This window comes from Copidosoma floridanum, unplaced genomic scaffold (genome assembly GCF_036245765.1).
Source record: "Copidosoma floridanum isolate Cflo_tuat_1 unplaced genomic scaffold, Cflo_Japanese_pri ptg000040l, whole genome shotgun sequence".
In the NCBI taxonomy this organism is placed as follows: Eukaryota; Metazoa; Arthropoda; class Insecta; order Hymenoptera; family Encyrtidae; genus Copidosoma; species Copidosoma floridanum.
This window is the reverse complement of record NW_028321917.1, coordinates 5,861,635-6,005,813: the sequence shown is the minus strand read 5'-3', so window position 1 is coordinate 6,005,813 and position 144,179 is coordinate 5,861,635. Positions and strand designations below refer to the sequence as shown.

Here is a 144,179-nt window from a genome sequence, read left to right as displayed (position 1 = left end):
TTTGATCAGATGAGCCCTATCTCTTTTAATTAAGCAATTTGGTAATTTTTTTTTTACGCCTGTCAAGTACTCATAACACTGGTCCAAGTAAGAAATATAATACATATTATTAAATACCAAACACGTAGCATTAAGAAGGGCATCAGAACAATCAATTACTATTTCTTTAGGAGTTAGTGCCCCACGATCCAACCAAGAGCGTAACCAAAAAAATATTGATTGAGTATCGTGACAACTTGATAGGCACTGGCTTAACGTAAAAACTTGATTATTGAAACTGCACACAATATTATAAAAAAATACATATGAACTTATGTTATCTTTATATATTACAGGAGCCCGCACTAAGCTTCCGGTAGCATCAATCGAGAGAACAACATTAAATGCAAAAAGCTCTTTCCATAAATTAATTTGATTGTCGGTAAAATAATAAATATAATATGGAAAAGATGAAAATTCCCTAATACTTGGTATGTCGTTCATCATTGACAATATCGACATGATAGCTCCCCCAGGATACTTGGAGGTATCATAAAGACTATCTTTTCCTTCCTGCCTAACTACAAAATAAACTGGAGCTGAAGCAATAAGGGGGCAATTTCCTCCAGAATCATTTAATAACTTATTTGCTAACTTTTGCCTATATTCAAGGGGTTTAACACACAAGAGTTCATTTTTTGCTTCAGTTCTTGTTTGTCCTTTCAAGGCTAATTTTTTTGAGTGTTTTATATTAGTTATATCTACACATTGAAATGATATAACAACTCCATTTTCTTGTAGGCTATCACATATGCCAACGATTTCTTGTTTACAGATTTTGTCAGTGCAACTACCAAATAGCCGAAAATACGGAAAATCTGGGCTTTTATAAAATTTTTGCCGTTTGAAAACAAAAGCACACGGTAAATGATTAACCTGCCAAATTTTTGTGTTTATCATTCGTGGCCAATCGTTATTGAGTCTTTGATCAATTCTATCTTTATCATACTTTATGGTAGGCTTTATACAATTCCACTCGTCACCATCAATGCTAATTTCAAAAGTTATTTTTTGTAACTCGACTGTCATTTTCAAACTATTTTGAGACTTTAAAAAATTTACTTTCATTAGCAAATCAAAAGAACAGTATTATGTCAAAACATCAATCATATCTATTCCTTTCTAACATATAAATACCACACAAACATAAATTTTTACGCAATGCACTTCATAGTGTGCCGCTAAAGCTAATTTCCAAGATTTGCAGATGTAAATGTTTTCTTCACTTGATGATTTCATTCGAAGTTTTAAAAGGACTTTTTCCAGGGTTTAGATTTCCTTGCTCAGCAAACTACAGTGGTGCAGAATTTTTCACAATTTAACCCAATGTATGGCGGCTCCCACTAATAATAATTAGATTATCTGAAATATACAAGTACCACGTTAAATACAAATAAGAGTAATACGATAGAAAAATGTTCACAATACGTTTGTTACTTACGAAAGCCTATTTTTTTAGAAACGCGTTATTTGTTTTTACTGATAATTTGCGAATAAACGTAGGAATAAATGTATAAAAATACATCAATACATGTAACAACACGCTTTGGCAAGTTTTTAAAAGTGTGCCTTTTCCAGGTGACTTAAAACCCGCGAAATTCAAATTTCAATATCAGTAAAGGTAAATTAAAACTATTCATAACCATATTGGCAAAGTTGTGCACAAATTTATCAACAAAAAACTGTATTACCAACTGTAAGAAGTTAAAAACTATTATAATTTTACTTATATAAAGAAAAAAATTTAACTAAGAAATATACACGAAACTTTCGATAGATCGTTGAAAAAGAACCATAAAAAAAATTTAAATTATTTTTTGGCATATGATGTAATAATAAATTCATTTTGTAAAATACTTAGTAATAAAACTTGTAAAATACCTTTTAATGGAATTACAAAATTTTATACAAACTCTCTGCACAAAAGTTAATTAATTTTCATACATCTTATACAAAAAAACGCACTACTTACCAAATCAAAGTTAATATTATGTAAAACATTAGGATTCAGAAAGAAAAACTGCTCTTTGTCCCCGATCAGTCTCTTTGCAGCGAAAAAAATAAATTCTTTCTTGATGAATTTTGCATCGCTGGAGAAATAATGGCCAACAGGAGCTTATGGTAGTAAAACCCCTATAATTACAGTGATATGGAAATAAGTTAGAATACTTAACGAAATTTATATATAACAGTACTTACATCAAGAATAGCTGCTTTAGTTGATGTTAATTTACCTGCTTATAATAAGAGTGGTTGAAACTATAAACTGACCAAGTTCATCGATGCATGTAAGTTCAACTAGTTCCATCCTCCCCCCGTATACTTAATTCTTCATCAGATGACTTGTAGCAGAGAAGAGAATGAGTGACAAATCCATGTGGACTTTCTTCTTTTCCTCCTCGTTTTCCATCTCAATTTCATCTCCTTCATCATTTATTGCACACAATGATGAAAATTACTCTGGATCGAGGAAGCCTGTTGCAGAAGTATCTTAAAGAAGTATTAAAGACCAATAAACACTATACTCAAATAATAAGTGTATCTCATGTATACAAAAAACCACTACTTACTAAATCAAAATTTAAAGTATGTAGAATATTAGGATTCAGAAAGAAAAACTGCGTTTTGTCCCCGATCAGTATCATTGCAGCGAAAAAAATAAATTCTTTCTTGACGAATTTTGCATCGCTGAAGAAATAATGGCCAACAGGAGCTTATGGTAGTGAAACCCCTATAATTACAGTGATATGGAAGTAAGTTAGAATACTTATAAATAACTTTGTTGTACAAAATGAAATTTATATATAACAGTACTTACATCAAAAATAGCTGCTTTGGTTGATGTTAATTTACCTGCTTATAATAAGAGTGGTTGAAACTATAAACTGACCAAGTTCATCGATGCATGTAAGTTCAACTAGTTCCATCCTCCCCCCGTATACTTAATTCTTTATCAGATGACTTGTAGCAGAGGAGAGAATGAGTGACAAATCCATGTGGACTTTCTTCTTTTCCTCCTCGTTTTCCATCTCAACTTTATTTCCTTCATCATTTATTGCACACAATGATGAAAATTACTCTGGATCGAGTAAGCCTGTTGCATAAGTGTCTTAAAGAACAATTAAGACCACTCTGCAAATCCAAGAGAAAAAGATGATAAAACTATTAAAGATACATGATTTAGTACGTGATTCATGCGATTGATAGTTACTTAAAGAAGGGATGTTACTGTTTATGATCACATTTCTGATACAATTGATAAATACAATGCACTGACATGAATTAAACGTGCAAGTGTAGGTTACATTCCTATGCAAATCCCTTTTTATATATCACACACAAAAATACACTGGAATACCAGGTAATAGTGTACAGTAATCTTATATTGACTGACGTCTAGTATCATGGGCACGAGTTCTTTCTTTCTGTTTTAGTTTCTACACTCGATTAAATAATGATTAAATTGAATAAAGTGGTTTAAAAACGTGTACGTGGAATGTTAAATTTACCTATATTTACACGAAAAATGGAGCAAGTAAAAATATATATGTACGGTGAGGCAATGTTAGGGGGCCCGGAAGAATTACCTGAAATAGCGCAAGACTTGTTGGAGATTGTCTGCGCATGCGCGAGGGCAAAAAATTTACAATAAAATGTTTTATTACAATTTTTGCCATAATTTATCTATTAATTATAAAAAACTATTTCGGGGGCAACAGGCGCAATGTACGCGCTATCTTCTAAGCCTTTACTTATTTTTGTAGGACTTACTACTCAAGCAAATCATACAATTGAAATTTGGGGGAAGCCCCCAAGTAATTGTTATTTATAATTATAAAATAATGCAACGCGCAAAAAAGTTGAGTTCGCTAATTTGTTGTATTTTTTACGCGCAATCTAATGGTGTAATTTATTTTGGTATTTATAAACTCTGGGGGCCAAATTTATACAGCTCACACTAGAGAGGACCAGATCTACGCCCCGTGACGATGCCATTTTATAGGACCACATGTGGTTAATTTGGCAGCCTTGTGTGGATCCCATCAGCACACCACTTCGGTTTCTGATCGGGTCGTTGTCTATCTTACACCTCGTCTCATCTACCCGCACACGACCTCATCCTCTCTCTCACACAGTCTAGGCTACTCTCTCTTTTTTTCGTTTTCTCTCTCTAGCCTTATCTCTTGGCCAAACGCCCGTGAGTTCAACATATCGTGAAGGAAGCTATTCAAGTCAATAAGAAAAAAACTCTTCTAGAAACTCAAAGTAAAAATCTCCAATTTCTTATGATAACAGTTTTCAGTAACCAATTCAATCCTACAAATCTAAGCTTTAAGAAATGTTTATCAATATTTAATTATTAATATGACCAATGCTCGTAGTTATATTACTTAAAATATTACGTAAGTTTGATTGATCACATACAGTGATTGGTTAAACAAGACTTTTTTTTACTTCACCGTTTATCTATATCTCGTTTAAGCCTATAACGCTGCAAATTTTGTTAATTTTCTTTGCACATCAAACCGTTAATGACGTCTTAAATAAGAGTTTTCAAGGGCAAGAATGTATTTTAAACAGAAAACAGTTTTGCTAAGCTAACAATTTTTTTTTTTTCTTTTTTACATTGAATAATTGTGTTTTCGGTTTAAGGTCGTTAATGCACGACTCCCAAGTCAAATATGAAACTGAAAAGATAATTTCTATTGAAGCTGTCAATGTTCATAAATATGTTATTAAATATTCTTCATTAAATGAAAAAAGCATCCATGTCACATTATAGATCACAATATCCAATATTAAGGTGGTTCTTCACCTAACCCATTTACTTAAACTTACAGGGAAATTTGGAGGGATTGTTTGTAAAGTTATAAAGCATCTTCTTTTAAAATTTCAAGTCCCTTTATCAGGCAAATTTTTAAAAACAAGTCAGTCAAAAAATGCACTTTTAACATGTATTCTCATGAAGGTTACTTTTCCATACTACGATATCATGTATCATCTCGTAAAGTAGAATTAAGATCGTAATAGCAAAAAGTTCGTAGTGAAAGAAGAACTTTTCAGCTTTCTAATAATATAACAAAAGTTTGGGCTAATCAGGGAAATAGTATACGATATTTAATTGTAAACGAAATGTCTGACGTGTAAACTGCGGCAACGTCTGCTTGAGTAGGAGCGTACATGCCATTTTCAAAACCTTGCGTCAAAAAAAAATTTTTTTATAACTCTTACTCTGACTTTATTAGCTTGTTTATTTGTATGTTAATGCAATGATATTATAGTCAAGTGCCAGTACAACATATTTTATGTTGCAAATAATACGCTAATCGAAAATTAGAAAACCACAGGGTCCCGTGTCGCTTTGATACGGCACCATCGTGAATAACCACCTTAAGGTTTCTAAAAACTATTTGATGTAATTTTGATTAACCTCAAAAAATTAGCAGTCGACTCTTACCTATGCTTTTAACATAGTAAATGGCAATTCATGATTGAGTTTCAATCAATATCTTTCAATTTTGTTCAATTAGGTAAAATTTTCAACGAACCATTACAAATGAGATGACTTCTAGCTATAACTCTAGTTTTTGATCATCCTGGCCCAGTTCTACAAAAAGTAATCGCATGACATACGGTGACAAAATTGTATACGTCCACAAGAGCTCGTGTTCACCCAGTGCTCAACAACGATTTTAAAACGTTTTGTTCTCGTGATTTTATGCTATAAGCCTATCTTAAATTTTGCAATGAGGTAAATAAAAGGTTCGTAAAGAACCTCTCCAAATTTAACTTTGATAGCCGAGATTTTAATTTTCGCATGAACCACCTTAAAAGTTCTTTGTTATTTGAAACAAAGGAACTGTCTAATCTTATAATTGGAAAAAAAATGTAATGACGCTCCTCACAACGGCTCGTCTAATGACCGCTTAAGTCCATATCAAACGGCATTTTTAGAACTGCTCGTCATCGTCATTATATCGTTTACGATTACCTTATCTGAAACTCGGCTTAGTTATGGACAATTTAATAAGCAACGTTTCTAAATTTCTCCTGGTAGAGCATATTTCATGCAAGAACTTTCGAAAAAAGTTTCGAGAGCTAATAATGTAGAAGTTCCGTAAATGGTTAACATAAATTCATTTTTCAAGTGATTTTTTTAGAATATTAATCATAGTTAAATAATTACAGATGATTTAAATATGCAATCTCCAAATTTTTGTAGTATAAAAGATTACTTTTAGATAAACCTATTAAATTTTCAAATAGATCCACAAGTTGGTTTTTAAATAAATTTAGAAAGAAGGGATCAAGTATGGACAATGGCATGTATGTTAGTATATTATCCACATGAGAAAAATAATTGCCAACATTACTGCATATGTTTGCGCTCCTCTCACTTTTCCGAACTGTTCCCCCCATAACTATGTAAAGAACGTCCTTAAGTCCAAAAATCAACTCAATCACAAATGAAAAAATTGTGAAAGAATAAAACAATAAAAATCTATTATTGTAAAGTACAGTACAAAAATTTTTTTTTTAATTTTAAAAAATATCAAAAAATTATATGAACAATTATTTATTAATTGTTAAACTAACAAATTAATTATAAGTAAATAAATATTCATTTGAATATGGGAAAGCTGCTCCACTAAGATATAGTAATTTCTAAGTTTTTAAACAAACCAATTAACCGAAAAAATTAGTTTATTAAATGAATTATTTATTAATGTAATTTATAATCAATCTAAATCAATAAACAATAAATGAAAATTTACATTAAAACCAAGTTTTGAAGTACAAGAAAACATGCAGTAATCGAATATGAAATATCGGAGCTGCAGAGTAGTAAGTGGCCTCAGCTAATATGCAGTAGGTCAGAGGTTCAGTAATATTTGGGAACTATCTTTTTTTTCAGAATCCGTTAAAAAAAAAAGAAATAAAATTTAAAACGTGTGGTATGGTGGCGGGTAGCGTTATGTGTTGTAAAGGGGACCGGAAGTAACTTCAATAAATTATATTTTTCTACTTTGGGCGTTTACTGAGCTCTCACTATAAGAAACACAGGGTTCGCACATGTTGCTTCCAACCAGGGCAAGGCCTTGATGACGCATGCCATCAAGTACAACAAAATCTACTATTTTACTTACACTACTCACTTAGACTGCATTAAAATGGAGCAGCATGACGCATGCATTACACGTTTGATCATATAACAGTTTGTTATTTGCAGTGCACCTTTCTGAGCCCTCGGTGATATGCTATGTACTAAGTATTTTAGAATACGTTAGTAATTTTAAATTTTGGTATGTAATAATCAGCAATTTAAATACTATAGATCTAAAAAACGGCGTATCGATACAGTCCGATGCTAAATATGAAAGGCTTAAATTACTTACACAGTTATCGTCATACGGTAATTGTCAGTTTTACATAGATAAGCGCAATTTCACAGGATCGTCTTAACAGTGACATCATTGCTTATGAAGCTCTTACTAAGAAATAAAAGATAATAGGCTTATAATCTCTTTTACAGTAGCAACTAAAACTGGGGTATTTGTAGTCGTGTGTTTGAGCGTTACATTTCAGTTCAGTGTTAGCATTCGATTTTAACTCGTATTTTTGAAGAGCCAAAAAAAATCTATTTTTGTATTCGTAAATGTCTTACCTACAGTGGTTCTTTAAATCGTTAAAAACTGTGTTGAAACCACGTGCCTCTGTCAAATTGGAATAATATACTAAAATTAGAGTATACATTAATCGTCCAGAAAAAAATGGAGGTTCAATATCCGGAACAACTGAATGACGTTGTTGAGAAACAAAACTCTAAAGATCAGAAAACGATAGGTAAACATCAAGCTCACATAATTATTTTGCATTAAACAAAATATTTGTACGTGTACAACATGTGTGTTTCTATATTTTCAGGCCAATATGTAAAGAGAAGAAGCAGGGCGGTATTTACAACGCCACAGATTATAATGCTGGAACGGTTATTTCAAAGAACTAAGTATTTGAGCCGGTCCCATCGAGTTCAAGTAGCGGAGCAGTTAAAACTCACGGAAATTCAGGTGAAAATATGGTTTCAAAATCGGAGAATGAAGTTCAAAAAGGACTACGAAAACTGCCCTGATATCTCCAACCTTCTTCAAAAGAGTAAAATGCTGCTATCCACAGCGATGCCTTTCGATGTCAACAAATCGCTCCAAGACGAGCTGTCATCATACGGTCAGCAAGAGCCGTTGCCTCCACATCAACATCAGCAAACGTTTATTCCCCATCAGCAGGTGCAACAATCACAGATGCCCCAACAGACAATAAATTGCTCCCAAATGCAGCGAAAACCATCGCTAGATATATACCCCCCGGCAACTCAACAGTTTGACATTTTGAAATGGATGCCACATCTGACAAGCTCTAGATCCCCGGTAACTGTAATTAGAGCCAGCGATTTGTACTACAATTTATTTGCTGATGATTACACTAGATAACACAAGATTTCATAATTGTTTTATCTTTACAATTCCTACAAAGTAAATAGCATTAAAGTCAAACATCAATTTTATACAATTGTTTTCTCTCCAAACATAAGGATGTTCTTTGAATTTATTACTGTTCGAAATATGTTGATGTATTGTGGAATAAAAAAACCCTTACAAATTATGTTAAAGAAAAAAGTTTTATCAAGAAAATTATGTCGATGAATAAAACATTAAAATAAAAGTAAATGTGGGTTTGAAGAATTTCTTCTATCTTTAATTCATTACTGTGTGATATAATGTGTTTAAATTTTACCAAAAATATCCTATACGAAATAAACTTTTAATACTGTCGTAAATATTACTTAGCTAAGATTTTATCTAATGTTAAACGAACGCTAACCGTAAACATTGAACGCAAGTTTGAACTATAAAAAATTTCAGAAAAAAGTTATTCACCGAAGAAAATCTTTTATACCCTGCCATTAGATGATTACACGATAAGAGTGGTCATTAAATATTTGATTTTATTTCAAAATACGTAGACTGAATTCTTACCATTTAGATAATAAATTTTTGCGATTGGTAAAAATATAACAGTTAGTCATAAATTATTTTTTAATTATATTTTCAAACAACAGCATTAGAAATAATCCTGGTAAATTATTTTAGTAATTGTGCATTCAAATTAAACGTACAATCCATGTATCTGCAACAGCTGAAGTAAAAACTATATTCATCAACACAGCTGAGTCAACAGCCTCAGCAGTATCAGCAGTCATATAAATAAACCCAATAGATCTACCAGTAGGTACAGCAGCTACAACAATCACAACAGTAAAACCACCATCCACTGTAACGGTAGTTTTCGTACCTGGTGGTGCATTTCGCCTGGGCAAGCACCAGGCCCAAGGGACCTATGAAGCAAAGCCCAAGAGATTCTTTGTACTTGCTCTGGTTGGATGCGCACCAGGTGTGAATCCTATTTTTCCTACTGAGGGCGCACTAGACATCAAAATGTTTAAAAAAACACCCAAAGTATGTTTCTTACCTAAGGCAGAAAATACAACTTGGGCACCTGAAGGTCGTGATCGTTGTACGTTTCTACCCGAGGTGAGAACGAAATTTTTTGTATCAAGGGCAGTAAGTGCAACTTTGCGTCCATGGGCACACTTTTCGTTCGCCAATTACTTTCCGTCTTAGGGTGGAAACAAACTTTAGGCCCAGTAGGGCCAGAATATTTTTTTTCTCCCGTGGAAGAAAAGAAATTAGTGAGCGGAAAGTGTGCCGTAGGGCAAAGCACTGCACTCGAGGAACGAAAAAAATTTTATTTAAAAAATTGGATAGTTTTTTTGAAGCGAAGCTTCTTATGTATGCGGTTGCAAGCGAGCGCATGCTCTCTTTCTTTTTCTCAGCATCACCATGTGGCGTAAAAATTGATAAGTGAAATTAGACAAGAAGCTCGAAAATAAAACAGGTGATGTACAAATTTTCAAGATAACATACGAGCCGGAAAAATATCGAAAAACCCCGATTGGAAATTTTCTACATAAGCCCGCTAGCTAGTATACATTGGTCTTCGTGTGGCAAATGCATTGCATTAGATGGTGGCGTGATATTATAGGAGACGAGCTCGGCTCTACCTAAAAATTTTGGTTTGTCTACGTGTATATATATCGACGCCCCGGGCTAAGACTATTCCCTAATTGGCCCTGGACGAAAACTATGCCCTTTTTTCTAGTCCAGATGAAAACTGTGCCCTTTTTTCTGAGTCTGCGCTCAGAATATATCTTTTTCTCGCGTCCAGATGAAAACTAAATTAAAAAACACTCCAATATTATTTACTAACCCCTCGACTAGCTACTAGTACGCTGGAAGAAGCTCACGAATGCGAAGCTTCTAAAAACGATTTTACATTTTCAGATTTCTCGATATTGTGTATATATTTATATCGATATAAGTTATATCTTCACATCGAGATTTACATGTACGTGAATCTACAGACGCCTTTTTAAAAAAATAACATGTAATCATTATTCTTAGCAGGTCTAACGGCCTTAGTATTTGGAGTTTTGGTAAGTGTTTGAAAAAAAGGGGTTTTTGAGTTTTTTTTTTAAAAGATTCCGTGAATTGTACATAACAATAACTGTAATTAATTCAAACTTGCTAATTTTTTCTTGTGTTGAAAAATACTTTGTAATCTAAATATGCATGTCTTGCAAACATTAATTAATAAAAAAAAGTTTACTTTTTTCTCAATTTTCTTCCGAACATTATATTTTATTATATCACGATTTGTACAAATTTTGTTAATTTTTTAACTTCAAGTTACAATAATTACATTAGTTACTTATTATAATCAACAAAAATGTAGAAAAAAATTAAATTTGAAAATAAAACAGAAAAGAGTCTTTCATATTCATTAATTGCAAATTATCATGCTTATAAAATAATTCCTGAGTTTGTATTATTATTTACAATTATTTATGTAAATGTAAACAGCAACCACTATATAAGTATATTTGACTATATATCTAATTACAAACACAAATGTACGGTGAGCTTAAATGAATTGTACTTTATCCGGCTCCAAAAAAAGTCAATATCTTCGTCCAGACTCGGAAAAAATGTAATAGTCTTCACACGGACTAGAAAAAACGGGTATAGTTTTCATCCGGAACGAAAAAAGGGCATAGTTTTCGTCCGAGCGCGAGAAAAGGGCATAGTCTTCGTCCGAACTCCGGAAAAGGGCATAGTCTTCGTCTGGGATTCTAAAAGGGCATAGTTTTCGTCTGGAACAGACAAAAGGGCATAGTTTTCGTCCGGACTCCAGAAAAGGGCATAGTCTTCGTCCAGGATTCGAAGCAGGGCATAGTCTTCGCCCGGGGCGTCGATATATACTAGTGGGGCTAACGTCCCCTGCGCGCTCCACGCGCCAACCCCCCACTAACAGATTGAGTAGACAATATAACGACATTACTCGTGTATTTATCAATGCAGGCTGAAAATTAGTTCACAACAGCAGAATACGTGACTCACAAAGGAGTTGATAAAACATATGATTAACTAAACATAATTAAATTAACGCAAATATTAACTTTCCAATAGTATTTTAAAATAATATTAGAGAGGGTCTTCCATTACATGAATTAAAATTAAAAATAAATGCTATAGTAGTGTTAATAAGAACTTTAAGTATATCAGACGGTCTCTGTAGAGGCACAAGATTAAAAATAACAAAATTATTTAAGTATAAAATAAAAGCAGAAATAATTATGGGAGAAAAAAACGCAAAGTTTATATTCCTAAAATAACATTGAATACTGGCACCTTATTATCATTACCTTTTGTCTGATATAGAAAACAGTTTCCCTTTGTATTAGCATGTTCTATATTTATTAAAAAATGAGAAAAACAGAGTTTTGATTCTTTAGGATTGTGTATTAAAAAACCTTTATTCTCTTACGGACAATTATACGTTGCTTTATTCAGATGTAAGAATCCAAAAAGAATTTTTATTTAAATTGCATCCGAGAATAAATCAGAAGTTAAAAATATTGTTTAGCTAGCAATCTTTCAGTAATTCAAAAATATGTAACTTTGAAGATCGTCACATTAAAACAGACGTATGTTAATTCATAAAACTCATGAAAAACAAATATGTAAAAAATGTGGAAAGGGTTTAAAAGAACAGATGGGTTAAAACGACACATGAAATGTCACAACATGAGGGTAACAGAATGAATTATTGTTTTAAAAGCTTAATTGTGTTTGTCTATTTAATTATACCTTCTCCTAAATTCTTTTTTTTTGTAAATAAAGTCCTCAAGTAATCAAGAATTTTATATTTAGGTAAAGTAGACATGGACCAGAAAGAGATTTGAAATGTAAAAGTTCAATCAAGTTAAACGAATAATAGTACTTCAGAGACACACAGTGAGTAAGGGGAAGCGAATAGACAGAGGGAGACCTATGATCAGTGACTTAAAAAACCCTAAAAACGAGGTATGACTTAGGTACTAAATTGCGTATATTTTTTAACATTTATGATGGTAAAACATTAGATAAATAAGTATTTTATTGGGGGGAGGTTGAGGGGGAGCAAGGGGGAGCTAAGGGGGAGCGGGGGGGAGCTCACTCAAATATTATTTTATTAAAAATGACGTTAAAACAAGCAAATAACTACGTAAATCGAGGGGGAGCTGAGGGGGAGCGGGGGGGCTGAGACTCACTTTCGTCAATACAACTATATAATATAGGGAGATATGTATGTAGTAATTATATGTACCTATATAGGTACAGTTTACGGAATAACTTACCATAGAATTTTCAGAACTTTTCGAAATGTTAAGAAAACTGCTATCGGTTAAAGAAATGAAATGATTTATCATGTAGGGTGTATATAGATTTTTAATCGTCTTAAAAAATATCTACTTTAAACACACTTAAATTATATTCATTGACTTTAGTCATTTTTAAATCACGATATACTTATGCATTTTTTGTTAGTTAAGGACGTTGCCTACTTACTCATATAAAATAATAACAGAATCTTATGAAAATTGAAAATAGTAATATTTAGACGATTCTAAATCCACTCATATTTTTTTAGCATGTGTTATATTATCAAATATTGAGAAGTAACACAATGAAAAATCGTGTTTAACATAGGCTCTTATGGGACGACTGTCGAATCAGCATTAAAAACTATGATAGTAATAATAGATGTCAACAAAACTGACAGGACTAATACAAAACTATTCAAAGAGTAATCGTGTAAAGTTTAAACCCATGTTATAATATATTGTACAGACTGAACTTGAACAATTTTAAATGATTAAAATCCCTTTAAAAATCACTTATAAGATTAGTATTCTGCTATGCTTATCCATTTTATTTAACGTATTTGTAATGTATTTACCTACAAAAAATCAAATTAACTAGGCAACGTCCTTAAGGTCGTTGCTCTGTTTATGCAAATTGTAATAAAACTACTTAAAGCTTTAAAGAATGGTAGATTAGACTAATCTGCAGTCATTTCTAAATGAAAATTTTTTTTCAATTTGTGATTCAACGTATTTTCCATATGGCATCACCAATTCAAAACTCCTTTTTTTAGGCCATATGTAAAACCACATGAAATGCCGTATAGATTTTCCAAAGTAAATACACATGAAATTCTGTCATACATTTTTCAGGTAGGTAGCCTAGTTGAAATTTCCGATCGGGAAAATGTGTAAACGTGACGTTCCTTAACAGCGCAAAAATCTGAAAGTATCTTAAACAAGACGGCAAAAGTATACGCGTGATAAATTTTTATAAATATAAAATAATGAATGAGCATTAATAAACGTCGTATTTTTTAAATAAAATAATGAGAAATTGACAAAAATTATATAATTAAAAAAAATAGTTTCTTTATAAACCTTTTTAAAGCTTCGCTTCTTTCATGGTTCCCGGAACCATTGTTTTTTTTTTCAACTTAGGATATGGATCAATAAGTACTTGATTGTGATTTGACCAATATTCTTGTGAAATGCGTGTGCGATAAGAGAGAAATGTGAATATGAACTATAATACATTCAAGAATAGGCACCACTCTGTCACATGTTATCAAATTACACGTGACCTAAATCCTTCTAGCAGTAGACAACTAAGCTGCTCTAGTGCTTCCAAACGCAACTTTTTCAATTTGTAAACGAGACGATTTCGCTCATTTTTCCGTTGTCTCTTTTGTTTAAAACTTAAGTACATCAATATCTATTATTAGAGCTGCACGGTCGGATCTATTGTATGTTAAAGAAAAATAAAAACAGTGACAACAGTTCTATGTCAAATAATTTTTGTTTTCCATAGTATTAATGTCACTAATTTTATTTTCCTTTTTTCATCGATGTATAACTATCTCCCTCTCTTGCTCTGTGTTTCCACTGCTACTCTGTGCCTCCCCCCCCCCCCACATCTAAAAGTGCACGCTTTTTTTTTACACTTTCTGGCTGATGGGTCTCTGTTACAAACCGTCCTTATGTTCTTATACCAGGAAATACACGGGAAGTATATATCTTTTTTTTTTTTTTTTTTTTTTTTTTCTTTTTTTTAACTTTTAATTTGCTAAATAAAAATACATAGTTTTAGTCATGGTTGGCGCAAACAAAAATACTGACAAAAGCCAAGCACTCGCTATTTTAAAAGAACTATACAGAGACATGACCTAATGATGGGGGGAGGAAGATATTTACAGGGGAACAGTGGTGAGAGCTTCGACAGAGATGAGTTAGATTGAGGGGTGCTTATCTGCTACCAAGATGATGAGGTCGTCTGCGAAGCAAGCCGAGTAGGAATTGTTGTTCACGTTGAGATGATAAGGCATCGGTAGCGCTTTTGTGAATATATTGGAAATCTCTCGTGAATTTACCGTTCCTTGCATCATCCCCTCTTTGATTTTAAAAGTAAAGGACGGCAATATATTGCCATTTCATGTTAAGAACTCTCTGTCACGTGTCATGCTCCAGATGAGCTGGACAAAATCGATTGGGAACTTGAGTTGAAACAAAGAGTAGAGTAAGCCATTAATCTACACGGAGTCGAAAGCTCTCTCGAGATCCACGAGGCGAGCACCTATACAGTCTCACCTTTGTCTAGATGCGAGTTAATTTAAGCTGTGACGTTATGTATGGCATGAGTTGTAGATAGACGATGCCAAACCCGAATTGATTGTTGGGTATGATATTGAGGGATGAAGCGTAAGACTTGAGAGTAGAGTTTAATATCGCTTCAAAAACTTTGCTAATGGCAGGAGTCAAGCTAATGGGGTAATAGCTTGTCACACTGCTAGGTGGTTTCTTTTTTTTCAAGTAGAGGTAAGACTTTGGCTTTTTTTTCAAGGTTTAGGGTAATATTTTTAATCTTATCTTACTAATATATAAAGCAAAGTCGCTAAAACCGTTGTCATCGCTAACCGCAAAAACTACTGAACCGATTTTGCTGAAATTTTGCACACCGATTCTTGACACTTCCTAGATGGTTTCAGTATGGTTTTTATCTTAAAAAATTTAATAGCAATAGCAATAAATGAGCTCAAAGTTTTGCAAAAATACGCCAGCTTTTCACTTTAGTTCAGTAGGATCTACTAGGTGGCGTTGACATGAAATCGAAGCTACCTGCAACAGAATTGCATCGAGAATGTAGATGATAGTCGTGCAGCTGGGTACCCCAGTTACCGATGACGCTCTTCTCCAATGAGCAAGTGATCTAGGTTTATTATCATCCTAAACCTCTAGGATTGACGAGTGCCACCAATAAAAAATTCATTCTAACCGATGACGTCTTCGGCGGAATACCAGAAGACGTGTCCAGCCAGAGCATATCCTGCTCCAACCCTTCGGAGTTATGTGGCTGTACCACAATCTGGCCTGATGCCGTCAAAGACTTTTACACCACAAATGTAAGCCAGGGAAAACAGCCCTGACTTCCTGACAGGCTTCCTTCTCAGTAGTCGTGTCCCTAACGGCATCTCCACGTTTTCCCGACTAACGATGAGCGATTGGTGATCCAGGGAACAACCCGAAGACGAGATATTATTGATCAGCGGCGTACCTTCCTCATGTACGGTCTCCGTCCACAGAGACTCCGAGGGTAAGAGTCAAGCTACCCGCAGCTGGCTCTCCATCATCAAGAATAATAATAAGGAATGACTGGAAATTTTACCCTTTTCAGGGCCAATGTAAGCATTGACGTTCCCTACTTAACCATTAATCTCATCGGTCCTTTCAAGGGCCACCAAAGTTTAAATTACCTTACCAACAAATACATTTTTACGATTTCTGGAGATAATTCGTCAACTAAAAGACTATGTAAAGCTGGCCACTATTAAACCAAGTCAGTCATTAACTGTCAGACGTCATGAGCAGAGTTGTTCGTCGCAAGGCTGGGAACCCCGCACCCCAGTGACCGACGACCCTATTATTACCCTTTCGACTCTAAGCATTCAACCAGGAATCACCGATCCTCTCCAAGGTCTGCGCTGGGCGAACCTAACAGCTACGAAGGAAAAAAAAACTTCAGCCAATGGGAGTCTCCAACGGGCAAGCATCACGAACTAAACTCTATTAATCTCTCCACCTTAGATCATCAAAACAACTGAGTCTGCGAAAAAAAGGTGCTTTAGACACCAACGTCTTCGACGTTATATCAGGAAACGTTGGGAAAGAGCACTACAACTAGCCCCAAAGCTTCGGACTTTGTAATTTTTCTCCCGATCAGTCTGGGGCTTTAACAGCAGGATAGAGAAAATCACCCTGAGGTATCCAGGCAGTCACAATTGCTGTTAACTTAAGTCAAGAAAGAGTTTACTTAAGAAGCTCACCGGTCTTTTTTAGGGCAATCGGACGTCGTACTACCTTGTCAACAAATATATATTAGAACTTAACAAAGTTGACAGAAAACAGCCCTTAGGAGTCACAAAAGTCGTAAGCATGCCAATAGTCGAAAAGGGTATATTGGAAAGAAAACTCCAAATGTATCTAATGAATACAATTTTAGGCGTCCCAAAACTGACGCAGAAAATTTTTCGAGATTGGAACAGCAGCCTCAAAATCGACAAATAAGGAATCCATTGCGTGAGAGATCAGCTTTTCATTTTACCCTCACAGTAATCTCTTCGATCTTTAAAAATCTAAATTCAGGTTTTTAAATAAGTGAAAATATATTTGTATTTTTGTAGCAAAAAAAAATGTAGAGATTAAGCTCCAGGACTTTTTTGCTGTGATAATAAAGTTGTAAGATAATTGTGAGATAAGAGAAAAAAAAATTTTTTTAATATTCATTTTTCAGGAGTTAAAAATCTTAACAGCTTTTAAAAATAGCCCTTTTCGTAAAGTATACGGGAGAAACTGCATATCAACCGCTCCTTATGGCCAACGATTATTTTATGGCATAAGGAACGCACGGTACTTTTCAGCATAATTATAATTTTTTAATTTTTACAGCTTATTATTTGACCAAATAAACTGTATGGATTGCGAACAAATATGTTTTGAATAAGAAGATATTTTTTCTGAGAAGTGTCAGGAATAAATGTAAAATTTCTAACTAAAAACGTTTCACATTACATGTCAACATACTACGGTGTTCCATTTAGTAAGTCTCGGGCGAAGCCGAGACGGGGGGCCGCTAGTAATTATAAAAAAATAAGACGTTCAATGACAGTTGATTAATAATTTAAAATAACGTCCAGTGGTGGTACTGTCAAATTTTATATTTATTAAAAAACAAAACGATGTTTCAGCTGCTTGGACAATGTCCCAGCCCCCATCAGGTACAAAAAAAAAAAAGGTAATATTTATTGTTAAAACAATTATTGAATATAGTCGGGTAATCACTAAAGAGATTCATGGGTAGGTGCTTTAGGATAATGGGAGGAATCTGATTCAGTCCTGATGAAGTTTTATTGAATTTTGAATTGAATGGAATTTATTATTAAGGAGCTAAGAGCAGAACGCTCTTCGTAGCTCAGCTCGTTACATATAATCTTTAATACAATTGTAAAATTAATTGCTAATTAACACTGGTGTTATAGGCACTCACAACAAAGAGACTGTATATAAAACAAATATTAAAACAACAATAAAATGAACAATAATAATTAACCATATAAATAAATTAAATAAAATAAACAAAATAGGCAGACGACTGGTCTTTGATAACAATGATTATGTACACACTAGTAACACACACACAAAATTCACAGACACGTCCCTTAAAAACAACGGAAGTTGTCCTGCCGCAAAAATTCAGGTAGTTTCCTCTTGAAACAGGGTCAGTCAAACTGCACAGGGTCTGTTAACTATTGGGAAGAGAGTAGAAAATCGCTCCCACTTGAGCCACACTTTGGAAGGCTATTGTGGTTTTAATTATATTTGGATTGTGAGCCAGATTATCTTAAGTGAAACTAGTTATGGTGACGTTACTATTAATTTTATATGTAAACTCATTTGTGAGGGTATTTATCTTATTGTTAACAACTGGATGAAGTCTCGTGTCTTTATTTAGATGTCATGGCTCATTGACAGTTTCTAAGAAAGCTTCAATGACATTCATAGAGTTAAGAGGAGAATGAATTACAATATTGTCTTCAAGAGAGGGTAGCTCATTGGCGTTGAGTTTACATCAATTCAGCAGTTGTGAGTTGTTAGGTTCCAGCAGGATTGATTTAAAATGAGGGGGGCCCTTTGGTCTAAAAAAGCGATTTATCTTGGGGAAGAAGGACCCGGCCTTTAAGTGATCAACTGTTTTTAGTTGAGATTCCCAGTATTTTTTACAAGCAATCTGGTATTCGTTTTTGAGATTGTTATTTATTTTTTTAATTAGGGATTTAATGAATATGATTTTTTCAAGATTATGCCTTGCCTGAGTCCAGAATTCACGGTTTAGGGATGTCACAAGGTAAGATTTAGAAGAATAGAACTGTTGTAATTATTTTTTAATTTGTTAGTGAAAACTATCCATTTAGTTTTCTTGTACATAAACCTGTAATGATCGGTTGGGTTGGTGATTGGTACTTCTTCGAGCAAATTCAGTTCCATAGAGAGAGCTTTATGATTATTATTACAACTCAAGGCTTTGATTTTGTTAGCTAACAGATTCGAGAGTTGAAGCCTGCTGTCGATTATACAGTAATCTAGGTAGGAATTGGCACTGGGGAAGGAGGGGGTGGCGGTAGGGATAATTGAAGCTCTTAAAAGTGAGCATTTTTACGTGATAGTACGGGAATTATATATATCCAATCGTAACCCGTGATAAAGAACTTCGTTCTAATAATACTAAGCTAATATGTTATATTTAGAATTAAAGGAGTAAAGCCAGTTGTCTGTACTTGACGTAATACAGTTACTGAGAATAAATAACATGTTTAGAATGAAAAAATGTTAGGCACAAAAATCATATTTATTCAGACATTTTATACATAAATGCTTTCTTTTACAAGTACTTACTAAAATTCAAGTGATACGTTTCAACACTCAAAGTTGGGAAACCAACATTGTAAGAAAGATACTGCTGTAATATTATGTTGTTAGAAATGTTTTGTTTTATAATTTTTTACTGCAATATGAAGTACTTGGAATACTACTACTTACTAGTTCCGAAATTAATTCACTAGTGATGACTGAGTTATCATTTTCAATTAATAAAGTTTAGTGGATGGACCCATCATATGGATATATTTGTTGTTTCAAAATGAAATACGTTGTAATCATACTTATCATCTGAAAACATAAAGCAACACGTTTCTAAACTTAATTTTTACAAAATAATTTTTTTCGCAGTTCTGAAAATTTTTCATTTTTTAATAAGATTGTTACTTTAGGTAGAATGTTTTTTATACAAGAGAAGAATTTATAAGCAAAGCTTCATCGGAATTATTCAGTTATTAATTAAATCAGTAATCGTACGAAATTTAAAATAGTTTACTCGTCTGATAACACAACAATAATATTTTATTTTCGAGAAAAATCGGTTGAGTAATTATTTTATAAAACAACCCAAATAAGATTAGTCTAAAATTATACATAAATGCCTCATATTACATACATTTTGATATTTCATAAAGCTTGTGTTTAAAAACGTAACCACTTTTTGACACTTTTGAATTGCACATCATTATTGATATCGATCAGGTTGGTAGTGTAAAAAATGTTCGCGCATTTTGTTCACAGAGATAAATTTTGATGAAGAAATAAATGACAAAATGTAATGACTAACACTTTATTCTTGTACCACCACTCAGAACAAAATTTTTTTTTAATTATTGCTGTTTATGAATATATTAAAAAAAACGTACCTCTAGCTTGCTAATAAAAAGTATTTTCTTATTATACTATAGCTTAAAATGTAACACTACGACGTTTTTTAAAAATTAAGGTAGCTCTAGAACAATTTGTTACTGCCGTGTACGTTTTTTTGTAGATTATTATGCCAGATCATTGACAGTCTTTCTTGTCGTTAGCATACCTACATACTTTTTAGTATTTGATATTTAAAAATTTTATTCGATAAGAGAAGACTTTTTACATCACGATGAATTGCGTGAAAAAATCTATAAGTTCATAGTTTTATAAACTACCATCAGTTTTTTATGTACGTGTGTTACTTAGTTATATAAGGAAATTTAAATGAAAAAACGTGGAATCTTGGAGCATGGCTATTTATTTCATATATGAGTTGGACAATGTGATCCAATATTTCGGAGTCATCCTGACTCCCTCTTCAGGGAACTATGCAGATGCGAACATGAAAATTCCAAACGCAGCATGACTGATAAAGACTAGTCAGTCATAACTACGGCAATGGAGTACTTATAATTAAATAATCTTAATATTATAAACTTTATCAGTCAAAATGTATATACAGTTAAGTTATCTACAATATAAGTCACATCCTGACTCAGCACATGTAACTGAAAGATATTAAATGTAGTAATATGAACTACATTTTAGTATTACTACATTTAATATCTTTCAGTTACATGTGCTGAGTCAGGATGTGACTTATATTGTAGATAACTTATCTGTATATACATTTTGACTGATAAAGTTTATAATATTAAGATTATTTAATTATTAGAACTCCATTGTCGTAGTTATGACTGACTAGTCTATATCAGTCATGCTGCGTTTGGCATTTTCATGTTCGCATCTGCATAGTTCCCTGAAGAGGGAGTCAGGATGACTCCGAAATATTGGATCAGATTGTCCAACTAATATATGAAATAAATAGCCATGCTCCAAGATTTCACGTTTTTTCATTTAAATTTTCTTAATTATGGCAAAGGAGCAAAAAGACAGTAGTTTTATTATCAAAATTACTTAGTTATATAGCCTGCTGGAGTCGTAAGACATTAATTTTTGTAACAAGGATTAACCAAACATCAAAACAATAACCTTATTTTTTTATAACAAAAAAGTGATAGTTCAAAGAGTATTACTAAACATAGTTTAGCTCAATTAAGTTTTTTTTTAAATTTTTTACTTAAGCTACTGTAGCTACTTTATATTACTGATTACTGTACATTGTTATAATAAAAGCTGGTAGTTCAGTAATGCTACATCAAGGTGGTTCTTTTACACAATGATTATGGACCGAATAACATGAAACCTTGAGAAATTATTAAGTTACAATACACTACTTCTTAAAATTTTAGAGTAGACTGACAAATACAACGCAAAAAAATGATAAATAACAAGTAAATTCCAAACATGTACTCTTATGGCAACTAAGCATTTTTTTACTGAAAGTTATAGCCTAGTTATTTATTTACTGAACATAATTAAGTAAAAAACTGACTTAACAAAGCTTACGCAATACTAAACATACTACTATCTCGAAAAATACGTGTTTACAAGCTTAATCAAAAGATATTAAAATAAACATGGGCTTACATTTTCATTTTCTATGTTGAAAGCATAAGTAAGCATCAACTGCTGGTATTTTGAGGTTAATCGCAAATTTTACATAATCATTTCTACGAACTTTTGTATCGGATATAATGATCTAAAATTTTCAATCAGTACATGGCTTGACTCAATGAACAAAATTTACAAATAATCGTTTGAAATTTAAGCAGTACTAGTAACAAATATCAACTTGATAGCGACTATTTTACTCGTGGGTAAGGGTGCGACACCTTTTACCCATGAGTTATAAAAGAAGAACCACGTTAAGGTGGCTCCTTACTATAAATCCCACAAGAAGAGTAAGCATACTGCAACACAGCTTTTTATTGGCTGTGGAGGTTCTTGACTAAAAATGGATAGGTACCTATAGTCCCTTTAAAAAAAGTTTAGTCACATCTACACCGTTGAGCTGTATCATACAATCGAGATCATTGAAAATCCCCTACTGCAATATTTGATCGTAAGAAATACTACACCAACGTTATATTTGTTGCTTACTAACACAAGAATTTTTCGTGTAACCTTTAATGGTCTTAAATTTCGTGCCAAGTATATAGGTTTTAAGATATCAGTACAAGTATTTAGTGACGGTGGTACGGTTTTTTCCCTTACCAACTGTGGCTATGAAAAATAGATGTATCCAGTAGGTGTTTACGTTTTACATAACATACTGGAGCGTAGGTTTTAGACAGACGTGGTACGGGAAAAAACCGTACCAAGCTATGAAAAACTCATAACTAAGTATAGTAGAGGATTTTCAATGAACTCGGTCTTTCCGTGAAGCTTCGATTTTATGTCAACGCCACCTAGTGGATCCTACTGAACTAAAGTGAAAAGCTGGCGTATTTTTGCAAAACTTTGAGCTCATTTATTGCTATTGCTATTATATTTTTTAAGATAAAAACCATACTGAAACCATCTAGGAAGTGTCAAGAATCGGTGTGCAAAATTTCAGCAAAATCGGTTCAGTAGTTTTTGCGGTTAGCGATTACAACGGTTTTAGCGACTTTGCTTTATATATTAGTAAGATAAGATTAAAAATATTACCCTAAACCTTGAAAAAAAAGCCAAAGTCTTACCTCTACTTGAAAAAAAAGAAACCACCTAGCAGTGTGACAAGCTATTACCCCATTAGCTTGACTCCTGCCATTAGCAAAGTTTTTGAAGCGATATTAAACTCTACTCTCAAGTCTTACGCTTCATCCCTCAATATCATACCCAACAATCAATTCGGGTTCGGCATCGTCTATCTACAACTCATGCCATACATAACGTCACAGCTTAAAATAACTCGCATCTAGACAAAGGTGAGACTGTATAGGTGCTTGCCTCGTGGATCTCGAGAGAGCTTTCGACTCCGTGTAGATTAATGGCTTACTCTACTCTTTGTTTCAACTCAAGTTCCCAATCAATTTTGTCCAGCTCATCTGGAGCATGACACGTGACAGAGAGTTCTTAACATGAAATGGCAATATATTGCCGTCCTTTACTCTTAAAATCAAAGAGGGGATGATGCAAGGAACGGTAAATTCACCAGAGATTTCCAATATATTTACAAAAGCGCTACCGATGCCTTATCATCTCAACGCGAACAACAATTCCTACTCGGCTTGCTTCGCAGACGACCTCATCATCTTGGTAGCAGATAAGCACCCCTCAATCTAACTCATCTCTGTCGAAGCTCTCACCGCTGTTCCCCTGTAAATATCTCCCTCCCCCCATCATTAGGTCATGTCTCTGTATAGTTCTTTTAAAATAGCGAGTGCTTGGCTTTTGTCAGTATTTTTGTTTGCGCCAACCATGACTAAAACTATGTATTTTTATTTAGCAAATTGAAAGTTAAGAAAAAAAAAAAAAAAAAAAAGATATATACTTCCCTTGTATTTCCTGGTATAAGAACATAAGGAAGGTTGGTAACAGAGACCCATCAGCCAGAAAGTGTAAGAAAAAAGCGTGCACTTTTAGATGTGGGGGGGGGGGAGGCACAGAGTAGCAGTGGAAACACAGAGCAAGAGAGGGAGATAGTTATACATCGATGAAAAAAGGAAAATTATATTAGTGACATTAATACTATGGAAAACGAAAATTATTTGACATAGTACTGTTGTCACTGTTTTTATTTTTCTTTAACATACAATAGATCCGACCGTGCAGCTCTAATAATAGATATTGATGTACTTGTTTTAAACAAAAGAGACAACGGAAAAGTGAGCGAAATCGTCTCGTTTACAAATTGAAAAAGTTGCGTTTGAAAGCACTAGAGCAGCTTAGTTGTCTACTGCTAGAAGGATTTAGGTCACGTGTAATTTGATTACATGTGACAGAGTGGTGCCTATTCTTGAATGTATTATAGTTCATATTCACATTTCTCTCTTATCGCACACGCATTTCACAAGAATATTTGTCAAATCACAATCAAGTACTTATTGATCCATATCCTAAGTTGAAAAAAAAAACAATGGATCCGGGAACCATGAAAGAAGCGAAGCTTTAAAAAGGTTTATAAAGAAACTATTTTATTTAATTATATAATTTTTGTCAATTTCTCATTATTTTATTTAAAAAATACGACGTTTATTAATGCTCATTCATTATTTTATATTTATAAAAATTTATCACGCGTATACTTTTGCCGTCTTGTTTAAGATACTTTCAGATTTTTGCGCTGTTTAGGAACGTCACGTTTACACATATTCCCGATCGGAAATTTTAACTAGGCTACCTACCTGAAAAATGTATGACAAAATTTTATGTGTATTTACTTGCTACAACAAAGGGAAACTGTTTTCTATATCAGACAAAAGGTAATGATAATAAGGTGCCAGTATTCAATGTTATTTTAGGAATATAAACTTTGCGTTTTTTTCTCCCATAATTATTTCTGCTTTTATTTTATACTTAAATAATTTTGTTATTTTTAATCTTGTGCCTCTACAGAGACCGTCTGATATACTTAAAGTTCTTATTAACACTACTATAGCATTTATTTTTAATTTTAATTCATGTAATGGAAGACCCTCTCTAATATTATTTTAAAATACTATTGGAAAGTTAATATTTGCGTTAATTTAATTATGTTTAGTTAATCATATGTTTTATCAACTCCTTTGTGAGTCACGTATTCTGCTGTTGTGAACTAATTTTCAGCCTGCATTGATAAATACACGAGTAATGTCGTTATATTGTCTACTCAATCTGTTCGTGGGGGGTTGGCGCGCGGAGCGCGCAGGGGACGTTAGCCCCACTAGTATATATCGACGCCCCGGGCGAAGACTATGCCCTGCTTCGAAGCCTGGACGAAGACTATGCCCTTTTCTGGAGTCCGGACGAAAACTATGCCCTTTTGTCTGTTCCAGACGAAAACTATGCCCTTTTAGGATCCCAGACGAAGACTATGCCCTTTTCCGGAGTTCGGACGAAGACTATGCCCTTTTCTCGCGCTCGGACGAAAACTATGCCCTTTTTTCGTTCCGGATGCAAACTATACCCGTTTTTTCTAGTCCGTGTGAAGACTATTACATTTTTTCCGAGTCTGGACGAAGATATTGACTTTTTTTGGAGCCGGATAAAGTACAATTCATTTAAGCTCACCGTACATTTGTGTTTGTAATTAGATATATAGTCAAATATACTTATATAGTGGTTGCTGTTTACATTTACATAAATAATTGTAAATAATAATACAAACTCAGGAATTATTTTATAAGCATGATAATTTGCAATTAATGAATATGAAAGACTCTTTTCTGTTTTATTTTCAAATTTAATTTTTTTCTACATTTTTGTTGATTATAATAAGTAACTAATGTAATTATTGTAACTTGAAGTTAAAAAATTAACAAAATTTGTACAAATCGTGATATAATAAAATATAATGTTCGGAAGAAAATTGAGAAAAAAGTAAACTTTTTTTTATTAATTAATGTTTGCAAGACATGCATATTTAGATTACAAAGTATTATTTAACACAAGAATAAATTAGCAAGTTTGAATTAATTACAGTTATTGTTATGTACAAATCACGGAATCTTTGAAAAAAAAAACTCAAAAACCCCTTTTTTTAAACACTTACCAAAACTCCAAATACTAAGGCCGTTAGACCTGCTAAGAATAATAATTACATGTTATTTTTTTAAAAAGGCGTCTGTAGATTCACGTACATGTAAATCTCGATGTGAAGATATAACTTATATCGATATAAATATATACACAATATCGAGAAATCTGAAAATGTTAAATCGTTTTTAGAAGCTTCGCATTCGTGAGCTTCTTCCAGCGTACTAGTAGCTAGTAGAGAGGTTAGTAAATAATATTGGGGTGTTTTTTAATTGAGTTTTCATCTGGACGCGAGAAAAAGATATATTCTGAGCGCAGACTCAGAAAAAAGGGCACAGTTTTCATCTGGACTAGAAAAAAGGGCATAGTTTTCGTCCAGGGCCAATTAGGGAATAGTCTTAGCCCGGGGCGTCGATATATATACACGTAGACAAACCAAAATTTTTAGGTAGAGCCGAGCTCGTCTCCTATAATATCACGCCACCATCTAATGCAATGCATTTGCCACACGAAGACCAATGTATACTAGCTAGCGGGCTTATGTAGAAAATTTCCAATCGGGGTTTTTCGATATTTTTCCGGTTCGTATGTTATCTTGAAAATTTGTACATCACCTGTTTTATTTTTGAGCTTCTTGTCTAATTTCACTTATCAATTCTTACGCCACATGATGATGCTGAGAAAAAGAAAGAGAGCATGCGCTCGCTTGCAACCGCATACATAAAAAGCTTCGCTTCAGAAAAACTATCCAATTTTTTAAATAAAATTTTTTTCGATCCTCAAATGCAGTGCTTTGCCCTACGGCACACTTTTCGCTCACTAATTACTTTTCTCCCACGGGAGAAAAAAAATATTCTGGCCCTACTGGGCCTAAAGTTTGTTTTCACCCTAAGACGGAAAGTAATTGGCGAACGAAAAGTGTGCCCATGGACGCAAAGTTGCACTTACTGCCCTTGATACAAAAAATTTCGTTCTCACCTCGGGTAGAAACGTACAACGATCACGACCTTCAGGTGCCCAAGTTGTATTTTCTGCCTTAGGTAAGAAACATACTTTGGGTGTTTTTTTAAACATTTTGATGTCTAGTGCGCCCTCAGTAGGAAAAATAGGATTCACACCTGGTGCGCATCCAACCAGAGCAAGTACAAAGAATCTCTTGGGCTTTGCTTCATAGGTCCCTTGGGCCTGGTGCTTGCCCAGGCGAAATGCACCACCAGGTACGAAAACTACCGTTACAGTGAATGGTGGTTTTACTGTTGTGATTGTTGTAGCTGCTGTACCTACTGGTAGATCTATTGGGTTTATTTATATGACTGCTGATACTGCTGAGGCTGTTGACTCAGCTGTAATGATGAATATAGTTTTTACTTCAGCTGTTGCAGATACATGGATTGTACGTTTAATTTGAATGCACAATTACTAAAATAATTTACCAGGATTATTTCTAATGCTGTTGTTTGAAAATATAATTAAAAAATAATTCATGACTAACTGTTATATTTTTACTAATCGCAAAAATTTATTATCTAAATGGTGAGAATTCAGTCTACGTATTTTAAAATAAAATCAAATATTTAATGACCACTCTTATCGTGTTATCATCTAATGGCAGGGTATAAAAGATTTTCTTCGGTGAATAACTTTTTTCTGAAATTTTTTATAGTTCAAACTTGCGTTCAATGTTTACGGTTAGCGTTCGTTTAACATTAGATAAAATCTTAGCTAAGTAATATTTACGACAGTATTAAAAGTTCATTTCGTATAGGATATTTTTGGTAAAATTTAAACACATTATATCACACAGTAATGAATTAAAGATAGAAGAAATTCTTCAAACCCACATTTACTTTTATTTTAATGTTTTATTCATCGACATAATTTTCTTGATAAAACTTTTTTCTTTAACATAATTTGTAAGGGTTTTTTTATTCCACAATACATCAACATATTTCGAACAGTAATAAATTCAAAGAACATCCTTATGTTTGGAGAGAGAACAATTGTATAAAATTGATGTTTGACTTTAATGCTATTTACTTTGTAGGAATTGTAAAGATAAAACAATTATGAAATCTTGTATTATCTAGTGTAATCATCAGCAAATAAATTGTAGTACAAATCGCTGGCTCTAATTACAGTTACCGGGGATCCAGAGCTTGTCAGATGTGGCATCCATTTCAAAATGTCAAACTGTTGAGTTGCCGGGGGGTATATATCTAGCGATGGTTTTCGCTGCATTTGGGAGCAATTTATTGTCTGTTGGGGCATCTGTGATTGTTGCACCTGCTGATGGGAAATAAACGTTTGCTGATGTTGATGCAGAGGCAACGGCTCTTGCTGACCGTATGATGACAGCTCGTCTTGGAGCAATTTGTTGACATCGAAAGGCATCGCTGTGGATAGCAGCATTTTACTCTTTTGAAGAAGGTTGGAGATATCAGGGCAGTTTTCGTAGTCCTTTTTGAACTTCATTCTACGATTTTGAAACCATATTTTCACCTGAATTTCCGTGAGTTTTAACTGCTCCGCCACTTGAACTCGATGGGACCGGCTCAAATACTTAGTTCTCTGAAATAACCGTTCCAGCATTATAATCTGTGGCGTTGTAAATACCGCCCTGCTTCTTCTCTTTACATATTGGCCTGAAAATATAGAAACACACATGTTGTACACGTACAAATATTTTGTTTAATGCAAAATAATTATGTGAGCTTGATGTTTACCTATCGTTTTCTGATCTTCAGAGTTTTGTTTCTCAGCAACGTCATTCAGTTGTTCCGGATATTGAACCTCCATTTTTTTCTGGACGATTAATGTATACTCTAATTTTAGTATATTATTCCAATTTGACAGAGGCACGTGGTTTCAACACAGTTTTTAACGATTTAAAGAACCACTGTAGGTAAGACATTTACGAATACAAAAATAGATTTTTTCTGGCTCTTCAAAAATACGAGTTAAAATCGAATGCTAACACTGAACTGAAATGTAACGCTCAAACACACGACTACAAATACCCCAGTTTTAGTTGCTACTGTAAAAGAGATTATAAGCCTATTATCTTTTATTTCTTAGTAAGAGCTTCATAAGCAATGATGTCACTGTTAAGCCGATCCTGTGAAATTGCGCTTACCTATGTAAAACTGACAATTACCGTATGACGATAACTGTGTAAGTAATTTAAGCCTTTTATATTTAGCATCGGACTGTATCGATACGCCGTTTTTTAGATCTATAGTATTTAAATTGCTGATTATTACATACCAAAATTTAAAATTACTTACGTATTCTAAAATACTTAGTACATAGCATATCACCGAGGACTCAGAAAGGTGCACTGCAAATAACAAACTGTTATATGATCAAACGTGTTATGCATGCGTCATGCTGCTCCATTTTAATGCAGTCTAAGTGAGTAGTGTAAGTAAAATAGTAGATTTTGTTGTACTTGATGGCATGCGTCATCAAGGCCTTGCCCTGGTTGGAAGCAACATGTGCGAACCCTGTGTTTCTTATAGTGAGAGCTCAGTAAACGCCCAAAGTATAAAAATATATAATTTATTGAAGTTACTTCCGGTCCCCTTTACAACACATAACGCTACCCGCCACCATACCACACGTTTTGAATTTTATTTCTTTTTTTTTTAACGGATTCTGAAAAAAAAGATAGTTCCCAAATATTACTGAACCTCTGACCTACTGCATATTAGCTGAGGCCACTTACCACTCTGCAGCTCCGATATTTCATATTCGATTACTGCATGTTTTCTTGTACTTCAAAACTTGGTTTTAATGTAAATTTTTATTCATTGTTTATTGATTTAGATTGATTATAAATTACATTAATAAATAATTCATTTAATAAACTAATTTTTTTGGTTAATTGGTTTGTTCAAAAACTTAGAAATTACTATATCTTAGTGGAGCAGCTTTCCCATATTCAAATAAATATTTATTTACTTATAATTAATTTGTTAGTTTAACAATTAATAAATAATTGTTCATATAATTTTTTGATATTTTTTAAAATTAAAAAAAAAGTTTTTGTACTGTACTTTACAATAATAGATTTTTATTGTTTTATTCTTTCACAATTTTTTCATTTGTGATTGAGTTGATTTTTGGACTTAAGGACGTTCTTTACATAGTTATGGGGGGAACAGTTCGGAAAAGTGAGAGGAGCGCAAACATATGCAGTAATGTTGGCAATTATTTTTCTCATGTGGATAATATACTAACATACATGCCATTGTCCATACTTGATCCCTTCTTTCTAAATTTATTTAAAAACCAACTTGTGGATCTATTTGAAAATTTAATAGGTTTATCTAAAAGTAATCTTTTATACTACAAAAATTTGGAGATTGCATATTTAAATCATCTGTAATTATTTAACTATGATTAATATTCTAAAAAAATCACTTGAAAAATGAATTTATGTTAACCATTTACGGAACTTCTACATTATTAGCTCTCGAAACTTTTTTCGAAAGTTCTTGTATGAAATATGCTCTACCAGGAGAAATTTAGAAACGTTGCTTATTAAATTGTCCATAACTCAGCCGAGTTTCAGATAAGGTAATCGTAAACGATATAATGACGATGACAAGCAGTTCAAAAAATGCCGATTGATATGGACTTAAGCAGTCATAAGACGAGCCGTTGTGAGGAGCGTCATTACATTTTTTTTCCAATTATAAGATTAGACAGTTCCTTTGTTTTAAATAACAAAGAACTTTTAAGGTGGTTCATGCGAAAATTAAAATCTCGGCTATCAAAGTTTAATTTGGAGAGGTTCTTTACGAACCTTTTATTTACCTCATTGCAAAATTTAAGATAGGCTTATAGCATAAAATCACGAGAACAAAACGTTTTAAAATCGTTGTTGAGCACTGGGTAAACACGAGCTCTTGTGGACGTATACAATTTTGTCACCGTATGTCATGCGATTACTTTTTGTAGAACTGGGCCAGGATGATCAAAAACTAGAGTTATAGCTAAAAGTCATCTCATTTGTAATGGTTCGTTGAAAATTTTACCTAATTGAACAAAATTGAAAGATATTGATTGAAACGCAATCATGAATTGCCATTTACTATGTTAAAAGCATAGGTAAGAGTCGACTGCTAATTTTTTGAGGTTAATCAAAATTACATCAAATAGTTTTTAGAAACCTTAAGGTGGTTATTCACGATGGTGCCGTATCAAAGCGACACGGGACCCTGTGGTTTTCTAATTTTCGATTAGCGTATTATTTGCAACATAAAATATGTTGTACTGGCACTTGACTATAATATCATTGCATTAACATACAAATAAACAAGCTAATAAAGTCAGAGTAAGAGTTATAAAAAAATTTTTTTTTGACGCAAGGTTTTGAAAATGGCATGTACGCTCCTACTCAAGCAGACGTTGCCGCAGTTTACACGTCAGACATTTCGTTTACAATTAAATATCGTATACTATTTCCCTGATTAGCCCAAACTTTTGTTATATTATTAGAAAGCTGAAAAGTTCTTCTTTCACTACGAACTTTTTGCTATTACGATCTAAATTCTACTTTACGAGATATTACATGATATCGTAGTATGGAAAAGTAACCTTCATGAGAATACATGTTAAAAGTGCATTTTTTAAATGACTTGTTTTTAAGAATTTGCCTGATAAAGGGACTTGAAATTTCAAAAGAAGATGCCTTATAACTTTACAAACAATCCCTCCAAATTTCCCTGTAAGTTTAAGTAAATGGGTTAGGTGAAGAACCACCTTAATATTGGATATTGTGATCTATAATGTGACATGGATGCTTTTTTCATTTAATGAAGAATATTTAATAACATATTTATGAACATTGACAGCTTCAATAGAAATTATCTTTTCAGTTTCATATTTGACTTGGGAGTCGTGCATTAACGACCTTAAACCCAAAACACAATTATTCAATGTAAAAAAGAAAAAAAAAAAATTGTTAGCTTAGCAAAACTGTTTTCTGTTTAAAATACATTCTTGCCCTTGAAAACTCTTATTTAAGACGTCATTAACGGTTTGATGTGCAAAGAAAATTAACAAAATTCGCAGCGTTATAGGCTTAAACGAGATATAGATAAACGGTGAAGTAAAAAAAAGTCTTGTTTAACCAATTACTGTATGTGATCAATCAAACTTACGTAATATTTTAAGTTATATGACTACGAGCATTGGTCATATTAATAATTAAATATTGATAAACATTTCTTAAAGCTTAGATTTGTAGGATTGAATTGTTTACTGAAAACTGTTATCATAAGAAATTGGAGATTTTTACTTTGAGTTTCTAGAAGAGATTTTTTCTTATTGACTTGAATAGCTTCCTTCACGATATGTTGAACTCACGGGCGTTTGGCCAAGAGATAAGGCTAGAGAGAGAAAACGAAAAAAAGAGAGAGTAGCCTAGACTGTGTGAGAGAGAGGATTAGGTCGTGTGCGGGTAGATGAGACGAGGTGTAAGATAGACAACGACCCAATCAGAAACCGAAGTGGGGTGCTGATGGGATCCACACAAGGCTGCCAAATTAACCACATGTGGTCCTATAAAATGGCATCGTCACGGGGCGTAGATGTGGTCCTCTCTAGTGTGAGCTGTATAAATTTGGCCCCCAGAGTTTATAAATACCAAAATAAATTACACCATTAGATTGCGCGTAAAAAATACAACAAATTAGCGAACTCAACTTTTTTGCGCGTTGCATTATTTTATAATTATAAATAACAATTACTTGGGGGCTGCCCCCAAATTTCAATTGTATAATTTGCTTGAGTAGTAAGTCCTACAAAAATAAGTAAAGGCTTAGAAGATAGCGCGTACATTGCGCCTGTTGCCCCCGAAATAGTTTTTTATAATTAATAGATAAATTATGGCAAAAATTGTAATAAAACATTTTATTGTAAATTTTTTGCCCTCGCGCATGCGCAGACGATCTCCAACAAGTCTTGCGCTATTTTAGGTAATTCTTCCGGGCCCCCTAACATTGCCTCACCGTACATATATATTTTTACTTGCTCCATTTTTCGTGTAAATATAGGTAAATTTAACATTCCACGTACACGTTTTTAAACCACTTTATTTAATTTAATCATTATTTAATCGAGTGTAGAAACTAAAACAGAAAGAAAGAACTCGTGCCCATGATACTAGACGTCAGTCAATATAAGATTACTGTACACTATTACCTGGTATTCCAGTGTATTTTTGTGTGTGATATATAAAAAGGGATTTGCATAGGAATGTAACCTACACTTGCACGTTTAATTCATGTCAGTGCATTGTATTTATCAATTGTATCAAAAGTGTGATCATAAACAGTAACATCCCTTCTTTAAGTAACTATCAATCGCATGAATCACGTACTAAATCATGTATCTTTAATAGTTTTATCATCTTTTTCTCTTGGATTTGCAGAGCGGTCTTAATTGTTCTTTAAGACACTTATGCAACAGGCTTACTAGATCCAGAGTAATTTTCATCATTGTGTGCAATAAATGATGTAGGAGATGAAATTAAGATGGTAAACGAGGAGGAAAAGAAGAAAGTCCACATGGATTTGTCACTCATTATCTCCTCTGCTACAAGTCATCTGATGAAGAATTAAGTATACGGGGGGAGGATGGAACTAGTTGAACTTACATGCATCGATGAACTTGGTCAGTTTATAGTTTTAACCACTCTTATTATAAGCAGGTAAATTAACATCAACCAAAGCAGCTATTCTTGATGTAAGTTCTGTTATATATAAATTTCGTTAAGTATTCTAACTTATTTCCATATCACTGTAATTATAGGGGTTTCACTACCATAAACTCCTGTTGGCCATTATTTCTCCAGCGATGCGAAATTCATCAAGAAAGAATTTATTTTTTTCGCTGCAAAGAGACTGATCGGGGACAAAGAGCAGTTTTTTTCTCTAAATCCTAATGTTCTACATACTATTAACTTTGATTTGGTAAGTAGTGTGTTTTTGTATACATGAGAAACACTATTCATCTTAGTATGGTGTTTATTGGTCTTTAATACTTCTTCAAGGTACTTCTGCAACAGGCTTACTCGATCCAGAGTAATTTTCATCATTCTGTGCAATAAATGATGAAGGAGATAAAGTTCAGATGGAAAACGAGGAGGAAAAGAAGAAAGTCCACATGGATTTGTCACTCATTCTCTCCTCTGCTACAAGTCATCTGATGAAGAATTAAGTACACGGGGGAAGGATGGAACTAGTTGAACTTACATGCATCGATGAACTTGGTCAGTTTATAGTTTCAACCACTTTTATTATAAGCAGGTAAATTAACATCAACCAAAGCAGCTATTCTTGATGTAAGTACTGTTATATATAAATTTTATTTTGTACAACAAAGTTATTTATAAGTATTCTAACTTACTTCCATATCACTGTAATTATAGGGGTTTCACTACCATAAGCTCCTGTTGGCCATTATTTCTCCAGCGATGCAAAATTCGTCAAGAAAGAATTTATTTTTTTCGCTGCAAAGATACTGATCAGGGACGAAGAGCAGTTTTTCTTTCTGAATTCTAATATTCTACATACTTTTAATTTGGATTTGGTAAGTAGTGGTTTTTTGTATACATGAGATACACTTATTATCTTAGTATAGTGTTTATTGGTCTTTAATACTTTTTTAAGATACTTCTGCAACAGGCTTCCTCGATCCAGAGTAATTTTCATTATTGTGTGCAATAAATGATGAAGGAGATGAAATTGAGATGGAAAACGAGGAGGAAAAGAAGAAAGTCCACATGGATTTGTCACTCATTCTCTCCTCTGCTACAAGTCATCTGATGAAGAATTAAGTATATGGGGGGAGGATGGAACTAGTTGAACTTACATGCATCGATGAACTTGGTCAGTTTATAGTTTTAACCACTCTTATTATAAGCAGGTAAATTAACATCAACTATAGCAGCTATTCTTGATGTAAGTACTGTTATATATAAATTTCGTTAAGTATTCTAACTTATTTCCATATCACTGTAATTATAGGGGTTTTACTACCATAAGCTCCTGTTGGCCATTATTACTCCAGCGATGCAAAATTCATCAAGAAAGAATTTATTTTATTCGCTGCAAAGAGACTGATCGGGGACAAAGAGCAGTTTTTCTTTCTGAATCCTAATGTTCTACATACTATTAACTTTGATTTGGTAAGTAGTGCGTTTTTTTGTATAAGATGTATGAAAATTAATTAACTTTTGTGCAGAGAGTTTGTATAAAATTTTGTAATTCCATTAAAAGGTATTTTACAAGTTTTATTACTAAGTATTTTACAAAATGAATTTATTATTACATCATATGCCAAAAAATAATTTAAATTTTTTTTATGGTTCTTTTTCAACGATCTATCGAAAGTTTCGTGTATATTTCTTAGTTAAATTTTTTTCTTTATATAAGTAAAATTATAATAGTTTTTAACTTCTTACAGTTGGTAATACAGTTTTTTGTTGATAAATTTGTGCACAACTTTGCCAATATGGTTATGAATAGTTTTAATTTACCTTTACTGATATTGAAATTTGAATTTCGCGGGTTTTAAGTCACCTGGAAAAGGCACACTTTTAAAAACTTGCCAAAGCGTGTTGTTACATGTATTGATGTATTTTTATACATTTATTCCTACGTTTATTCGCGAATTATCAGTAAAAACAAATAACGCGTTTCTAAAAAAATAGGCTTTCGTAAGTAACAAACGTATTGTAAACATTTTTCTATCGTATTACTCTTATTTGTATTTAACGTGGTACTTGTATATTTCAGATAATCTAATTATTATTAGTGGGAGCCGCCATACATTGGGTTAAATTGTGAAAAATTCTGCACCACTGTAGTTTGCTGAGCAAGGAAATCTAAACCCTGGAAAAAGTCCTTTTAAACTTCGAATGAAATCATCAAGTGAAGAAAACATTTACATCTGCAAATCTTGGAAATTAGCTTTAGCGGCACACTATGAAGTGCATTGCGTAAAAATTTATGTTTGTGTGGTATTTATATGTTAGAAAGGAATAGATATGATTGATGTTTTGACATAATACTGTTCTTTTGATTTGCTAATGAAAGTAAATTTTTTAAAGTCTCAAAATAGTTTGAAAATGACAGTCGAGTTACAAAAAATAACTTTTGAAATTAGCATTGATGGTGACGAGTGGAATTGTATAAAGCCTACCATAAAGTATGATAAAGATAGAATTGATCAAAGACTCAATAACGATTGGCCACGAATGATAAACACAAAAATTTGGCAGGTTAATCATTTACCGTGTGCTTTTGTTTTCAAACGGCAAAAATTTTATAAAAGCCCAGATTTTCCGTATTTTCGGCTATTTGGTAGTTGCACTGACAAAATCTGTAAACAAGAAATCGTTGGCATATGTGATAGCCTACAAGAAAATGGAGTTGTTATATCATTTCAATGTGTAGATATAACTAATATAAAACACTCAAAAAAATTAGCCTTGAAAGGACAAACAAGAACTGAAGCAAAAAATGAACTCTTGTGTGTTAAACCCCTTGAATATAGGCAAAAGTTAGCAAATAAGTTATTAAATGATTCTGGAGGAAATTGCCCCCTTATTGCTTCAGCTCCAGTTTATTTTGTAGTTAGGCAGGAAGGAAAAGATAGTCTTTATGATACCTCCAAGTATCCTGGGGGAGCTATCATGTCGATATTGTCAATGATGAGCGACATACCAAGTATTAGGGAATTCTCATCTTTTCCATATTATATTTATTATTTTACCGACAATCAAATTAATTTATGGAAAGAGCTTTTTGCATTTAATGTTGTTCTCTCGATTGATGCTACCGGAAGCTTAGTGCGGGCTCCTGTAATATATAAAGATAACATAAGTTCATATGTATTTTTTTATAATATTGTGTGCAGTTTCAATAATCAAGTTTTTACGTTAAGCCAGTGCCTATCAAGTTGTCACGATACTCAATCAATATTTTTTTGGTTACGCTCTTGGTTGGATCGTGGGGCACTAACTCCTAAAGAAATAGTAATTGATTGTTCTGATGCCCTTCTTAATGCTACGTGTTTGGTATTTAATAATATGTATTATATTTCTTACTTGGACCAGTGTTATGAGTACTTGACAGGCGTAAAAAAAAAATTACCAAATTGCTTAATTAAAAGAGATAGGGCTCATCTGATCAAAAATATCTGTCAACTTGATTGTTTTAAAAATGAAAATTGGACGAAAAAAGATTTTTTTGTACGGATTGTTGGATATTGCTTACAAATTGATAATTTGCAATTATTAAATGATCTAATTTCAGCCATTTTCTATTGTTTGTAAAAGCCAATATATTGACACTGAAAGTGAATGTTATAAAAGGAAAGATTGGCTAATGACAAAAATTTCTACATTTGATTATTAAAGAAAAAGAAACCGATGTAGAAGAAACTGATACAGATTATAGTTATATGCAATTAGGTGAAAGTATCACCACCGAGACGAAAAAATCGAGTAAAATTAAAAAATATATTTTGGACATCTACAATAATTGTTTGAAAATTGTATGTGGACAAACTGGAGATTTTGAAGTTCCTAATAATTACTACTTACCAAATTTATCACCGTACATGATTAAATTATTTTCTCAATCTCCATCGTGGACAAATGTCATGAACAAACCGATGGGCTCAAAAAATACTGTTTCAACATCAGCTTCATCTGAGTGTTATTATAAAATAATGAAATCAGATTATCAAATGAATAGTCCAGTCTCTGTCAAAAGATTCTTGTTGCACCACTTAGATCTAATTAATGGAAGTACAAAAATTGGTAGGACTTTGATTAAAGAAGCTCTTACTGAAATACCTCAAAAAACTGTTACAACTTTAAATAATAATTGCCATCAAAATAAATCACAAAAAAAATATAAACAAATTCAAAAATTAATTATTGAGAGTTTAAATGTCAAAAGCGATCAAAAGTATACTGTTGCCTATTATGATTGTAATTCTATTCTGAAAAATCTTTTTAGTATGCGAATGCAAAAAAGCAAACATGTTTTATGGTCCGAAGATTTTCAAACTTTAAAAAGTAATATGGAAGTTACAGGAAGTGTTATCGATTCTTATTTTATTTCTAAAATTTTATGTGATTGGAAAAACATTTCGGTCGTTCCCACTGATCAAACAAACTACATACTTGGCTACTCTTATAATTCGATAAAAAATGATGAATGGTTAATGTACAATTTAAATCATGAATTTACCAACACGGTAGTCTTCCCTTACTATAAAAATAGTCATTGGTGTGCAATAATAATCAATGTAGAACAACAAACAAAAATGCATATTGATCCTATGGACGTAAGTGATAAAACTGGGGACATGGCTATAATAAGATTTTTCAAGTATTTAGACCAATGTAAAATTCGAAAAAAACATAATCTCTGCGACATCACTTGGCGTAGAATATATGCTTCAACTGATAGACCCGTTCAACAAGGTGGGTTGGACTGTGCAATTTTTATATGTTTTTTAACTGATAAAATTGTCAAAAATCAGTCTTTGTTTTGTCCTGACTTTGACTCAAAAAAATATCGCTTGGAAATTATAAACATAGTCATTAAGAATTCACTTAATATTGAAAATATTTGTTTGTATTGTGAAAACACAAAAACAGAAAAAACAAATATAAAGGTTTGTTTAATGTGTCATAGATTTTCCCATATTCAATGTGTTTTACGTAGTAACGATTTCTCTTTTCTTCAAAATAATATTTGTTTATTGTGTTGTGAATGCCAGTAGACCTATGTAATGTATGTATATTTTATTTATAATCTGTAAATTCGAGAAATGACTAACAATAGAAACGATAATTCTTACTTATACTATTTAATTTAACATATTAGTGTATACGTTGTGTAATAAACCCAATATACATGGAAAGTTAAAAAATACTTTATATTTTAGTAATTTTTTTTCAGACTAATTAAGATATGCATATCAATCTTATGAATTATTAAAAATAATTGTTCATTTTTTATCGTAATAGTAAGATTTTTTATACTATTTAATGCACTATATAAAATTTAATACTAAAGTTTTTCAAAATAATGTAAAAAAAATCTTAATTCAAAGTTTTTTTTATTGAATAGTGCTGAAATTTCAAAGGCTAATTGGAATGACATTTCAAATGTGATTTTATTTTATTTTGCAGTAAGATTTTATTGACATTAATAATTGTTGTCGAATGATGCAAAGTTTAATTATTCAAATATCGATTTTTTATATTTAAAGGTATTCGTCTAGTTAGAGGCTTATATACTAACAACACATTGATAAAAAGTTTTGATGAGAACAAAGTAAGTGCTTGGGTTTAGGAACAGCTTTTACCGAAAATTCATACAGCTTTTAAATTTTTCAGTTTTCAATTTTAATATAAAATATGGTACATACATAAACATTTGGAATAATTTTAACATTTTTGGGCTTTCGTTTTATACTTTGTTTTTCAGTCCATACATCCCTAACACTTCTACAATAAGCTGTGTACGATCGTTTACTAAGTTCAATATTCCCATCGTGAGCTGTGAGACCAGTGAGCAAATACTTACTTTTGTATACAAATAATTTTTTTGGAATCAAGCTTAGTAAAATTATCTGGTCTACATGTTCCAAATCTAAAGCTAGGTAGATACCTGTTTGGTATGTATTTATAATAGAATTTTTACATATATCGCGTGCACTGCTTTTGGGAAACTTCCTTAAATTTTTTTCAATTTCCAGAAAATTTACTTTTTTATCTTTAAATATTTCGATAACTTGGTATACTTCGTTGTTAATACCATTACAAATTGTACAGTCACTAATTTTTTTAATCAAGTAATGTTCGTTCATTAACTTAGTCAACAGTTCTCCACACTTGATTTGACAAAAAATTCTGTCCATTATTACTTTTAAATAATAAAAAGAATAAATTGCTCTTTGTTAATACAGATAATTAATGTTTCGAGAAGTGCATTCAGAGATAAATTTAAAGAAACAAAAACTACAAGTACATGATTTTAACGTATTTTCACTATCTACAAAATTTTGGAAATCTTTGAATTGATTATACGAAAAAATAACAACTTCCGCCAAACTATCAAATGCCGAGGTATCATCAAGATAATAGTCTTTAGAATTGATTTTTTTTGGTCCTTGTGCTTTTCCGTTTCTGATAAAAAAATTGTTAGGTAAACGTTTTCAGTTTGTTTTTTTCTTGATTGCTTGCTGATGTTGATGAATGATAAAAGGACAAGAAGTGACATACATCCCTTGAGGTTTGGTCTCAGAATCATTTTCAATATTTAAACAGTAACTATGGTCACTAAGATGTTCGCTCTCGTTCACTTTAGAGTCAGGACACAAATTACTACTATCACTATTGAGAAAGTTATAACTGCTACCTATTTCTTCGCAATTTGAAATATTTCTCTGGGCTGAAACTACATTTATAGAAATTCCGTTTATTTGAAAACAAAACTCATCAAATAAAAATAATAATAAATGTGTTACCATAATTCCTTTTTTCAACGGATACTTCTTTCTTAGTGAGATACTTACACACAGCATGATCTAAATTTTCTACATTAGTGTTTGATTCTTGCTCGATAAATAAATTATTGGAAAATAATGATTCCTCATCAGAAACATAGGGCACAGACACAATGTTCGAAGATTTCTGGATCATTACAGTATCTAAAAAAACGAATGTATTTACACAAACCGCGTTTTTTTAACATATGTAAAATCATCGAATCATGCTTCTTTTACTTTTGTTATAAATATTTACCTTCTTCAAATGTATCATTCTTATTATCTTCCATATTTTTTGCTACATCCTTATCTTTATTTCTCCCCTCCCAGTTTTCTTCGTAATTAAAGACTGTACTATGCATTAAGTTCTTTTTTACATTAATTCGTTTTGTAGAGTGCTTTGTTTCATAAATTAACTTTCTTCCCTCTTCTGCTACAACTTTGTTTTCTCTTATGTGTTCTTTAATAAATTCTGATATCAGCATAGGTTCTTTGATCTCTCTCGAAAAAAAAGAAGTGTTATTAATAAAAGGAATGCAAAACTTGTCGGTTACGTGTAGTATATATGTCCATGATAAAAAATAACTAAGTATGTACTTGAGCATATCTTGATATAATTTTGGCTTGTAAAAAGCATTTGGTTCCATATTACAACGATTAATAGAAATTTTTCAATCTTCTGCTCTCTTTTCTAACGTTTGTATAAAGTTTAATGAAGTGCTGCTTTCAAAGTGCGAACTAAACTGCTTGCAATTACTTGACACTAATTTTTCTGTAAAATTTTGAGAGTAACCCTCATTTGATTTATACTTCGATTCAATTTCTTCCTTATTAATTTTCTGTAATAAACACGATTTAGAGATCCTCATCATATCACTATCATAAGGGTTCAGGATAACAGTCAAAAAGTTAATGACACACGTTTCGAATTCTTGTATGTTTGTGAGAGTAGATAAAAGAATAACATTTTCGATTATAAACTTTTTTACACCATTTAAAGAATTAGAAAATGCTTCATGTTTGCTCATTGCCATTAACATAGAAATAACTTCAATCTTTATAATAATGTTTGGAAAGTCTCTTTCATGATCTCTTATACTTTTAAAACATTTTTCATTATATTCATTATATGTGCAGAAATTAAACACAAATGATATGCCATCAAGGAGTGGCAGAAAAAAGTCGCAAATTAAGTAAGATGGCAATAATGATATACCATGTTTAAGATACAATTGGCCTAATTTTATAAAATATCTGATATCTACTGCTTCAGTAATGCACTGCATAAAATTCATCAATAGATTATCAATTATCACTGATATGAGTATTAAAAATAACTCTGAACTTAGATATACATCTTTTATCTTGAAGTTTCTTAATATATTCCTATGCACTGAAACCAAAAGTGGTTTTTCAAATAATTCCAACGTATCTTGACACAGCTTTAATTGTTCTTGCGAAAAGTACATACAACTAAATTTATTTAAACACAAATTTTGAATAACGCCATAATATTCCACGCCATATACCATATCATGTAGATTATCAATCTCATTGAATTGATCGTTTTCAGAATTAATATCAATGGCACTTTTGGCACTCTTTCCACTTTTGTTACTTTCTGCCTTCCCAAATTTAAAAAACAATATGCGTTCTTTTACACATTTTCGGTTTTGATGCATAAATATGTATAAACTGTGCTTTTGCATCCTTCCAACCAATTTTCTACAAGCTTCATCCCATACAAAATTTTTCTCTTTACATAAAATTCCATCTTCATTAAATATAGGTATGTCTTTTAGTGCATTAAAGATTTCTTCTGCTGATACTTTGGGCTGAAAAGGCATAGCTAGAAAAAGAATAACCGTGTGGAAATATTTTGTATGGTCAAGGCCAGAGGGTAAAATCAATCTTCGATGATTCATATTTAATTTCCAAGATTCGCAGATGAAAATGTTTTCTTCACTTAATGATTTCATTCGAAGTTTTAAAAGGACTTTTCCAGGGTTTCGATTTCCTTGCTCAGCAAACTGCAGTGGTGCAGAATTTTTCACAATTAAACCCAATTTATGGCGGCTCCCACTAATAATAATTAGATTATCTGAAATATACAAGTACCACGTTAAATACGAATAAGAGTAATACCATAGAAAAATGTTCACAATACGTTTGTTACTTACGAAAGCCTATTTTTTTAGAAACGCGTTATTTGTTTTTACTAATAATTCGCGAATAAACGTAGGAAAAAATGTATAAAAATACATCAATACATGTAACAACACGCTTTGGCAAGTTTTTAAAAGTGTGCCTTTTCCAGGTGACTTGAAACCCGCGAAATCCAAATTTCAATATTAGTAAAGGTAAATTAAAACTAGTCATAACCATATTGGCAAAGTTGTGCACAAATTTATCAACAAAAAACTGTATTACCAACTGTAAGAAGTTGATAACTATTATAATTTTACTTATATAAAGAAAAAAATTTAACTAAGAAATATACACGAAACTTTCAATAGATCGTTGAAAAAGAACGATAAAAAAAATTTAATTTATTTTTTGGCATATAATGTAATAATAAATTCATTTTGTAAAATAATTAGTAATAAAACTTGTAAAATATCTTTCAATGGAATTAAAAAATTTTAAATACAAACTCTCCGCACAAAAGTTAATTAATTTTCATACATCTTATACAAAAAAACGCACTACTTACCAAATCAAAGTTAATAGTATGTAGAACATTAGGATTCAGAAAGAAAATCTGCTCTTTGTCCCCGATCAGTCTCTTTGCAGCGAAAAAAATAAATTCTTTCTTGATGAATTTTGCATCGCTGGAGAAATAATGGCCAACAGGAGCTTAGGGTAGTAAAACCCCTATAATTACAGTGTTATGGAAATAAGTTAGAATACTTATAAATAACTTTGTTGTACAAAATAAAATTTATATATAACAGTACTTACATCAAGAATAGCTGCTTTGGTTGATGTTAATTTACCTGCTTATAATAAGAGTGGTTGAAACTATAAACTGACCAAGTTCATCGATGCATGTAAGTTCAACTAGTGCCATCCTCATCCCCTATACATAATTCTTCATCAAATGACTTGTAACAGAGGAGAGAATGAGTGACAAATCCATGTGGACATTCTGCTTTTCCTCCTCGTTTTCCATCTCAATTACATCTCCTTCATCATTTATTGCACACAATAATAAAAATTACTCTGGATCGAGTAAGCCTGTTGCAGAAGTATCTTAAAGAAGTATTAAAGACAAATAAACACCATACTAAGATGAATAGTGTTTCTCATGCATACAAAAACACACTACTTACCAAATCAAAGTTAATAGTATGTAAAACATTAGGATTCAGAAAGAAAAACTGCTTTTTGTCTCCGATCAGTCTCTTTGCAGCGAAAAAAATAAATTCTTTCTTGATGAATTTCGCATCGCTGGAGAAATAATGGCCAACAGGAGCTTATGGTAGTAAAACCCCTATAATTACAGTGATATGAAAATAAGTTAGAATACTTATAAATAACTTTGTTGTACAAAATAAAATTTATATATAACAGGACTTACATCAAGAATAGCTGCTTTAGTTGATGTTAATTTACCTGCTTATAATGAGAGTGGTTGAAACTATAAACTGACCAAGTTCATCGATGCATGTAAGTTCAACTAGTTCCATCCTCCCCCCGTATACTTAATTCTTTATCAGATGACTTGTAGCAGAGGAGAGAATGAGTGACAAATCCATGTGGACTTTCTTCTTTTCCTCCTCGTTTTCCATCTCAATTTTATCTCCTTCATCATTTATTGCACACAATGATGAAAATTACTCTGGATCGAGTAAGCCTGTTGCAGAAGTATCTTAAAGAAGTATTAAAGACCAATAAACACCATACTAAGATAATAAGTGTATCTCATGTATACAAAAAACCACTACTTACCAAATCAAAATTAAAAGTATGTAGAATATTAGGATTCAGAAAGAAAAACTGCTCTTTGTCCCCGATCAGTATCTTTGCAGCGAAAAGAATAAATTCTTTCTTGACGAATTTTGCATCGCTGGAGAAATAATGGCCAACAGGAGCTTATGGTAGTGAAACCCCTATAATTACAGTGATATGGAAGTAAGTTAGAATACTTATAAATAACTTTGTTGTACAAAATGAAATTATTATATAACAGTACTTACATCAAATATAGCTGCTTTGGTTAATGTTTATTTACCTGCTTATAATAAGAGTGGTTGAAACTATAAACTGACCAAGTTCATCGATGCATGTAAGTTCAACTAGTTCCATCCTCCCTTCGTGTACTTAATTCTTCATCAGATGACTTGTAGCAGAGGAGAGAATGAGTGACAAATCCATGTTGACTTTCTTCTTTTCCTCTTCGTTTTCCATCTCAACTTTATCTCCTTCATCATTTATTCCACACAATGATGAAAATTACTCTGGATCGAGTAAGCCTGTTGCAGGAGTATCTTGAAGAAGTATTAAAGACCAATAAACACCATCCTAAGATAAATAGTGTTTCTCATGTATACAAAAACACACTACTTACCAAATCAAAGTTAATAGTATGTAGATCATTGGGATTTAGAGAAAAAAACTGCTCTTTGTCCCCGATCAGTCTCTTTGCAGCGAAAAAAATAAATTCTTTCTTGATGAATTTCGCATCGCTGGAGAAATAATGGCCAACAGGAGTTTATGGTAGTGAAACCCCTATAATTACAGTGATATGAAAATAAGTTAGAATACTTAACGAAATTTATATATAACAGAACTTACATCAAGAATAGCTGCTTTGGTTGATGTTAATTTACCTGCTTATAATAAGAGTGGTTGAAACTATAAACTGACCAAGTTTATCGATGCATGTGAGTTCCACTAGTTTTATCCTCCCCCCGTATACTTAATTCTTCATCAGATAACTTGTAGCAGAGAAGAGAATGAGTGACAAATCCATGTGGACTTTCTTTTTTTCCTCCTCGTTTTCCATCTCAATTTCATCTCCTTCATCATTTATTGCACACAATGATGAAAATTACTCTGGATTTAGTAAGCCTGTTGCAGATGTGTCTTAAAGAACAATTAAGACCACTCTACAAATTCAAGAGAAAAAGATGATAAAACTATTACAGATACATGATTTAGTACGTGATTTATGCGATTGATAGTTACTTGAAGCAGGGATGTTACTGTTTATAATCACACTTCTAATACAATTGATAAATACAATGCACTGACATGAATCAAACGTGCAAGTGTAGGTTACATTCCTATGCAAATCCCTTTTTATATATTACACACAAAATTACACTGGGATACCAGGTAATAGTGTACAGTAATCTTATATTGACTGACGTCTAGTATCATGGGCACGAGTTTTTTCTTTCTGTTTTAGTTTCTACACTCGATTAAATAATGATTAAATTGAATAAAGTGGTTTAAAAACGTGTACGTGGAATGTTAAATTTACCTATATTTACACAAAAAATGGAGCAAGTAAAAATATATATGTACGGTGAGGCAATGTTAGGGGGCCTGGAAGAATTACCTTAAATAGCGCAAGACTTGTTGGAGATCGTCTGCGCGTGTGCGAGGGCAAAAAATTTACAATAAAATGTTTTATTACAATTTTTGCAATAATTCATCTATTAATTATAAAAAACTATTTCGGGGGCAACAGGCGCAATGCACGCGCTATCTTCTAAGCCTTTACTTATTCTTGTAGGACTTACTACTCAAACAAATCATACAATTGAAATTTGGGGGAAGCCCCCAAGTAATTGTTTTTTATAATTATAAAATAAGGCAACGCGCAAAAAAGTTGAGTTCGCTAATTTGTTGTATTTTTTACGCGCAATCTAATGGTGTAATTTATTTTGGTATTTATAAACTCTGGGGGCCAAATTTATACAGCTCACACTAGAGAGGACCACATCTACGCCCCGTGACGATGCCATTCTATAGGACCACATGTGGTTAATTTGGCAGCCTAGTGTGGATCTAATCAGCACCCCACTTAGGTTTCTGATCGGGTCGTTGTCTATCTTACACCTCGTCTCATCTACCCGCACACGACCTATCCTCTCTCTCACACAGTCTAGGCTACTCTCTCTCTTTTTCGTTCTCTTTCTCTAGCCTTATCTGTTGGCCAAACGCCCGTGAGTTCAACTCATCGTGAACGAAGCTATTTAAGTCAATAAGAAAAAAACTCTTCTAGAAACTCAAAGTAAAAATCTCCGATTTCTTGTGATAACAGTTTTCAGTAAACAATTCAATCCTACAAATCTAAGCTTTAAGAAATGTTTATCAATATTTAATTATTAATATGACCAATGCTCGTAGTCATATTACCTAAAATATTACGTAAGTTTAATTGATCACATACAGTAATTGGTTAAACAAGACTTTTTTTTACTTCACCGTTTATCTATATCTCGTTTAAGCCTATCACGCTGCAAATTTTGTTAATTTTCTTTGCTCATCAAACCGTTAATGACGTCTTAAATAAGAGTTTTCAAGGGCAAGAATGTATTTTAAACAGAAAACAGTTTTGCTAAGCTAACAATTTTTCTTTTTTTTTTTTACATTGAATAATTGTGTTTTGGGTTTAAGGTGGTTCATGCACGACTCCCAAGTCAAATGTGCAACTGAAGAGATAATTTCTATTGAAGCTGTCAATGTTCATAAATATGTTATTAAATATTCTTCATTAAATAAAAAAAGAATCCATGTCACATTATAGATCACAATATCCAATATTAAGGTGGTTCTTCACCTAACCCATTTACTTAAACTTACAGGGAAATTTGGAGGGATTGTTTTTAAAGTTATAAGGCATCTTCTTTTAAAATTTCAAGTCCCTTTATCAGGCAAATTTTTAAAAACAAGTCAGTCAAAAAATGCACTTTTAACATGTATTCTTATGAAGGTTACTTTTCCATACTACGATATCATGTAATATCTCGTAAAGTAGAATTAAGATCGTAATAGCAAAAAGTTTGTAGTGAAAGAAGAACTTTTCAGCTTTCTTATAATATAACAAAAGTTTGGGCTAATCAGGGAAATAGTATACAATATTTAATCGTAAACGAAATGTCTGCCGTGTAAACTGCTTTTGATTTTCGCATGAACCACCTTAAAAGTTCTTTGTTATTTTAAACAAAGGAACTGTCTAATCTTATAATTGGAAAAAAAATGTAATGACGCTCCTCACAACGGCTCGTTTTATGACCGCTTAAGTCCATATCAAACGGCATTTTTTGAACTGCTCGTCATCGTCATTATATCGTTTACGATTACCTTATCTGAAACTCGGCTTAGTTATGGACAATTTAATAAGCAACGTTTCTAAATTTCTCCTGGTAGAGCATATTTCATGCAAGAACTTTCGGAAAAAGTTTCGAGAGCTAATAATGTAGAAGTTCCGTAAATGGTTAACATAAATTCATTTTTCAAGTGATTTTTTTAGAATATTAATCATAGTTAAATAATTACAGATGATTTAAATATGCAATCTCCAAATTTTTGTAGTATAAAAGATTACTTTTAGATAAACCTATTAAATTTTTAAATAGATCCACAAGTTGGTTTTTAAATAAATTTAGAAAGAAGGGATCAAGTATGGACAATGGCATGTATGTTAGTATATTATCCACATGAGAAAAATAATTGCCAACATTACTGCATATGTTTGCGCTCCTCTCACTTTTCCGAACTGTTCCCCCCATAACTATGTAAAGAACGTCCTTAAGTCCAAAAATCAACTTAATCACAAATGAAAAAATTGTGAAAGAATAAAACAATAAAAATCTATTATTGTAAAGTACAGTACAAAAATTTTTTTTTTAATTTTAAAAAATATCAAAAAATTATATGAACAATTATTTATTAATTGTTAAACTAACAAATTAATTATAAGTAAATAGATATTAATTTGAATATGGGAAAGCTGCTCCACTAAGATATAGTAATTTCTAAGTTTTTGAACAAACCAATTAACCAAAAAAATTAGTTTATTAAATGAATTATTCATTAATGTAATTTATAATCAATCTAAATCAATAAACAATGAATAAAAATTTACATTAAAACCAAGTTTTGAAGTACAAGAAAACATGCAGTAATCGAATATGAAATATCGGAGCTGCAGAGTGGTAAGTGGCCTCAGCTAATATGCAGTAGGTCAGAGGTTCAGTAATATTTGGGAACTATCTTTTTTTTCAGAATCCGTTAAAAAAAAAAGAAATAAAATTCAAAACGTGTGGTATGGTGGCGGGTAGCGTTATGTGTTGTAAAGGGGACCGGAAGTAACTTCAATAAATTATATTTTTCTACTTTGGGCGTTTACTGAGCTCTCACTATAAGAAACACAGGGTTCGCACATGTTGCTTCCAACCAGGGCAAGGCCTTGATGACGCATGCCATCAAGTACAACAAAATCTACTATTTTACTTACACTACTCACTTAGACTGCATTAAAATGGAGCAGCATGACGCATGCATTAAACGTTTGATCATATAACAGTTTGTTATTTGCAGTGCACCTTTCTGAGCCCTCGGTGATATGCTATGTACTAAGTATTTTAGAATACGTAAGTAATTTTAAATTTTGGTATGTAATAATCAGCAATTTAAATACTATAGATCTAAAAAACGGCGTATCGATACAGTCCGATGCTAAATATAAAAGGCTTAAATTACTTACACAGTTATCGTCATACGGTAATTGTCAGTTTTACATGGGTAAGCGCAATTTTACAGGATCGGCTTAACAGTGACATCATTGCTTATGAAGCTCTTACTAAGAAATAAAAGATAATAGGCTTATAATCTCTTTTACAGTAGCAACTAAAACTGGGGTATTTGTAGTCGTGTGTTTGAGCGTTACATTTCAGTTCAGTGTTAGCATTCGATTTTAACTCGTATTTTTGAAGAGCCAAAAAAAATCTATTTTTGTATTCGTAAATGTCTTACCTACAGTGGTTCTTTAAATCGTTAAAAACTGTGTTGAAACCACGTGCCTCTGTCAAATTGGAATAATATACTAAAATTAGAGTATACATTAATCGTCCAGAAAAAAATGGAGGTTCAATATCCGGAACAACTGAATGACGTTGCTGAGAAACAAAACTCTGAAGATCAGAAAACGATAGGTAAACATCAAGCTCACATAATTATTTTGCATTAAACAAAATATTTGTACGTGTACAACATGTGTGTTTCTATATTTTCAGGCCAATATGTAAAGAAAAGAAGCAGGGCGGTATTTACAACGCCACAGATTATAATGCTGGAACGGTTATTTCAGAGAACTAAGTATTTGAGCCGGTTCCATCGAGTTCAAGTGGCGGAGCAGTTAAAACTCACGGAAATTCAGGTGAAAATATGGTTTCAAAATCGGGGAATAAAGTTCAAAAAGGACTACGAAAACTGCCCTGATATCTCCAACCTTCTTCAAAAGAGTAAAATGCTGCTATCCACAGCGATGCCTTTCGATGTCAACAAATTGCTCCAAGACGAGCTGTCATCATACGGTCAGCAAGAGCCGTTGCCTCCGCATCAACATCAGCAAACGTTTATTCCCCATCAGCAGGTGCAACAATCACAGATGCCCCAACAGACAATAAATTGCTCCCAAATGCAGCGAAAACCATCGCTAGATATATACCCCCCCCCCCCCCAACTCAACAGTTTGACATTTTGAAATGGATGCCACATCTGACAAGCTCTGGATCCCCGGTAACTGTAATTAGAGCCAGCGATTTGTACTACAATTTATTTGCTGATGATTACACTAGATAATACAAGATTTTATAATTGTTTTATCTTTACAATTCCTACAAAGTAAATAGCATTAAAGTCAAACATCAATTTTATACAATTGTTTTCTCTACAAACATAAGGATGTTCTTTTAATTTATTACTGTTCAAAATATGTTATGTATTGTGGAATAAAAAAACCCTTACAAATTATGTTAAAGAAAAAAGTTGTATCAAGAAAATTATGTCGATGAATAAAACATTAAAATAAAAGTAAATGTGGGTTTGAAGAATTTCTTCTATCTTTAATTCATTACTGTGTGATATAATGTGTTTAAATTTTACTCAAAATATCCTATACGAAATGAACTTTTATTACTGTTGTAAATATTACTTAGCTAAGATTTTATCTAATGTTAAACGAACGCTAACCGTAAACATTAAACGCAAGTTTGAACTATAAAAAATTTCAGAAAAAAGTTATTCACCGAAGAAAATCTTTTATACCCTGCCATTAGATGATTACACGATAAGAGTGGTCATTAAATATTTGATTTTATTTCAGAATACGTAGACTGAATTCTTACCATTTAGATAATAAATTTTTGCGATTAGTAAAAATATAACAGTTAGTCATGAATTATTTTTTAATTATATTTTTAAACAACAGCATTAGAAATAATCCTGGTAAATTATTTTAGTAATTGTGCATTCAAATTAAACGTACAATCCATGTATCTGCAACAGCTGAAGTAAAAACTATATTCATCAACACAGCTGAGTCAACAGCCTCAGCAGTATCAGCAGTCATATAAATAAACCCAATAGATCTACCAGTAGGTACAGCAGCTACAACAATCACAACAGTAAAACCACCATCCACTGTAACGGTAGTTTTCGTACCTGGTGGTGCATTTCGCCTGGGCAAGCACCAGGCCCAAGGGACCTATGAAGCAAAGCCCAAGAGATTCTTTGTACTTGCTCTGGTTGGATGCGCACCAGGTGTGAATCCTATTTTTCCTACTGAGGGCGCACTAGACATCAAAATGTTTAAAAAAACACCCAAAGTATGTTTCTTACCTAAGGCAGAAAATACAACTTGGGCACCTGAAGGTCGTGATCGTTGTACGTTTCTACCCGAGGTGAGAACGAAATTTTTTGTATCAAGGGCAGTAAGTGCAACTTTGCGTCCATGGGCACACTTTTCGTTCGCCAATTACTTTCCGTCTTAGGGTGGAAACAAACTTTAGGCCCAGTAGGGCCAGAATATTTTTTTTCTCCCGTGGAAGAAAAGGAATTAGTGAGCGGAAAGTGTGCCGTAGGGCAAAGCACTGCACTCGAGAAACGAAAAAAATTTTGTTTAAAAAATTGGATAGTTTTTTTGAAGCGAAGCTTCTTATGTATGCGGTTGCAAGCGAGCGCATGCTCTCTTTCTTTTTCTCAGCATCACCATGTGGCGTAAAAATTGATAAGTAAAATTAGACAAGAAGCTCGAAAATAAAACAGGTGATGTACAAATTTTCAAGATAACATACGAGCCGGAAAAATATCGAAAAACCCCGATTGGAAATTTTCTACATAAGCCCGCTAGCTAGTATACATTGGTCTTCGTGTGGCAAATGCATTGCATTAGATGGTGGCGTGATATTATAGGAGACGAGCTCGGCTCTACCTTAAAATTTTGGTTTGTCTACGTGTATATATATCGAAGCCCCGGGCTAAGACTATTCCCTTATTGGCCCTGGACGAAAACTATGCCCTTTTTTCTAGTCCAGATGAAAACTGTGCCCTTTTTTCTGAGTCTGCGCTCAGAATATATCTTTTTCTCGCGTCCAGATGAAAACTAAATTGAAAAACACTCCAATATTATTTACTAACCCCTCTACTAGCTACTAGTACGCTGGAAGAAGCTCACGAATGCGAAGCTTCTAAAAACGATTTAACATTTTCAGATTTCTCGATATTGTGTATATATTTATATCGATATAAGTTATATCTTCACATCGAGATTTACATGTACGTGAATCTACAGACGCCTTTAAAAAAAATAACATGTAATCATTATTCTTAGCAGGTCTAACGGCCTTAGTATTTGGAGTTTTGGTAAGTGTTTAAAAAAAGGGGTTTTTGAGTTTTTTTTTTTAAAGATTCCGTGATTTGTACATAACAATAACTGTAATTAATTTAAACTTGCTAATTTATTCTTGTGTTAAATAATACTTTGTAATCTAAATATGCATGTCTTGCAAACATTAATTAATAAAAAAAAGTTTACTTTTTTCTCAATTTTCTTACGAACATTATATTTTATTATATCACGATTTGTACAAATTTTGTTAATTTTTTAACTTCAAGTTACAATAATTACATTAGTTACTTATTATAATCAACAAAAATGTAGAAAAATTAAATTTGAAAATAAAACATAAAAGAGTCTTTCATATTCATTAATTGCAAATTATCATGCTTATAAAATAATTCCTGAGTTTGTATTATTATTTACAATTATTTATGTAAATGTAAACAGCAACCACTATATAAGTATATTTGACTATATATCTAATTACAAACACAAATGTACGGTGAGCTTAAATGAATTGTACTTTATCCGGCTCCAAAAAAAGTCAATATCTTCGTCCAGACTCGGAAAAAATGTAATAGTCTTCACACGGACTGGAAAAAACGGGTATAGTTTTCATCCGGAACGAAAAAAGGGCATAGTTTTCGTCCGAGCGCGAGAAAAGGGCATAGTCTTCGTCCGAACTCCGGAAAAGGGCATAGTCTTCGTCTGGGATCCTAAAAGGGCATAGTTTTCGTCTGGAACAGACAAAAGGGCATAGTTTTCGTCCGGACTCCAGAAAAGGGCATAGTCTTCGTCCAGGCTTCGAAGCAGGGCATAGTCTTCGCCCGGGGCGTCGATATATACTAGTGGGGCTAACGTCCCCTGCGCGCTCCGCGCGCCAACCCCCCACAAACAGATTGAGTAGACAATATAACGACATTACTCGTGTATTTATCAATGCAGGCTGAAAATTAGTTCACAACAGCAGAATACGTGACTCACAAAGGAGTTGATAAAACATATGATTAACTAAACATAATTAAATTAACGCAAATATTAACTTTCCAATAGTATTTTAAAATAATATTAGAGAGGGTCTTCCATTACATGAATTAAAATTAAAAATAAATGCTATAGTAGTGTTAATAAGAACTTTAAGTATATCAGACGGTCTCTGTAGAGGCACAAGATTAAAAATAACAAAATTATTTAAGTATAAAATAAAAGCAGAAATAATTATGGGAGAAAAAAACGCAAAGTTTATATTCCTAAAATAACATTGAATACTGGCACCTTATTATCATTACCTTTTGTCTGATATAGAAAACAGTTTCCCTTTGTATTAGCATGTTCTATATTTATTAAAAAATGAGAAAAACAGAGTTTTGATTCTTTAGGATTGTGTATTAAAAAACCTTTATTCTCTTACGGACAATTATACGTTGCTTTATTCAGATGTAAGAATCCAAAAAGAATTATTATTCAAATTGCATCCGAGAATAAATCAGAAGTTAAAAATATTGTTTAGCTAGAAATTTTTCAGTATTTCAAAAATATGTAACTATGAAGATCGTCACATTAAAACAGACGTATGTTAATTCATAAAACCCATGAAAAACAAATATGTAAAAAATGTGGAAAGGGTTTAAAAGAACAGATGGGTTAAAACGACACATGAAATGTCACAACATGAAGGTAACAGAATGAATTATTGTTTTAAAAGCTTAATTGTGTTTGTCTATTTAATTATACCTTCTCCTGAATTCTTTTTTTTTGTAAATAAATTCCTCAAGTAATCAAGAATTTTATATTTAGGTAAAGTAGACATGGACCAGAAAGAGATTTGAAATGTAAAAGTTCAATCAAGTTAAACGAATAATAGTACTTCAGAGACACACAGTGAGTAAGGGGAAGCGAATAGACAGAGGGAGACCTATGATCAGTGACTTAAAAAACCCTAAAAACGAGGTATGACTTAGGTACTAAATTGCGTATATTTTTTAACATTTATGATGGTAAAACATTAGATAAATAAGTATTTTATTGGGGGGAGGTGGAGGGGGAGCAAGGGGGAGCTAAGGGGGAGCGGGGGGGAGCTTACTCAAATATTATTTTATTAAAAATGACGTTAAAACAAGCAAATAACTACGTAAATCGAGGGGGAGCTGAGGGGGAGCGGGGGGGCTGAGACTCACTTTCGTCAATACAACTATATAATATAGGGAGATATGTATGTAGTAATTATATATACCTATATAGGTGCAGTTTAGAGAATAACTTACCATAGAATTTTAAGAACTTTTCGAAATGTAAAGAAAACTGCTATCGGTTAAAGAAATAAAATGATTTATCATGTAGGGTGTATATAGAACTTTAATCATCTTAAAAAATATCTACTTTAGAAACACTTAAATTATATTCATTGACCTTAGTCATTTTTAAAGCACGATATACTTATGCATTTTTTGTTAGTTAAGGACGTTGCCTACTTACTCATATAAAATAATAACAGAATCTTATGAAAATTGAAAATAGTAATATTAAGACGATTCTAAATCCACTCATATTTTTTTAGCATGTGTTATATTATCAAATATTGAGAAGTAACACAATGAAAAATCGTGTTTAACATAGGCTCTTATGGGACGACTGTCGAATCAGCATTAAAAACTATGATAGTAATAATAGATGTCAACAAAACTGACAGGACTAATACAAAACTATTCAAAGAGTAATCGTGTAAAGTTTTAACCCATGTTATAATATATTGTACAGACTGAACTTGAACAATTTTAAATGATTAAAATCCCTTTAAAAATCACTTATAAGATTAGTATTCTGCTATGCTTATCCATTTTATTTAACGTATTTGTAATGTATTTACCTACAAAAAATCAAATTAACTAGGCAACGTCCTTAAGGTCGTTGCTCTGTTTATGCAAATTATAATAAAACTACTTAAAGCTTAAAAGTATGGTAGATTAGACTATTCTGCAGTCATTTCTAAATGACAATTTTTTTTCAATTTGTGATTCAACGTATTTTCCATATGGCATCACTAATTGAAAACTCCTTTTTTCAGGCCATATGTAAAATCACATGAAATGCCGTATAGATTTTCCGAAGTAAATACACATGAAATTTTGTCATACATTTTTCAGGTAGGTAGCCTAGTTGAAATTTCCGATCGGGAATATGTGTAAACGTGACGTTCCTAAACAGCGCAAAAATCTGAAAGTATCTTAAACAAGACGGCAAAAGTATACGCGTGATAAATTTTTATAAATATAAAATAATGAATGAGCATTAATAAACGTCGTATTTTTTAAATAAAATAATGAGAAATTGACAAAAATTATATAATTAAAAAAAATAGTTTCTTTATAAACCTTTTTAAAGCTTCGCTTCTTTCATGGTTCCCGGAACCATTGTTTTTTTTTTCAACTTAGGATATGGATCAATAAGTACTTGATTGTGATTTGACCAATATTCTTGTGAAATGCGTGTGCGATAAGAGAAATGTGAATATGAACTATAATACATTCAAGAATAGGCACCACTCTGTCACATGTAATCAAATTACACGTGACCTAAATCCTTCTAGCAGTAGACAACTAAGCTGCTCTAGTGCTTCCAAACGCAACTTTTTCAATTTGTAAACGAGACGATTTCGCTCACTTTTCCGTTGTCTCTTTTGTTTAAAACTTAAGTACATCAATATCTATTATTAGAGCTGCACGGTCGGATCTATTGTATGTTAAAGAAAAATAAAAACAGTGACAACAGTACTATGTCAAATAATTTTCGTTTTCCATAGTATTAATGTCACTAATTTTATTTTCCTTTTTTCATCGATGTATAACTATCTCCCTCTCTTGCTCTGTGTTTCCACTGCTACTCTGTGCCTCCCCCCCCCCACATCTAAAAGTGCACGCTTTTTTCTTACACTTTCTGGCTGATGGGTCTCTGTTACAAACCGTCCTTATGTTCTTATACCAGGAAATACACGGGAAGTATATATCTTTTTTTTTTTTTTTTTTTTTTCTTTTCTTTTTTTTAACTTTTAATTTGCTAAATAAAAATACATAGTTTTAGTCATGGTTGGCGCAAACAAAAATACTGACAAAAGCCAAGCACTCGCTATTTTAAAAGAACTATACAGAGACATGACCTAATGATGGGGGGAGGGAGATATTTACAGGGGAACAGTGGTGAGAGCTTCGACAGAGATGAGTTAGATTGAGGGGTGCTTATCTGCTACCAAGATGATGAGGTCGTCTGCGAAGCAAGCCGAGTAGGAATTGTTGTTCGCGTTGAGATGATAAGGCATCGGTAGCGCTTTTGTGAATATATTGGAAATCTCTCGTGAATTTACCGTTCCTTGCATCATCCCCTCTTTGATTTTAAAAGTAAAGGACGGCAATATATTGCCATTTCATGTTAAGAACTCTCTGTCACGTGTCATGCTCCAGATGAGCTGGACAAAATCGATTGGGAACTTGAGTTGAAACAAAGAGTAGAGTAAGCCATTAATCTACACGGAGTCGAAAGCTCTCTCGAGATCCACGAGGCGAGCACCTATACAGTCTCACCTTTGTCTAGATGCGAGTTAATTTAAGCTGTGACGTTATGTATGGCATGAGTTGTAGATAGACGATGCCAAACCCGAATTGATTGTTGGGTATGATATTGAGGGATGAAGCGTAAGACTTGAGAGTAGAGTTTAATATCGCTTCAAAAACTTTGCTAATGGCAGGAGTCAAGCTAATGGGGTAATAGCTTGTCACACTGCTAGGTGGTTTCTTTTTTTTCAAGTAGAGGTAAGACTTTGGCTTTTTTTTCAAGGTTTAGGGTAATATTTTTAATCTTATCTTACTAATATATAAAGCAAAGTCGCTAAAACCGTTGTCATCGCTAACCGCAAAAACTACTGAACCGATTTTGCTGAAATTTTGCACACCGATTCTTGACACTTCCTAGATGGTTTCAGTATGGTTTTTATCTTAAAAAATTTAATAGCAATAGCAATAAATGAGCTCAAAGTTTTGCAAAAATACGCCAGCTTTTCACTTTAGTTCAGTAGGATCTACTAGGTGGCGTTGACATGAAATCGAAGCTACCTGCAACAGAATTGCATCGAGAATGTAGATGATAGTCGTGCAGCTGGGTACCCCAGTTACCGATGACGCTCTTCTCCAATGAGCAAGTGATCTAGGTCTATTATCATCCTAAACCTCTAGGATTGACGAGTGCCACCAATAAAAAATTCATTCTAACCGATGACGTCTTCGGCGGAATACCAGAAGACGTGTCCAGCCAGAGCATATCCTGCTCCAACCCTTCGGAGTTATGTGGCTGTACCACAATCTGGCCTGATGCCGTCAAAGACTTTTACACCACAAATGTAAGCCAGGGAAAACAGCCCTGACTTCCTGACAGGCTTCCTTCTCAGTAGTCGTGTCCCTAACGGCATCTCCACGTTTTCCCGACTAACGATGAGCGATTGGTGATCCAGGGAACAACCCGAAGACGAGATATTATTGATCAGCGGCGTACCTTCCTCATGTACGGTCTCCGTCCACAGAGACTCCGAGGGTAAGAGTCAAGCTACCCGCAGCTGGCTCTCCATCATCAAGAATAATAATAAGGAATGACTGGAAATTTTACCCTTTTCAGGGCCAATGTAAGCATTGACGTTCCCTACTTAACCATTAATCTCATCGGTCCTTTCAAGGGCCACCAAAGTTTAAATTACCTTACCAACAAATACATTTTTACGATTTCTGGAGATAATTCGTCAACTAAAAGACTATGTAAAGCTGGCCACTATTAAACCAAGTCAGTCATTAACTGTCAGACGTCATGAGCAGAGTTGTTCGTCGCAAGGCTGGGAACCCCGCACCCCAGTGACCGACGACCCTATTATTACCCTTTCGACTCTAAGCATTCAACCAGGAATCACCGATCCTCTCCAAGGTCTGCGCTGGGCGAACCTAACAGCTACGAAGGAAAAAAAAACTTCAGCCAATGGGAGTCTCCAACGGGCAAGCATCACGAACTAAACTCTATTAATCTCTCCACCTTAGATCATCAAAACAACTGAGTCTGCGAAAAAAAGGTGCTTTAGACACCAACGTCTTCGACGTTATATCAGGAAACGTTGGGAAAGAGCACTACAACTAGCCCCAAAGCTTCGGACTTTGTAATTTTTCTCCCGATCAGTCTGGGGCTTTAACAGCAGGATAGAGAAAATCACCCTGAGGTATCCAGGCAGTCACAATTGCTGTTAACTTAAGTCAAGAAAGAGTTTACTTAAGAAGCTCACCGGTCTTTTTTAGGGCAATCGGACGTCGTACTACCTTGTCAACAAATATATATTAGAACTTAACAAAGTTGACAGAAAACAGCCCTTAGGAGTCACAAAAGTCGTAAGCATGCCAATAGTCGAAAAGGGTATATTGGAAAGAAAACTCCAAATGTATCTAATGAATACAATTTTAGGCGTCCCAAAACTGACGCAGAAAATTTTTCGAGATTGGAACAGCAGCCTCAAAATCGACAAATAAGGAATCCATTGCGTGAGAGATCAGCTTTTCATTTTACCCTCACAGTAATCTCTTCGATCTTTAAAAATCTAAATTCAGGTTTTTAAATAAGTGAAAATATATTTGTATTTTTGTAGCAAAAAAAAATGTAGAGATTAAGCTCCAGGACTTTGTTGCTGTGATAATAAAGTTGTAAGATAATTGTGAGATAAGAGAAAAAAAAATTTTTTTAATATTCATTTTTCAGGAGTTAAAAATCTTAACAGCTTTTAAAAATAGCCCTTTTCGTAAAGTATACGGGAGAAACTGCATATCAACCGCTCCTTATGGCCAACGATTATTTTATGGCATAAGGAACGCACGGTACTTTTCAGCATAATTATAATTTTTTAATTTTTACAGCTTATTATTTGACCAAATAAACTGTATGGATTGCGAACAAATATGTTTTGAATAAGAAGATTCTTGTTCTGAGAAGTGTCAGGAATAAATGTAAAATTTCTAACTAAAAACGTTTCACATTACATGTCAACATACTACGGTGTTCCATTTAGTAAGTCTCGGGCGAAGCCGAGACGGGGGGCCGCTAGTAATTATAAAAAAATAAGACGTTCAATGACAGTTGATTAATAATTTAAAATAACGTCCAGTGGTGGTACTGTCAAATTTTATATTTATTAAAAAACAAAACGATGTTTCAGCTGCTTGGACAATGTCCCAGCCCCCATCAGGTACAAAAAAAAAAAAGGTAATATTTATTGTTAAAACAATTATTGAATATAGTCGGGTAATCACTAAAGAGATTCATGGGTAGGTGCTTTAGGATAATGGGAGGAATCTGATTCAGTCCTGATGAAGTTTTATTGAATTTTGAATTGAATGGAATTTATTATTAAGGAGCTAAGAGCAGAACGCTCTTCGTAGCTCAGCTCGTTACATATAATCTTTAATACAATTGTAAAATTAATTGCTAATTAACACTGGTGTTATAGGCACTCACAACAAAGAGACTGTATATAAAACAAATATTAAAACAACAATAAAATGAACAATAATAATTAACCATATAAATAAATTAAATAAAATAAACAAAATAGGCAGACGACTGGTCTTTGATAACGATGATTATGTACACACTAGTAACACACACACAAAATTCACAGACACGTCCCTTAAAAACAACGGAAGTTGTCCTGCCGCAAAAATTCAGGTAGTTTCCTCTTGAAACAGGGTCAGTCAAACTGCACAGGGTCTGTTAACTATTGGGAAGAGAGTAGAAAATCGCTCCCACTTGAGCCACACTTTGGAAGGCTATTGTGGTTTTAATTATATTTGGATTGTGAGCCAGATTATCTTAAGTGAAACTAGTTATGGTGACGTTACTATTAATTTTATATGTAAACTCATTTGTGAGGGTATTTATCTTATTGTTAACAACTGGATGAAGTCTCGTGTCTTTATTTAGATGTCATGGCTCATTGACAGTTTCTAAGAAAGCTTCAATGACATTCATAGAGTTAAGAGGAGAATGAATTACAATATTGTCTTCAAGAGAGGGTAGCTCATTGGCGTTGAGTTTACATCAATTCAGCAGTTGTGAGTTGTTAGGTTCCAGCAGGATTGATTTAAAATGAGGGGGGCCCTTTGGTCTAAAAAAGCGATTTATCTTGGGGAAAAAGGACCCGGCCTTTAAGTGATCAACTGTTTTTAGTTGAGATTCCCAGTATTTTTTACAAGCAATCTGGTATTCTTTTTTGAGATTGTTATTTATTTTTTCAATTAGGGATTTAATGAATATGATTTTTTCAAGATTATGCCTTGCCTGAGTCCAGAATTCACGGTTTAGGGATGTCACAAGGTAAGATTTAGAAGAATAGAACTGTTGTAATTATTTTTTAATTTGTTAGTGAAAACTATCCATTTAGTTTTCTTGTACATAAACCTGTAATGATCGGTTGGGTTGGTGATTGGTACTTCTTCGAGCAAATTCAGTTCCATAGAGAGAGCTTTATGATTATTATTACAACTCAAGGCTTTGATTTTGTTAGCTAACAGATTCGAGAGTTGAAGCCTGCTGTCGATTATACAGTAATCTAGGTAGGAATTGGCACTGGGGAAGGAGGGGGTGGCGGTAGGGATAATTGAAGCTCTTAAAAGTGAGCATTTTTACGTGATAGTACGGGAATTATATATATCCAATCGTAACCCGTGATAAAGAACTTCGTTCTAATAATACTAAGCTAATATGTTATATTTAGAATTAAAGGAGTAAAGCCAGTTGTCTGTACTTGACGTAATACAGTTACTGAGAATAAATAACATGTTTAGAATGAAAAAATGTTAGGCACAAAAATCATATTTATTCAGACATTTTATACATAAATGCTTTCTTTTACAAGTACTTACTAAAATTCAAGTGATACGTTTCAACACTCAAAGTTGGGAAACCAACATTGTAAGAAAGATACTGCTGTAATATTATGTTGTTAGAAATGTTTTGTTTTATAATTTTTTACTGCAATATGAAGTACTTGGAATACTACTACTTACTAGTTCCGAAATTAATTCACTAGTGATGACTGAGTTATCATTTTCAATTAATAAAGTTTAGTGGATGGACCCATCATATGGATATATTTGTTGTTTCAAAATGAAATACGTTGTAATCATACTTATCATCTGAAAACATAAAGCAACACGTTTCTAAACTTAATTTTTACAAAATAATTTTTTTCGCAGTTCTGGAAATTTTTCATTTTTTAATAAGATTGTTACTTTAGGTAGAATGTTTTTTATACAAGAGAAGAATTTATAAGCAAAGCTTCATCGGAATTATTCAGTTATTAATTAAATCAGTAATCGTACGAAATTTAAAATAGTTTACTCGTCTGATAACACAACAATAATATTTTATTTTCGAGAAAAATCGGTTGAGTAATTATTTTATAAAACAACCCAAATAAGATTAGTCTAAAATTATACATAAATGCCTCATATTACATACATTTTGATATTTCATAAAGCTTGTGTTTAAAAACGTAACCACTTTTTGACACTTTTGAATTGCACATCATTATTGATATCGATCAGGTTGGTAGTGTAAAAAATGTTCGCGCATTTTGTTCACAGAGATAAATTTTGATGAAGAAATAAATGACAAAATGTAATGACTAACACTTTATTCTTGTACCACCACTCAGAACAAAATTTTTTTTTAATTATTGCTGTTTATGAATATATTAAAAAAAACGTACCTCTAGCTTGCTAATAAAAAGTATTTTCTTATTATACTATAGCTTAAAATGTAACTTTACGACGTTTTTTAAAAATTAAGGTAGCTCTAGAACAATTTGTTACTGCCGTGTACGTTTTTTTGTAGATTATTATGCCAGATCATTGACAGTCTTTCTTGTCGTTAGCATACCTACATACTTTTTAGTATTTGATATTTAAAAATTTTATTCGATAAGAGAAGACTTTTTACATCACGATGAATTGCGTGAAAAAATCTATAAGTTCATAGTTTTATAAACTACCATCAGTTTTTTATGTACGTGTGTTACTTAGTTATATAAGGAAATTTAAATGAAAAAACGTGGAATCTTGGAGCATGGCTATTTATTTCATATATTAGTTGGACAATGTGATCCAATATTTCGGAGTCATCCTGACTCCCTCTTCAGGGAACTATGCAGATGCGAACATGAAAATTCCAAACGCAGCATGACTGATAAAGACTAGTCAGTCATAACTACGGCAATGGAGTACTTATAATTAAATAATCTTAATATTATAAACTTTATCAGTCAAAATGTATATACAGTTAAGTTATCTACAATATAAGTCACATCCTGACTCAGCACATGTAACTGAAAGATATTAAATGTAGTAATATGAACTACATTTTAGTATTACTACATTTAATATCTTTCAGTTACATGTGCTGAGTCAGGATGTGACTTATATTGTAGATAACTTATCTGTATATACATTTTGACTGATAAAGTTTATAATATTAAGATTATTTAATTATTAGAACTCCATTGTCGTAGTTATGACTGACTAGTCTATATCAGTCATGCTGCGTTTGGCATTTTCATGTTCGCATCTGCATAGTTCCCTGAAGAGGGAGTCAGGATGACTCCGAAATATTGGATCAGATTGTCCAACTAATATATAAAATAAATAGCCATGCTCCAAGATTTCACGTTTTTTCATTTAAATTTTCTTAATTATGGCAAAGGAGCAAGAAGACAGTAGTTTTATTATCAAAATTACTTAGTTATATAGCCTGCTGGAGTCGTAAGACATTAATTTTTGTAACAAGGATTAACCAAACATCAAAACAATAACCTTATTTTTTTATAACAAAAAAGTGATAGTTCAAAGAGTATTACTAAACATAGTTTAGCTCAATTAAGTTTTTTTTTAAATTTTTTACTTAAGCTACTGTAGCTACTTTATATTACTGATTACTGTACATTGTTATAATAAAAGCTGGTAGTTCAGTAATGCTACATCAAGGTGGTTCTTTTACACAATGATTATGGACCGAATAACATGAAACCTTGAGAAATTATTAAGTTACAATACACTACTTCTTAAAATTTTAGAGTAGACTGACAAATACAACGCAAAAAAATGATAAATAACAAGTAAATTCTAAACATGTACTCTTATGGCAACTAAGCATTTTTTTACTGAAAGTTATAGCCTAGTTATTTATTTACTGAACATAATTAAGTAAAAAACTGACTTAACAAAGCTTACGCAATACTAAACATACTACTATCTCGAAAAATACGTGTTTACAAGCTTAATCAAAAGATATTAAAATAAACATGGGCTTACATTTTCATTTTCTATGTTGAAAGCATAAGTAAGCATCAACTGCTGGTATTTTGAGGTTAATCGCAAATTTTACATAATCATTTCTACGAACTTTTGTATCGGATATAATGATCTAAAATTTTCAATCAGTACATGGCTTGACTCAATGAACAAAATTTACAAATAATCGTTTGAAATTTAAGCAGTACTAGTAACAAATATCAACTTGATAGCGACTATTTTACTCGTGGGTAAGGGTGCGACACCTTTTACCCATGAGTTATAAAAGAAGAACCACGTTAAGGTGGCTCCTTACTATAAATCCCACAAGAAGAGTAAGCATACTGCAACACAGCTTTTTATTGGCTGTGGAGGTTCTTGACTAAAAATGGATAGGTACCTATAGTCCCTTTAAAAAAAGTTTAGTCACATCTACACCGTTGAGCTGTATCATACAATCGAGATCATTGAAAATCCCCTACTGCAATATTTGATCGTAAGAAATACTACACCAACGTTATATTTGTTGCTTACTAACACAAGAATTTTTCGTGTCACCTTTAATGGTCTTAAATTTCGTGCCAAGTATATAGGTTTTAAGATATCAGTACAAGTATTTAGTGACAGTGGTACGGTTTTTTCCCTTACCAACTGTGGCTATGAAAAATAGATGTATCCAGTAGGTGTTTACGTTTTACATAACATACTGGAGCGTAGGTTTTAGACAGACGTGGTACGGGAAAAAACCGTACCAAGCTATGAAAAACTCATAACTAAGTATAGTAGAGGATTTTCAATGAACTCGGTCTTTCCGTGAAGCTTCGATTTTATGTCAACGCCACCTAGTGGATCCTACTGAACTAAAGTGAAAAGCTGGCGTATTTTTGCAAAACTTTGAGCTCATTTATTGCTATTGCTATTATATTTTTTAAGATAAAAACCATACTGAAACCATCTAGGAAGTGTCAAGAATCGGTGTGCAAAATTTCAGCAAAATCGGTTCAGTAGTTTTTGCGGTTAGCGATTACAACGGTTTTAGCGACTTTGCTTTATATATTAGTAAGATAAGATTAAAAATATTACCCTAAACCTTGAAAAAAAAGCCAAAGTCTTACCTCTACTTGAAAAAAAAGAAACCACCTAGCAGTGTGACAAGCTATTACCCCATTAGCTTGACTCCTGCCATTAGCAAAGTTTTTGAAGCGATATTAAACTCTACTCTCAAGTCTTACGCTTCATCCCTCAATATCATACCCAACAATCAATTCGGGTTCGGCATCGTCTATCTACAACTCATGCCATACATAACGTCACAGCTTAAAATAACTCGCATCTAGACAAAGGTGAGACTGTATAGGTGCTTGCCTCGTGGATCTCGAGAGAGCTTTCGACTCCGTGTAGATTAATGGCTTACTCTACTCTTTGTTTCAACTCAAGTTCCCAATCAATTTTGTCCAGCTCATCTGGAGCATGACACGTGACAGAGAGTTCTTAACATGAAATGGCAATATATTGCCGTCCTTTACTCTTAAAATCAAAGAGGGGATGATGCAAGGAACGGTAAATTCACCAGAGATTTCCAATATATTTACAAAAGCGCTACCGATGCCTTATCATCTCAACGCGAACAACAATTCCTACTCGGCTTGCTTCGCAGACGACCTCATCATCTTGGTAGCAGATAAGCACCCCTCAATCTAACTCATCTCTGTCGAAGCTCTCACCGCTGTTCCCCTGTAAATATCTCCCTCCCCCCATCATTAGGTCATGTCTCTGTATAGTTCTTTTAAAATAGCGAGTGCTTGGCTTTTGTCAGTATTTTTGTTTGCGCCAACCATGACTAAAACTATGTATTTTTATTTAGCAAATTGAAAGTTAAGAAAAAAAAAAAAAAAAAAAAGATATATACTTCCCGTGTATTTCCTGGTATAAGAACATAAGGAAGGTTGGTAACAGAGACCCATCAGCCAGAAAGTGTAAGAAAAAAGCGTGCACTTTTAGATGTGGGGGGGGGGGGGAGGCACAGAGTAGCAGTGGAAACACAGAGCAAGAGAGGGAGATAGTTATACATCGATGAAAAAAGGAAAATTATATTAGTGACATTAATACTATGGAAAACGAAAATTATTTGACATAGTACTGTTGTCACTGTTTTTATTTTTCTTTAACATACAATAGATCCGACCGTGCAGCTCTAATAATAGATATTGATGTACTTGTTTTAAACAAAAGAGACAACGGAAAAGTGAGCGAAATCGTCTCGTTTACAAATTGAAAAACTTGCGTTTGAAAGCACTAGAGCAGCTTAGTTGTCTACTGCTAGAAGGATTTAGGTCACGTGTAATTTGATTACATGTGACAGAGTGGTGCCTATTCTTGAATGTATTATAGTTCATATTCACATTTCTCTCTTATCGCACACGCATTTCACAAGAATATTTGTCAAATCACAATCAAGTACTTATTGATCCATATCCTAAGTTGAAAAAAAAAACAATGGATCCGGGAACCATGAAAGAAGCGAAGCTTTAAAAAGGTTTATAAAGAAACTATTTTATTTAATTATATAATTTTTGTCAATTTCTCATTATTTTATTTAAAAAATACGACGTTTATTAATGCTCATTCATTATTTTATATTTATAAAAATTTATCACGCGTATACTTTTGCCGTCTTGTTTAAGATACTTTCAGATTTTTGCGCTGTTTAGGAACGTCACGTTTACACATATTCCCGATCGGAAATTTTAACTAGGCTACCTACCTGAAAAATGTATGACAAAATTTCATGTGTATTTACTTGCTACAACAAAGGGAAACTGTTTTCTATATCAGACAAAAGGTAATGATAATAAGGTGCCAGTATTCAATGTTATTTTAGGAATATAAACTTTGCGTTTTTTTCTCCCATAATTATTTCTGCTTTTATTTTATACTTAAATAATTTTGTTATTTTTAATCTTGTGCCTCTACAGAGACCGTCTGATATACTTAAAGTTCTTATTAACACTACTATAGCATTTATTTTTAATTTTAATTCATGTAATGGAAGACCCTCTCTAATATTATTTTAAAATACTATTGGAAAGTTAATATTTGCGTTAATTTAATTATGTTTAGTTAATCATATGTTTTATCAACTCCTTTGTGAGTCACGTATTCTGCTGTTGTGAACTAATTTTCAGCCTGCATTGATAAATACACGAGTAATGTCGTTATATTGTCTACTCAATCTGTTCGTGGGGGGTTGGCGCGCGGAGCGCGCAGGGGACGTTAGCCCCACTAGTATATATCGACGCCCCGGGCGAAGACTATGCCCTGCTTCGAAGCCTGGACGAAGACTATGCCCTTTTCTGGAGTCCGGACGAAAACTATGCCCTTTTGTCTGTTCCAGACGAAAACTATGCCCTTTTAGGATCCCAGACGAAGACTATGCCCTTTTCCGGAGTTCGGACGAAGACTATGCCCTTTTCTCGCGCTCGGACGAAAACTATGCCCTTTTTTCGTTCCGGATGAAAACTATACCCGTTTTTTCTAGTCCGTGTGAAGACTATTACATTTTTTCCGAGTCTGGACGAAGATATTGACTTTTTTTGGAGCCGGATAAAGTACAATTCATTTAAGCTCACCGTACATTTGTGTTTGTAATTAGATATATAGTCAAATATACTTATATAGTGGTTGCTGTTTACATTTACATAAATAATTGTAAATAATAATACAAACTCAGGAATTATTTTATAAGCATGATAATTTGCAATTAATGAATATGAAAGACTCTTTTATGTTTTATTTTCAAATTTAATTTTTTTCTACATTTTTGTTGATTATAATAAGTAACTAATGTAATTATTGTAACTTGAAGTTAAAAAATTAACAAAATTTGTACAAATCGTGATGTAATAAAATATGATGTTCGTAAGAAAATTGAGAAAAAAGTAAACTTTTTTTTATTAATTAATGTTTGCAAGACATGCATATTTAGATTACAAAGTATTATTTAACACAAGAATAAATTAGCAAGTTTAAATTAATTACAGTTATTGTTATGTACAAATCACGGAATCTTTAAAAAAAAAAACTCAAAAACCCCTTTTTTTAAACACTTACCAAAACTCCAAATACTAAGGCCGTTAGACCAGCTAAGAATAATGATTACATGTTATTTTTTTAAAAAGGCGTCTGTAGATTCACGTACATGTAAATCTCGATGTGAAGATATAACTTAGATCGATATAAATATATACACAATATCGAGAAATCTGAAAATGTTAAATCGTTTTTAGAAGCTTCGCATTCGTGAGCTTCTTCCAGCGTACGAGTAGCTAGTAGAGGGGTTAGTAAATAATATTGGGGTGTTTTTTAATTTAGTTTTCATCTGGACGCGAGAAAAAGATATATTCTGAGCGCAGACTCAGAAAAAACGGCACAGTTTTCATCTGGACTAGAAAAAAGGGCATAGTTTTCGTCCAGGGCCAATTAGGGAATAGTCTTAGCCCGGGGCGTCGATATATATACACGTAGACAAACCAAAATTTTTAGGTAGAGCCGAGCTCGTCTCCTATAATATCACGCCACCTTCTAATGCAATGCATTTGCCACACGAAGACCAATGTATACTAGCTAGCGGGCTTATGTAGAAAATTTCCAATCGGGGTTTTTCGATATTTTTCCGGCTCGTATGTTATCTTGAAAATTTGTACATCACCTGTTTTATTTTCGAGCTTCTTGTCTAATTTCACTTATCAATTTTTACGCCACATGATGATGCTGAGAAAAAGAAAGAGAGCATGCGCTCGCTTGCAACCGCATACATAAAAAGCTTCGCTTCAAAAAAACTATCCAATTTTTTAAATAAAATTTTTTTCGATCCTCAAATGCAGTGCTTTGCCCTACGGCACACTTTCCGCTCACTAATTACTTTTCTTCCACGGGAGAAAAAAAATATTCTGGCCCTACTAGGCCTAAAGTTTGTTTTCACCCTAAGACGGAAAGTAATTGGCGAACGAAAAGTGTGCCCATGGACGCAAAGTTGCACTTACTGCCCTTGATACAAAAAATTTCGTTCTCACCTCGGGTAGAAACGTACAACGATCACGACCTTCAGGTGCCCAAGTTGTATTTTCTGCCTTAGGTAAGAAACATACTTTGGGTGTTTTTTTAAACATTTTGATGTCTAGTGCGCCCTCAGTAGGAAAAATAGGATTCACACCTGGTGCGCATCCAACCAGAGCAAGTACAAAGAATCTCTTGGGCTTTGCTTCATAGGTCCCTTGGGCCTGGTGCTTGCCCAGGCGAAATGCACCACCAGGTACGAAAACTACCGTTACAGTGGATGGTGGTTTTACTGTTGTGATTGTTGTAGCTGCTGTACCTACTGGTAGATCTATTGGGTTTATTTATATGACTGCTGATACTGCTGAGGCTGTTGACTCAGCTGTGTTGATGAATATAGTTTTTACTTCAGCTGTTGCAGATACATGGATTGTACGTTTAATTTGAATGCACAATTACTAAAATAATTTACCAGGATTATTTCTAATGCTGTTGTTTGAAAATATAATTAAAAAATAATTCATGACTAACTGTTATATTTTTACTAATCGCAAAAATTTATTATCTAAATGGTAAGAATTCAGTCTACGTATTTTGAAATAAAATCAAATATTTAATGACCACTCTTATCGTGTAATCATCTAATGGCAGGGTATAAAAGATTTTCTTCGGTGAATAACTTTTTTCTGAAATTTTTTATAGTTCAAACTTGCGTTCAATGTTTACGGTTAGCGTTCGTTTAACATTAGATAAAATCTTAGCTAAGTAATATTTACGACAGTATTAAAAGTTCATTTCGTATAGGATATTTTTGGTAAAATTTAAACACATTATATCACACAGTAATGAATTAAAGATAGAAGAAATTCTTTAAACCCACATTTACTTTTATTTTAATGTTTTATTCATCGACATAATTTTCTTGATAAAACTTTTTTCTTTAACATAATTTGTAAGGGTTTTTTTATTCCACAATACATCAACATATTTCGAACAGTAATAAATTCAAAGAACATCCTTATGTTTGGAGAGAAAACAATTGTATAAAATTGATGTTTGACTTTAATGCTATTTACTTTGTAGGAATTGTAAAGATAAAACAATTATGAAATCTTGTGTTATTTAGTGTAATCATCAGCAAATAAATTGTAGTACAAATCGCTGGCTCTAATTACAGTTACCGGGGATCCAGAGCTTGTCAGATGTGGCATCCATTTCAAAATGTCAAACTGTTGAGTTGCCGGGGGGTATATATCTAGCGATGGTTTTCGCTGCATTTGGGAGCAATTTATTGTCTGTTGGGGCATCTGTGATTGTTGCACCTGCTGATGGGGAATAAACGTTTGCTGATGTTGATGTGGAGGCAACGGCTCTTGCTGACCGTATGATGACAGCTCGTCTTGGAGCAATTTGTTGACATCGAAAGGCATCGCTGTGGATAGCAGCATTTTACTCTTTTGAAGAAGGTTGGAGATATCAGGGCAGTTTTCGTAGTCCTTTTTGAACTTCATTCTCCTATTTTGAAACCATATTTTCACCTGAATTTCCGTGAGTTTTAACTGCTCCGCCACTTGAACTCGATGGGACCGGCTCAAATACTTAGTTCTCTGAAATAACCGTTCCAGCATTATAATCTGTGGCGTTGTAAATACCGCCCTGCTTCTTCTCTTTACATATTGGCCTGAAAATATAGAAACACACATGTTGTACACGTACAAATATTTTGTTTAATGCAAAATAATTATGTGAGCTTGATGTTTACCTATCGTTTTCTGATCTTCAGAGTTTTGTTTCTCAGCAACGTCATTCAGTTGTTCCGGATATTGAACCTCCATTTTTTTCTGGACGATTAATGTATACTCTAATTTTAGTATATTATTCCAATTTGACAGAGGCACGTGGTTTCAACACAGTTTTTAACGATTTAAAGAACCACTGTAGGTAAGACATTTACGAATACAAAAATAGATTTTTTTTGGCTCTTCAAAAATACGAGTTAAAATCGAATGCTAACACTGAACTGAAATGTAACGCTCAAACACACGACTACAAATACCCCAGTTTTAGTTGCTACTGTAAAAGAGATTATAAGCCTATTATCTTTTATTTCTTAGTAAGAGCTTCATAAGCAATGATGTCACTGTTAAGCCGATCCTGTGAAATTGCGCTTACCTATGTAAAACTGACAATTACCGTATGACGATAACTGTGTAAGTAATTTAAGCCTTTTATATTTAGCATCGGACTGTATCGATACGCCGTTTTTTAGATCTATAGTATTTAAATTGCTGATTATTATATACCAAAATTTAAAATTACTAACGTATTCTAAAATACTTAGTACATAGCATATCACCGAGGGCTCAGAAAGGTGCACTGCAAATAACAAACTGTTAAATGATCAAACGTGTAATGCATGCGTCATGCTGCTCCATTTTAATGCAGTCTAAGTGAGTAGTGTAAGTAAAATAGTAGATTTTGTTGTACTTGATGGCATGCGTCATCAAGGCCTTGCCCTGGTTGGAAGCAACATGTGCGAACCCTGTGTTTCTTATAGTGAGAGCTCAGTAAACGCCCAAAGTAGAAAAATATAATTTATTGAAGTTACTTCCGGTCCCCTTTACAACACATAACGCTACCCGCCACCATACCACACGTTTTGAATTTTATTTCTTTTTTTTTAACGGATTCTGAAAAAAAAGATAGTTCCCAAATATTACTGAACCTCTGACCTACTGCATATTAGCTGAGGCCACTTAATGTTCTGCAGCTCCGATATTTCATATTCGATTACTGCATGTTTTCTTGTACTTCAAAACTTGGTTTTAATGTAAATTTTTATTCATTGTTTATTGATTTAGATTGATTATAAATTACATTAATAAATAATTCATTTAATAAACTAATTTTTTTGGTTAATTGGTTTGTTCAAAAACATAGAAATTACTATATCTTAGTGGAGCAGCTTTTCCGTATTCAAATTAATATTTATTTACTTATAATTAATTTGTTAGTTTAACAATTAATAAATAATTGTTCATATAATTTTTTGATATTTTTTAAAATTAAAAAAAAAATTTTTGTACTGTACTTTACAATAATAGATTTTTATTGTTTTATTCTTTCACAATTTTTTCATTTGTGATTGAGTTGATTTTTGGACTTAAGGACGTTCTTTACATAGTTATGGGGGGAACAGTTCGGAAAAGTGAGAGGAGCGCAAACATATGCAGTAATGTTGGCAATTATTTTTCTCATGTGGATAATATACTAACATACATGCCATTGTCCATACTTGATCCCTTCTTTCTAAATTTATTTAAAAACCAACTTGTGGATCTATTTGAAAATTTAATAGGTTTATCTAAAAGTAATCTTTTATACTACAAAAATTTGGAGATTGCATATTTAAATCATCTGTAATTATTTAACTATGATTAATATTCTAAAAAAATCACTTGAAAAATGAATTAATGTTAACCATTTACGGAACTTCTACATTATTAGCTCTCGAAACTTTTTTCGAAAGTTCTTGCATGAAATATGCTCTACCAGGAGAAATTTAGAAACGTTGCTTATTAAATTGTCCATAACTAAGCCGATTTTTAGATAAGGTAATCGTAAACGAAATAATGACGATGACGAGCAGTTTAAAAAATGCCGTTTGATATGGACTTAAGCGGTCATAAGACGAGCCGTTGTGAGGAGCGTCATTACATTTTTTTTCCAATTATAAGATTAGACAGTTCCTTTGTTTCAAATAACAAAGAACTTTTAAGGTGGTTCATGCGAAAATTAAAAGCTCGGCTATCAAAGTTAAATTTGGAGAGGTTCTTTACGAACCTTTTATTTACCTCTTTGCAAAATTTCAGATAGGCTTATAGCATAAAATCACGAGAACGAGATGTTCGAAAATCGTTGTTGAGCACTGGGTTAACACGGGCTCTTGTGAACGTATACAATTTTGTCACCGTATGTCATGCGATTACTTTTTGTAGAACTGGGCCAGGATGATCAAAAACTAGAGTAATAGCTAGAAGTCATCTCATTTGTAATGGTTCGTTGAAAATTTTACCTAATAGAACAAAATTAAAAGATATTAATTGAAACGCAATCATAAATTGCCATTTACTATGTTAAAAGCATAGGTGAGAGTCGACTGCTAATTTTTTGAGGTTAATCAGAATTACATCAAATAGTTTTTAAAAACCTTAAGGTGGTTTTTCACGATGGTGCCGTATCAAAGCGACACGGGACCCTGTGGTTTTCTAATTTTCGATTAGCGTATTATTTGCAACATAAAATATGTTGTACTGGCACTTGACTATAATATCGTTGCATTAACATACGAATAAACAAGCTAATAAAGTCAGAGTAAGAGTTATAAAAAAATTTTTTTTTGACGCAAGGTTCTGAAAATGGCATGTACGCTCCTACTCAAGCAGACGTTGCCGCAGTTTACACGTCAGTTATTTCGTTTACAATTAAATATCGTATACTATTTCCCTGATTAGCCCAAACTTTTGTTATATTATTAGAAAGCTGAAAAGTTCTTCTTCCACTACAAACTTTTTGCTATTACGATCCTAATTCTACTTTACGAGATATTACATGATATCGTAGTATGGAAAAGTAACCTACATAAGAATACATGTTAAAAGTGCATTTTTTGACTGACTTGTTTTTAAAAATTTGCCTGATAAAGGGACTTGAAATTTTAAGAGAAGATGCCTTATAACTTAAAAAACAATCCCTTCAAATTTCCCTGTAAGTTTAAGTAAATGGGTTAGGTGAAGAACCACCTTAATATTGGATATTGTGATCTTTAATGTGACATGGATGCTTTTTTCATTTAATGCAGAATATTTACTAACATATTTATGAATATTGACAGCTTCAATAGAAATTATCTTTTCAGTAGCACATTTGACTCGGGAGTCGTGCATGAACCACCTTAAACCCAAAACACAATTATTCAATGTAAAAAAGAAAAAAAAAAAATTGTTAGCTTAGCAAAACTGTTTTCTATTTAAATCACATTCTTGCCCTTGAAAACTCTTATTTAAGACGTCATTAACGGTTTGATGTGCAAAGAAAATTAACAAAATTTGCAGCGTGATAGGCTTAAACGAGATATAGATAAACGGTGAAGTAAAAAAAAGTCTTGTTTAACCAATTACTGTATGTGATCAATCAAACTTACTTAATATTTTAAGTAATATGACTACGAGCATTGGTCATATTAATAATTAAATATTGATAAACATTTATTAAAGCTTAGATTTGTAGGATTGAATTGTTTACTGAAAACTGTTATCATAAGAAATCGGAGATTTTTACTTTGAGTTTCGAGAAGAGTTTTTTTCTTATTGACTTGAATAGCTTCCTTCACGATGGGTTGAACTCACGGGCGTTTGGCCAAGAGATAAGGCTAGAGAGAGAGAACGAAAAAGAGAGAGAGTAGCCTAGACTGTGTGAGAGAGAGGATTAGGTCGTGTGCGGGTAGATGAGACGAGGTGTAAGATAGACAACGACCTGATCAGACCAGACCCGTCCCGGCGCACGTACATAACGATAAAAAAAAAAAAAAAAAATACCAGTCGATAAATATTAATTTGCTCCATTCATATGTATGACTAAATTAATTTGATACATATTAGAAGTTTGCAAAAAAAATTAATAAAGAATACACGTATGAATTCGTGTGTATCTCATGAGAAAAAGTTCTTTTCGCAGTTTTAGGTGCACTATTTATTTGCGCCGTTTGTAATTAAATTTGCGCTGCGGTAAAAAGTGTCATTAGTCAATGTATTAGTACTTAATTAACAAAATCTTAGTTTTTGCGAATCCACCTTTTAACAATACGCACTGCGCATGCGTAGAAACTTTTCATTGCTACACTATGCTAGGGACTTTTCATTTAGAGTGCACTATGCACCAACAAACACATGCTTTGAAAGCATGTTGCTTTCTGCTATCTTGCTGCAGCAGCAGTAGGTACATTTTTCTCTTCTAGACGAGTCAATGTATCCTCTCAAAAAGATGCTTGTATACTGTAAAATTAATGAAATATTGTGTATGTGACATCTACAAACTTTGTTTTATTTGCAAAATTACATATTAATCTTAAATTTACAGGTTGTTCTTCCAATTACTACCTATTATTGCAATGACAATCAAATTTGTGGACATCATACACGAGAGTCACCAGCAGCTAGTACTAAGATTGAGGTTAAGCGCAAACCTAAGCTCCAAACAGGAAAGATTTATCGATTAATAGCCCTGGTTGCAATCAATTTGTTTGTGCTTGGACTGGGCATCAACATTAAAGTCTTTGATGACAATGTCCTCAGGCTCAGATGTACGTACACTGGATAAAACAATGTATAACTGTTGTCCGTTATATTTGGTCAAAGTAGTTATTCTTATACAGCAAGATTTACAAGATAACTACAGATTTGATGTATCGCTTATAAAAATTTAAAAAATTAAAAAAATCACAGTAACAATTACTTGCTCTTTACAGCTGGATTAATTTTGGACTTGCAAGCTTCATCATGGAGGACTCGTCATCTAGTAACTTGAAGTTCAAAATTCCCTTCATAGGTTGCATCATATGGAGCCATTTGTAAAAATTATTTGTAAAGTTGTTTATTAACTTGAAAATAAAGAATTTGTCCAAGAAACTCTTTTTAACGTTTATTTTTAATTAACTTTTTGTTGTAGAAATCAAATGTCATGAGAACACTTTTTTTACCTTTTATTTTTTAATGGCCTGTAATGCAGGCTATTTCAATAAACTCTATCCCAACCACTACTCTAAACGTGTAATCGTAGGCGGAATATAAAGTTTTTAAAGATTTATTGCGAACTCTAAGCTTTTTGATTATTAATTTACTATTACTTAGAATTATGTGAAGACAAACAGTTTTAGCTATATCTATCGTTTAAGTAAAAATGCTCAAGTTACAGTATTTTTTAAGTATAATTCAAATCAATTGATTATTTGGTGTGGTTGATGTATTTTTTAATTTTTTAGATAAGCACATGGAGAAATTTAAATTTTGCAATCCTTTGTTCCTTTAGAACCACATTGATTAATTATGAGTACCAAGATTATTATAAATCTTTATTAATTCAATATTGAATAATACGATAGAATAAAAAAGTATGTATATCGCATGGGTACTGTCAAGAATCGATATGCAATGAAACTAAAAACTCGTAGACAACAAAGTGAGGTAAAACTTTTTTTTCAATCAATTTTTATTTTGTTTTCCATCAATCACATCGCTTAGATCATTAAAAATTTTATTTTATTTGTAGTAATACCGAATCCAAAAAAAAAAAAAAAACTGGTGGGTAATAGAGTGTTTCTATGTATCTGAAACTTGCCAAAACTTACGGCATTATAAACAATGAAAAAGATTTTTTTCATGATACAAAATGTAAATCGAATTTTACCATATTATGTAGCTATTGTGCTTTATGAAGTGTAACATGATCAGTTACATTAAATTAACACATTGACACAAAATAAATAATTTTCCTCGACAAATTTAAAACTTTTAACAACTTCTATATTAAATGTGTTGCAAAATAAAATATATTAAAATTTTTATTTTTATAAAATTTTTTATTGACTCTACAATTATTTCTCCTACTATAAATTAAATAACAATTTTGGTTTAAGGGACTACTGATGCACGAAGTCATTCATTATGAGAGGACATTTGAGAATACATCTAAAATCATAAACTTCAATTACATAGAGTATTTTAAGTGCACACTGTTAACAAATACTGAAATTTACCATTTCTAGATTTTTATTTTAAAACTCTCTTATTTAAGACTTTAATACTGATGACCACGGGATGCAAACTGCACTTATGTAAAATTGTAATTAAAAATGGAAATTATAAAATATAATCGATAAAAATACTACATCAATCTGAGTATTACACAAAAATTGTCAACGATTATTAATAACTCTTTCCACGATCCCCTAATCTTGTTAACAGTACTATCAACTATTTCTGATTTACAATTAATTATTGCCAGAATAATCCATTACTATAGACCTCAGAAATGTTGTATTTTTTTTTTGTAATTCATTCTGTATTGAATTGGAAGAATAGAGTCGAGTTTTTGAAACTGTACATTGCACGTCTCTTGAAAAATTGATTGTACATTATTAAAATTAATATTTAAACATTAAAAAGAAACTTATAAAATAATAAATATTCTTTTTAAGTAATTAAAAAATTCCCAGTCATAAGTTTCAAAGTTTAATGTCCATGAAATTTTTTAACACACTTCAGGAGTATATAGTTTTATATGAATACTCGCAAATTTAAGTATTTTTAGATGAATTCTTCATTATTTTATTTCAAAAATGTTGTTATTAATTAACGGAAATATTTTTTTTTTTTGAAAAAAAATGTTATGAACCATTTAAAATGTGCTGTAACAATTTCTTACGAGACATTTTTGAGCAAGAATATTTTTCATGTATCCCGGAAAATTTTTTTCTTTCGAAACGTTGTCTTACCAAAAGAAATTTTATACATTTAGATTTTTGTAATAATTTTTTTTCCGAAATACATTCAGTTAGTTATCCAATGAAAAGGGATGTCTTTTGTAACCACAGTAAAAAATTTTGTTTATGATCATGCTGGTTATTTAGACGTGGAACTCCTGAGGGTTGTATACGATTTTTCATCAAGCCTGCGTCAGGATCGAGGCAGAACTTTCTTCCAGCGAAGAGAGAAAAAAGTTCCTCCTTTTGGCGAAGTATGATACAAATATCCTTCTACTCTCTAAAATCAGGTACACGCATGAAATTCAGTGATAGAGAAAACTCATCCTTCTGCAAATGCCTCATCAATGTATACAAGTATTAAAAATTCAGATGGTTCCAATCAGTCTTTTGCGTACTCAACATTTTTGAATTCTTGTTGATTAAATTTTTATCCAGGCTATTCAGATTCTATTGGTGTAAGTCCTCTCCCCTGAAATTGTATCAATCGTTAATTTACTCAATATTTTAAGTCACTTTTTTTAAATAATAGGTTAGATTATTTATAAGAAATTAAAATGGTCGCTGATAGAAAGCCTGCTGTAACACCAAATAAAATTGGAGCAGGTGTTATTAATTTTCAGTTATATGACACTAATCATTGCTTGAAAACAAAAAAAGACCAAGTATGGATGGACATAAGCGAAGCACTTGATGGTCTAATGTCAGGAATTAATATCTACAATTATGTACAGCAAGATCGACACAACGTGATATCAAATTACAATAAACTTCATGGCATTGAAGAGAAAATTCATGATTTAAAAAATGAAGATTCAGAAAATTATTTGAGTGAAACTGAAGATCAAGAACCTGTATTGAAGAAATTTAAAATGGCTAATATAATGTTTGACATTGAGATTTCCATCGATGAATGGAAAAACATTCAAGCTATTGATAAAACATGGAGTGATGGACGAGTTGTTGCAAGAATGCAAGATGGTTGGACAACTCTAGTAAGAAAACTCATTTGGATGAAAGCAAAATTACCATGTTCATTTAGTTTCAAAAGCCATGGCGTTAACAATTGCGATTCTTACATCAAAGCTGTAGGATCTTGTATTCAGTGTGATGTAACTGTAAAGCTTATCTGTCAAAGCTTGCCAAAAAATAATCCAGTCACATTTCATGTTACCACACAAGATACAAAAGGAATTCCACATATGAAAAAAATTAAGCTACAGAAGTTAGAAAAACAAAAAGTTGAAAAAGAACTTTTGCACAAGACGCCAGTTCAATGGAGAAGAGAAAAGGCAAATCGAGACATGGAGCATGGTGATCAAGAGCCGCCAGATATGTATAATTTACACCAACTTCAAGATGCTAAACGAAAAGCTACAAAAAGAAATGTGGGACTCGAACCAGGAAAAAGTTTGATAGAATCTGTCATTAGCTTAAAAAATAGTGTAGAATTCAATAAGTTTATACAGAACATAGCAATAGATAAATTCCACATAATGTATTGGTCTTCAGAACAAATTAACTTGCATAACAACATTTTGCAACAATTAGATAGTACAGTATCGATAACACAGGTTCATTGGTGAGAAAAATCATAAAAGACACAGGGGATTCTCATCACGTATTTTTATCCGTTATTTGCACACACATTAATAATAAATTAGTTCCAGTCTCTCAGTTTTTATCTGAAAAAAATGATACATATACATATACTTTCTGGCTACAAAGTTGGATACAGTCTGGAGCTAAAGTCCCATTTAGCATTACAACTGATATGGGGAAACCGTTACAAAATGCTGCATGCTTAGCATTTAATGTTATGAATTTCAGCATGTACGATGACATTTGCTTACAATATTTATTAGGTGCTGGCATATGTGTAAATCTTTTCACTCAAATGAGAACTGATATTGCTCATCTGATACATGCTGTTAGCAAATGAAAATGCTTGAAAAATTCTGATTGGAAAATGAAAAATATGTACTGCAAATGCATAGGATTTTTAAGTACAACAAGCGAATTGAAGTCATTTCAAATATTTTTTGAAAATGTTTTGATGATATTGTTGAGTAAATACATCAATGAAAATTTTCAAAATGCATTTAATTACGTAATTGATACAATAAAAACCTTTAGTTTGCCCGAGGAAGTAGTACAAAACCCTACCGACAATGAATCTGAAAGTGAACATGAAGAGACCGATGGTAAAAATGTGAAGATAGATAAAACTAGATTAACAACAAAGTATATTACTAATTTTAAAAAAAAAGTCGTCCTTCGGGTAAATACCTTCGATGATTCTTTTATTGGATCACAAAAGAATGATTATTTCTCGCCTGAGGTAGCAGAAAGATTGTGCACTTTGTCAAAAGATTTTCCATGCTGGACTAATGTAATGTCAAATTACTTTAATAATCATAAGATTGTAGCTACGTCTTCAAGGTCTGAAACGTATTTTGGTCAACTTAAGGATCTGTCAAAAAATCAAATTAAAAGAGCTGATGAATTCTTTGCTCAGCATTGTAGAGACATTGATTCGGACATGAAAATAGCTAGATCACTATTGGATAATGTAGAAGAAAAGCATGAACCTAAAAAACGACTATTGTGCAATCTGGACTATCTATTCGAAGTCGAAAAATGGAAAAATAAGCATACTGAAATAGAAAAACTAAGTGATGAATCAGATGAGGTCATGAGACAGCAAGAAAAGGAAATAGAGAGTACAGACTTATTGGAACAAAAAGATTCACAAGTATCTACTTATGAAAAAACGATCAGTCTACATGAATCTATTAATGTCGACAATGGATTAAATTTTTCAAATAATTCATTATTAGATCATGATTATACTCAATTTACATCAAATCTCAAATTACATTCTTCCTTAGATGATAAAAAAAAAGAAAAAAATCAGAAAATATTAGAAGTAAGTGATATTAAGAAACGAGGTATTCATGTGTCTGCCACACCTAACATCCTTCTAAGTTTTCAAAAGCCCTCTGGATCAAAGCAAAAAGGAAAAGGTAATTTGCTAAATACCAACAAATTGCAACCAAAAAGCGTCAATGGTAAATTGATTACATTTACAAACTCGTGTGCTTTTGATACATTAACAGAGCTACTTAGTCACGGTTGCTGTTTAGTACAAAATTTTAAAACATTTATTGATAGTAGCAAAAATTATACCATCTCAAAATCCTATTTATGCTATGCATCAATGTTAATGGAACATGCTGTTAACGGTGTTAATAATGTCGTATATACTTACCGAGCACATATACTTTATTCAATTTTCACAGAAGTAAATTCTGTTGTGGATGGTCTTACAAATATAGGTTCATTATTCTCCACAATTTTCAAATCTTTCAAGTCCACCACCATGACTAAAATTTGTTGTGAATGCAAGGATACAAGCCTATATGAGGTATTGACGGTGCCACTACCTGAATAAGAAATTGCGTGGTTACATAATTACAAAAATCTACAAGAAAAGCTCAATGCTTATTTTGAAAAAAAAAAATTTAGCATGTAATATTTGCAATAACCAGACAACTACATGTAAATACATAGTTGGCTCATATGTTTGGATTGATACAGATGATGCTTACACATTTTCAAGTTACGCACAAGAACAAGGGGTAGATGCAAAATTTTTTAGATCTAATGTTGATGATGTACCGAGTAAATTAATAATCCAAAATAATACCTTTATTTTGTGTGGTGTTGCGAGATATGATCCTCCAGTTCCACCAGCTTCTTTAGGTCATTACGTTGCACTTTGTAGAAAATTTGATGGTTCCTGGATTATTAGAAATGACCTAGAAAAAAAACAGAGACCTTGTACCAAAGACTGTAAAAATGTTAAGATCGGTGGTATATTATATATAAAATGTAACAATATTTAAAATATGCGAAATTTGTTTATACAACCCATTAACTTGTGATGAAGATGGGATACAATGTTAAAGTTTAGCGATTCATTACCGTATGTAAACGAGTTTTAGCATCGAATTAATTGTCTCAGCTTTGTAAAAATTTACTTAAGTAATAATCTTTATTTTTAATTCATATATTTTAATTTAATTTTATTATTTTCATTATTCCATTACCATCAAGAAAATTGGATATTAGTCATGATCACATAAAATGAGCGCAAAATTTTTATCTGGTAAATACATTATATTGAGTTTTTTTTTTTGCTCATTAATTCATTTGTTAAAAAAACTCAAACGAGAATTAGGGATTGGAATTTTATTTAATTAACGTGTCTAAATATGAACTGTATAAGTGAAGATATAAAAGTGGAATCGTACAATCCATATTTAATAATACATAGAATGTATATAAAACCTTATGGATTATATAAAAGTTGTATAATAATTATGAAAAAAATATTTATTTACTTAAATTAGAAGATCCTTTTTTTTCCTTTGCATTACTGAGTAAATGTCTAACTTTGAGTAACAGTCATATCCTGTTCTTGAAAGTCAATTTTTTCTTGAAGTCCTTTAAGTATCATTTGTAGCTTTTATTCGACAGCTTCACTCAGAATCACCAGTCTAGAGCAACTTTATTCATGTCGAGCAAAATATCAAGTCATGTTCGCGTTATATTGTGATATTCTAGTGTAGATATCACAATAGCAGTACCTCTTACAGCTTCTAGATTTCTGTTTGTTGTTCTATACAAGAAAAATAAATAAAATAAGTTGGTGCAAATATTTGAAAAATGTTTGGACACATTAAAAAATTCTTTTTTTACAGCTCATTTTTTGATTCTCTCAACATCCTCACTTTTCTATTCTTACATTCTCTTTGCAGCCAGATCCTACTACAGTAGTGGCGACTGAGCAGCATCTTTATGGGCCTGATGTTCCTGAAAATATGTCCCTTGCAATGAGTAAAGGTCGCTCCCCACAGGATCAGCTTGAGGTTCATGAACCATGTGCATCGTGCTCGTCAGCATTGTCTCAAGAGACAGACTAGTGTTGAAATTCCGTTTAAAATGTGTGTGATGTAAATAAATGCCACTGATATTAAGGCCAGGATGAAACTTGGGCTCTCTCGATCATCAGCTTTGGCTGTCAAAACAAGGTTACTACACAATAGCATGTACACATAATAATGAATAAGTATATGGTTGTATAAAAACTTGAAAGCAGAACGCACGGGAGGAGTCATGCTGCTGATTACTGGAGTACTCAGGAATCTTGTATTCGTAGCAACAATCAATAATTGCTTATGTTAGTGGTTACCAAACCATCTTAACAAAATATATATTATATGAAATATATATATAATATTGTGAATAGCATCCTAGGTAACTATGGTAACTAACCATCAAGATTTTTTTATGGGTTATACGTACACAGTAGCTCCGAAATTTCGTTGCTCCAAAATCTAGACAGCCAGCATAACAGTGCTTTGTAGGAAAGTCTCAAGCACAATACGGAGCCAATCGTAACCCAACTATACAGAAAAGGCTGCAAAGCCGCAAAGGAGTAAAGAGCAAGCAGTTTGACAACGATAACCACAGGAACACGATTACTCAGACGAAGATGATAGGTACAGACTACAGTAGCAGATTGGAATATTTTTTTACAATGCCAGAGCCAGAGTGCCATTTCACACATACTAAACTACAATATATATGTACCTATGCACATGCAGAAAAACCTACGATTAAAAAAGTCCCTAGCATAGTGTAGCAATGAAAAGTTTCTACGCATGCGCAGTGCGTATTGTTAAAAGGTGGATTCGATTCGCAAAAACTAAAATTTTGTTAATTAAGTACTGATACATTGACTGTTGACACTTTTTACCGCAGCGCAAATTTAATTACAAACGGCGCAAATAAATAGTGCACCTAAAACTGCGAAAAGAACTTTTTCTCATGAGATACACACGAATTCATACGTGTATTCTTTATTAATTTTTTTTGCAAACTTCTAATATGTATCAAATTAATTTAGTCATACAGATGAATGGAGCAAATCAATATTTATCGACTGGTATTTTTTTTTTATTTTTATCGATATGTACGTGCGCCGGGACGGGTCTGGTCCCGATCAGAAACCTTAGTGGGGTGCTGATGGGATCCACACTAGGCTGCCAAATTAACCACATGTGGTCCTATAGAATGGCATCGTCACGGGGCGTAGATGTGGTCCTCTCTAGTGTGCCCCAATAGGAAAGAAAGTTTACCTAACCCTTTGTATTTTTTGTGTAGGTACATTATTACATTTAATACAATTATCATAAGAGCATGTGCCTGATTTACCATGCGTGCTATGCAGATTATGGAGTTTATCGGCCGTGCAGATAAGGAAGAATTAAATTACGGTCACATATATTTAACCCAAACACAGAAATATATTATGTTTTCAACAGTTTTGGCTAGGTTATTGGGGCAGCCTACGATGGACCCTCAGTTCGCCCCGTGACGCACCTAATGGGGTACCAACTAGGCAGCCTAAGGGGGACCCCATGAACTAAGGTGGCAAACCCATTAAATTTCTGATCGGGGAGGTGCTTGCTCGGGAGTGCCACCATTATTCACGCGTTTTGTACGGAAGCCCGTAAGCGCCTACCCATCGGTAAGCTAGCGAGAGTGGCTCTTTTTTGTCATGTTTGTCGCTTATTTGTCGCGTTTTGTCATGTGTAAGGATAGACAGCAGAGTTGAGCGAGAGGGAGAGAGAGAGAGAAAGAAAGAGGAGAGAGAGAGTAGCTTCTTCGAGTAGACCAGAGAGAGAGAGAGAGAGAGAGAGAGACCTAAACAGAAATTATAAGTAGGCGATCAGTAGGGCCTACTTAGGCTGCCTCTCTAGCCAACTGAGGTCCTACGTTAGCAGCGTCAGGGGGCGTCAGGAGGATTCAGAGATCTACCTTATCAACTATCGACTTCTTTCTCCCCTATCTTGCCTTCTGTTAATACACCACATCTCGCACGTCATACACACGTTACCGCGTACTTCTCACATATCGTCACCACTCCTTCATCCGGCCATTCCGGCGTCGTAACTGGAGGGGGAGTGTGTGTGGGGACCCTCACTACCACATGGTCACTACTGCTCTCCGTCTTTCTCCAACCATCCGCTAGGTGTCAAATCATTGAAGTTGACCTACTCGCAAGTGCCCGGATTTTCATGTTGGTTACTATATAACGGCGTTTAAGATTGTGCTAGGGTATCCCCACCGATATAGGTGTCTAAGGCAGGGAGCACGTCATCAGCCTTACTAATGAGTCCTGGCGTGCTCCCGGGACGAAACATCAAATAATCTTTTCTCTCTTATCATGGCATCACTTGAAATGGAATTGGCAGGTTTATAAGCGTGCCATGGCGTGCAGCATTTTTTGCCAATAGATCAGCTTCATCATTGCCTAATATTCCCACATGGGAAGGTATCCAATTTATTTTAAAGTCTTTTTTAAGTATGATAGCTGATGATATGAGCTTTTTTACTTGAACTATAAAGTGGGATTCAGCTTTGAGTCCAGAAGTGTTGCTTAAGAAAATTAAAACACTGAGAGAGTCTGTAAAAATTTGAAATTGGTTTTTGCTGGAAGAAATTATTTGTTCAAAAACATGGATGAGAGCTAAGCATTCTGCAGAGAATATTGAAGCGGAGTCAGGTATTTTAAAGGCTGAAGTAAAGTCTTTGTTCTCTGACCAGGTGGCAAAGCCGGTATAAGAGTTGTGTTCAGTAGAAATTTTGGAGCCATCAGTGTAAATAAAGATATTGTTCAAATCAGTAGGGAATAAATTGGAAAATTCTTTTTTAGGAGAACTTGAAATTTGAATTGATTTTTCAGTTGTGAGATTACAGTCGACTGAGAAGAAATTATAAAAAAATGGATGGGAAAAGCTAGGGTATAAGTTTGATTGGATTATGGCATCTTCGTAAAACCAGCAGTTTTCATAACAATCTAATAGGAGAGATTTCTTGTAGCGAAAGACGAGGGTAGGGTTGTTGGATAAATTAGAAAGTTCTTCTAGGTTCTTGATGATAAGATTGTTTTTATACGAGAGACATTTTAGAAGAAAAGTGTAGGCAAGGTATTTAAATCTGACAGTTAAATAGGGCGTTTTAGATTCTGAAAGCATAATATTTGTAGGAGTGCTTTTTCTGTAGCCTAGGGCTAGTCTTAAAGCTTTGTTTTGGACCGTTTCAATTTTTTTGAAGTAGGATTGGGAACAGGGAGATATTAGAAAGCCAGAGTATTCCAAGATAGGTCTAAGCATCGAATTATACAATCCTGTTAGCAACAGAGGGTCAGCTCCCCACCACGTCTTCCGTAAGCATCCTATAATGCTCATAGGGAGGTGGCTCCTGGCAACAAGGTAGTCAATCTGTTTATGCCAATTGAGGTTTTTGTCAAGATAAACTCCCAAAAATTTAACATTATTTGCTGGTGAAAGTTTAAAGTTGTTGATTTTAATGAAATAGTTTTCAGTATTGAGATTGGTTTTGTTGAAGATTAGTATATTACGTACCTAGGCCAGAAAGTGGGGCTATTACTGACCGCGCTATATTATCGGCCGAGCCGAAGGCGAGGCCGGTAATGCGCGGTCAGATGTAGCCCCACTTTTTGGCCGTGGTACGTATACTTTTTTTCCTTACACCTCCGCCGAAAGTTCGTCACCACGGTTTTAGTTTTGTTAAAAATGATGGTTTAAAAATCCAGTCAAAGATTTAGTGCATTATGCATTATTGTCGATCGATCGGTCGCTCGAACAATACCACTTAAATGCACGTAGATGAGTGTACATGTGTATAGGTATATCTATATATATACGCTAGCTGAGACTGTAGTATATTATATAGAATCAGATTGGGCCGAGGATTTGTGCAGGTTGGTCGTGCTGGCAAAACGAGAGGAAGAGAAATCCGTTTAAATTCGAATCATGGATCCTATAAAGATCATTTTAAAAATCCTAATGTTTATATCCGTAAGTGCAAAATAAATCAGGTTATTATCAATAACTATTATAATTGTGATAAGCATAATACGATTAAATAAAAGATTTCATAGTTTATTTTTGTAATATGACATGTATATACTACATTTATATACTAAATAAATAATTAAAGTGATAGTAACTGATCAAAAAACATTAATTTGGTAGTTTTAATTTTGTGTTGTGTACTCTGTTCATATGAAATTAATAAATTTATATATACATGTAAATTGTGCAAAAAAAAAAACATATATATATATATATCCAATAATTTATGTAAATAAATATCCAATGATTTTCTGTGTTGTATAAACTGTAAAGGTTATAACTCCGTTAGCCGTATATATATATATGTAGTGTATAACTACTGCTGCTTCTCGGTGCTGAATATATAACTATATATATCTGCGCACTTCGTTCTGCGCACATATGGCAGGACTGATATGAGGCTTTTTCTAGCTCAAAATCGGGTCAGATGGAACGAACTTTCGGCGGAGGTGTAAGGAAAAATTAATTTACACTTCTCTGGAGCAATACTTAGCCCTCTACTTAAGAGAAAAGCAATGATTTTTCTTATTTCTGAGTTGATTAGCTTTATAGAGTCCATGATGTTGTCCAGAGAAGTGTAAATGACTTCATCGTCTGCGAAGCTCAATAAGTTGGTCAATTTGTTTAGAATAGAACTTATTTTGTTGGTGTAAAGGGCATATAAAATTGGGCTGAGGGTCAAGCCTTGAGGAAGCCCTTTATTTGCAAAGAATTTTTCTTTTTTTGTTGAGTTGAGAGGGATAAGGAAGCGGTCATATATGAAATTTTTTACAAAGAGCATAAAGTTTTTAGGTAGATTTAATTCAATTAAATCTTTGATGACAATATCTGGGAGGACGTTATCGAACGCACCTTTGATGTCGATAAACAATGCAACAAGACTTTTATTTAGATAGAAGCTTTTATGAATGTCTGTGGTGAGTTTGGCTAAGTTATGAATACAAGACCTGCCTTTGCGAAATCCATTCTGAGAATCTCGTAAGATGTTTTCTGATTCCAGATACCAAGTGAATCTGTTACTGATAATTTTTTCAAAAATCTTTAGGATACAGGAGGCCATGGCAATAGGCCTGGCTTTATTATTTGGCTTAGGAATGAAAGAAATTAGGTAGTTTTGCCAGTCATCAGGGAATATGTTCTGATTGTATAAATCATTGAAAATATCGAAGAGTGCACGTTTGTATGATTGTGGGAGGTAATAGATAATCCTATATGTAATTCTGTCATATCCTGGGGAAGAGTCTAATTTTGTAGAGTTTAATGCGAGATTGAGTTTTTCATAGGAAAGAGGCTTGGAAAGTATGTGATTTGAGCTTTCTGGGTCATCTTTGAGAATAGAAAAGTCAACAAGATTTGTGGTGGGCTTAGGAGTGCATAACGAATCGAGACAATTTTCCGTTTCTTTCAGAAAAGTTTTATTTCCCGTGGTTTGGGAAGGGCGGTTAAAGCCATTTTTAAAGCATTTGACCTTGTGCCATATATCAGTGATTTTAGTTTTACTATTAATAGAAGTACAGAATTTTTTGAAGGAGTCTTTTTTTTCTTCTTTAAGAGTTCTTTTTGTTTTTGCCATAATCTTTTTATGATTTATAAAAGAGTTCAAGTCACATCTATATTGTATTGATTTAAAGCTGGCTTTCCTAATTCTAATGGCTTTGTTGCATTTTTCATTCCACCAAATAGGTTGTTTGATTCCTCTTTTGGGTTTAAGTGGAGATGGATTTTTGAAGTAATCTGGTTCTTTATAACAGTAATTAAGAGATTTTTGAATACTGCTGTGAATGCAATCAGTAAAGGTCTTGTATCTCAGCAGAACATCACTATTAATGTAGTTTAGAGAGAAGAAGATATGTTCATTTTCTTCTAATTCAAGGTTGAGTTTATCCCAGTTTAGCTTCTTTAGATTATATCTATAATTAATTTTAGGAATGTAATCTGGTATGACATTGATTGAGATTTCGACAGAGTAGTGATCACTGCCCCAGGAATCGTCCAAGACAGCCCATTCCGAGGAGGATGCAAGGTTCATAGATATGAAGGAAAGATCTATGCTTGAGTAGGTAATGCCAGTTTTGTTCAAGGTAAAGTGAGTCGAACTACCATCGTTTAGAAGAAATAGATAGTCATTATCAATGTTGTCGAATATCATATTTCCATTAATACAGCTGCTAGAGCTACCCCACAATGGGTGATGCGAATTAAAGTCGCCAACAAGAGTGAAGGAATCTAGATCCCTTACAATGTCAGATAGTTCCAACCATGATTCAATAGTGATATTATATTGATGTTCGGGGCGTCTGTAGCATGCAATGATTGTAAAGGGGCCTAAATCTGTGTCTATAACTATGGAACCTAGTTCAAGGCAATCATGAAGCCAATTCATAGTTAAAGTAGTATAAATAAATTTTTTTCTAACATAAAAGGCTATACCGCCGTGGTCTCCGGTTTTTCTGTCGAATCTGACTGGGTTAAATCCCCCGATCGAGAATCTATCGTTCTCTTTGAGCCAGGTTTCTAGAAGAACAATAATATCATAGTTATGAGCATGTTTTAAAAATTCTAGTTTGTTGCGAATACTTCTACAATTCCATTGTAATATCTTTACACTAGTTCTAGACATTTTTTTTTTTTTTTTTTTTTTTTTTTTTCATCGAAAGTTACTTAAATAAATAGATAAGTATATAAGTACATATGTATAAATACAGAAGTTTTTTTTTTTTTTTTTTTATTTTTTTTTTTTTGTCTTAGGTTGAGAGTTAGGATAAGTATACTTAATTTCTATCTTGGACGGATCACTTTTTAACTTATCAGGTAGTTTATTGGTGGGGCTGATACTTAGATTGTTTTGCTTCAATTTGTTTTCAATCGTTGGAGAGGATTCGTCATCTTCAGGTAGGTGGTTCTGTTGAGTTTGAGATTTGCGACGTTGTTGTGAGCTATGGTATTGGTTGGATCCATTTTGATTTTTTTGTTGGCTGTGGCCTGTCTGAGTAACAAAGTGGTCTGACAAGGTTGGTGGGATTTGACCAACTTCTGGCTTGTTTTTAAGAAGCTTGATCGTGTTGCATTCCTCTTGATGTTGTGTATTTTCATGTAGATTTTTAGGTTTGGTTGTTTGTTTGACTACGTAGCTATATTTCTTAAGTAAGTTTTCCTTCTGTTTTTGCAGATTAGGAAAATTTTCTTTGGTTTTTTTTAGATTCATTTCAATTGATAGAAGCGGACATCCAGGTTCTTTAATAATTTGTTTTTTAGCCTCTATGAAAGGAATGTTGTCTAGTGCCATGATAACGTTGATTCTAGCATAGCTCTTGTATACATTACATTGGGAGTCAATGCTTTTGTGGTTTCCACCACAGTTTGCACATCTTGGTAGGTAGGGGAGTTGGGTGCATGGAAGTCCTTCATGTGTTCCTTGTCCACAAATTATACATCTTGGTTTTTGGCATTTTTTGTTGGTGTGACCAAAGCCGAAACACGAGAAACATTGCAGTGGTCTTGAGATATATGGTTCTACTGTCGTTTTACATGAATAAAGATAGATGTGTTTGGGTAGTTCTTGTCCAACAAATGAGATCAATATGGACTTGCTTGGAAGCCACTTATCTTCTTCTGTTTTAGGTTCTCTGTTTTTCCTATTCATCCTTTTAACATCATGAACTTCAATGCTTGATTGGAGGCCTTCCATGATGGAATCCTCGGTAATGTAAGTCGGTACGTTCCTGATTATTCCCTTTCTTAACTTATGAAAAGTTGGAATATAAACCTCTAGATTGTGTGCACTAAGTGCAGGGTCAAGTAGGAGCCTATTGGCTTCGTTTTTATCTTTAAACATAATTTCAACAGAATATCTGCTTTTCTTTCTTATATCTTCGATATGTTTGTAAGATTTAAAGACAATGCTCCCAACTGCGAATGGGTTTAATTCTTCCTGGCCTTCTTGTTTAATAAATCTCACCCATACGCCGTAAGGGCCAAGGTTGTTTTCATGGAATATTTCCTTCTTGTTTGCAATAATAGGTAATTTGGGTTTTAAGTATTCTGGCGATGAGTCGTTAGCTATCTCGAACTTTTTCTTCTGGTTGTTAAGATCTGCACTGTTGTTTTTTTCTGTGTTCACTACATGGAATTTTCTTTTTGCGCCTGATGAGGTAAATGTCGTGCCTTCGTTCACATCGACCACCATGTTAAGGGTGTTGGGCTCCACGCCCTGAGGCGAGAGATAACTATTTTTAAAATACAATCAATAGAGAGGCGACTTGTATGTACACTTTGCGTTAAAAATATCAGAATTAGTAGGGAATTATTGTCAAAAAGTTGTGGCTCGAACTTATAACCTCACACGTCAGTCAACAGCCATCAATCCTATCCCTCTTCCCAGCCTTGCGACGAACAACGCCGCTCGTGACATCTGCCAGTGAACGACTGACTTGATTTAATAGATGCCGGCTTTATATAGTCTTTTAGTCGATGAATCGTTGCCGAAAATGGTAGTAAAAATGTATTTGTTGGCAAGGTAGTTTAAACTTAGGTGGCCTTTAAAAGAACCGATGAGATTGGTGGTTAAGTAGGAAACTCAAATACTTATGATGGGCCCGTGGTGGTACTTCCATCTATTCCTTATTATTATTATTATTGATGATGGAGAGCTGGCTGCGGGTAGCTTGACTCTTACCCTCAGAGTCTCTATGTACGAAGACCGTGCTGGAGGGAGGTACGCCACTGACCAAAGAATATCTCGTCTTCTGACTGTTCCCCAGATAACCGACCACTCATCGGTAGTCGCGAAAGTGGGCCTGGAGAATACCTTCTTGCTGTTGTAATATAATCTTCTCTGGTAGCAACACCAGGTTGGTTAGAAGAATGGCCATAATGCTAGAGCAGAGTGTGATCTGGCTAGACGTCTCCATTTAAAAACAGTGCCGTCGATAGCCGTGATGCTCAGCTGCATGACTCCCAGCTCTAGGCTTCATACACTGTCAGTGAACGACTGAGTATTTGGTACGTTTCTTGGGCCTATCATAACTACACTTATTTAATTCAATTGCAGGTTGTTTCGATTTTACTTCAACGCCACCAAGCAAATTCAACGGAACTATAGCGCACAGATAGCGTATTTTTTCAAAACTTTGAGATTATTAATTTATTGCTTTTGTTCTTAACTTTTTAAAGATAAAATGGTAGTTTTCCTACAAGTTTGAAAAGTCTCTGTTTGCGAACCGAGAGGTTTGCGGCCCGAGCTGAAGGCGAGGGACGTAACGAGGTTCGTAAAGGAGACTTTTCGAACGAGTTCCGGAAAACTGCTTTTTCGCCCAAGGAAGTACCAGCCTCCCAAAACCACCCGAGGGTATCATTTCGTTTGTACTAGGGCACAAAGTACAAACATGAGCGCCCAAAGGGGGCGATTGTTGTATGTTAGTGCCCGAGTCACGTATAATGTTTTTCTTACCAAGGGCCCAAAGTGCAATTTTGTGCCCGTGGTCACACTTTTCGCCCGGCAAATCACTTTGGGCCCTAGGGCAGAAAAGTACTTTGAGCCTGGAGGGCGCAAAAAAATTTTCTGCTCGTGGGCCTAAAGCGATTACAAGGATGCAAAGCGGCAGTTGCACTTTGGGCCCATGGTAAGAAAACTATACTGAAACCATCTAGGAAGTGTCAAGAATCGATATGTAAAATTTCAGCAAAATCGGTTGAGTAGTTTTTGTGGTTAGCGATTACAACAATTTTAGCGACTTTGCTTTATTTATTAGTAAGATAAGATCATATAGATCAATACACATATCGACAGGCTAATATTTTATCCAGAAAACTCTTTAACGATCTTAAGTCCCACAAAACGTATTAATAACACGTTATCTCGACATGTCATGTTTTTTCTATCACAGAGCTTTCTCTATGAGAGAGTAATAATAATTAAAAAAACTCACACAACTTTAATGAGAGAAACTTGGAAGGTTAGATAATATTAAGATGAATCATTTTTACATTCTAAGGTGGCTTTGGCGATTTTTATGGGAATGATAATTTCGAAATTATATAAATAAAGTGTGCCTAATTAATTTGCGATCAAAAAAATACATGGGTCAAACACTTAATTTTTCAGAAAATCGCTACTAAAAACTCACTAATTTAGCACGCAATATTGTGGGATATATCACTCAAACGACTATAACTTTGAAAGTAAATGAGATATATTTACAAATGAAAACTGTATTTGTACTTTTTTTATAAGTAATCTTTTAGAATGGTAAAAATTATATCTAAACCACTTGGATTTTAAGAGGATTAAGAGAAAAGTGAGTTCTCGTCTTCTGCGCATGCACAGATTGAAATGATGAGTTTTTATTATTCTTTTCATCTATGTTGTATAACTTTTTAAGCCAATAAAACTCTGGAATTTGAATATGTAATTTAGATATTTAATTATCATGACAATGAACAAAGTATATTTTTCGTAATCCGTATAACCTTAAAGGGCCCCTCACTTGGTACGACACCAAACGTCCAAACCACCTGAAAGTAATCAAAATTTCAAAACAATCAATTCAAGTATAAGTTATAAGATCTGAAAAATCCATAAACGTATAAAACCAATAAGTTGAATAAGTATTATTTTTTGGAAGTCACATTTAGAATTTTAATAATTATTTCAAATAAACATTGAAGATAGCAACATCTTTATTTCAAAAATCGTGTATGGGGTCATATCATACTCATTATTTAATAAAGTTTTGGACTTAAAAGCATGTAAATTTGTTTTTTAGAGGTAATGTTATAAAAGTTAATACAAAAAAAACGAATTCAAATATTTTTTCCACCGAATTCGAGATTATGACCTGGACTAATAAGTAATTTTAATTTTTAATCAATGAGCATTTTGAACAGTAATAACACTCATGTAGGGTTGACGCAAGACGAGACAATACGAGATTTTAAGGATCTTGATCTATACATTTAGATTTTAAAAATGTAAGTCTTGTCTTGTTCTGGGAATATTATTGTCACACGATTTGAATATTGTCTTGACATATAATCGATATCTTGTCAAGAAATCTTGCTCTTGTTTTCAAGGATTGAAAATATCCATTTTTAAGTTAATAAAAAAAAATGCTTTATTAAGATTGAAAAAAATTTTTCAAGTTAAATAACCATGTTTTGTCGAGTGAACAAAAAATGTATACAGTTTACTTATAAAATTTTAAATGTACAAATAACTAGTATTGATTACATTATTTAGGGTTACACTATTATTACTTTGATTGAATGACTTATATTAAACATGCTTCGCGCGATCCGAATGTGAAAGTAAGTATGCATTTTTTATTTTTTATTTTTTATTTTTTTTTTTTCTTTTTTTTCGATAGTTCTAATCTTAAATATGATGGTATAATAAATGTGTAATATTTTTACAAATTTTTTATACTAAAAATTTATACATGTCATGTATTAGAACCACTTTACTGTATGCAATTACATATAATTCATAGTTCAAATTCAACATTACTGTATTACATACAAAATTTTTAATCAAAACTTAAATGTAATTACTAGTTTATTGATGAAATTAATTGAGCTACAAAATATGTTTACTCATAAGATAGTAACTATATTACTAACTAGATTATGCAAACTTTTAATAGGAATACCCAATATCTTTTTTCGTAGAGTAAGTCGATTACGCACTTTTATGCATTTTTTTTCAATTTATTGAAGAAAATAGTTTTTTGTAAGTTTTAAATGAAAAAATTAATCCGTTTATAATAATTATTGTGATAATTTAACGATTTTAATCGACTAATTTCTGAACTATAGGGGTACATGAACATAAGCATTTATGCCGAAATGTTTAAAAATAAGCGTATACATTATATATGCGTATGAATTTCTTCAATATTATTTCTAGACGTGTCTTCGAGAAAAACAAATCGTTTAATTCCACAATTTGACATAGGCTCCTATGGAGGTCACTAATTAAATTTTACATATACGCTAAACTTATTTTTAATTAGAAGAAAGTTTTTTAAAAAGATCTGATTTATTCAGATGGTAGTTTGAATAAATCTTAATTGCCGACCCCCATGAAACTACATGTTAAATTGTGAAATCAAGTGATTTTTTTTCCTCAAAAATACATCTGGAAAAAATATTAAAAAAGCGCACATGTGTAAGGTTCTTTAAAAAAAAGTAATCTTAATTACTTTTATCTAACAATTTTAAAATTTTTTGTTGGAATCTCCCCAAGTGTGGGTATGAAAAAAAAAATCAAAACTAACGAACATCTTTATAAATCCATACAATTATATTTTACATTATTATAATATACTAGCGGCCCCCCGTCACGGCTTCGCCAGAGACTTACTAAATGGAACACCGTAGTGTGTTGACATGTAATATGAAGCGTTTTCAGTTAGAAATTTTACATTTATTCCTGACACTTCTCAGTACAAAAATCTTCTTACTAAAAACATATTTGGTCGCAATCTATACAGTTTATTTGGTCAAATAATAAGCTTTAAAAATTAAAAAAAATATAATTAATATAATTATGCTAAAAAGTACCGTGCTTTCCTTATGCCATAAATTTTTTAAGATGTTAAGATTTCAAACTCCCAAAAATATTTATTAAAAAAAATTTTTTTTCTCTTATCTCACAAATTTCTTACCAGAGCAACAAAGTCCTGGAACTTAATCTCTACATTTTTTATTGCCACAAAAATACAAATATATTTTCTTCTTATTTAAAAACCTGAATTTAGATCTTTAAAGATTTAAGAGATTACTGTGAGGGTAAAATCAAAAGCTGATCTCTCACGTAATGGATTCTTTATTTGTCGATTTAGACACTGCTGTTCCAATCTCGATAAATTTTCTGCGTCAGTTTCGTGACGCCTAAAATTGTATTCATTAGATACATTTGAAGTTCTCCTTCCAATTCACCCTCTTGCGACTTTTGTGACCCCTAAATTCTATTTTCTGTCAACTTTGTTAAGTTCTAATATATATTTGTTGACAAGGTAGTACGACGTCCGATTGCCCTAAAAAAGACCGGTGAGCTTCTTAAGTAAACTCTTTCTTGACTTAAGTTAACAGCAATTGTGACTGCCTGGATACTTCAGGGTGATCTTCTCTGGCTTGCTGTTAAAGCCCCAGACTGATCGGGAGAAAAATTACAAAGTCCGAAGCTTTGGAGCTAGTTGTAGTGCTCTTTCCCAACGTCTCCTGGTATAACGTCGAAGACGTTGGTGTCTAAAGCACCTTTTTTTGCAGACTCAGTTGTCTTAATGATCTAAGGTGGAGAGATTAGTAGAGATTGATTCATGATACTTGCCCGTTGGAGACTCCCGTTGGCTCAAGTTTTTTTTTCCATCATAGCTGTTAGGTTCGCCCAGCGCAGACCTTGGAGAGGATCGGTGATTCCTGATTGAATGCTTAGAGTCGAGAGGGTAATATAGGGTCGTCGGTCACCGGGGTTCCCAGCCTTGCTTAGGTGGCCCTTAAAAGAACCGATGAGATTGAAGGTTAAGTAATGAACGTAAATACTTATATTGGCCCTGAAAAAGGCCAGTGGTGAAATTTCTAGTTATTCCTTATTATTATTCTTGATGATGGAGAGCCAGCTGTTGGTAGCTTGACTCTTACCCTCGAAGTCTGTGTACGGAGACCGGAGTACATGAGAGAGATACGCCGCTGACCAAAATATACCTCGTCTTCAGGTCGTTCCCTGGATAACCAACCGCTCATCGTTAGTCGGGAAAGTGGGACTGTAGAATACCTTCTCTGTATAGGTATCATGCCGTTAGAATGACCACTAAGAAGTTGCCGTACTCTTCAGGGCTGTCTTCCCTTGCTTACAATTGTAGTAATAAAATTCTCTGACGGTACCAGGACAGATTGCAGTACGGTCACATAACTCTGAAGTGTTGAAGCAGGATGTGCTCTGGCTAGACACGTCTCCTGGTATTCCGCCGGAGACGTTATCGAATAAATTTTTTATTGATGGCACTGTCCAATTCTAGAGGTTTAGGGTGAAAATTGACTTAGATCACTTGTCCATTGGAGAAGAGCGTCATCTGTAATCGGGATACCCAGCTGCACGACTATCATTTACTTTCTCGATACAGCTTGATGACCTGCCAGTAGACGATTGCAGTAATAATCGCGACGCTCCGGCCTACTATAACCACACTTATTTAATTCTGTTGCAGGTAGCCTTGATTTTATTTTGACGCCACCTAGCAGATCCCACTGAACTAAAGTGAAAATCTGGCGTATTTTTGCAATACTTTGAGCTTATTTATTGCTATTGTTATTAAATTTTTCAAGATAAAAATCATACTAAAACCATCTAGGAAGTGTCAAGAATCGGTATGCAAAATTTCAGCAAAATCGGTTCAGTAGTTTTCGTGGTTAGCGATTACAACGGTTTTAGCGACTTTGCTTTATATATTAGTAAGATAAGATAATATAATAATATATAATAAGGCACACATGTATACATACAAAGCACAAACTGCCACCGGCGCGCTGCGGTATTTCAGCTGCAGCGGAGCAGAGCAGTTGGCTCGGCCATCACCAGTTGTATGTACGCATTGCTGGTGTCGGCGAGGCGCGCAAAACCAGTCGATCCTGCGCTTCGGCCCGAAGCGGACAGGCGCGCAACCTTCTCCTCACAGGTCTCTCTCTTAACGCTCGTGGTACACATTCACCTATACAAGTACTAGTTTTCTCTTCCGTCGCCTGCGTTTATTTTTTCAACTTGTTTCAACGTTTTGTGACAGATTAAACAGTTGAAATAACAGTGGCAAGGATAATCAATCAGTATGACAAAACCGACGAGAAGGCAAGGCTGACGGCACGGGGCAATAACGACTGACGTTACGAGGCACCCCGTGCGTTGCAAGAAGGCACGCAGGTGTCAGGTGAGTTGGTATACTTTACAAAGTACATTATGCACCCCTTTTTTCGTCACACGTTTCTAGTTAACGGACATTTAACGTACAATGCCATGCGTACACGGACACCCTTTTATTTTTATCACTTGGTTCGGCACCCCGAGTTTCTATATCCACTTTTCCACGAGCGATCGTTTGGGGAGCAGAACATTCTGGGATATTTCATACCAATGTATATATACGTATAATTGCAATGCACGGGTAGGACGGAACGAAGGAGGGAACGCTGATAAGAAAGTGGATCGCGGCAAGGCCGTGCGGTTCATATAATCGTCGTTGGGCACAAAGGATCCCTCCCTCCCTGTGTTTGCGATCCTCTTACCGATGTTCTCGGATTCATTGATTTTTCTCATTTTTTTTTGTTTCAATCGAGTTGATGTTTTTTGTATACAGCTTCGGAGTGTGCGTGTGTGTGTGTGTGTAGATGTTCCTTTCCCCTGAGGAGGTCGAGTGTTGTTCAAGTTGTTTTTTGTTGAGGGATCGGTTTGTGGTGCACTGCACTTGCTTCGGGCGTGGAAGAAAATCAATCGTCATTGTAATGCTCGCTTTTGTTACGAACTGTGCGATCTCTCACTCGAGTCTCACAGAGAGAACCTAAGGTGTAACTTTGTTACCGATATTCTACATGTACAACATCGAAATACCGGCATTACACGAAAAAAATCGTTCAGCTTTGTTTTTCGTACCGATCTCTATAGTATTTGAACGGTACATATATAAAAATTCGAGACTATTAAAAGGTATACGTGAAAAATGGCACCATTGATCATAAGGACAGACACGTGACGTATGTATAAGAAGCGTCTCGCGGTTGTTGCCGGATGCGCGAGTGGTTCGCAAAACAAGAACCGTATTTCAGACGAGGATGCCTTTGCAGCCGACCATTAATTATCAAGAGTAGGAAATCTAGGGGAGTGAAAACCCAGCATCGAGTCCCACTTGTCGGGAGAAACTTGGCGTTCCGCAAATTGTATATTTTTCCTTTATGCATCGTTATTATTTTAATTTCGACGCGTACTTTCGCCAATTCGTAAGTTGAATTTGCTCTATATGCATTAAGAGGAAGTGGTATTTAGTCATCTTTTATGAAAATCAAGTCACACATTATAGGCAACGAACTTTTTTTTCCAACGTGTGGATGAAGTTTCGTGTTTTTCACTATCGAGTAATATCGATGGCCTAAAGGTTACTCAACCGCGCCGGAGAAGAAAAGTAGTGCGAGACGCGCGAAAGTATTTAACCCACATAATAAAAGTCTGTCGATGAAAAAACGAAAAGAAAAAAAAATCGGGCTTACCGAGCCTTGGACAAGTTGGTATATAGTTAAACCGAGCGGTTGGGACCTATAGATTGGGATCTCTCTCTCGAGCTCTTACTCACTCGATAAATAATACCATAGAAATGAGATTAAGACTGAGGTAGATACGTTTTGCCAAAGGAGAAATAATAATAGACAGTTTTATTGGATGTAATTTGTTTGTCAAAATGTATGTCGATCAGCAGTGTAAGCAAAATTATCAACTTTACCAAGACTTCCTCAATCTGTACTCGAGTCCAATTTTGTAATGCTGTTTTTTGTTCTTGAACTATGACGCATGGCGTTTCGATGAAAGATAATTTTAAAAATATTTAACGCGCAAGAATGTACAGGTAAAACTTAATAATCTCAAACGTCAATCGTACCGGACACTTTCGTAATAAAATTGTACTTTTAATGTATTTGTATGATAAGTGACGGGCTACATACCAAATTCCTGACAAAAGTATCGTTGATATACTTTTTATCAAATACGAATGCTATAGCTTTTTTATATGTTGTAAATTTTCCTTGTGCATTTACTCCGATATCTGATCTGAATTTCCTTTTTTCATTCACGCATAATACAAACGTTGTTTATACTTTTGCTACTCGTTATAATTGTCAAAAACATATACTGCTAATGTGATTTTTTTTTTGGATAAACTATCCGACTTTACTGATAGGATCAACTGCTCGAACGTTTCTTGATAAGCAACAAACGTGTTCTTGAAACTGTATATTTCACGTATAAAAATGCAATATTTTAGAAATGAATATTTTTTCATTATCTTTTTTTGTAACGTATAGGGTATTAAACAGCCAAAAATTTTTAGAATCCATTCTATTGTCACATAAAAAAACTAGTTTTAATTCTAAAACACTGGATGTGTTGTCTTAAATAACCTAGACAAGAAATAACAATAACGATTTCGTGAAATGACACATAATATTGTTGGGTCAGAATCACTTGCTCTACATAATCACATAACTAGCAATCCACTCCATGGTAAAAAACACACTACTTTGGAAAATCCCCCGATTAAAAAAAAAAGAAAAAAACTGGTAAACGTACAAAGCGTAGCACTCAATACAAAAGTGGTCAGTCTGCCGGATGCACGCGATGAAAGAAAAAAACAACGTAAAGTACCGGAGAGCGCTAGAACAAGAGAAAGAGGTGACCGGGACGTCGCCGACTTTTCTTCCCTGCAGCCCAACCTATCATAGAAATTCGCTATAGTCACTACGTGTATGTACAGCTATATAAATATGTACAACAAAATGTACCTGTATATAATTATGTGGTGCCATGTTACGAGATAACGAGGCTTGCCACTGTTACGCAAAAACAGTGCACGAGCACAGAGTTATAATACACGGGTACATACTCGTAAAAACGTGGAAGAGAGCGCGAACAGAGCGGAGATACTCGTGGGTGAAATTTAGCGAGTCCTTTGACACATTACACGTACACACGGAGAAAAAAAGGCATTTCACAGCCGCGCCGGATCTTGTCTTTCTCGCTCCGCGTGTCCGTATTTCTCGGAGCGCGGCTCTGTTTTTTTTTGCATCGCGTCACGGAGCCGATCTCTCGCGTCTTTCCGGATTTTTCGTGCCTCTTTTGTCGATCGAGCGCACACGCTCATGATCGATGGGCTGCCCGTGGACGTGATTTATCGTTTATTCTCGGTACGGGTGTCGTGGATGACACGGCGAGAAGACGTGCTCCTTTTTGCACCCGATCGAATGCAGGTGTACGTGTTTGCGAGTGATTTGGAAGTTTATCGCTTTCATACACTATTTGTACGAATGAACGGAGATTAGATCAAAATCATAGGTAAGTTTAGCTGATGTGACGTACGATAATTGTTGCGGGTGATGTAACGCAGTGAATGTACAGGTGGTGCGCTTCTGTATACATCAGCCTTGATTTGTCCCAAAGCGATGTGTTTCATATAAAGCTGGTATATATTTAAGTGTTTTCCCGCAAAAAATTAAGTTAACTGATCTGTAGTATGGACAAGCAACATCATAGTTTATCACAGAATACGTGGCTCAGAATTTTGGACCAAATGTATTTTAAACAATGTATTTTTCATTGTTTGAGTGAAATATTATATAATGTACGAATAGTACAGAACGAAATGCTGAGACAGAGATTACGCGTACTTCAAAACGTCACAATCAAACTCGGTGCACCATACCGTAACAGCCAACTAATCTTAAAGCTTATTTAAACTTATACAAAAAATGTTTTGTTTTCTTTCAACAAGGAAAATTTTTTTTTTAGATTTTAATACGTTTCTTTAAGGATTTTAAAACATAATATTTGCTTGCGAAATCATCGTATCTATTTTTTTGCGGATTCTTATCATTAGATACTTTTACCGTCCAAAAATATCAAAAGATCATTTTTTCTTGATAGACCTCGAAAGCGGCAGCTATAAGTATAAGTAATGCTTTTTCCATTAGCAATGAAAAATTTTTTTTTCACAGAAATATAGACTAATAACGCTTCTTAGCATATTTTCGATACAAAGATAATATTACTCACCAGGAAAATGTGATTGCTTAGTATAAGCTTTTGAACGAAAATTTTTCAAAGGAATAATAATAGTATTGTTTGAAATAAAAAATTATTCATATGTAATTCATCATCATGTTCCCCGATTCTTCGCTACAATTATCAGTATCAATGAAATCAATTCACTTGCATTAAAATCAATAGCATTCGAGCGTATCACACCAATTCTACGTGCAATGTATTATAATAAAAATAATGCCATTACGTTTCACATATATTTTTCCTCATGTACCTACTTACGTTTGTCGTCCCCTTCTCTACGGCACCAATTTTGAAAGTACCGATCTCTCAATCTCCCAATAGTGTATACATGCACATAATAATGTTGTTACAGCAAATGACAAATGATTATCGTATATAATATATGTATGTATATATTTCGCAATGCCACCCTTACTTCATAGGACATCAGAAACGTGCTATTAAAGTAAACCCACAGCTTATTAGAAAAGTCTTGGTAGCAAGAGAAAACGGAACCAATAAAATGGGTCGTTGGCCCCACGATACCACATATGCAACGATCAAAGACTGGTTAACTTTTTTTTCTCCCGTACACACACAGAAGCTCGGTAAAAAAATTTCGAAAATTTGTAATTACTCCGTCTTTCTTCCTTACGGTCGTTTACTTCCACCGAGAGTAACGAAATCGCTCTCCACGGAAGGAAAAACTTTTTCCAGGTTGTGTGTGGGAAAACTTGGCGAGAGATCGTGTTTTTTTAATTAGAAGTGCAGCCTACAAGGGAGTGCGCCAATTTTCATTCACGAACTCGAGAGTAAAAAAAAAGAAATACTTATAGACAGCACCTGCCGGCTAACGATGTGAATCGCTGTTACGTGGACACTTTTACTCGGATGTCACGACCGTTTCTCGTAACGGAAGTAGTTCCAAAGTAGAAGCGGATTTTCAAGAACTATTAGACAGCTCCAGTAAATATTTTGAGTCAATTTGTGCAGGGTGGAGTAATAAAAGTAATCGAATTTTTTTAATTTGTCAATCACGGGTAAAAATGTACGCAATAAAAATCCAATGTGAAAAATGGCCTTGTACAGTAAACGTTGAATTGGTAAACCGGTGCCGATGGATAAAACGTTTTACAGATTTCTATAAATGATTGAGCCAGTACCTATTTGCTTTAAATACCTCGATCTTATCCAATTTCAATTTCTATGCTGGATGGAATTTTATATTATTCGTACGTTGTATATCCTAGCAAAAAAAAAATGCCATACGATTGTTTGAGCGATATTGTTTTCTTTTTTCAATAATTTACAAACGCTCGATCTAATATCATGCACAGTAGTAAAAGTGTTTTTCCCAGTACACGTGCGTGCCATTGATGATAAAGCATGAATCATACCTTGGGCATATACCACACCTGTATCATGAAGCAGATAATATAAGTAAGTGTAATGTAAAAAACATAGTAACAGCAGCAAGTTTTCTCACTCGAACCACGTCAATGCAACCAGTTGCCAATAACATTTATACTCGAATCAATATTCCAGAAATAACGGCGAGTTTCAATTAAAATTATAATAGTTTCAAGTTATTACTATTTTCGTACGGGTATGTGCTTATCAAAAACGCAGCCACCCGCAAGACAAACTAAGAACTACCGAATAGCTTATACGTTGCATATAACCATTTTCAGCAAAAAGGTTGTACTTGGACAAATAGGAACCCCTATTCGCTCTGTGCCCAACCGGCAAAAATTAGGTGTCAAAGTTCCAATTTTAGCCGTTAGTGCAAAGAGCGAATAAGTACTTAACAGTTGACAGTGAAGTTGTACGAGCTCTTCTAAACATGTATACCCTAGAGCAACAGCTCTCGTGCAGTACAACTTGCGGCGTACGTCTGCAGTCTGGCAAAATAGACCAACTGTAGAACGGTTTTTCCATTCCGTATATAATTGCAAACCCATGCTGGGCATTTTTTGTAGGTTAGGTATACCTCGTGGACTTGAGCCAGAGAGGAGAAGCAGAAAATAAGCCGCGGTCCGTTATCACCCCGGTTGGCCAGTGGTCAGCTGGCGTACGGGCTTGCCTCCGTACCTTGTAATCCATATCGCTCCTCGTATACACTATACATATGGTGCTTGTGTATACCATCCTACACAAGGTTTGTACTTGCACGTCATTGCATGGTTACCTGTAGGTGGGGTGGAAGTTGGCGACGTAAAAATACGCGGAGCACCGCACACGTGTAATCCTTTCCAGGGTAACACACGATCTCCCGATGCCAACGATCGATATCGTGCGCTCTGACCGGCGAAATCGGATCTACCTATAGCGATGTGTGTGCAGGCGTGGACGAGAAGCGGGGCGAAAAAGAAGGAGGGGCTTTTTGTTTTGTTTTGTTATTTTGCTTGTACTTTGGTGAAAGGGCTGATGGTACACGTTATGCGGAAATAGAGTAGTTTTCGTTTATTTTGGATAAATGCGCCGTTAGTTTCGTGACGATACTTTCTGGCTGTTCTGTGGGTATGGGAGAGAAAACTTTGGGTGCTGTCCGCAGTGCTTAACTGAGATAATGGTAACAACGAGGAATGGATTAAGATTTATACACCTCTACCGGCAAGGAAAATTGAACTTCTAACGAAAAATGTGAGTCACAGCTTGGATCTCGCGCAGTCTTGCGTACCTTTTCTTGGAAAAAAAGGCTGTTAGTATGCATTACTGGAAGTAACACTGTAGATTTAAATTATATGTGCTTATAAATTGAGAATTTTCACCCGGCGTGCATCGTGCAAGTCAGGTGTACTTACCTGGTACTTACGCGTGTGGCTTGCACACTGTATAGAGGGTAATATTATGATAATATTAGGTGATTTTAATGTTGCACTGATAAAATACACCTAAAAATTTTTTTTCTTCACAAAAAACTTTCTTCACCTCTATGTGCCGATAAAAATTTATCATCCTTTGATAATTTGAGTCAAAATTTAAGTAAAAGATGCCCTCATTCTGTGAAGTATGCTGTAATAGCTCGAGTCTCCAACAAAACTGCTTTTTCAGTATATTAAGACCTAGGGGTGAATAAGGGTATGTTGCAGTTTTTTCTCAGTGGTTAACTTTAAACGTTTATTTAAGAAATTCAGTTCGTCAAATCGTTGTAATTTTTTTTTTTTTTTTTTTTCTAATATAATTGGACTCAAAAACTACTAGACTCCACTTTTATAAGTAAATAAAGTCATGATTATTGATTTAAAAAGAGATTTAAATACTCAGTTGTCAATGCTGGTATTATTGCGGGCCCTTATGTATTATTGTGCACGTATTATTGTGGTCAATTTCAATGCTAAATCAACCGGGTATCCGCAATAATACCATCATAGGAAGAAAAGGTTACGTGTGCACTAGTTGCTGTACACGTGATACTTTGTTACACAAATTTAAAGTTGTTAAACTGAAACCCAATTAATTAGATACTCTACAACTTAATTTATTGATTTCAAGTGTTTACTCACCGCAACTCATCATCTCATTTTAAATACGGGCATTTTCGAGAGTTCCGCAATAACTGAAGCAACCGCAAGAATACCCCTCCATTTACCTCTAGTTCTTACTCTATACCAAATTAACTATGATGTGATCAAGATGCTTATGTGAGTCACAACGCATTACAATAATTTTTTTTTTTTTCTTATATTGCAATGTGTTGTCTGTTTTATCAAAGTACATGAAATAGTACAAAAAAAAGATTTAAAACATCTGATTTGATCACCAGAAATCATACTAAAAAACTTGTTGCAGCTGAATAGTCTCTTATAATTTTGAGTAGCTGGTATTCATCATTTCGATCTCTGCTGTCTTCCATCAGATTTTCAACTCGACAGGACCCCAATAAATCGCCCTCCCCCGACTCAACAGTCCCACGAAACAATCGAGTTCTCGCGTGCGCTCGCTCACCCCCAAGTGCCTGTATATATAGTGCCTCTCGCTCTGATGAATGGAATACCGAACAAAAAAGACTGACTCACTGCTCTGTAATAGATGTACAGAGCTTCAGGGGAAAAAATGCATCCTCCTCGACGGGCGCCATCGACTTTAAGGATCATTGAAAAACCATACGAGAAACCAGTAAAGCCAATGAAAACGATCATTAATCCGTAACAGGTAGTCCATCCAAGAAAAAAGTTCCATCTTAGAGTCTAACGATCGTAATATTTCTAAATCGGTAATGAAATGCAAAAAAGCAGGGCAGCTGATACCATCGTCCTTCCCCTCTCATCGTCACCATCCACACATGTATATATATACACATCCATTAACGCTCTCCCATCTGTCCGATTATACACATGTATCGAGTAACGCGGCACTCGTACACACATCATATACGTGTTTCTTGATCGTGTAAAAGGAAAAAAGGTGGGGAGCTCGATCGGTGTGAAAAACCGCAAGCCAGACCAGACCGCCAGAGATCCTCTCTTGTGGATATAACTTGCACTTGCATATAGGCCCCTCTTTTTTTATGCACTTAAGGGTACAAGTTCAGAGCAGGGAGCGTTGAGATGAACGCGTTCAACGTGGAGGAAAGTGCGAGTTTGTACTATATATATATATATATATATATATATATATATATATATATATATATATATATATATATATATATATGGATGTTGGTTGAGAAATGTGGCGACGGAGGCAATAAATTTTCGTAGTCGTAGGAGCCGCTGTTGTTAAGATGGACGAGAAAGCGGCGAGATTGATTAGGCGAGGAAAATTTGTTTTCTCTCTCTCTCTCTCTCTCTCTTCGAGTTAGTATATGTATGCATCAGCTTGTGCATTGCATGTACCATCAGTGGGGGGTGATGGTATATGCATACAAGTACTTACAGACGAATGCCCAGCCTACTATGAAGGTGAGATTATTGTGTGTGTGTGTGTTTTCTAATGTACATAAAGCTTCGAGAGAAGATTAATTCGACGTGAAAACTCGGCTCGTGGAATGTGGAAAAAAGAGTAACAATGAGGCCATGAGGCTTGGGCTCGGAGCGACAAAAAAAGTTTGTACGAATAGTCGAATGTATACGTACATCATCGTTGTGGATTTTGTTGGAACTTTCTAATTTTATTGGCACGGATGATATTGTTGCAGAGAAATATATGACTTGGCCGTGTGTTGTTTGGGACATTATTATATTACCGATTTTTCTTGCGAAAGAGCAGCTACAACTTTTCAATTGTATACATAAAGAGAGCGTTTGATTGCAAGAAAATGGGTCTCGGATACGCGTTAATAACGATCCTTGAAAGCGACACCTGATTCGATTGTTCGACCCAGCGGGTAAGTACACTACTATGAACTTTCAGTTTCTATACAATGGGGCCTTGAAATATGAAAAAACGACAACCTGTGCCACTTCGATACACTTACCGGCTGCGAGAGAATTGAACGGCCAATCTGATTAATCAACAACGTTTGTAATGCAACAAAACTGTATCGTAAAGCTGATGTTGTGTGATTATTATTTATTTTAAAATTACTTATTTGAAGAAAAACATTATTTTCGTTACGATTTCACAGCATTTCAGAAACTCGGGATCTTGAAACAATTTGAAACGTTTAAAACAGAAAAAATAAAACTTATACGGATTTTTAAACGATTTTTCTTGTAAAAGCCCTTCGTGCAAAAATTTACACGGATTAAAATTCTCTGTCATGACTGATAAATTTTAATAATCAGAGCCATGATTTTTTCATTGATTCAAGGTGCTAGTGTTAGCTGGTGCTCTGGGTTTTCAAAGTAATCATTGATTCCTTTATTTTAAGAAACTGCTATTTATTTGGAGGGAGCATGAATGTAAAACTACCCCAAAATTATTTTACATTTCGTGTAAAAAGTCTTCGACTAAAATCGCGAGATTCATTCGACTCGAAATTCCGCGGATTCCCTTTTTTAGTACCTACATGCTTAATTATTCAAGTATTAATGATTTCTGTGATATTTTTATGGAAGCAATTATATCATTATGACTAATTGCAATTGTAAATAAATCATCCTGGAAATAATCTTGAGATTACGCGTAAAATTTTTTATTTCGCGTGGCTAACGATTTCTTGGAAGTAAAATTAAAACGTCTCTGTTCCTGCAGTGCGCGTTCCACCATCAAGATGCATTGCTCTAAGCTTGGGAAGTAATGTATTTTTGCAAATATTTGTTTTACATTGTGTTGCTTTATTTATTAAAAACTTATCCACTGAAATCAAGCTTGTATTTAGGACCTCGAGTGAAATTTCATCTCGCACTTACGCATTTACACCACACTATATACCCATCAAATATAATTACTCATATACCTCGTCATATATATAAAACGCGAAAACAAAAGATAGATTCATCTCCAACGAAGATGATGGGCAGCAAATATATTAAACGCTTTCGTATACCATTACATAACAGCCTCCACGTGTACACACCATGGTTTGTGGGTCTGATCTTTCAGAGCTCCTGCAAACAAAAGCGAAGAAAGGAGTGAGAGGCAAAAAAAAATCGAGTTCCCTACCAACGTGGAGAAAGGTCAGCGAGAAGCTCGATAGCCATATGTTTTAGCAGTAGTGCCACGATAAGATATCGCTGAGAGCAAAAGAGGAGGGCAGAAGGTAGGATTTCGTGGGCCCCCTATAAGGTACTTGCATCAATATTTCCAAGCGCGAACGGAAGCGTTTTCTCGATCTATGTGCACTATATACTTGCGTATGGATCCGCGTATTGGATAAAGTATGGTGAACAAGCGTTAGTGTATATTTGCATCATACGGGCTTTTATATTTTATATTAAATACATGCATCTTTTTGTACACGTATTTATAAGTACCTACTCTCCAAATGTCAGTTGAAGATGAACTTGACATTTTGGTCAATTTTTGGTTTAACGGGACATTTATATGTATATATGTCTGCTGGTTTTTTTTTATTTGACATCGTTTCTGTTCGTATGGTTTATATTAGTAAATTCTCGCGCACTAGCAGTACCGATTTTTATTTATAAGCAAACTCACGCCATATTACTATTTTTGGTACAACAGGTTAGTGTATCAAACCAATCTCCGTCCGTCTGGGCTGAATGGAAGATCTATATGGTCTAGTATACAAAAAATTAATATACGAATGCGTGTCAATCGTACAAAGAATCAGGAACCAAGTAAGCCTTCGGTCCTTGATCTATTTCGTCTGCACCCAATTTGCTTCTGGTTTAAATGTTAGTCGATACTGTGCTGTAAAGCAAGTGATCCGACTTTATACACATTACGAAAGTTATATTTCATCGGTACTAAATAATCTCGAAATCATCAGAGTCCAATCACGATTCATGAAATTCCAATCGCGTAATCGTCGGACTGTACGATTTATATGTTCCCACACGCGCAACCGATCCATTAAAATTTAATCATCCACTAACGAAGAAAAAAATTCCACGCCTATACGTCATGTACACCACGACAGCCTCGATCGTATGTGTCAATACAGCTCCAATAACGTCATACAAGTATATATATATATTATACTTCAGTGCCACACAATGAAACAAAAAAAAACAAAAAAAAAAAAAAAAAAAGATTCCAACGAAAAATTCTCGCACCGGTATAAAGTCGCGTCATAGTTATTTCCATCCATATACACACACTCGGAGTGAGCCACGAAATATATCATCACGATCATCTCCCGAGACGAGAGATCGATCGGCCCAGTCCTCAAGTACATCCACGCAACTGAAAGCCCTCGGCTCACCCGTGCATAGTACACCGTACACTCGAGCATTAGAAAACAAATCCGAATGTGTTTTATCACCCGCCGCTCCGACTCTTGACATAACTCACTCGGAGTCCGCGGTAAATCAAACCGGCGTCAAAAAACCACGGGAGAAACAGAAAGGAAGAAAATAATAATAAACTCGCGCGTACGTACAGGGGCGGGGGCAGAGGTAGAGAGGAAAAAAAGGATCGTTTCGCGCGCTTGAGCACGAAATTTATAAGAGCCACGCGCTAAATAAATTTCACTCCAGTCCCACGCGCTCTGTAAATGTACGCGCGACACGGTTTTACGTCCGACTTGGCGGCTCGCGAACTATTGGAGCGCGAACCGAGGACGCATATACACGCGTACGTCGGATAATTACCATATAGCTATGTGTACACGGGGACGTCCCTTTCGTGCAACGACCTTGGGACCCCGTCCTTACAGTTCACCAGCACTGCGTGCACGTTCCTATAGCAGCTACAGGTATATATATATATATATATATATATATCCACATGTGTGTGCAAGCGAGCGTCCGTATACATATGCGGTTGGGTCCAGCCGAGGCTGCGCGCGGAGCGAAAGAGTGAACGGAGCACGTAACACACATTTATGTATACGCACACCTATACTTGTACAGCCGGAATGTCCAGCACGCATACACATAGATATATACTTATACAACGTCGTGGTTCTCTTTTCCTTTTCTCAACGCATGTCTGTGTGCACGCAGAGGATGACGATAATAAAAGGAGCTGTCTTCTTCCTCTTCTGCATCATCCTCCGAGTTCTCTCTTTTGTTGGTGTGTATGTATATATAAATATACGTGTGGACATTATTCTCCTTTCTCTTCTGCATCGTCTTCTTAGTTTTTACTGAAACTGACGTATGGGGCAAAAAAAAAAAAAAAGAAAAAGAAAAACGAACTGGGCAGAGGTCCGCGTTGTCCGTCCTCTCACCAGGGATTCCGCGGATGGGACATGTAGGTGTATTCCCTGTGCGGGACAGGAATTTCGAGTATGCGACGGTGAGCTGTATACAACTAAGGTCCCTCTCATTGCGCAAGCGTGGTCCTCAGGACTATTGGAATTATCGTATATGGGATATCGGCGCAGTGCCTTGGTCATACGATGGGAGTATCGAGGTTTATCACTTTAATAAGTAAGTGGACGCGAGTTGTGCCGGTGAATCGAATTAATAGCCGAAGCCCGTCCGCTGATGTAAGAGAACGCGAGAGAGGAGTTAAATGGAACAGACGCGAAACTTTCACCACGGAGAAGGGGGAATCCCCTCCCGCGTTCCGTTCGTCAAACTAAAAAGCCAACGACTCGTGCAGAGGAGAATAATATACGAGTACGTACGCGAAGGAAAGTTCGATACGGATTGATCCATCCGATTTTTCTTTTTTTTTTTTTTTCTTACATACCGGTCATGTGGTACCGTAATTATATCTTGCCAACCGAAAATTCCAAGATGCTTTTTATTTATGTAATTGCTTGCTTATACGCGTACACGTGTGGGAATACCTTTTGCTTACATTGTCTTGGGTGTACAACTGTATATAACGCGGTGGTAATTGGGGTCCCTTGGAAAACGATAGCTTTCTACGGACCCCGATTTCTACAGTGACCGTCCCCGAGTTCTAACACATCGAAATTTTCTTGCGCTAGATCGGACGCTCGACTTATGGTTAATTAGGGTAATTTTTTTGAAAATTAGAACCGTTCCGAGAATTTTTGTTTTTCGTACGTTGATTTCTCTTGAGAGTCGATTTTTTCGAATTTGTTTCCTGTAGGTAATACTTTCTTTTACAATTTTCACCAAAGTAAACGAATGGCGAAAATTACCAGGTACATGGTAATGATGACAGTAATGTCCTTTTGAGACAATCGATTATTAATGATTGGTACCCTTATAGAAAGTAAATTTTATGTGGAACAAGATAAAAATGAACATGCCTTATTGTTGTGCTCTACGGTTAATGGTTGTTTCCATCAGAAATTCTGTCGATGGCGTACAAACTTTTCACATAGTTTTTGAGCAATTGATTCAATGTTTTTCAGTTTCGTCGGAATATTTTTGAGCACAAGGGAAGATAAATTCACAAACGATATAAGTACATCTTGAAAATTGTTCACAAAAGGAACATCGATTCTCCTCCTGTGATCGATATCACCACCTCACAAAGAAGTAATGTCCCAATATTTTCCAAATCACCTCAGTTCGCCGAAACAGTTTTGTTTTCTAATTACGATTATGAATTATTTATGCGGCGCGGGTACTTCGTACCTCCTTTTGCCTTCTAATCGTGCACGAAAACGCTTGCACCGCTGGCTCAATTGATCATTGCTCAATTTTTTGTGAGCCGGTATGATTTGCGTAATCGCAGCTGCCGTGGACTTTGGAGTACTGGAGAAGAAGAAAAAAAGGTTGAATTGTTGTACGCCTTTATCAAGTTTCGCGAGATATAAAGGAAACGTAAATTATGTCGATCTACTGTATAGCTCCGCTTGGCAATATCCAGCATTGGTCACGTGCAACCATAGAAATTAAAAGGAGAAAAAAGGAAATTGCGGTGATTTTATCGATTTGGAAGATAATCATCTCTTTTTTTTTCGCGTGGCTTTTATGTCAGTAGAGGTACTTAATTGCTATTTCTAACTTAATAAAGCGATGGGGCTTTCTCTTTTAGAAAGCCAAATAAGACAAAAATGTAGAAAGAAATCTCATTGCAGGAGGCATTGCTTATTATCATGGAAAATTGATTTGCTCTGAAAAATGTGTGGGCAATAATTAACGTATAATGAGCCTGTTCTCAAAAAATGTGTAGAAATTGCTTGTGGCTCGCAAACTTTTTACATGTGCTTGGGTTGGGATACGCTTTGATTTTTATACCTAAATAACGGCTGTACAAACGATTTCACGAAACAATCCAGTTTGCAGTCACTTGAGAAATGTAAAATATTTATTCGTGACACGTAATGGGACAAAAGCCCTTATCTTGATTTTTTTTTCAAGAATCGTAAAAAATTCAGAAATGTGAAATAAATGAAGTGTTGGATTAATTGAACTCAATTTGTAGCGTTAAGCCCGTCTATTTGACAGATCGATTTTTTAAATAGAAAATTTTGAAAATTGAATCCAGCAAATTCTCTCGAGCATTACTTGACACCATTACTATTGACATTTGGAACGATTACTAATGTTCAAATAATTTAAAGAATGAAGGAAGTTTAAATAATTGAGAAATTATTTAAATATGAAAAGTATGAAATACAACCCTTTATGACTCTTGTCTCATTTTAATTAAGAAAATTTACAATGTGTAAAAATTTTCAAGACTTTATTTCTTTTATATGTATACATACACCAATAAAGCTTTACCCCCGGAGCTTTCCATACATTTCAATCCCCATGGTTTGTAAATTTAAAACACAATCAACGACTACAAAGATTTTTGGGATTAATGTTCTATATTTTTATTGCTCACTACTTTGTTGGCGACCGTCAAAGAGGAGTCGTTGATAAAAACAAGACTAATACTTTTTGACGCTGAGAGTAACTTTGAGGAGTACGTTTTGTTGACCGGAGTTTAAAACAACTCTCTAGTCCTTGTCTATCTTTATCTCTAAGCCTGTATGGTCCCTGCATCTTGATCCTTCATCTTTAATCCTCCAAGTTTATGACCCAGCTACCGTATGGCTACGAAAAATTTACTTCTATTTCTCCATATCTCTATCGTGGTGATTTTTTTTTCGTTTTCTTATTGCATTTATTTTAAAATCTCTGTCTCTACTTCTTTCTTTCTTCGATTCACTTATGGTATGTAATTGTGCCTCGTATAGTTTTATTTCTGGCCGTATAGTCCATTTGTAAACGTATCTTATTTTTAAGGAGGGGAGAATAACTTCGAATCCGTTGGAGAAAATATTTATACTTGTTGCCAGGCTCAAAAGTTGGTCAATAATTATCTAAACAATTTTGTTTAAACAAATGACTAAAGTTGTTTGAAATGCTTCAAAAATTTTTTTTAGGTTTTTATCCAGAGTACAGTATAGCCTGAAACGCTTTTGGATTCTGTTAATGAATGTTTGAAGAATATTTAAGAACTTTGGCAACACTAAAATTTTTGGTTTCTTATATGGTTCTTTAAGGTTAAAAATTGTCATTTTCCAATTTTTTAAAGTATTAAATAATCAAATAAGTATTAAACTATCAATTTTAGAGAAATTTTGCAAGAGACCTATTAGATTCTAAATTTTAAATAAAATTATATCAACAATCATTGAGCAACTTTGAAGCTTGGCAACATGCAAATTTGATTTCAGAGGATCATTTTGCATAAGTTATGCAAAAAAACCGAGTATAAATACTTTCTCCGACCAATGCGAAGTTATTCCCCCCTCTACCTGGATTTTTGTCTCCCTGACTATTTCGACTGATTTCTACATCTCATCTGCTTTGCTGGATTTGCAAATCATTTATGAAGCTATATCTGACTTTTTAAAGCATGTCGTTGTCTCTAAGTTGGCACATAGTTTGAAGACGAAAGGGCCCTTAGTTGTTGAAGACAAAGAAAAAGCATTCTACTATTATAGTGGAAAGACCGTTGGAGGACTTAGAAAACTTACAACAAATGTTAATTTATGTGAGGCTTAAGTCGTAGAAGAACTGTGTCAGGGATGTGAGATGAAATAAAAGAGCTTTTAGAGGTGACCAACCAAAGTATGGGGTAGTAGGGAGGAGGCACTGGAAACTTAACATCGTCGAAAAGACATGAACATTTTTCCTTTGTTATGCAGAAAGCTGCGAGGGTCTAAATAAAATATGGGGACGCAAGGGGCTTTTATAGTTAAAAATTATAGCTGAACGAATATAATTTTACAATTTTACCATATTTTGTGGAATGTCCAAGGAGGAATATAGGACGGAATAGAGTGTCAGTCTATAATAATGACTTAGCCCTACGCTTACGCAATACAGGAATATTATTGAACTTCCACAACTTCAGTTTTTGTGAAACTCGTACGTATTTTGTTAAGTTAAATATACTTGTGCGCAAAAATGATATCAGGTGAAAACGATCGTCTAAGAAATGGTCTCAAGAACAAAATTTAAAACTTTTTCTGCCAAATTGCCCAGCCAAGGAAAATTCTGTTACTTAAAGCTACCTTTGAAACTGCTGAAATAAAGCATTCGTTCTCATTAGTGTTCTTAAATTTTTCCGCACTCGTGCACCCGAAAAGCTCGTGCTTCGCAAAAAAAGGCTCATCAACTTTGAAAAACTCTGAATTAAAACACAATTCCTCGTCTCGCTCTTCATTAGCCATGTGAAATAAATTTCCACGTACAACATCCTCGATACACAAGTACAAGGGTCCCATAAAAAATGACATTCCCCGGCAGGCACACGAAGCGGAGTCGACAAAATTCACCAAAAACTTTCCAGTTAATTAAGATTCCCCCGATCCCGCCGAAAGACCCCGACCAAACTCGTTCCGCCGATTTCGAGAAATATACGCATGTAAAAAAAAAAAAAATAAAAAAATAACTCTATGGCGCAACACACACGATTGAATAACCCATCCCCATAATATATACCAACGACAATCTGCTCGTACTAAACTTACACCCGATTATAACATCCCAACATCGCGTTACTCAATCAACAGCATCTCTCGGTAGCAGCCGAGCTTTTACACTGTGCACACCCGAGCGCGCTAACGAAGTTACGGTGCACTACGTGCACACCAACAGCGTGAGCTATGCGGGGACGCGTTTATCGATTCATCTGGAAACACACATTGTTTCATTTTCACTCGAACACTCGTATCGCCGGGCTTTCATCGCACCACCGTAATATGCCTCTCCGCGTAATCTTTAATTAACTCACGAACGGGTATTTCGTAGGAATACACATGCTTATACACGTTACGCAACAACCCGATCGAACGTCACGTATGTTATATATACGTGTCCGAGGTGCAAAGCCTTTCTCTCCCTGAAAAGTCGACAAGGAGATGATCAACGCTGTGCCGTGTATGAAAACAAAAACAATATCGTAGGGAAAAAGAATCACGAGGAAGAGCTAATTGCCGGCCCTTCCCTTAATAGAGAGAACCGGGTCCCTCATTACCCACGCGGCCCTTTCTCTCTCTCGTTAAGTATATTGCTACCATTCCTCCTTCGTGTGTTTCTCCCTCTCGCGTATATTTATACAACACCCATATTCCGCAGGAGATAAATCGTAAGGTGCACGTGTGGGTGTGCCTACATAATATATACATACCCACCTACGAGGTGAAACTCCTCGTTAAGGAATGCGAGGGCGCTAGTAGGGACCCATACGTATTATTACATTTTTCGCGTCTTCTTTCTCTCTCCGTTCGACAACGTATAGCGGCGTTTTCAGAAGCTGTGTCTTCGCCTCCGGCTTCTGCGGATGGTTATTTTTCTTTCTCCGCCTCGTTCTCCCGTTGGATGTTGCCGCTTGTTTTCGAACGGATTTGCCGGGGTGATGATGCTCTTACACGTAAGCTCCAAGGATACGCACGTGCTGTGTGTGTGTGTGTGTACACGAGAAGGGGAAGGGATGGGGTTGTAAACTATGTTTTTGTGGGATGATGTGGCCTGTCGGATACGGTGACAGGAGTGGGCCGAGCTTGGACTGCCGTTCGAAGGGTTTGGGTTGTTTTCATGCGTCCGCTCGTGCGGATTTCGGTTTAACGGGTCTTTAGCTGAGTCTTAGGCTGTACGCGCGTGGGCAAGGATACCCCACTTTACGTTAGTGGGAGATGTCGTTTAATACCGTATGAAGTGACAGGACCAAGTTAGGATGTACGCATGATGAAACCTACTTACTATATACCCATTTTCATAGTAATTAGATCATTAAGTCATATCTTTGATTTAAAGTAGAATTAATTTTTTTAAAATTACAAATGTGCGCATGCGCGGGTGGACCGTAAATTACTTATTTTCATTGATTCTCAAAAAATCTTAGTTATTAACAATGTATTATTTCATGATGTTTATGACTCCAACAACAGCGAGCAAGACGAAATTCATCAAATAATAAAACAAATGGCTATTACTGCTGTATATAATTTTTTATTATATCCCCTGACGACGTTTCTCTCCTCTTTGGGTAGGAGCCTTTTCAAGTCCTAATTTTATAAAATATACACGAAATAAATTAACTTGAGGTAACAATACATCCACGTTATCACATCACCACGTTATCATATCAAAAAGTTTTATTAATGTTATTTTTAAGAGTAGTAATAAATTGCCGTTCAATAGAATGTATGGAAAAGACACATTGAAAAAGTCGAATAACCCGAACGTTGTCTATAAGATTGATTGCTCAGATTGCACTAATTGTTATATTGGCCAGACATTAAGAAAATTAAGTATTAGGTTAAATGAGCACAAAAAAGTGGCATAAAACACAAACGTGAGAAGTCTGCCTTATATCAACATCATTTAGACACAGGGCACTCTTTTAATTTTAGTGACAACGAAATCAACATTATAGATATAGAACAGAATTATTATAAGAGATTATTGTCTGAAATGATTTTTATTGAAAAGACAAACAATTTTAATAGAATGTTAGACTGTGATAATTTAAATAAAGTTTTTAAACGGTATATACACTTGTTACTTAAGTAAATTAATATTTGTGTTTTTATATCCTTTATTGTAATTTGAATTTATCGCTCGTTTTCACTGTATAGATTAAATATATATGTAACACATGTTGGTTTCGTCTATATAATATTTGATAATTTGAATATGTAAGGTCAGTCGACTATGTGCCCTCGTTGGGTACTGACGTTGTTTGAATCTTCGAACAAAATAATCTTTTTGTAAGTCTCTAATTTGTAACTGTATTTAAAATTGTTTATTATTGTTCTAGTTTTTGAAATGTTATTAGATGTGATAACGTGGATGTATTGTTACCTCAAGTTAATTTATTTCGTGTATATTTTATAAAATTAGGACTTGAAAAGGCTCCTACCCAAAGAGGAGAGAAACGTAGTCAGGGGATATAATAAAAATTATGTACAACAGTAATAGCCATTGGTTTTATTATTTGATGAATGTATTATTATTTTTATTATTCCAATAAAATTAGCAGTACAAGAGCTGTTAGCATGTCTTTGATTCATAAAGACTCATCACTTCCTTTCTTAAAATGAATCCCTTTAATATCAATTTCCATAAGACAGTGCGTTAAAATAAATATTATTGTTTTTATAATGGTGACATCGACACTATTAGTATTCGATTTTTTGACCGGGAACTGCAAAAATTCAAACTTCATTGAAATCTCACCAGCATAGATTTATTTGTAATAAATAATAAGTAATTTATCTAATGGATCATTTTTAAAGGTACTCACACGTTTGATTTTCCACGAACCACTCTACCTTGTACCATGCATTCGAGGTGATCTTATTTCTGGATTCTTTTTGTTTTAGACGCTTCAGTGGCTTTTTCGTTTATTTCTTTCTTTTGGAAGAGCCACTATCATCTATCGCCTATAAACTCGCTCACCATCTTCCCGACCTTTGGCTAGTAACTTTTCGTCCCATTCTTCATCAGTGAGATCGTCTAGCGCTTCACGGGCTTTGGGCCTCACAGCGTCCACTTTCCGTTGCCATAGCCAGAACTCTAACGGGGATGCTTGCACGTATTCGGGAAACTTCTCGTTACCGTCATTGTTGTGGGAGGACTTTTCCTTCTGCTGCACACGTCGCTTTTTGCTAACAAATTCCGGCGAAAGTTTTTTAGTAGCTATTTCATCATCTGTATTTTCGAAGTAGTCTCGTAAGTTAGACTCAAGTGATTCCAAAGGTAAGGGTGCTGTTTGTGTCGTTGGCAGGGGATTCGATGATTTTAATTTCGGGTTTACTGTAGGTGGTGGTGATGAAGATGTTGACGATTTTGATGCCGGGGTTACTTCTGCTGTAGGTCGTAATGGTTTTTCTGTTGTAGGTAGTGTCGATAGTGGGGGTGTTGATTTCGAAGGCGGGGGTAGTATAGTCAGTAGTGGTGAAGATGGTGAATTTGGTGCTGGAGTTAGGAGAGGTTCCAACGAGGGGAGTTATGGATTGTGGTGGTGTGGCTGAAGTAGGAGATAATATACATTTTTGCCATGTACATGCGCACTTGACCTTCGACGGAATTTTCAACGTCCTTTAATAGTTCCGGATAGTTTATGTATAACAAGACTATAACTACCGTAATTTGTAACGTGTATTATTCATTCTGGAAATGTAGCTCAGTGCGGCACTCGATCTTCCTTGTATCAAATGATACGGCATATGGTTTTTCGAAAACTCTGTTTGGATTATTTTTACTGGACTCTAGTGAAAATAGAGAAGGTTAGTGGATTATTTGATTCTATTTTTATTTGAAATAAAACGCAGGAATTTATACTACATAACCTGTACTTACTTGTCAATTTATCATTCGAATAAAGTAGAAGAGGTGCAGTTCTATTAACGGGAAGATTCACAGGGTAAGTATTTGAGAAAATTCTCCTTTTTAGCCTCGTACATGTGTTAAATTAGATATATTTTAATTATTGCAAAACTTACTATTACAATACAGTACTCAACAGCAAATTTATTGGATTATTAGGTATATTGGATCATTGATTATTGGGCAACATACATTAATTCTTGAACGACTGCACTGTACTTACTTCCCGCCAAACTGTGACCAGTTAAATTTCCAACCCTTTTACGACCTCTTGTTAATACATGGTGGACTGCGGGGAAGTAGTACTGGACGTACGAAATACTATCTCCAAGAACAAGATCAGGACATGACAAACTGTAATTAATTAAAGTATATTGAATTCCCACATGTGTCAATATCATCAGTGTTATCGAGTGAATACAAAACATTAACTGCTTGTCTTTCTACTCCTCCAAGACGAAACTCAAAAAATTTTAATTTCTTGGATGGGTCGATGATCATAAAGGTCTTTTTTTGTCTAGATGGCAGTGATTTTTGCTTCTTGAGCTAGAAGGTAAATCCATTTTAAAAATATTTGGACTACTGAGTACCAAAAACCTTTTTTTTCAAAATTAAAACCGTCAACTATTTGATTTTTTTAATTTTTTTTTTTTTTTATTGAATCTAAGATGTTAACGTTACAATACCATAAACTTTCATACCATGCTTGTACTTTAGTTAAAAATTAGCAAAGCCACCTTAATATTGAAAAAAATTTTTTTGCTACAATACCGTTGGTTTCATGTCCTCTTTCATATTATGAATTACTTGGGAGCAACAAATGTCAGATTTCAAGATATACGCACTACCATACATAATTCCATCATCAGTTTACGTACAAAAATTCTTGAGCAAGTCTCAATAAATACAACTTCACAAATGCATCCAGCGATAATCGACATAATGGTACATACACACCAGCGTATTTATTGCAACGATACACGTGCACGTACGAGTATAATGGTCGTAAAACAATAATTTTATCACTGAAGTAGGTCCAATGGCAAATTCATCGAAACCTATGAACAAGAGCTCGTCCCCATCCGCTTGCGTTCATATAAACGTCATACCTGCGATCATATTGATTGAAACGCGCTCGAGACAGGCATGAATATATATATATAGGAAGCGAAAGAACCGGTTTTCTAAAACAATCCGAAAAGGACCTGTAGGTAGGTGGCGTATGGTTATCGACATCACGCGCCGTCCGGTCACATATACACATTATAATGTACACGTCCACCGAGACGGAACCGCGCAATTTCGAGAGATACACGGGCGCGTATTTTTTTTCTCTATACCGATCGGCCAATCGGTCAGGCATGTCGTGCACTGGGGTATAAAGTTATAATGGGAAAAGTAAAATAAAAGACGTGTATCGGCGTACAGGTATGTTGTATATCTCGATAGGCACAGCTGCACATTCCCATTATTATTGACTGGACCCAAGAGCTCGAGTGAGTGTGTTGTATAGGTACGAGGTATTATACGATGGAAAGTGAAAACGAGACGCGGTTAAATGAAAGAAAAAAATAAACTCGGCCAAACGAAGGAGGAGAGCGCGTGGCGCGCATGATATTCGTATGGGCCCTTGCATCGGGAGAAAGTTCCTTCTCTGTGCAGTTTGCCTCCCATATCGCCTCGACGGGAGATGTACGTATAGGCTTGTTTATCGGTATACGTATATATGTACGTACGATCTCTTTCGAGGAGGAGAGGAACACCCGAAAGTTGTTGCCGATGGTTTTTCTTTTTCTTTTTTACCCTTCCCCTTTGTTTTCTCCGCGGCGAGATCGGCATGGGATTTTATTTGCATAATCGATGCGCCGGTAGTTGGTTCGATTCTCAGCCGATCTTTTCACTTATTATGCAAACATACACATTTACGAGTGTACGTTGTTGTTGTAATATTACATGCGGTCAGAAGCTTGCGCAATTACCTACTCGTGCATACACCTTAGTTTCGATTATTCGCCACGTAATTTTGTTCGAGCTGTTGCTACGGTATTGTTTATGTTGTTTGTGTTCGAACAATTGCACGCTCATATATATATGCAGAGTTGGGAATTAATATTATTGCGCAAAAGTAAATAAATCACACGCGAAATGCTGAAGCTTGTACGTGCTCGTACCTGTCATTATATTTGCAGACGTTTGACATTCATTATACATTTCTTTCTCGTTTGGGTGAAAAATAATACACCTCATCTTGGCCGATAAGTTTCATGCCGTCCACCGGACCATTTACAAGTGCCGATCTATGTAGAGCAAAATTGTCAGAATATTTGTAATACGTTATTTTACAGTTGTCAAGTTGTCAAGTAGCGTAGACGGACTCAGACGTACAAGGTACGTATACGGGACGTACGTTGTTAGATTTGAGGTAAATGTGTCTCATATACCTGCTTTAGTTATCATCAGTTAATTGTACACGTGCGATTTTTCAATTTTTTTTTCAAGTAAGTAACAAGTTCAGTCAATGCCTAGAAAAAGATTATAGATATGGATAAACTGAGATAAGAGTTAAAAAAAATAGAGTAATTTAAGGAAAATAAATACTGAATTGAAAAAGTAACACGCGTAGGTACATGTTCTCGATTTCTTTGAAGCTCTCATACGCTGAAAGACATTACATTGAAAAATTGTCTGCATAACTTTTTTGTTTTTTTTTTAACAGGCTTCTTGGAAGTCTAGTAGAAGAAAAACATCAATACGTATAGATCAAAACAATGAAAGCTGTACGTAAATTATTTCATTTGATTGATCGTTAGTTTCGTCGTGCAAATGGATGTTCTCACTGACAATAAGCAGAGATGGTAGATGGTATACAAGTAAAAATATATGAATGTAAACAATATTTGGCATTTGAAATTGGAACAATAGTGGAAAGTATGATTCATTACGAGGATAGACATTTTTTTTATCGATACTGTGCTCGTTAAACTTCATGTGTAAATATACACAGACTTGAAGATAAGATTTTTTGTACTATGATGCATTTTATGTGCCGCAACAACAGAATCGACGATGCAAGCTGTCTCATAGGTTTGTCGATTCTCTTCTTTAGTGATCGCTTTGTTTCACCATCTTGTCTTTTTTAAAATAAACTAGTGTGTTTAATTTACTGCTGATAATACAGGAAAGGTAAAATTACTATAGGGTTCCAACATAAGTACAATTTTCTTACAATCTCGAGGTGAGCTTCTAAAAGTTTAGTTCTTAAACATCGAAGTCGTCAAGTGTAATGTGAGTCTGAAATTAGCGACCGATTCGCGTAAAGCACTGGTACTCAATTAAAAAAAATTAATGTAAAATAGCTTGATAATAAAAATTTTTACTACTTATTTAATTAATCAACGGGTCAGTGCAGAGTTAATATTGAAAAACTAAAAAATTCTGTGATATTAACTAAACTTTCAAGGCGTAAGTTGTGATCAAACCTTGGATCAAACAAGACATCAACGTAACGCCACAAAGCTAATGTAGTACGAATAATCATTTCCATGCTCGTCTATACCTAACTATAGCCAGTTTTAGAGATATTGCGTATATTTTAGAGCGATGCTGTCCATGCAAATTGCAAGGAGGTCGGTTCCGTGTTCCATCGATGCCTTGACGCAGAAGAAGAAGAAGATTCCCGAGTTGTGCTGCAGCTGCAATGCCAGCCGCTAGCTTTTACTGCCCAAACTCTGGTCTATGATTTACTGCCCTTGTGGAATTCGCGACTGTATACTTGTGTTTTATGAGTGGTGCATCTGTTTCACGCTCAAGTGTCATTACTATATTTTTTTATTTTTTTATTTCAGTATACGTCTCTGAGAGTTGCAGTATTTTAAAAAATGCCCGATCTGTAATTCATTTGATGTTTTAGGGGACAAGATTAAGATTTGCATGACGATGCCTCCGGTGTACTGTTTGTCCTTCGTGGAATCCATATCGTGTCTCCTTTCTTGGTAACATTAGAAAATCGTTCCAGAGAAAATCATTCATTATATAACTTAAAAGTGCAAACAATTTGAAACTGCGATCCACGCACGCGTCATTGTGCAAATATGTACTTTCGACTTTGGAAATTTTGCAATAACGTGCCAACCAAAAAAGTCAAAGCCATTAAAGCAATAAATGGTAGATAAAAAAAACGAGAACGAGCTTACCACAGAGCAACAACGGCACGCGAACGATTTTCCCTCGGAACAACTCGAAAAGCGGAACTCGGCGTGCACGCAAGCTAAATAGACCGGATACAATGCAGCACGCACGGCATATATATATGTGTGTGTGTGTGTGTGCACATGCACGAAAATAGGAGAGCCGCATAACGCAGAGGTCATGGGCAAAAGAGGAGCACATACTTACACTTGGCTTGTAAAACTCCCGGTCGAATTCGGGTTAACAGCTCTATAAAACGCCCCGCGCTAATGACTTCGAAAAGCCGAGAAAGGGCCGGGTGGGGGTAGTCTGCCTAACGGTTCGCGCTCTGTCGTTCCACTGTTTTGGGTGCAGGAATGCCAATTTCTGACAGCCACCGCTGTTTGAGGAGGGGAGAGGGCTGAGCTGATTAATAGCCTTCCATTGTCCCGTGACGACCGACATAGTATTTTTTCTTCTCTCACCGGTACGATTGTCGTTCCACGTGCTTTCAGTCTCGGATTCTCTTACTTTTTCAGCTGGACACTTATTACCACGCCATCCTAAGATTTTACATCCCTCATTGGACGACGGATTTTGTTTCGAGCGTGGAATTTTTGCATTTTCCCTGTGTACAAGTATATTCTCTCCATTGTATTTTATAGTAGGACCCCCTGCGTTCTTGGATTATCTCCAGTACCGCGCGTGAAATTTCAAAAGCCATGAGCATTTTTCCGTCGATGCGTAAATACATATACCCCGGGATTGTTGGATGGCGCGTCTAGTGCCCGTAAACGTCTATTACATTTTAGCACGCTTTGATATAAGAGGTGCCGAACCCCATGCGATTGATGTAGCGTCGGGTGGGACTGATAGTATTGAAAAAATTGACGCAGGTACTTAGTATTATAATACACGTTGGCCACTTGCAGTTAGCTGAATTTACGCGAATGTTGGTTTGTGTGTATGTGAGTATACATCGAACACCGCTTCGAAGCTATATTTAACACTATTGATGTATATACATAGAGTATACACCCATGCTAGGCCGATTTCGCGTTTCCCCATTTAAATGCTTGGCTAATCGCAAGACACGCAATCGCTGGAATGTCCCTCTATAAGTGAGAGCTGTATGTATTATAGACTGTAGCTTGATACGTTTATATATATAAATGGATGTATGTTACACTTGCACGCAAAACCAGTCGTAGCGGCAGCAGCTGGTGCTGAAATAATTATCGATAACCGAGAAACAGATCTTAGACACATTGTTGGTTGCTCTGTTTTGGTTGAAAAAAAAAATTTTTTTCTTATGTTTACAAGGCTTGGCAAGTTTTCTCAACCCACGGCCAGATAGAGGAGAGTACGTACACGGGAGGAGGAAAGGTCGTTCGAGTATGTATATGTATCACAGGCGCGCAGGATCGCGCGCGGCGAGGAGCGATTCTTATCTGGTGCGTTTTATCATTGTCCGGTTGGTAACCGGCGAAAGGCGTGCAATCATTTGTAAAATTTATAAGTACGCCAAAAGAGGAGATAAGCTCGAGCGTTCTTGGGGTACTTTTTTTTTACCGAGTTTTTACTTTCATTTTGGTTTTTCCGGCTCGTTAGTTTAGGTGTCTGTGGGTGCGTTTTGGTCGCGTTGTGCTCGTGGATCGATTGGCCACGAGGCAAGAGATTTTTCTTTTTTTTTGTTATCCATTTGTTTGTAGTTCTTGTCTTTCTGGTGTTGCATATTTACGTTTTGGTTATTTCTTTCTTGAAAGATTGACTGTTACTTCGCTGAAAAATATTTATTCATTTTTAAATTAGTTAAAACTGATCATGGGGTTTGTTTGACGGGGATTTTGAAAATATATTGAAAATGATCTAGAGTAATGATATTTAACTTAAAAAATCAAGAAAAACAAACTAGAAAAAAAATTTACTCGATTTAAGTTAAACGAAATACAATGATACATTCCGTATTATTATATTTTGTGGTTTGATTTATTTCCCTGAAATACCAGGATAACTTTTTAAATTAAAATATTCACTTAATATATGTAATTACTAAGATTTTATAAATAGGATATAGTAGTATAGTAAGTTTTTAAATACCAGAAAGTAAATAAAAATTGTAGACAAAATTCTATTACCTTTGAACGGTGATATATGCTTATGGACTAATAAAATATCACAACATTTACAATAATGTACAAGTTCATTTTTGATTGTGTACTTATTCAAGAAAAAAATTACATTTTATTTAAAAATTGTTATATACATTAAGAGAAGATAAATTTCAAAAGGTTTCAGAGCTAAGGGAAATACTGTAATGACCTTTTCTTTACATGGTAATTGATGATAATTAAAAAGTCCAATATTTATGACTCGTTTTGGTATAAAGACAGCACAACGACATAATTTAAAAGGTGTCGATGATGTAATTGAATCGAAGAGATCCATTAAAAGGAACCTTCTAAAATTTTGTCTACTTATAGAGGTAAGATTCTCATTGTGATGTATTTTAACGACGAAACATTTACTACATCGTTATATCCATGGGAAACATTTGAGGTTCGAGTTGCCACTTCAAAATTTTAATTGATGCTCCTCTGTTGAAGGACAGACACCAGATCGTAAAACAAGATCGGTTGGGACATGACAAAATAAAAAAACTTTCCATAAGATTTTAAAATATCTTCCGGACAAGAAACTGATTCGTCAGATTAAAAAATTCCCGTTTCATACGTAATCGAAGCCTGCTGCAAAATCATCAAGATTACACTTTTAAAAGTTTTTGCAGGATTTTTTTTCTTTTTTCATGAAAATCATTTTTGGATTCCATAGGTATTTAAATTTACATGTTGTTGAGTCAACCAAGTATTACAATCTAAGTAACAACACATAAATTTAAGATAAAAAAAATTTTACTGTATTTATTTGAATAGGCAAAAATATCTACAAGAGATTTTTTGGTCCAAAAAAAGCTGTGGACAACTGCAATGCTCTAACTTTATCTAAAAGAGATTTTTCGTCCGAAAAAATCTGTGGACAACTTCAATGCTCTAACTTTATTTCAACGATCCAAAGTTATGAAAGTGACGTTGTTGTTTTTCAACTCTTCAGAAACGTTTTCTTTTACTACAGGGTACAAATGAACGATCTAGATTGTACCGTAACGTGTCTTGCAACGCTTTTCCTTGCGACATTGTAATAACTTGCCAATGATATCACACGAAACACAAATACATCAAAATAAGTGCACATGGTTTGCTGAACCTCATAAGTACACGACACAAGCTACGATTCACCCTATGGCTATAATCGTTAATTTTTCGCTGCGCAAAGCTTTTGATAACTTTCAATGATGTAACATACACTGAGAGAAAGACTTGTTAGTAATTAACTTCATATGTTAAGTATTATCTTACGTATAATATGTATCCCGTGTGGTGCCATCTAACGCGGTGCAGGTTCAATCGCCCGTGTCAGTTAAAATTTAAAAAGTTTTAAGAAATGCATAAGTAAGCTAATTTTATGTTAACATACTTGCACGTTGATTGTAAAGAAATTCTTGTCTCAGTGTACCAATCCGTGAACCTGCACCTCTATAACAGTATAGAAACACCTGTACCCCCCACTTTTGCATACGGTCTTGAGAGAACAAATCCTTGATACGGACACAATGCGCAATAAAAGTGAATTAACAACTCTGTCGTTCCTTTGTTCCAGGATGCGCTGGTTCCGAGCCCAGACGGAAGCTCCGCGTCTCCTGAGCCTGAGTCCCCTGCGGACGGACGTCGACGACGGCCCGGAAATCACTGCACCCCGGCCCCTCGCCGTCACCAAGTTCCGAGGTAAGACGACCTGTACGCTCCGTCAATTACTATAACCCCTTACACGGCAGCCCCTAACCCCGCGTGTGTTTGTCACGATTATCCGACCTTGAGATCTTCCTGGGAAGGTTTCACTTAAAACGACGCCGCGGTCGTTAATATTCCGTTTGCCACGTGTGCCTGGTGCTCGGCACGTACTCGCGTGCGGCGACTCGAATGATACGGGGGGAAGATTGAGGTGTGAAAAGTCGGAATTAAACGGCATTTATTGTGTATAGACGGTTGGCGAATAGTGAGCGACTCGTGTGGGATAGCCGCGGAATTCATGGTTTTGGCCGATAGATCGATATCTTGGTACATGTGAATTTGTGGGAACTCTTTTGTACTTTGTTCACTTGAGGCAGGTCTCTTGTGATTAATAAGAGTCCGTCAGGGATTACGTTGTCATTTGATTCAATGTAGTTTAACCTTAAGCGATGAACAGCTATTTACGTACATTATACTTACAAATGGTTATTATTCGTAGAAATTTGATTGTATTATAGGTTTTGTCGTGTCCAACAATGTTTTTCATCATTATATTGATAGTCAAAAAAAAAAAAAAAAAACTTCTGCTATGGCATCAAGAGGTTTATAATTAACATCAAACAAAATATTTAATAATGGCATTGATTCAAACATATATGAATCATCTTAGATGTCATATTTTTTGGTAGAAGATTATTTTAGGGTACCTAAAAGAAATTCTTTTATTTTTCAAAGAATAATTAAAAATAATGACTGCAAAACCATTGACTGTAATTAAATTTCATTTAATCGATTACGCATAAGCAGATTATTAGTCGATTGGTATACTTCTTTCAACTTTAGAGTGATAGAAAAAAAATAAAGTATGATTATGAATGGATTAACCGCAAAAGTGACTGATATACATTAGGAAAAAAAAAAATCTTTTCACATTTGGTTTTCTTTTTAATTATTACTACTAGACTAGATCCAAAAGATATTTTGTATTATTGCACATGATAGTTTTAATTATTTTTTATGTTAATTTTTTCCCGAACTAAACAGTTCTCAGGGTTCCTCAGGCAATGCGCTATTGAACGTAAAACATGTATGTACCCAGCCTAAACACAATACACGTATCATCTCCGGTATGATTGACGAACCTCATATGAATAGGAAAAAATATATTTGTTCAGTCCATCGTCCGAACAATGTTTCTCTCGTTGCAAACAACCTACAGATCGTACACACAACAATCCCAGTTTTGGATCTCAGCTTGCCAATCTGGACTCGAAGGAAGCAACGTGTAGAATCAGTCAATCACTCGCTCACCTCGCGCAGACAAGGAAAAAGCCCTTATTCAACTGAAAGGGGCCCGATACTCATCGCCCCCACCCAACTGCACCTCAACTCCTAATCCCACGCGATCTTATGTCGATCCTTCCCACTAACGCTGCCCACAATGCTCACGAGTACTGTAATAACAAAATCGCCAATGGTCCCTTTCCCTATCCCTTTATTTGCCAGAGAATCGTACAAGCTAATTCGTAGGCAGGTATAACATATCCCTGCGACAGCAGTGCGCGAGCTCGGCGCGAGAGTAACCCGAGAAGCGCGCGTTGTGGATCGATAACCGATTTCCTGTGCATTACACAATACGTATGCGCCGCAGGTGCAAGGCGACACTATATACGTTACAAGGGACCACCAGTCGAGAAGCCAGTGGTTTCGTTATTTTTCATTAGTGCCTGTTGGTAATGTATTTTTTTTTTTTTTTCTTTTTTTTTAGGGAACCGTTGAGTCAGTGCAGCGTCCGTTGATGTTTCGTCGATATGTATACGGTATTGTGTTATACGCTAGTATAATTAGATCGGCAAAAATCGAGTTGCTCGCGTGCGTTGGTTTCCAATAAATTGGCATTTTTTTTGTAAAAACTAATTAATCCTAATATTATGGAAGGGCGTGTTACCTTCTCCCGCGAGTCAAAAGGTAAAAACGCAAGTGTAACGGATTTCTATTTTTACTCCTCTGCAGCTAATGAAACACAGCTGAGTTATATATATATACATATATATAGGCGTGCAAGCGGAAGGAAGGGACGATCGCGTGCTCCGTGGAAGTGGGCGCTGTGCATGGGCATTGTTCTTACCGTAATACCCGCACACACGATCTTATTTTGAATATCAATTCCGCACCTGTCAGTTGTACCTTGGAATAGCCTTCATTTTAAATATACAGCAGGTTCGCTTCTCTCTCTCTCTCTCTCTCTCTCTCTCTCTAATTTTCTCTCTCTCTCTACGTGTAAACGGTACTTTGGAAATACATCATGAATGTTACATTTGCGTTTTTTCTCTTTGACGTAAAGTTTCTCGTGTCGAGTACTTGTCCGTGTATTTTTACTTTCGATCTGTTTTTGCGGGAGGGAAAAAACACTAAACGCTTGCATTATTCATTGAGAATTTAGTTTGCATCGATAGTATTCGTTAAACGCTGCTGTTGTTGTTGTTGTTGTTGTTTTTTTCGTTTAAAAACATTGCTGATCGGTATAACGTAAAAATTATGTCAGTCAGTGTTTACGGAATCGGTTTCGTCATCGCTGTAACGTCTGATTTAATGTCATGCGATGATCATAATCATTTTGTAAGTCAAATGGCACTATTCGATGTGCGCACAATGTGGCAGAAATCGGAACTTTGATACTAATTTGAAATACATGTGCTAGCGACATCAGCGCCAAAATTCATGATTTTTTAAGTGAGTTTGGGTGTCACAGTTCCGATTTCTGCCACATTATGCACGTAGCGAACAGAGGAACATGGAATTTTATTCATATTAATAGATAGGGCTTTTTTTTTAATACTATCAGGACAAAAAAAAAAAAACTTAAAAAATTCGTAATTACGAGCAATTTTGCGGGTCCCACAAAAATTGATATATAATGACACACATCGCAAAATTACAAAAAGAAAAAAAGGGAGAACAGCCACCACACGATCCCTTTTCGTAGCAACGTACATTCATCGCTCACTTCCCACTGCTTTTTTTCCCCTAATACACACCCTGACCATGACGGCCGAAAACCACAAAGTGCACGCATCGAAAAAATTTGCACGCACAGGTGGTTCGCCCTTGCGCACATACGTATCCGGACAAAAAAGTTACCGATCCCGGGAAATCGGTACAGCGCAGCAAAGTGATGCTTCGACGTGTGTAATTACCGACCTTGGACTTGAGGTCTCTCGCAGAGCTGCTGGACGATTAAAGCGCGTGTATGGTTGTACAAGGCGGTTTCAGGAGCTATAAATAAACACAATCGTTGACAGGGAAAGTCCTGCGAAGTAAGATACACTGTTTAATCCATACGAGATAATTTGAGGCAGGAGGTCATTTTAAATCAGCCGATATCATTGAAATCATTGGTAGACGTACACTTGAATGAAATCATAAATAGGATTTGTGATTAAGGCCAGCCAAGTGTATGTAAATTGAAATCTGATGAAATTCTTCACGAATCTCGTGAAATCATCCATGGAATCTTGAAAATATTTTGGGAATAAAATTCAAGCTCACCGTGGGCAAATAATCGCTTTGAGCTGCATTTGTACAAAGAGGAAGTAAATTTTGTTTTGTAATGCTACAAAATGAACTTGTATCAGACGGATCAGTCAACGGGGTCAATATGTAATTGCATTGAAAAAAATCGTTTATTCGTTTGAAAGAGTTTGCTGTTACTAAAATGTTATAGATATTGGAGTTGTAAGAGAAAAAAATAGAACCAATGTGTGAAATTTAAACAATGAGCTTGCATAAACAATTTGACGTCAGGTAGCCCTTGAAATCGTAGTGAAATCATTGAAAACTTTTTGAAATCCAACAATCGTTTGGGATCCCTCATAATTTAAGGGGCCCCTCGGTGGGTATTCATACAATATTCGCATAGTATATTCCGCACAAGATATAACGGAAGCACCTGGAAAAAAGGGCGAACGTGAAATTCTATTATCCAGCGTTTCGTGTACTTATCTTATCCGATCGCTGCCGCCGATGGCTACACGTATACCTTCACGATTCGCGTATACAGTTAGCTGTAGTTGCGCCTTAAAACCGATCCTGGAATGAAAGTGTAACGGACCCTCTGCCATGTACACGTATAGCGACTCAAAATCGTATGATAGTGACTTTTGACTGTAAAATGACTTTTTTTCTTTTTTACAATCGATCGGCACACTGGAATCGCGTGCGTGCGCGTACTGCGATAAAACTGCCTTTTTCAATCGATATCGGTATGCACTGATAGGAGTACGTGCTATTGCTGTCGGGACGGAAATTATTTTAGACGACCAATAATGGCTTTTCCACACGAGCCAATTTGCATGCGGCATAATAGGTACGAGCGTTATCGTTTCTACAATAAAGTTTAATGGTCAAACTGGTATGGATGTAGATGTTTACATATGCAGGTAGGACAATATTACCGATGGGCGTGTAAATTATTATGGACCAGCGTTACAAGTGCGTGTGTGCACGGAAAGGTTTTTTTCGACCCCAACGCGCGTATAAATTACTGTCCGAGATTTAAGCCAAAGCCGCGTGATTTTCGAAAGTCAATAGATACTTGTATCGAGTGCTACGTATCTACATGTATATATAACGGGAAAAGTGATATTACGAGCGACCGCCTCGTTGTCGCGTCTGGTATATCTTATTGCAACTCCTTTTTCTACCTTATGTTCTGCAAGTGACAATATTCAGAATAAAAATAATGTACCCGTATGTTTTGTAAAACATCGACAGTTTTTTTTATTTTTTTTTTTTTTTTCAAGGCAGGACAAAACGTTGCTTACATTTTCGGACTGCCAAATAGCCAACACGTATGTCCAAATTCCAGTTTTACTGTCACTTTAGAGGCTGTTTTTTTATTTATTTTTTTCGTTTTATTTACTTTGAACTCTCCATTCACGTACGAATACGCACCTTGAAAGTGGATTAACTAAAAATTTTGTGTACAGGTGCTTCATTGAAAAAGTGTCCTAACACCACTTCGTTTTCGTGACTGTAATTTTTAGTACTTTTGTCTTGAAATGAATACACGTGGTGAATATTAATGAACAATTAAACAGATGTACAAAACAATTTTTTAGATAACGTATCATTGATACTTCTACTTTCTTTTGTACTTTTAAAATTGAAATACAGAGCATCCGAAAAATATGTACAGCCTACCAAAATAATTGCGATGTAAAATGACTTGGAAAAATTTTTAAAAATTGGAAATTCCAGGGTTTTTGTACTCTAATCATGGCACCATGTATCTCTATCAAGCAGAGACGCGTACATTACTTCTTTTTCATTTTTATTTCTTATTCTTGAACCACTTCAGTTGTGCCATGTCATATCAATAAATATTCATCTCATCGAGCTAAATGTTTTTTTATTTTTGCATTATTAAGAACAGTAATAATTGTAGCATCAAACGCGTGAGAACATTTCTCATCCGTGTTTAAGCGTGTTACTGCTTCCATTACATGATTGTTAACCTTGCGATGAACGATTAGGAAATAACCGACAAGATCAGTGTATAATTGAGTTTAAGCGCGTAATTTACCACTTGAGTACCGATTGTTCTGGTATACGGGTATTTACATACGTTTAATTCATTTTTTTTTTTTTTTTTTTTTAATGAATTCAAGAGTAAGAATAAGACAAAAAAATCAATATATTTACACATTCGTGTGTTGTACTTGTTCCGATTCCGGAAAAAAATTATAAAAAGTGTCTAAAGTAATGAATAACTAAAAAAAACTTATGAATGAAATCGATGGTTATTCATACAATCATATTTTATACTTTTTTTTTTATAGATCTAGTTTGGTCTTTGGTAGGTCTTTAATGGATTTTCATTTAATTTTTTTTTTTCTCATACTACGAACAAAATAATTAAATCTGAAACTTATATTTTTTCGAAAAAAGTAAATTAGTAAATGTACAAGTGACTTATAATATTGTAAGTACATAGCCGCCAAAAAACGCGTTATAAATTTTATTCTTGATATTTTTGACCCCTAAAACCTAAGAGAATTGTATCGTATTAAAAAACCAAAGAAAGTTATCATTTTTTTCGAAACTGCACCTGTTAAGGGGTTAAAATTCATTGTCTTGACAATTTCACAGATTTATGGTAAAAAAACTAACAGTACGAATTCAAAATATACGTAAAGTCTCATCACATTACAGCAAAAGATTATACGTAGAGAGATACATATGATATCGTAGTACTTGACGTATTACAGATAGGTACATGCAGGGCAGACAGGAAATGCATGACAGTGCACTGCAGTACATTCGAGTACATTGGTATCTATCACTTGAAAAGGGCGTACATACATGCACATGCATGTATACCTGTAGGTACAACGACCCACCTGGGCGAGACCCATGGGTCGCGGTTCGTCGACCACACGACCGTGACCACGTTGGTACTGTATTTGCCTGCCTACCTACCTACATGTATATGTACCTATACTTGAAACCACGAGGAAACGGGGGCGAAAGATTTCCAAGAGAGCCTCTCCTTATCGTTTTGCTAACATACCCATGATGTACGTTTAGTATGGCCACCTTCTTTGATACGTGAAAAAAAAAAAAAAAAAAAAATTGCTATTTTACAATTTGGTTGGTATAATTACTTCATTTTTCAGTTTACCATAGCCCCATGATAATCTCATTTGTTGAACGCGGGCGTTAGTCTGGCCTGGATTTAACATTTGAGAAGCCTGGGACTGTATACTGATGTTAAAGGGTAACTTGTTTAGTTCATTCAAACGATACAACAGCAAACATGTAAAGATATCTGCGTATATGTATCATTAATACCGTGGACAATAGATGAGTCTCCCGAGGAGCAAAAAAATACAACAGTTAATAGAAAAGTTTTTAGAATTGCGGAATAAATTTATCCATCTGAAATTCATTCACTCCTGTATTGAACCGTTGAAACAAATAACCCATCCATGGCTGAATTCATATATACGATTAGCATCGTTACATCCAAAGATAATTTAACTGAATTGTTATTTTGCATTCTTAATAACTTTTGTAAGTGGCGTAAATTGATTAATTTGCATGATTTATGTTAAAAAGTTGATGCGCAGCTACATGAATTCATAGCCGCAACATAGAATGCAGTTGGGAAAACTAAATAATGATCAAGCGTAACGGTAAAATATCCGCATGGAAAATGCAAGTTCTTAAATCGCCTATGCTGCAAGGGACAATGCGAATAAAAGAGATCATATTTTGGGGTGAAAAAAAGGGCCGCACCAACTTCAGGCGAAAAAGTAGCCGATGGGTTTTCTAGTTTTGGTATAAAAATCGGCTACCGGTTAAAAATTAACAATCGGTAGTGGCTTCCCAAATCAGCTACCACTAAAATCACAAATCACGAGCCGAGTATACAAGCTACAACACTCAGGAAGGTGTACTTGTAGCCCAATCGTTTTGGTGAGCGAGCGAAACACGAACATTTTTATAACCTTTTCCGCTTCACGTGACGACGACCGGAGAACTTTGCTGCTGTATATACGTAGGTACACTTGCTCGTGCTTATCTGTGCAGGCTAATCCATTGTGCTTGCTCGACCACGTATATGTACGTACCAGAGCCTTTTTTTAAAACGGAGACGCTGCTTCCACGCGATAAGGAACTAATGGATGCCACGAGGCTATTGTTTCAGAATTTACGGGGTTTTTCGGGAGAGGGCGTTAAAGCCAGTCGTCCTTTGATGCAGAAAATAAGTGGCTTTTTATGAAATATTTTACAAAACATCCTTTGGACTACACTGTCGTATCAATCAATCATTGAAGAGCAACGGAAACAATTGCCAATTTACGTCAAATTCAAGCGATTTAGAGCTTTGGCGCATATCGTGGATGGATGAAACATTACCGATCCAATCATGTCTCGTAAAAAATTCTCAATGGAGATATCACCAAAACGTGCCCACTTGTAAGAGCCCATAGGGTACAATCGGTAGTAAATCGGTATCCAGAACTATAATTCCTTACTATAACTTACACCTGCTCGAGATTGGCTTCCGCGTGACCTTCCTTCCGTACGTCGCACTCCCGGCTCGAGCGAAACCGGCAAACAAAAATTCACCACCACCTCCACACCCGCGTCACCTGCGACAAAAGCACAGCGGAGCTTGCAAAAGATCGTGCCCCTCGTTCCGGTGTTATTGTGAAAAAAAAAAAAAAAAAAAAAAAAAAAGAAGAAAAAGAATGACGCGACTCCCGAGCTCAACGACCTCGCCCCTATACACGCCAACGACAGCTCCAAAGCGAGGCGCCGGAAAACCGCGATAGATAGAGAAGCTCGCGATTGTACGGAATCGGAGGCGCCCACCTCGCGTTTCTTGAACTCGCCTATTTTCAGAATGTGGAGCTGGCTAGACCCCTACCTGGCTCCCTTCGCCGTTATTTCCCCCGTATTTTTAAACCCGCCTCTTTTATCGCGTCCGGTCTCGGCCGAGGTCGTTTGTTCGGGCCAACGATATGGACCGAGCGAGCTTACTTGGACGGTTTTCGTTCGATGCGAATCAGTGGCCAATGGTACTGCTTCTTTTTTAGCCAAACTCGAAAAGAGCGAGGTAGTCCCTCTGTCAGAAACGTTCGACAAATCAAAGTGAGTTTTGGTGCATTATTGAGTTTGTGTGTGTTGTTATACCAACTACTGTTTATTCATCAATAACCCATTCTTGATTCAGTCGGTAGGTACACGTGTGTATGGTGTCACGTTGCAAATGCATGGAGGAAATAAGATTCATCGTCTTTAGTGGACACGAGGGCGTGTAGTGCAACTTGGATGAAACGTTATCTCATCGAGTGCGTACAAGAGGGCGATAACAGAATTGTTGGTTTTCACCAGTGAGGTGACGATAAGGAAATTCTGGTTCTTTTCCTCCTCGCAAGAGTTGAGTGAAGCAGAGACACGATGCGCTCGTAATTGCATAATTTGTGGTAAATGAGAATTTGGGATAATTCGTGGTTTAAGGAGTTTTTACGATTTTGTTGGTACTAACTATTGTATTTTATCGATGCGTCGATGGAAAAACGTATCATTATGAAAATCTATCTTTTTAAGAATGTTCTGTAAAAGGCGTATAAGATTTTGACGAAAATCTCATTTTGTTTCATTTTTTAGGAGGATACAATTAGACAATCTTTCTTGCACTGAAACAGTCTTTAGTATGAAAAATAAATTCTTTTTTTTGGTATTTGTGTACTTACTGAACTGTTGTTTGTAGTATTTCTAATAATACGTAAAAATTTACTGTATTACATTGAGCACAAGGTTAAGAATTAATTGTATCCACTACATTGTCATTACTGTTTTCAAGCTATTTTTTACAATTATGCTCTTAGTCAGTCAAAACATGGTTGTTGTCGAGCTTTACCATTATGTAAGACAGCTCTATTAATTATTATATTTTTGGTGTAATGAGGTAACGAGCTTTTATTATACGTTTTTTAAATGACACGTTCTTCCACTCACTTAATGTCATACCAAGAGATTTTTTTTCCGGACGACTGGTTTTTTATTCCGAAAAATATAAAATTAATTTCTCAACATATGACGTGTGTTTCATAAAATAGTCATTAATCGAACGCACAGTATACGTAGTGCACAGACAAATATTTGACACAAATCGAAATGATACGCTTAACTTTATAAATAATTTTCAATGAGGTGTACAGTGTCTGGAATAAACAATTATTAAAAAATCACTACCCATAATACAACCACTCCATTGTTACTCAAACGTATCTTTATTTCGTTGACGCGAGTCAAATATTTATTCAACATCGGAGGCGAAAACAAAACCGTTAAACTGCCCACACGTCCGAGTCAGTTCGTATGAACTTGAACCATACCCACCACTATGCGATACCAAAAAAAGTAGTGAAACTATAGCCAAGATTGGAAAGAGAAAGTGATTAGTAATTACAATTTTTTTTGTGTGGATCACGCTTTTATTTTATAAATTGACAAGAATAAAAAAGATCTATGAGGAATTTATATTATACTTAGGAATGATTCACTGACAAGTATTTTATGAGCAATGCTTCAACATTAGCAACGAGTAATCAAAATTCATATTTTTTACGCTCGACGAGTCACGAAACCACTTGCTGTTGATTTGCAATTACATCATTCATATTAAATCGCAAACAATGTAAAAAAAAACAAAAACAAACCATACTATCCGAATGTACAATAATCGAAACCAAAAGCTCCGAAAGCGCCAACATCCCCACGGCGAGAAAAGCTTCTGCCTCACGCACTTCCTGGACGGCAACACGCACACTTGTAAGTGCACGCGTGTACACGCCGTAGGCAGCTCGTCGACGCGTCTTCGTCACGGCCCGCGAGTCAGTCGCGCCGAGTCCGCCCGCGCGTGTGAACGAACGAACGAACGAACGCGAGTCTCTTTTTCCTTCCTCCTCTTTTTTTTTTTTTTTTACTTATTTTCTGCCGCGCCGCAAAGGAGGAGTTGGCAAACAACCCAACGGGACATTCGGCCCGATGGGACGGTCTTGGAGCTCTTGTAAAATAAGTACTGTGATTTTCAGTGACAGCTGAGTTTCACTTGTGACACGGTAGTGTTGGCGAGTCCCGAAAATGTTCAGCATGTGCTTGTTCAACTGCACCAGAGGTATACATACCATTGCAAAAGTTAAATTTTGCTTCCGTTTAAATTTGCGTTGGCTTTTTTTTTTTATGTCGCACATTCACACTCCAAGTGGTTGAGAACTACAGATTTCAGTTGATCAACAGCTTAATAGTTTCAATTTTGTCATGCATCGCAAAAAGCTAAATTAAACTTATCGAAAGTAAAAATTGTACTTTCATGTAAAAAAAAAAACACCGCGACAGAGCAAAGCGAGACGAACACAATCTCATTTCACCTCGAAAAGGTGTATGAGTCAGATCGCGCGAGGAGAACAGGAGATAATATTATCTACGAGTGTACCCTACCTCCGCGCGTGTACGAAAAAAGAGAAAACCGTCTAGACCGTGTAGCTCCGAGCTCTTTTTTGTCCCTCGTTTGTGGAAAAAAAAGAAAACCTCACCGAAGGAAAACACATCCTCGCGCACCAAAGTACCATTTTTTCAGATCCCGCGGCGGGAATCCCAAGCTCGCCGGATCGCCTCGAACGCTCCGCGTGTACAAACGCTCCCTATATATACGTATACACCCGTACAACCCAGCGCCTCGTCGGCATCAGCAATCTCGGCTCGAAGATTATTTTTTTCGCCGCGCTGGAATTCCCGGCACGCCGCGTTTTCGCTCCTCCATATACATATACGTCTGTGATATGTATACGTATACGAAGAGAAGAAAATATATTGTATAGGTGCACACACTGACGAATGCAATTCCCTCGCTTATAATATACGCACATGTACGGCTCGTAATTGTTAAATCCTCCTTTATACGCAGCGTTTGTTCCTTTTTTTTTTACGTATATGTATATATATAGGTAAGTAAACGCGTGGAGTCGAATTCCTTGGGATCTCAAACACGCTGAGATTATAATTATATATGCGCAAGCTGTTTTCGCCAAAAGCATTTTAAGCAGCCTGTCCGTGCGCATGTTTATGTATGAAGATATTGTACATACAGGTATATAATATATACATACGGAGGGACATTGTAACGTATTATATACCTACTTTCTCGCGACGACGACTGCTTTCTATGCGTGAATGATCCACTTGCCGTTTCGTATGTACGTAGAGAGAGATAAGTAAACCTGTATATTATGGTGAAGGTATTATATTATAGGAGGATCCGAGCTTTTTGTATTTTATTTTTCCTATGTTTCGATAGCGCAGTTTTCCTCCGGCACTCAATTGTGGATAAACGATCCTTAGCCCCAGCAAAGTGTATTATATATTGTATACAGTTGCGAATAAAGAAATTCCGCAATCGACGAAAACTGGCTCGTGAAGGTGGTATACTTACCTGTGTGCTGTTACAACGTTAGCCCATTACTATACACGCGTGTGCGTTACCCACTCATTATAATATATTGCATGCGAGGCTCATACCATGCGGCACGTGCAATAAAACATTTCCTAAACGATGAATTATTATATTGTTGGGCTGGAAACCGCTGGAAAATATGTACTTGTAATATATTACAACGGTCATTTCAGTCAAACGATATGAAAGATTTCTTTTTTTTTTTTTTTGGAAGGAAAACCTGTTATGATCATATTTACATTGCGTATATTCGTACGGGGGGAAACACCGAGGTGGTTATTCTGTTTTTATAACAAGTGAAAAAGCGCGGTGTAGGTGAATATATTCAACAAGGTGTCAAAGAGGGCAACGGGTACATAGTTTAAAATCACGAGAAAGAAGAAATTATTTACTTTTTAAGTAAATGAGATTTATTACTTACCGATACTTTACCTCGAACAAACTAACGGTTTAAAAAAAAAAAAAGGAAATTAACGGTAGCACGCGACGTTTGAAAAACGATTAAAAAACACTGTAAATACATGTACTCTTTCGTACAAATTAAGATTATGAAACTTCTGGATTCTTTACAAACCCCAATTGGACAGTAGAAGAATACAGTGTCCCATCGTCAACGTGCAAATGAGCGCATCAGAAATCCGGAAATGCTATAAGCCAGGTCGGGCAAACAAACGAAAGAACACGACGTTCCAACATTAGACGCTCAATAACTTTGTAATTTTTTCTTGATGGCCGTCAGTTTTCCTTGAAAAGTAAAGAAAAACGGCCGACAAATGATTTTCCATTGACCGACTCGCGGTATAAAAAAAGGCCCATGAATCACGTTTCACGCGGATCAGCTTCCATATATATATTATACACTCCTCTCCGTACGCACGACAGCACCGACACGAACGATCTAACGCGAAACACTAACGTGGCATTATCCTCTTTTTTTTTGCACCCGCATCGTCCTTAACCACCGATCCCTCGATACGAAAGAAGCGACCTCGTGGACCCCTCACAACCACCCATACACACACGTGCAAAAATTGATCGACCTTTCCCCGAACTGTTGCAGACGCCTCGCCAGTCCGATGGCCCCGCCGGCGTTCCTCGAGCTCCGACAAGTCCGAGCGTCACTGCTACAACGTCCAGACCTCGAGCGTGACGACCGAGCGCGTGGCCTCGTCCTCCCCGGGCAAACGGGACAAGAAGAAGAGGAGGAAACAGTTCAAGAAGTATACCGAGCAGGAGGAGCGCCGAGACAGTGGGACCAAGCGCACGCCTCTGCTCGAGCGGGTGTGCCGGCTGGGTCCGAGGGACAACCAGAGCGAGCTGTGCATCAACGACCAAGACGACCAGGAGGACGAGGAGGAGCGGGCAACGGCGGCCCAGCAGTTCCGCTCGATGTGCGAGCTGAGGGTCGGCGGGGTGCCCGGGCTCGCGCGCTCCGAGCTCCGGCGGTCGATCTGCGAGACGGACCTCGAGAGACGCGCGGGGGAGGAGGAGGAGGGACCGAAGTTGAGGTCAAAGTCGCAGAGCCGGGTGCCCTTTGCGGGGGGTGACAACCGGTCCGAGGACAAGTTCGTGCTGTTTGGGTTCAAGCAGAACGAGAGCCCGAAGCCGAGCAGAAGGCGGAGGTGGCGGAAGAGCAGGGACGCGCTGTGGCAGGGGGGCGCCGAGGGGGTGATCGAGAAGGGAGGAAAGGAGCGCTGCGACAGTCTCACGCCTTCAAGCTGCTTGGCAGCCAAGTTCCGGGCCATGCAAAACAGGTCGGGGGAACGATTTTTCTCTTTCTTTTCTTTCTTTTCTTTTCATTGTCTTGCTTTGACGATCATCTGGTCATCTGATGCGTTTGGGACATTCATGTGTTTATGCCGGTGTATTGTGTGCCAATTTACTGGGTGGCCTGGTTTTTGAGTCTTCACGGTATAGACCGTTATGAAGTTATTGTACTGTGACGATAACGCTTCACCGGGAAAGTTGCATGGAGTCGATCGGCACAATTCTTTCATGGATTTTCAAACGCTGTGGGAGAAAATGTTTTTTTTTTTTTTTTTTAATGTATAAAGTGCATTATTTTTGTTGAAAAAATTTTTATCACTGCCATTTGCAATACAAATGTTGAGAAAACTTTTTTGTATCACATGAGTGCGATACATTTGTCTTTGAAAGGCATTATTTCATTACTTTAATTTCTTTTTTTTTTTAATTTGCAATGCATATGTGGTAGTTGAAAATAAATTTTTCTTAAAAAACATTTACAATGCCATTATACTTTTAGTAAAAAAATATTTCTCTAAAGAATTGAGAGAGTATCTGTATCGGAAGTCAATAGGGGCATGTAAAGATCGGTCGAACGGGTCGACGCTTAAATCGTAAAAAATACGATACGATGTCGCGATGGCACAGTCTTATAACAGTAATTTATTTGTTTTTGCTATCGTGAAACTAACTTTGTCTCAAATATATCATCTAAATAATTTTTTATTAAATAGCTACAAAAGTTTCTAAGAGAAAAATATTTACTTTTTCCACATCACTCATGTGAATCTGTCATGTGTTTTTTTATAACGTAACCAAGTTACACTGCGTAATATGAAATACCTTCAAACAAATCTTTTTTTTATATCGTTTTACATACGTAGATAATAAAAAACATATATTATGATTATGTGAGTATTTTGGTAGATGTTGAAAGCCCATAATGATTGGAGCATTAATAAATAACGAATTGAATTTGGTCACGTTGACGCGTTTGTACTGATTGGCAAAACGCTTAAAAGCCTGTTCCGGCAACAAATTAAAGGCAGTTAAGAAAAAGGACCATTATTTATTCTAATTACAATCATAGATTTAGTTAAATTTTTCGATGGAAAAAAAAGGAGGCTTAACATTAATTTTAATAGACGGAGACTTTCGATACTTGGCTCAAGAAAACAACTATTGTCAGCTTTTTCTTCACCGTTTTTTCATCAAAAAGATCACCAATCATGAGTAAAGATATAAGTAGTTGTTCCATGAGTCTCGCAAAACTTTCGCGTGCCCATCCCTACGTACAAAGCTATAAGAAAAAAAAAAGCTCACTCGCCCCTATTCGTTTCTGCCCAGGTACCTGAAAAGCTCGACGAGCAGGCTGATCGGTAAGCTGTACAAAAAAGAGAGCGCCACCTGCAGCAGCAACAACAACAGCCTCAGCAAGGACCAAAAGAGACTGCGCAGCTTCTCCTACGGCGCGCTTCCCGGCCTTGACGAGCTCCGCACGAACCCGCTCTTCGACGAGCACGAGCAGCACCAAGACCGCGACGAGGACAACGACTCCGGCATCCTCGACAATGACTCCGCGACCAGCTCCCTCCTCGACGACCGGTGCAGCAGCGTCGCCTCCGAGACCCCGATGGTCACCAGCCACGACACCGCCACCCTCGCCCCACCAAGGATACCCCCCCGAAGACCCAGCGGCCCCTCCGCTCTGTACAAACGGGGCCTCCGGCTATTCCAGAGCACCTCGCTCCTCGACGCTCCCGAGGTCGCCCACGCCACCCCAATCCCCACTCAGCCTCCACTGGGCACCTGCGACGAGCCCCAACAACCAAAGGGACCACAAGGAGACAAGGGGGAAGGACACCTAGAGTCTGGCGGTGCCCTGTCGGTGATACGGAGCAGCGCGAGCGTGAAGAAGACCCTGATCGTGAAACTGCAGCGCGAGACGAGCGAGCAGAGCCTGGGCATCTTCATAGCCAAGACCCCGGACTCGGCGGGCTACCTCGTGGCCCACGTGGTGCCCGGTGGGCTAGCGGACCGCGAGGACAGCCTCAGGATCGGCGACGAGATCCTCATCGTGAACGGCAAGCGGCTGCGGGGCCTGACCATGCCCGAGGCGCGCAAGATCCTCAGCAGCGGCGCCAGCGGGGAGATCGACATAGTCGTCACGCGGATGACGCCACCTGGCGGGAACTCGTTGGCGCGGAAGAGGCTGCTCGAGAGTAGCGTCGACTACGAGAACGTGAGTATCGAGAACGGGCATGGGGTCATTGTCACACCCGAGCCACCGACGCACGGCTCGTACTTCCGGAAGCACCAGTCCAAGAGATCGGCTTGGGCAAAGAGGTCGGAGGAGGAGGGAGGTGGCAGGCAGAGTGACAAGTCGATGGAGAACTTGCCCAACTTTTGCACGCTGCCGAGGAGGCCGAGGCACGCGGTGTCGACGTTTTTGACGGTCGTGTTTGAGAAGGGGCCGGGCAAGAAATCGCTCGGGTTCACCATAGTCGGGGGCAGGGATAGCCCCAAGGGGAGCATCGGTGAGTTTACACACTACGTTTCTGGGGATGATTCTGATTTCTGTGGCGCTGAGCTATATACAGATATATTTGGTCATTGGATAGTAAAAGACAGAAATATCAGGCACCACAGAAATCGTAATCATGCCCATGTCTGACGGTGTTGTTGGACATTGTGCAGTGGATTATTACTTCATCAGTTGATTGTTTTTTTTTTTTTTTTTTTTTTGTTTTGTTATATAAAAATTTATTTGTATTTCTGCTCCATCAGGTATCTTCGTGAAATCAGTATTGCCTACAGGCCAGGCAGCCGAGGATGGCCGATTGCGCGCGGGTGACGAAATCGTGGCAGTCAACGGACAGATATGCCACGATCTGACGCATCGCGAGGCTGTCCAGTTGTTCCGCAATATCAAGAATGGACCGATTGCGTTGCACCTGTGCAGGCGGATGCGGAGTTGCGAGTCACAGTGAGTGTTGCGGTGTTTCATGTTAACATTGTGGAAACTTTTTATTGAGTAGATATAATCATTATTTTTGTCTATTTCAGAGCCATCAAAGCTAAGTCTTGTGCGGATCTTTTGATGGCCGATACGTGACAGCTATGATGAGTTGGTACGTTGATGCTCATTGGGATCGTGGAATGTTTATTTTGTCATGTAAATATTGTAAATTGTATAATTGTTGAAAAAAATTAAAAATGCATTATTATGTGGACACTGATGCAAAATTTTAATAAATACACGTTCATTGAATATCACAGTTGTTTTTTTTTTTCAATACACTTATTGACAAATTTCAAAAACATATGTATAGTTATTAATTTACGTATGATTCATTTACATCTGATTACAAGAAAAATACTTAAGGGGACTCCAGCAAGCGCTGGTACCAACCCATAAATAATTGAATCAGTTGGTATCACTGCTGTAAGTATAATATGTGCGAGCACCATCATGTATGGATATGTATAACTAGCGGCCCCTCCGTCTCGGCTTCGCCCGAGACTCACTAAATGGAACACCGTAGTGTTTTGACATGTAATGTGAAACGTTTTCAGTGAAAAATTATTCATCTAGTTCTGACACTTCTCACAACAAAAATCTTCTTATTAAAAAATATATTGGTTCAGAATCCACACAGTTTATTTAGCCAAATAATAAGCTGTAAAAATAAAAAAAAATATAATTATGCTGAAAAAAACCGTGCGTTCCTTAAGCCATAAGATAATCATTGCCCATAAGGGACCGTTGATTTGCAGTTTCTCCCGTATAATTTACGAAAAGGGCTATTTTTTAAAGCTGTTAAGATTCAAAGCTCACAAAAAATTTATCATTACAAAATTTTTTTCTCTTATCCCACAACTTTATTACCAGAGC

General features: G+C 35.0%; 1 protein-coding gene and 2 long non-coding RNA genes across 4 annotated transcripts; 2 read left to right on the top strand and 1 right to left on the bottom strand.

Moving 5' to 3' along the window:
- The first annotated feature begins 74,900 nt into the window (after positions 1–74,900).
- Positions 74,901–75,493, top strand: LOC149373139 (uncharacterized). Its single transcript, XR_016293458.1, has 3 exons — positions 74,901–74,951; positions 75,014–75,236; positions 75,402–75,493. It is a non-coding gene; the product is annotated as an uncharacterized LOC149373139 (long non-coding RNA).
- Positions 75,494–77,849: 2,356 nt separating this feature from the next.
- On the bottom strand, positions 77,850–82,092 carry LOC149373138 (uncharacterized). Its single transcript, XR_016293451.1, has 4 exons — positions 81,821–82,092; positions 81,124–81,235; positions 80,686–80,860; positions 77,850–77,886 (listed from the first exon to the last, which is right to left on the bottom strand). It is a non-coding gene; the product is annotated as an uncharacterized LOC149373138 (long non-coding RNA).
- A 14,976-nt stretch (positions 82,093–97,068) lies between these two features.
- On the top strand, positions 97,069–143,544 carry LOC106641539 (uncharacterized). Of its 2 annotated transcripts, XM_089597862.1 has the most exons (6): positions 97,069–97,344; positions 126,380–126,504; positions 139,599–140,292; positions 141,632–142,821; positions 143,072–143,270; positions 143,351–143,544. In XM_089597862.1, exons 2-6 carry the CDS (start codon positions 126,381–126,383, stop codon positions 143,397–143,399), a joined length of 2,256 nt encoding a protein of 751 aa, XP_089453988.1. In that variant the 5' UTR covers positions 97,069–97,344; position 126,380; the 3' UTR covers positions 143,400–143,544. The 2 variants fall into 2 exon arrangements, with proteins under 2 accessions (XP_089453988.1, XP_014211476.2); XM_014355990.2 differs by lacking the exons at positions 97,069–97,344; positions 126,380–126,504 and adding an exon at positions 137,019–137,203.
- Positions 143,545–144,179: the final 635 nt, after the last annotated feature.

Coding starts and splice junctions, on each gene's coding strand:
- LOC106641539 (XM_089597862.1), top strand. CDS start 126,381: ATGCGCTGGTTCCGAGCCCAGACGGAAGCTCCGCGTCTCCTGAGCCTG. Junction 140,293..141,631: donor TTCCGGGCCATGCAAAACAG/GTCGGGGGAACG, acceptor GTTTCTGCCCAG/GTACCTGAAAAGCTCGACGA. Junction 143,271..143,350: donor ATGCGGAGTTGCGAGTCACA/GTGAGTGTTGCG, acceptor TGTCTATTTCAG/AGCCATCAAAGCTAAGTCTT.